A 144179-nucleotide genomic window follows, 5' to 3' on the forward strand; every position below is an offset into this window, starting at 1 on the left:
GACACTTTTTTGCTGATTGGCCGTGTCGGGTGGTGGAGGGTTACGACACATTTATAAATAACGCGATCTAACCCAAAAACCTTTATTATGAATATTATGAAATGGACGTTCTGTTAGCCCAGAATTCACCGTCACGGATGCGTGCATAATGAAATGACAACAAATAAATGTCACGTTATTGCATTGATGTCTGGTTTAATTAGTTCACAAAGCAAATTAAAGGCACATGTCATGCCAACTGGCCAGTCACATAACAAGTCAGAAACACGTGAAATATAATATTATTTTTTATTAAATGACTGGTGCCATACATCAAAGTATTGGAAAGTTAAGCTACAGAGATATGGTAAATAGATAACATGGCTTGACTAAAGAATAGGATGAGCTACTGAACAGTTTAATATGAGTAACCCGAACATCGTCCCCATTCATCCACAGTTGATCCCATTAACATCATCCAACTGTTCATTCTCACGAAACACACTGAACTAAAAACGATCGAACGAATGGCTCTTAAACCGTACGTTCCTACAGCGACAAATGCTATACAGACCAAATTGAAGAAAACAAATATTCTTGTGTACCCTACTATGGCTACAGCCTGGTACAGTCTTGATTGTTCAGCCTATTTATTTCGCTACTTCAACCCTCCTCTCAAGATTTCAACGTCCCGTGTGGCCAACCTAGCTATACTAGTCAACTCCATTGAGTCTATGCCGTACAAGCAGTTTTGCAGCAACGCACTAACATTTACGTTGCAGTTATTTTCTTTCCATCGTCGTTGCACAAAAGTTGCTGCAGTAGAATCGCTCCAATGCAACCCCCCCCTCCCCCCTCTCTTTTGTGTACGGTACCCTATGCCACGTATTTTTAAATCAAGTCCACTATTCACAGCAGGACATGTTTGCTTGCATGTACTCTAACCTGGTTGCAAAAGGTTGCAGGATTAAACTAATGTCACTTTGGCGTGTGTGTCGAGTATGAGAAGGCAAAATCCATGCTACAGTGGCACATGAATCTACCACAGCATGGCTGGCCGGCCAACACTTCTACCAAACTGCTGTCCACAGTACTATGGTTTCATTCCATAAAGTCGCACCATGCATTGTATGCCCTCTGACCAGTTGCATAAAACGCATAAAGTTGTTTTTGCCCTTTAAACTACTATATTGACAAACTGGGAACATTATACTTAAAGATGTCTTATGCAACCAGCCAAAAAGAAAGCATATCAGATATGCTTATATTGCCACGGTGGATTAGAAAATGTGCTCCGAAGTTGGGCGTTGATACATGAACATGAAAAAGTGCCTCATGTTGAAAGTTCGACTGCTGGTGGGGGACATCATCATACCGCAGCTTGCAGAGGGTGCATCAATTGATTTTTGTCGAAGTCTGCACAGAGTCAGCATGTACACGAAAAAGTTGTTGCAATGCCTTTCAAGTTCACTGGTAAAGAGGACGCATCCCAAATGCCAAGATCCGACCGAAGGGTAATTGTTGCTGGACTAGGCTGCTCATAACCAAAATAACAACCAGCTATTTTTTGTTGACACTCACTGTAACACATGCACACGAAAAAAATGAAGCATTGAAAGCCACTCACTTTGGGCATAAAAAAGCAGATTAGCAGAGGCGTGAAAATCTTATTTGTGTTCTAAAATGCACATGAATAGGCCTTCCACGCCATCCAGGAAAGTGGTACATATCACAAAGTTAGCAAAGCCCGGGGGATGGTCACAATCCAACTGTCGGCCGATTTCAATCCTCCTCGGTGTCACCGCTTCCCTCCGAACGTTCCTGGACCAAAGGGGGGGAAAAAAAAACATTTTCAAAGAAACTAATTTGTCGAGCATCGCATTCATCTTCATCAAGCCACATTTGCTGCAAGTGCATATTATTTTCTGGGGATGCAAAGACTAGACAAAGAAGGGCAGTCTAAGCAACGTTTTTTTTATATGACGGCAGAATGACGATAACATTTGTACTTCAAACATACACGCTATGAAGGGCATCACTTTTACCTCTTCAGTGGGCCATCAAAAACATGTATTGCTCCATTGGGTTTTATGGAGAGAAAATGACAAAAAAATGTTGTTAATTTATTATCCTTACAAGGCTATCATTACACTAAATGGAACATACCCCCCCCCCACCCCCAACTGTTAAACATTTTCAAATTAGTTTTTTTTCCCAGTCAGAATCAGAAGTTTATTTCCCGAGCAAAGCCTATTTGAGCTAAGAAGCTCTTTAAGGGTGACTTTGACCGGCAGACCACGGCGACAACAGCTAAAGACCGCTGCGTAAAATTGAACTCCGAGACAAATTTTCAACGGCAACACACATTTGATCGCATTGATAGAGGAGAGAGGGGGGGGGGGGTCTCTAATAAGCAGGGTCTGGGCAGGGGGGGGGGGGACACGAGCTGGCTTTCATTATCAGGCAAACGAGTACCTTTGCTTGAAGTTTAATTTTTCAAATCGTCCATGTCATTGTTACAGGCTGGCGCCGTTAACGGAGTCGACGCTCGCCCAGGTTTCCCGGCGGGCGGCGCGTTGTGCGCGGCCCCCACCTGGTTGTCCTGAGACTCGTTGGACTCCTCGTCGCTGATCACGGGCTTGACCTTGGCGGGGCGGCTCGGCCGCTTGCGCGCTTTGCCCTTGTCGCGCCCGCGATCCCGCCGTCCCAGCCGTATCTTCACCTTCACGCTGTGACCTGGGCGGCGGTGGGCGGAGGTGTCGGATGGGGGCAGGGTAGCGCTGTGCATCACGGTGCACCGATTCACTCGCATTTGTGTACACAGGGACACAACGGAAATATCAAGTTGACAATGAAGGAGTGGGGAACCGTTTTCTTACCGCGAGTCAAATACCACTTTCAAAAAAACCCATTCCGTTGATCAAGATGCTCCTTGCTCTTGCCATCATCTCATCTTTTTTTTTTACGTCTAACACCCGTTTCTATGTTTAACCATTTCCAGTCATTAATGTTTAGGCAACAAGAATCTAAGTGATTTTTAACATGACTACTTTTTCACGAAATGTTTTTGGTATTTCAAGCCAAGTTATCTTCATTATAACTCGGTAATGGTCATGCTTTTACATTCAACGTATGGATTCTGTTTTTGGTAAACTGTGTGCTGTATTTTAAAATTTCCAAAAGTCTCCACGACAGATACAGCACGTGAAAGCCTTCACCTGATATCGGATTGAATAACTGTGCTTAATTTTTTGTACAGCTTTCAAGACCCAGATCTACCTTCAAACAGAGACCTTGAGTCTCGATCGGCCCTCAACCTGGCTGTAACGTTTAACACGACCCCTTCACGTTACTGTAGCCTACACATGCCCCCTTGCACGAAGTGAATCATTACATCTGTATTGTATACACAAGCTCTGTTGCACTAAATATCTTTCTACTGGTAAGTCTTCAGGTGTGCAGTGCTGTGTCAACCTCAATAGGCTCTCCCCTGGTTGTCAATGAACAACAGTAAATACTGATAAACAACATGTTAACTCTTTTGTTCTTTCGGTATAAAAAACTACACAGATTTGTTAAACAATAAAAACAAACTTTAAATGACGCTACGCAGTACAATTGACAGGATGATTTGTTTTGTTCGATTGCTTTCTTTATCGTGAATCAATACTGGGCATTCAGTGGAGACCAAAATGTGATCAATGATACAAGCCTGGTGTTGCTATTTTGTATAGGCTCATTATTTCCTTAAGCAGTAAACATGATACATCGTCGAATTGTAATGGCAAGCTGAAGCTGCCGTAATTGTTAGTGTCTGCTATAATGGTTATAGGCTGGTAAATATTTCTGTGGGAGGCTTACACAGTTACTTCTGAATATGCTGACATTTTCTTTGAGCACTGCTCTTGTGTGTTTAATTTGTTGTCCGTCCCCCGCACCTCCAATTAGCACAGTTGACTACGTACGGTGCGAAAGAAGTTCAACATACATCCATACAATCCCGTTGTATGAATGGGTACGACATCAGCCCTTATTATCAGTATTCACGTCTAGCATGCAGGCCTTCCTTAATTGGGGGGGGCTTCAGCCTTATTTCCTGTGCTGGCCAGTTGGAGTCAACGACGCTGACATGCACACAACTTGACCTCACCACATCCCGTGTACATGTCTACATTTGCGGCGAGCTGTGGCACAGGGATGAGTGGTACGTTCTATGTGACTCCAACCACAGCTAACATCGGTGGCAGGTTGTGCCTAAACCTGTTATAGTGTGCAAACAATACAAACCTCAACAATGGGGGAGCTAATAGCAGCTGGGCATGGTGCTAACTGCTCAACCTCCTTAAGTGCAACGTGAGTCGTAATAATAGGTGCATGCCAACAGCGCTTGCCTTTACGCTCCAAGGTGGAAATAGGGGGCGTTTGTCTTTGTGTTTCACTCGTAAATAACGATGGTTTTCATTCCCCCTCCCCCGAATAACGCGTGAACTGTGTCGCAACTGACTCTCATTGTCGGAGTCACCCTCATCCTCCTCTCCGCTGTCGCTCTCCTCCTCGCTCTCCTCTTCCTTCTCGCGCTCGCTTCGGAACACTCCCTGCAGTACCTTGGAGTCTTCGTAGATCTGGAAGGAACAGGGGGATTGGGGGTCGGAGAAAGAGACGTGACGTCACGTAAGTATGCATGCTGATCTTCTTTTGCGCCGTACGTAAGCCAACCGTGCTAATCGGAGGTGCGGGGGAAGGACAATGAACTAAAAACAACAAACAAAAAAGTATTCTTAGTTCTTTCGGTAAAGTCACGTGACTTTACCGAAATAACTAAGAATATGAATTACTGCAGTCTCGAAAGCTTTAAATCAAAACAAAAAAGTGTTATTCTTTTCCTCTCGGTCATCAAAATGGCACAATCAAAGCATAAAGAGATCATCTTCCAGTTTGCGTTTCATGCCGCTAAGAAAATTGTGCGCGCAAGGTGGACATTTGTTGTTGGGCAGGACTGGGAAAGAATGTGATTGCCGACTCTAGCGGCACACAAATAACACCGCCTACATGAGGCCGGTCTTGCTTTTCACACGCAGCTCAAGTCGATGTGCTGCACGAGTGATTGGAAAACCTGACTCGCGCACGTTGGCAGCGCTGCAGGCGTGACCCGTGACGTCAAGCACCTGCTGTGCACGAGCACACGGCATGTTTTTTTTTTCCCGTAAATAATAAGGAATATTCTTTCACCAATGCCCACTGACCAGCGTGAAGTATGGGGAAATAAGACTTATAACAAATAGCGGGGTGTGGGGTGTCTCTCATTCAACAGTGGATTGACAAGAGCTGTACATGTACAATATCTATCGACCAAAGCCTCATGTAAGTCTCTTTTTCAGGGATGGCTCCCTACGTTGGGATGTTTGGAAAATACCTTTTTAATGTGATGAACATCAAAATAATAACAATAACGTTTTTTTTCTCTCTCAGGAGAGTTGTGCAACACTAAAATGTTTAGCTCATAATCTTTTGAAACGTACAAGGATTATAATACAAAAAATCAACAAGGCCTTTGATGGGATTAAAACATGATTTGGCGATAACTGCGTTGGCAGTGGTGCACATTCGTCAAGACTGCCTTAACAGGAAAGTTAGAAAGTAGGTGACGTTGGGCAATGAACTTCTAACAAGAAGGGCAATGGTCCTTTCTTCATAGCACACAAGAGGCCAGAGAGTGGATACGAGTTGGAGACTGCTCTTTACACCATGGAACATGATTCGACATTTTTAAAAAAGTTTACTTTTGATATTTCCTCAAGAAACATAAAAAAATTAATTTTAATCCGGCCGCATGGTGTATAGTACAGGCTACAATTCTTAGTCACTCTATTTATCCGTCCTCTCTAGGCATGCGCTCTGAAGAAGGTACATTGCTCGAAATGTCAACTATTATATACTTTTCCTTTCAAGGCTCTGATGGAATTGCATTTTGCAAAACAAAAACTATACTTGGAAAAAAATGCCACATCCTCTGCACTATTGCAATACATTTTGAATCTCGTCCGATTATCACGGTTGGCTACATACGGTGCAAAATAATCTTCTTGGTTCTTTCGGTAAAGTCACGTAGAATGGAAATAAAATAATGAAAATAAAACATAATAAAATTCTCACGACGTTTCGGCCACAACACAAGTAGCCTTCGTCAGGTGCAGGAACAGAACTGTCGGGACGACAGCGCTTCCAATGAACACTGCTAAGCTTGGCAGCGTCTTTTAAGCTCGTGAGAATTTTATTTTATTATGTTTTATTTGTATTATTTTACTTCCATTCTACGTGACTTTACCGAAAGAACCAAGAAGATAAATCCCTGCAGTCACGAAAGCTTTAAATCGGTGCGAAAGAAGTTCAACAATGCATACTTTGCTTCAGTTAAGTCCGGTATTAGACAAGTAAAAAACCGTCATTGTGAACCATTATTTGTTCAAATCGTCGCACTCGGCTCCCTCGGGTTCTCACCTATAACTCTTACGGGCAATAAAAGGAGCAAGGCAGATTGATCGTGACTTGTAATTCTCTCTCCACTGTGCCGGAGGATTAATTGGACAAGCATGAATCGGCAGCAACAGCAACATCAGCAGTAGGACTAGCAAGCAGATATGGTGAGCGTGTGTGGTTACGCGAGATCTCCTACCAGGGAACCCTCCAGGTTGAAAGTCTGTGCATTGTGACAAAGCAGCATCACATCTTTCTCCAGGTCGTCCATGCTTCGGTACTTGTGGATTCGGATCCGCTCCTGGAAGATACCGTAGCCGGCCAAGAGTCACAAACAATACCAATAAGGACGTTATTAACCAGGTAAAGTCTTAACTGACTGTGATGTTTCCATCCTATCTGCCTAAGTCAGCTGTTTTTTCCAACTCTCTGTCTCTCTCTCTCTCTCTATGCCTCTCTCTTACATCTCTCATGCTCACAGGCCCTTTGGATTGCACTCTCATGCTCACATGCCCTTTGGATTGCACTCTCATGCTCACATGCCCTTTGGATTGCACTCTCATGCTCACGTGCTCTTTGGATTGCACTCTCATGCTCACGTGCTCTTTGGATTGCACCCGTTGGGTTGCACTCCCTCATCGAGGAGGCCCCTCTCCTCCTTTTCTACAGTTACCTGCTAATTTCTCACATTAACATCACGCTAATCGCTCACATTAACATAATGCTAATTTCTCACATTAACAGCATGCTAATCTCTCACATTAACATAGCCACTTCCATGCCCTCGTTTAGGAGGCCGCTCTCCTCCTATCTTACAGTTACACGCTAATCTCTCACATTAACGTCATGCTAATTTCTCACATTAACATCACTTGCCTCGGCCACTTCTTTATGACCCTTGGGCTACACCCATTTCAAACCTTGTAAAACAGTCTGCCTCAGCAGCAGACCATCGCTTCCCCACCTGATGACGGACGCTTGTGTTGCGCCCTAAACGTCGCGATTTATTTTATACCTACGTGACTTTACCGAAAGAACCAAAGAGTATAATAACAATAAGACAAAGCAAAACATATAATTGTACTTGCCAATTCAATTACGGCAGGTAGTTGTGTGAAACAAACATTAACCCAATGCGACTGGTGGAATATTTCCGATTTTTGGCAAAAATATGCCGATGCCTCCAACGCCAACCAATAATGGGGCAAAAGGGCCAAGGCAACGGTGTTTCAGTTGTTTTGTCGATATGTGAATCTGCCTCCTAGAATCAAAATGCATGGCTTCCTTCGTACATTAAAAGAGTGGAATGTGTCAGATCAGATTGTCAGGTGCCAGCCAGACAAATGTGTTGCTGGTTCATTGAATAAGGTCGCTTTTGAACTGTATAGCCTATCAATACATAGGCTGGTTCATTGAATAAGGTCGTGTTTGAACTGTAGAGCCTATCAATACATTGGAATACATGTATCTGATGGTAGATAGCAGCCGCTGTTAAGTAGTTACAAAATACTATTAAATGCAGCATTTTTCTTCCATATAATCATGGTGCAAAAAAATCACTTAAATTCGAGTATATAAAAGTTCAAGAAAAATGGATGCTGCCCTGTTGTAATGGTTAGCACACACTGGACTTGCAATCCAGTGATCACCAGTTCCATTCAGTCTCATGACAGTGGTAACAATGGGCAAGTGTCTAAACATCCAGCAGTATAAATACGTACACCACAGTCGATCTGTATGTCGTACGTGGTGGGATTAAGTGTGGGTACCCCCACGTCTTCTGAGACGTCTGGCCAGTGCAAGAGTAGGCCAAATTGCAGGGCTATACCTTTTGCGCCTCCGATTAGCACGGTTGGCTTACGTATAGTGCGAAAGAAAGTTCAACATACGTACATACCTATATATATAAATGCAATACTTTGAATGCCGTCCCCACTAATTTTGCCGAGGGTGCGGTTGTTGCGATGTCTCGCCTTGATCTTGTTGAAGTCCACAGGGCGGCGGATGAGTTCATAGTACTCTGGAAGCTCCTTCCGCGACGGCAGCTGGATGAACACGTCGCTCAGCTGTCGGCCACAGCTGCGCACGGGTACACAAGAGAAAATACACGCACGCACATGTGTATGTAGAACTTATTTCGCACAGTACGTTTACCAACCATGCTAATCAGAGGTGCAGGGGGAAGGACAACCAACTAAACACAAGTAAGGTCAGTTTAACACGGAGGCTTTTGCGACCAATATCATCCATAAGAGGTTTTTTGGGTTAGATCGTGTAAATATATGTGTCGTTAAAACCCGCCACCACCCGACACAGCCAACTAGTAAGGGTTGTCACGTAAACAGAACGTGGCCAATTCGTCACTAGTACAGCACACCGGTGTGTCAACCATTTCTGGATATAATGCTCGGACGGGGTCGAAATAGTAAAATAACACACAGCGTTTACCGAAAGAAAACGCATACTGACGCCTATCTGAATCCAGTCACACCATCACCCCGCACAGAAATCTGCTCTTATCAAGATGCTTATTCATCGAGCTAAGAAAGTGTTAGATGGTGACAGTCTGAGAAGTGAAATTAAACATGTTAAAGAAGCGCTGCAAATGAACGGTTACAATGATGCACAAATCAACAGGGTATTGAATGCCAAAACCGAATCAAATAATACGAGCATTGAAACTGCCCAAGTAATGAAAACGATCAAAATAACATCCATTGCGGGAGTAACTTATAAACTAGCCAGATGTTTGGAAAAACAAAACATCCGAGTCAGATTTGCCACGGCACATAAAATACAGAATTTTACATCTGGTACAAAAGATGTATTAAGTTGTTTACAGGATTAACTGCACTTGTGGCGAATGCTATGTTGGGCAAACAGGACGAATGATCAGCATGAGACTAAAAGAACATCAGAGAAACATTAAATACTCCCAAATACAATTGGCAGCAGTAGCAGAACACGTGTGGCAACAAGGACACTCAATTGATTTTGATAATGTTGACGTTCTGTGCAAAACTAGCTACTACTGGCCAAGACTAATTAGAGAATCTATCGAAATTGCAAAAAATAATTTTAACCGTTTGGATAGCTACCGACTTAAGTGTTGCGTGGAAGCGAATCATCAAATAATATATTGTTTAAATGCATGCCGATACAGGGATTACCGTTGCTACGGTTATTTTAATACACACAATGGACAGGAAGGACAAGATCAAAGGGCTCGCATAATGCGCATGCATAATGTACGTTGACTCAAGAGCGCAGACGTGTGGTCACCACATCTACGCCTCTATATAAGGAACGAAACAGGAGGCCTTCTCCACAAATCTGGCTGTCGCCTGATGAAGCTAGTTGTAATTACTGGCGAGACGTCGTACTCAGATTGTAAATATTGTGGCTTGGCTCTCCAACACAGCGGTGTGCTGTACTAGTGACGAATTGGCATGTTCTGTTTACGTGACAACCCTTACTAGTTGGCTGTGTCGGGTGGTGGTGGGTTTAACGACATATATTTACGCGATCTAACCCCAAAAACATCTATTATACAAGAAAGGTTAAACAATCCCGATGACTTTTGATTTAAAGCTTTCGTGACTGCAGTAATTCATATTCTTAGTTCTTTCGGTAAAGTCGCGTTGAAGGGAAACAACAAAATAATAAAATATATATTTTTATTGTTTTATACATTTTATTATTTTGTTTCCCTTCAACGTGCCTTTACCGAAAGAACTAAGAATATAATCCCGATGACATTAAGGCATGGGCAGGCCTTTATCCAGCAGTGGATTCGGGCTTATACATTAATTTTTACTTAATAATCATGATCCATGAGTGTGCATCATATGGTCCATGTGTGTAGTCGAAGCAACAGCATACAACCCAACATTCCCCATGGAATTGGTTTCTTTATCATCCCGATCGTGCCGTTTATTTCTTTGCGACACGTCACGTTTAAGAGCCACGTCAAGAGGTGCACAGAGTATCGCTCTTTTGGCAAAACAAAAAAACAACGTTTCACACTCATTACCTTATATGTGAGAAACTCATTCGTCGATAACACTGCCTTAAAAATTAACAGTGTATAATAATAGGTGACGATTTGGGGCGAAAGCCCTTATTCATAGCACGTTAAATATGAATCGCTATACACACACACACACACGCGGCTAACATCACACTGCGCCAGCAGCCGAAACTCATGAGAGGGGGCATAACCAACCTGTCGCGGTACTTGATGACAGTGTCGATGATACGCTTCATCTTGCGTGTGAGGGCGGGCGGGTTGGGCACGGGCTTCTCCACGGGGGGGCGGCCGCGTTTCTTCTTCGCCTTCTCCTCCGGCTCGGGGGCCGCCCCCACACGCTCGCGGCTCGGCCCCGGCGTGTCAGGATCGCGCTTCCGCTTGCGTGCCTTCTTCATGCGCACTTCCTCCTCCAGCAGGTCCAAGTTGCCCTCCTCGATCGCCTGTGAAGGAGGGGGGTGCCACGCGATGACCGCCAACAATTAGGATCGGAGGGCAGAGGCCGGCCGGCTGGCCGGCCTTCTGCAGGTGATCGTTTGCCCCCGACCGGATGACACGAACGAGGCTCATGGAGGGGGGGCTCTCACATCTGGCACAGTCCGCAGAAATCGGGCTAAATTAATTTTTCCGTCGCGCATTCATTGCCGGCTGCTCATTTGTAATTTAGAAACGGCTAACTTGGGGCAGCGTTGGTCCATGGCTTCGTAGTCATGCGTGCCGAGATGGCAAGAGGCAGGCTGCTTGAGGAGAGCCATATTGCAGCGAGCAGGATTTTTTTTTTATTAAAAAGGCACTGTACACAATTAGTCAAATAGTGCACGGCAATATGCAATGCCGGGCATGCAGTTTAGTGTTATATTTATAGCACACAAAGCTCAGCGATACTCCAATGAGGCAGGATATATATAATAAAAACCACACACACGCAAAAGATATTCCGCAGAATAATTTCTGTGGCATGGTATTTTTTTTTTGGTTACCAGAATGTGCTTTTGTTAAAATTGTATTTAATCCACATTCATTAAATGCTTCTCGAACAAAAGGAACCTGGAGATACCTCGGCGCTGCTGAAAGATTATGGACACACGGCATGGAAACATGAAATATCGCATGCATGCTAATACCTCCTGCGGAGATGGTAAACATGAAAAATTAATCAACATTCAAGTTCTTTGTTCCATAAGCAAATGCACCTCTGGCATGGTAAATTAATGCAAATATACCATTAACACAAGCACTGTACTATGAAAAAAAACGTCAAACCCCTTGTAACTTCCAGATTCCTGCATTAAGCTGCATTATTCAGAATGTTAAATTTCTGTTGGAGGCTTGACAAACGGCGGAGGCTGCAAAATCCACGTGCAGGCGCGTGACATAACTAACGTTGACAGCATGCAAATGGCACACATTCTTTTCCACGATATCCAAAGGAGGAATACGACAATGGGGAACACACACAAACGCGATGGCAAATGGAAAATGCCGTGCTCTCATAAAAATGACACGGTCAAACATCCCAGGCAGGACCATCCTGCAAAGCGGTGTTGAGACTCTGTGAGCTTCACCAGGGTAAATAATTCTAATTAAAACTAGATGGATGCCTGGCCTCAGGATCGGAAAAATATGCAATATGGGACACGTATATGCTAATTTATAAATGTCAATGTGGCGATTAATTAAATAATGTGACACTAAGGTGTGCCAACATTTATTTTTGAAAACGGTTAAATCCATGCGTTTCATACATTTGTATTCTTAGTAGGTCAAAGTCCACTGATCCCCTCACATTGTCATTATCGTCTCTCTTTGGTTCTTTCGGTAAAGTCACGTAGAAAGGAAAAATAATTAAATAACAGCATACGACGTTTCGATTGCAACACAACCAATCATCGTCTCTTGTTAATTCCTCATGTAATGGAGACCACGTTCGTCAACATTCACTCAATTTTGTACGATTAGGAGCTTGCATAAAGACGACCGCACATATATATAAACATTTGTCAACCAATGATTACCCCCCCCCAGGAATGTAACGAAACATCATGAATCAAATAAAAAGATATATATGTCGAATTTGCCGTCTTATTTATAGTGTCTGGCTCATTTGTTACCTCTTACGTTACCCATCTCTTCTGCTCCAATCGGATCTTAACGCGCAAGATTGGTGAAACGAACATTGAGAGCATAGCGAGCAATTTTAGTCAACAAATCGACGAATCTTAACGTGCTCAAATGTAAACTATGACAGGAAGTCTTCGTTGAATGCGGAAGCTGCGTTCCTGAAAATTTCCACGTTCAGCAGAAACAATTTCCCCATAAATAATGTATCGATAAAAGTTTGGCGAGATACCATTCAAGCACACACAGCGAGATGGCGGGACAAATAACTGAGCGTACGCCGCGGCGTTACTGTAACATTCCACGTACTGTATTCTTCCGCCCGGCTCAAGAAAGTAGTTCGTTGTCGACCGCTCAAAAAGACACGTTAGAACGGCGTAACGTTCCGCGTTGTGCGAAAAGTTTCCCCTTATGGGAGAACGCGCCGTGTGTAAACAGCACGCGTTAAGTGAGGACTTGGCGTACATTGAGCTCTCTCCATGTGTTTTTGGATCATACCGCTCATTACAGCGACATCGGAGATCGTGCCGAACAACGCGCGGGTGTCGCACAACGACAAAAACGCATCGGAGAGCCGCAATGTACAACCGCGGGAAAAACCCAACGCGAGCCGATCATACCTTGAGCCACTGCTTCTCGGTGAGCGAGTCGCTATAATCGACCTCCTTGCGCTGCCGGGAGCCACGGCCGAACAGCTTCTCCTCCTCGTCCTCACAGGTCAGCCGCTCCACCTCCGCGTCGTCCTTGATGATCCAGTTGGGCAGCTCGTCCTCCTCCATGAGGCGCGGCCGGCGCCGGGGGTTGCGTGCGTCCTCCCGCCGCCGGTCCAGGTCCATGCGCTGGCGAGCGAGCGAGCGAGCGGGGTCCGCAAAGACGACCATGGCGGTGGAGGCGATGACGATTGTAGAGGGCAAATGGGAGAAACGAAGAGGGTGCAACGTGTTTGTACGGGTGGGACGCAAGTGCCGGTCGCACTCTGGGTCAGCGCATCGTTGGTAACAATTCGTACTTTATCGCCGCTAGTAATCTGGCTTGTTTGTCATCTCGTGTGCTCGCTCACGTTTATTCCATTAACCTAAAGATATAAGATGAGGCTAATGGGAGTCTTGCGTGTTCAAAGCTTGGTTAGGGAGGTCTACTCAGACTATCACTCCTGTAGGGATAATATTAGAGGACCGCTTAGTGGAACGTTCACAGTTGTTGTTCACCGGTTTATACACGAGTTGAGCATAGCTACACATTTGATTGAGTGGATGATTACTTTGGCCATTACATGATGTACATTTCAGAAAAAAATATTACCATAATTAATTGCCATAAAAAAACATGTATTGCTTTTTACCAATACAAACAAATCATCCAATCTCCATGCACTGTGGCATGTATGACCACAATGGCAGTATTGTGTGCGACACATGGTACTCAAGAGGGTTGAACCCCAATGAGTGTTTGAGAACAAAACATCCAAGTACAGCTGTCACACAGTGGAGAGTTAAATGATCTAACGCAAACAGCATTACAGTTCACCAATTTATAATTGCTCTTTTTATATTAGGAGCTGTCAGATGGTTAGCATCTGGTTTTTGTGGGGTCCATGGGATAACACACGTTCAGGCATCGATCCTTATGTTACGAAGCCAATTAGAAATTATTAAATGTAAACAAACATACATTTACCAGGAAAGTGTAAGATTACCCATTGTAAAAACAAGTGGATGCAATGAGACGCAAATGTTAGCTTTGATGAATCTCACCATGAACATCTCGAACTCCTCCTCACTCCGGGCGATCATCTGATTGACCGTCTCATCGTCCGGAACCTCATCCTCCTCCTACATCCGCCATCACATTCAGCACCACCACCACCACCATTATTATTAAAACATCCACTGCCATCCTTACAAAATGCAATAACAGCAGCTTAAAGCAGCAGCAGCTCATTACAGCTTACAGAGAGTGAGAGTAATCACTGGGCTGAAAATCATTTCCCAGATTCTCTTCAAGGTCAATTCAAGGTAAACATTTTTTTATAAAATCTCTCTCTTGACAAGCACATCCTACCCGGGGAGGCCACGGTCGATGCAGTTTTATTTTGGTCCTCCTGGTTCACTAAGCGGTGCGGCCAGAGGGAGACTGCAGCGCCTGTAGTCTTTGTGAAGCGAGACCAGCGCAACAAAAAGCCTCCCCACCGAATTACCACTCCTGCTGTGCCGACTACTGCCTTTCGCTGAGAAAATCCCGGAAATGCGGAGACCTTTAAAATACGATTAATGTTTATTCTCGGTCATATACCGCACTGCACTTAAATTATTTACTCCATTTAAGAATTAAATGCCCTCAATGCAGCACGCCACCAGATTTTAGTTTTATATTCAGTGGGCTGTTCTCCCTGCTTTTTACAGGGGGGATGTTGTTCCTTTGATTAATTGGATTAGCTTTTCAGAGAGACCAGAATGTGTTTTCCGTTCACATCAACAGTTAAAATTATGCAGGGTGTGCCGTTTTATTCCTTGAGCAGGAAAAACAGCACTCTCGTCTAAAAAAAAATGTTACCTTAATGAGATCATTTCTCGACGTATTATTCATCGACAAAATTCTACAAAAATCCTGCTACAAAGGACTAAAATACTTGAACTTGGCTGACACACACCAACACTATTTACATTCCTGATTTCGCCTCGCGGAGTGTATGATCCCCGGAGGCAAGAAAAATAAAATAAAGCTTCCATTGGAGCAGAGAGACCTCACCGACAATATAAATCACTCAAGTGGCACTGTCAACACCACTAACCAAACAGTGGCCAAACATTGAAAATTCCATATGTTATGGGTTTACTCTTCAACACACCAGTGTGCTGAATTAGTATTGGCATGTTTTGTTTACATGACAAACCTTACTAATTGCCTGTGTCGGGTGGTGGCGGGTTTAACGACACATTTGTATTTACGCGATCTAACCCAAAAAAACTTTTAGGGATAACTACACACGATACATTGCTACTGGTAAGAGGGAGGCAGCAAACAGTTGGTGGGCAAAGCACGCAACAAAATACTAGCCAACTCCTAACCAACCAGAAAATGTAACCACAAGCACTCACCCTAATGTGTCCCAATTAGCCAGAGTCATTAGCGCTTCCCCTCCTAACGACAACCAAAACCACAAATTGGCCATCCTGCCAAAAGCACTCTCCGTCTCGACGACCCTAACCCGAAACCTGCTGCTGCTGCTCGAGCTTCATCGCTACGCTTTGGGACTTCATATCTCACTTTTTGCCTGCTTTACGCTTTTGACTATTGCTGTGTATAGTGCCTCACGTTCCTATAAGCCCAATGCCACAAAGCATATCTACATTTGGCGGTAGTAAACCAGCCCAGAAAGCCATTTTAACAACAAAATTACCAATTTAAAAGTTTGCAAAAGAACATGGAGAGATGGACGTTTGGAATTAGATTTAGAGAAATGTAAACCAATGGATTAGAGAACACACGCAGGTTACATACATTAATTAAAAGCGTTAAGAAAGGTGGGTAAGGCCAGGATACATAGAAAGGATTGATGACAGCGTAGCAACTAAGTGATGAAACGTGTCTTCGAGGACATCGATCGAGTTTCGGAGCAAGTGGATCACTGCATTGCAGGGCAGTGAAACATGGCGATGGCGGCTATGGCAAGCCTTCATGTTTTTTGGCCGTGCGGTGGTGGCGCATGCCTGTAATCCAGCACTGTGGAGGCAACGAGGGTTTGGTGGATCACAGCACAAATTTTGTGAAACTCCATTCCTGTAGGGGGCGTTGAGGAGGTGAAAAAAACCCTGGCTCGCGAGAAGGCGGTGACGTAAAATGTGGACTTCACCTGTTCCATCTGTATGGGATGAAAATTTTGCACCTTCCCCCACACATCCCTCATCAATTGGCTGATAACACCTTCATAGAGAGAACTGCATAGCTTGGGAAGATAATTTTAGCACAGGCTCACCACCTGGTCACCCTTTTCGCTTGTCTGTGGCTCCTTGTGCCTTCGAGTGGTTCCTTTTCTGACAGTCAGCGAATATTGTGTACGTTAAAAGTAAAAATTATTATTTATGTAACGTTGGACGGATCCAGGCTGATGCTGCTCATGATGATGATGCACGAAACCATTGGTACTCCAAACTGTGGTCCATCGGCCACTGGTGATTATCAACGCCATGGTAAGTTGTCCTTTGGAACTGTTGCAGTTGGCACAATTTTTTCCCCCCTCAGAAATGTTGTAGCTATGACAACGACATGGCAAATTGTACAAATATATAGATAAATCAATAAAAAGGAAGTTAATGGTTTGCATGGCTTTTCAACTAATATTTTACAGAACTTCTAACGCAGCTTTAATTTTGAAATATATGCTGATGATCTGCGATGATTTTTTTCCGAGCGAATACCAATGTGGTCCAACAAGGGTCCAGAAAGGCTAGGAACCACTGCAATTAAACCAAATAGAAAGTCAACAATTTTACAAACGGATTTGAAAAAAAAAACACACACACACAGGGTTAAAAGACTTAAGAAAAAGTAGGCTCCAGGCACAGTAAGCCCCGGGGGCCACCCCTCGCCCACCCCTCCGCCTCCCCTCGCACCTCATTCTGCTCCTCGTGCTCCAGCACCGCCTGCAAGAACGCCCTCCGCTCGTGGCCGGACGACTTCTGGTCGAACATGCCGGCCTGAATGACCTTCTGGTCCACGTTGAGCTTGTACTTGGCGGCCGCCAGGATCTTCTCCTCCACGCTGTTTACAGTGCAGAGGCGCAGCACGCGCACCTCGTTCTGCTGCCCGATGCGGTGGGCACGGTCCTGCGCTTGCAGATCCTGGAGGAATGTGAGCGGGCATGAAGGTCAGGCGTTGGGAGAGGTTGCGAAGGGAGCGACTCTTGCTTCCGTATTCGGATAATGCTCAATAATCCGTCGGGGGGAGCAAATCGGTGAGTGATGGGGATCGTCATTCGAGCCGACAACTTTACTTTCAATTCTAGCAAATATTTTTTTTGTTAAACTGCATTTGGCAATGGTGCATGAACACAAATAATAAATACACAACACGTGTGCCAACAACACTCCCCGAAAAGGAATAAATATAAAAGTGGGCAATGGCCCTTCTTAACAGCAGATGGTTCTCTCTTACTATAGAGTTCTCTCTGTTCTGGAGAGGAGGCAATTGACCAAAATGTTGCCCATATTTTTTTCCTTCGTGGGCAAAGTGTTCACTGACGTACGTGTTGAGTTTGAAATATATCAGGTGCGAACAGTGAGGCAGGGGCGCTTTTGTGTTCCAACTTTATCCGAATATGTGCTCTGCACAGTCGTATTAATGGGTACGGAAAATAAAACAAAGCTTTTAAGATGCCCCTTCAGCCAGATTAATAATACAGTCATGCGATGACAGCACAGATGACATTGTTGTGCCAAGAAGATTATTTTATTATCGGTTTTACTGTGGCTAAGAATAATATCTGGGTTGCAGATTAACCATGCTCATTCACACCTTTTACACACATACACGCTTGGTTGAATTACTAGCTGCTCCTAACTATTCGCAGATAAGTCCCCCCAATGCCCATGTGACTGCAAGCAATTTGCAAAATAAAGAAATGACATTAGACACCTTTAACGCCCATTCTACGCACATAAAACAGTAAATACAATTTCATAGCATAACTTAAAATGTTTTATATTATCCGTATACATAGATATATTTTTTTATCAGGGTCATCACCCCTCTGGTGAACATCCCAACTAGCTAGCCGGTCCTCTCCTACTCCACGCGACTCGGAAATTCTCCTTCGGCAGACGCTCACCTGATGGGGGTTCCAGTCGGAGTCGAATATGATGACAGTGTCTGCGGCCTGGAGGTTGAGACCCAGCCCTCCGGCACGCGTGCTCAACAGGAAGATGAAGTAGGGAGAGTTGGGCTCGTTGAACGTCTTCAGCAAGTTGCTGCGATCCTCCGACTTGGTGGTGCCTTCACAGGAATGCGTGGACAAGCGGCATCAGCATCAAGCATCCATCCCGTGATCCAATCATCCACTGCTGGATGAAGGGACGCCAAAGTGGCGGAATGTTAACTACCTCGCTTCGTATGCAGGAGGTCGTCGGTTCAATCACGACCCCGATGCATATTTGGAGTTTGCGTGTCTCTCTCTCTCTCTCTCAGTGGTCATGTGGATTTTTCTCAGGGTACTCTCGTTATTCCCTCCACATTTAGGAACAACGAATGTTTAAGACAATTTGGCTGCAATTCCATAAAAGCCACTTCGTTGAGCTATCATGTGTAGCCAGGTCGCTTGTGAAAAAGAGCTATATAGCTCAGTGGGCCTTACCTGGTAAAATAAATGTTTTTAATAGTTCTTGAGTTTCAGAGTCTAAGGCCCTCCCCATCCAAGCCACCACAATCTGTCACGGTGCCATGATGCAATAATCCCTAGCAACTGGACAGGAGCTGATGTATTGCTCCATCTCCATGGTGAACATCCACTTGGATGCATTCCATCCCTTGGCTGCAGGTGCATCATTACTGTTCCCCATCGGTTATCAAATCTTCATGAAGTGTCCTTCCCAGGCACACTTCCTTTTCTCAACAGTTTACAATGTTTTTAACCAGCACACGTTCTGTAATCCGTGTTCCACTCTGTCTCTCAATCTAACTCCAGGCGAGCATCTTTCCACACTTTTTTGGTGCAATTCAAATTATTTTTTCTACATTGCATACTACCTGTCATATCAGGTAGTATGCAATGTAGAGCCGTGCAGAATATTAAATTAATAAAACTGTACCATGCTCATTGTAAATAAGCATCGGTTACAACCAATGCTTTATGAAGTGAACAAATACGTTTTACAGTAACCATACGATGACATCATACAATGATGTATGTCAGTCCGAACGAAAGCTAGATTAGGTTTATAACCAAGGAAGAGCTAACTAGGATAAACAAGCCTCTTTTCCAATTTAGGCATCGCCTATTGTCGCAGACATAAAAGCAAATTATTTTTTCTCCCCTGCCAAATTCAGTAATTGCACTCAGAGGCTGATACAAGTTGAAGTCAAGATCACTAATGAGTTGCCTCTAGGGTGGCTGGCTTCCCGAGCCAATTAAAGCACATTTCTCCAAGGTGTAGATTCTCTGACCAAGGTACATCTACTAAATAGCTTAAAGAGCTCACTTTGCCCACACGGAAACCAGCACTCGTCAAAAACACCTCGATATATGCCAAAATAAAAACTCTCTAGAGCTTACTAGTCTTGTTTAGTTAACTATAAACTAGCTGTTGTTATTTAGCAGTCGCAAAAGCACAAGTCAGCTGCACGCGGTTCATGGTGCAGCACATGGCCCGTCATTTGGACTTTGCATTGGTCAAAGGGTGACAAACGCCCTCTCTCCTCTGATGCACATGTGCCAGCCCCTCCTGCCAAAGCACCCAGCTGAAATGCCTTTCATGATCTGCTGCTAGCTGTGTGTAAAGGCTACTGAACAAAAAAACTCTGGTAAGGTCAAGGATGTTTCTCTCAGTATATACAGTACACTTTTAATATTTTTTTGTTAATTTCCATTGCAGTGCAAATGTAATACTATATAATGACATGACCACAAATCCAAACCAGGTCATACAAAAAGCATAATATAAAAAAGATGTAAATGAGCTACAACCATATGGGAATATAACTCAACAATTAATATAGATTTGATCCGTGATTGAATCAAACTCAAAGTAAATGCACGATAACAAAAAAACTAATTATATTGCTGTACATTTCATGCATGTGGACAATAAAGCTATTAAGCGTGAAGCTTTACATATAATTATAACCCTTATAAAGAGACTGAAAAAAATGCCATAAAAATCTTTGGTTTAACTTTATGATAGTAATAAAATGAGAGAATGTAATGATTTCATCTGTCACAATTCCAGGGTCATCATTTTTTATGGACATTGTATAGATTGTTTTTACTGTACCATCTCATATTTATTTCCTCAGTCATTAATTCAATAAGCCGAATAACATTTAAATATAATTTTTATACATTGACGGTGGTTCTTGAATGCACCATTAGATGCATGGATTATGAGCATTAGACCGTTGATTCGATTATTACATAAAAAAATGTGCTTCTTACAACACAGAAAATCTTCGACAAACAACAACTAGCCGACCTTGGCCCTAGCGATAACCTTCCCTTGGTGGTGACAAGTGAAGCGGTCAAGGATAAGTTTAGTTAAATATTATTGTAGAACCTGCTCTCACACTGCCCTCATTCGGGCTGCTGTCACTTTTCTGAGTGGGTAAATCAAGTCCCCATCTGTTGCATATACGACACAACATGCCCTCGCTGCTCAACGTTGAAACATGCGCTGATGAAGCAACTGTGACTTACAGTTGCTGAATGACCGCTTAGTTTAATTATTTGGCCACGTGGCTTTGGCAGCTGGTCGCTAATTGAGAGCAGTCTGATACGTAAAGCGTTAATATTTCCAAAAGGATGATTATTCTTACATGCAGCATTTTCTTTAGCTCATATTTATGGGTGCACTGCATACCCACTACATATGGATTCAACTGGATAACAATGAGAATTGTGCAACCAGATAAATAATGGTTGAAGTGTTGTGTTCCACGAGTCACAGTAGTCATGTAAGGTAGAGGGGGGGGGCACACGAGGAGATGGTGGGTGGGGGGGGTAGTGGGATGCGACATACACGTGAACCTACCCAACACAGCCCCAACCACAAGCAAGAACGTGGAAAGACGGGGGGACAAGACACAATACTGCTGCACAATGTGTTGAGATGCAGTTGCACTTTGTCGCACTATGGACATTGTCCTGTATTACCACGGTAGCTATTTCAGCCCGTAGTCCTTTACCCTTTCCCGTTCCGATGACGTACATGTACATCAGTTTTTATCCAGATTCCGTTCGTAATGGAACCAAAAGAATAACGAAAATAACTTTATCGGTTCCAAGGTTTCCACAAGGCCATGTGGGAGGGTGTGTGGCACAGATTGGCGCCACTACGATGGCACCTCATCAGTTATAAATTTAAATCACGCGTGTATTCACTCAAAGCAAATCTGTCACGAGGTAGAAGACGGCTCACCATCAAGGCGCAGGTAGCGAAAGCTGCGGAAGGCAAAGTAGTCCTCCATGATGGTCATGAGGGAGGTCATCTGGCAGAAAAGCAGCACTCGGTGGTTGCTGACTCTCAGCTTGGGCAGGATGCGGTCCAGTAGCTCGAACTTCCCAGATGCGCGGAATAGGTCAGCCCTGAAACCAGTTTATAAAGACATTGGTTAGTCGAAGTCAATGTACGTAAGTACGTTGAACTTATTTCGCACCATATGTAGCCAAACCGTGCTTATAGGAGGTGCAATGGAAGGGCAACAAACTAACACACCAACAAAATCAAAGTGTGTACGCCTCTCAAACGGGCACTGTCATAGGCAGTAGTCATCTCTGCCAAGCTTGAGCTCATGGTGGAATTCATATGGTAGGCGCCAGGATCACTGCTGGTCGTTTCCCACAAAGTGATGCTCATTTTGTCAACCTCGGCATTATGATGCGTTGAGTCAACTCCAGACAAGTTTAACTTCCAATGTTTTTCAACAAGAACTTTAAAATGTAGGAACACTGTAAACGTATGTAAGGAATTCAACAAAAATTTTGCTACCTCATCATTTTCAATTGTTTGCAAATGTTTTCAAATAAAATGTAGAGCTACGTCATAAAAACTCTCATTCGATCACCGTTGATTAACAAAACTCCCTCTCGTGAACAGTCAAATCTGACGGCTAGGGTGGAGACGATTACATCAGTTTCCCATCTGCCCTTGTAAGCACAAAAGTAGCATCAACATAGAACAGATGGTCACTTCAAAATGCCCCTTGACCAGGTGCAACCAATTGAAATCTGAGGAAGCCGAACTGCTACGTAACAGTGGTAAGGTACCTTCACACAACTTAAGAATGTGTGTGCTAGAGACAATACATTTATCCACGAGCATTTTGGTTCACTTAAGATGAAGTCCATAATAAAGGTTTTTTGGGTTAGATCCTGTAAATATAAATGCGTCATTAAACCTACCACCACCCAACACAGCAAATTAGTAATGTTTGTGATGTAAACAAAATGTGCCAATGAGTGACTACTTCAGCACCACCGGTATTGTTTGGAGAGTAAACCCACAATATTTACAATTCGAGCACGTTTCGCTGGCGATTGATTACAACCGGTTTCATCAGGCGATGAGCTAGAATTGTGAAGAAGTCCCGTTTCTGTCTTGAATGTAAGTCACCGACAGACATTCAAGAATGCGAAACAGTGAACCGGTGCAGGGTGCTTTTGGGAAGCATCCACAAGCAGGACCACCCAATGTTCCCAAGTTGTACAAGTGGAAAAAACACGCAAAACCGCAGTGCGACTGAATCTAAATGTTTCCACAACAAAAAAGTTCCCATGCTTTGCACCTTTACAATAACCTTAAAATAGGCACATTTAAAATTGCAACTATATTAAGCTCGTAATAATGTTAATATTACTCTCACCCTTGCACGATGCTGTTGGGGAAGCCAAGATGTTCCGCAAACGACTCCTGCAGTCCCACACACCAAAGCACAGTCACTCATTTGCCTCTCAAGACACGAATCAAGACACTTGCTCCTGGAAGAGTTTAAAATCCAATGGTGGCACGTGCTCTCTGAGCACGACTTGCTAGTTACCGCGAACCAGTGGCACATTTTGAATCAATCGCATCAGGGGCGCCACATCAACATCCTGGCTTTCATTAAGCAGCCTGCAAGGCCGTTTAACCATTGAATGGAAAAAGTACAATTACTTTGAATGCCAGTTTAAGCAATGGATTAATTAGGAATGAATTAAATTAAAAGATTGTATGTTGAACTTCTTTTGCACTGTACGTAGCCAACCACGCTAATCGGACGTGCGGGGGAAGGACGACAAACTAAACACGAAAAGCAGTTCTAAAGAAACAAGTTTTCAATCTATATTTAAAAGTGTATAGCTCCAGTGGCTTCCTAATATCGGAAGAGCATTCCAGACTGCCGCAAAAGCGCATCTAAAAAAGCTAACCCGATGGTTAGCCAAAACCCACCGCTGCGAGGGTGACCAGAGTTTTGCGCGACAATTTACACTCTTTGATGAGAGCAGCGAGGTATTGTGGTTCATTTGTGGCAAACACTTTGTGTGCAACGAATGCGGCCTTAAAATGCAATGGTTCAGCAACCGGAAGCCAAACATTGATTTAAGGTCAGGTAAGAAAATAAGACGAATATTCTTTGTTCTTTCGGTAAAGTCACGTAGAAGGGAAACAATAAAATAAGAAAAATATAAAATACAATTCTCACGACGTTTCGACTGCAACACAAGCAATCATCATCAGGTGTGAAAACCACAGCAAGAAAATTTGAAAAAAGGTCAAATTTGAAAAAAGGTCAAATTTTCTTGCTGTGGTTTTCACACCTGATGATGATTGCTTGTGTTGCAGTCGAAACGTCGTGAGAATTATATTGTTTTATATTTTTATTATTTTATTGTTTCCCTTCTACGTGACTTTACCGAAAGAACCAAGAATATGAATCCCTGCAGCCACGAAAGCTTTAAATAAAAAAATAAGACAAGTCTACTTTTACCAAGAAAACACCTTCAAGCAGCAGTTCATGGTTCACCTGGTTCAGGCTGCATACAAGGAGCTTTGATCATTTTCTCCACGCCTCCCAACTCCTTGATAAAACAATGCGTCCCGATTTATTTGATTTTGTTCCATCAGCCTACAATGCCTTCTGGACCAATGTTTTAGTTCACTATTTGCTTAAGAAGGTGACAAACTCTGTACTAAAATGAATACTGAGTATCATCAACACTAGAGCCTGCTGAAAAATATTAATGATTGGAATATTTTTCTCCCTCGCCAAAGTCTGCATGAAGGCCCTTCAGTTGAGGCAACTGCAGAGGTAAATTTCCCAGAATGCGCATGGCAAATTGCGACGAACTATGGCAATAGCAGTGGTAATAACAGCAAATTATAAACAATGTTTTAATTGCGTATTTCATTAAAAGTGACATAAACATCATTAATCAGGCAATTCCAAGGGGGATATATACACAAGCACACGAGTGCCAGTGCAAAACCACAAAGCAAAACTAAACGTAGCAACAACCCCGAGTCTCTTTTGCAGCAGACCCGCTCACCTCGATGTGCTGGAACATGTAAGGATGGTTTGCAATCTTCCTCAGCTGTACGATGGTGTTCATCAGAGTCTTGGCACCACCCTTGCCCTGTAGGTTAGGGGTAACACGTGTTGCTGGTCAAAAACAAACCTCGTTACGCGACTACTGCTATGCTGCACCCTCAACTCTGGGAACTGGCATCATCCTAGCAATATTATAATTTTATTGATAAATTCATTGTTTTCCTAACAGATCTTTTTATATATAATTATTAGTGCTAACATCGGCCCTTGTCGAGACTTAAACAATCACGAGTGGGTGAAAAGAAGATGTCCAAAGGGGTAAGCAATTGCTACAAGTGTGATATCTACAATGCCCTCTATCCAGGAAATCATGAACTGAATCTAAAGGACTCGTTATGGAGATGTTAGATCAAGGACCTTCACGAGTGTTCTTCATGGTGGAGAAAACCAGAGCAACCGAAGAAAACTCATCCATATGTGAACACAATACGGTCACAGTTCAGCAAGTTTGGGAGTTTTACAATTTATAAATGGTCTGCACACCAAGCCTTGTCTCAAAATGGAAAGTGGTATACGAGCGACTGCTTCCAGCCACACAATTCAACGTGCAAATTGGAGAAATATCGATGTATCACTCCCCAAGTCCCCACTTTATCAATATACATTGAGAAGATCGCAAAATATGGTCAAACACCATCATTTACACAACATGTGGGTGGTCTTTATCGGGCAGTGATTTGACAAAAGGTCTGTAAATTATTATCAGACGGTGTGGTGGCACTGTGGTTCTAGTACTGTGCAATGACCTTGCCGACCTGAGTTTGATTCCCTGTCACAGCTGACATCAGGGGTAAGTAAAATTTCAATCTGTCTTGGGGACCTCTACAACAACCCGCAACATGCACACACTCTGCAGCTTACACAAGCGGGGATTTGGTAAACTGTGAGATGAAGGCAAGTTGGTGGGATTTCTGTGCCGTACGCCCATGCAATAATGGTGTGGCACCTTCTTGTCCTTCTCTGAGCCATCGGTGAGCAGCACGCCCTTGGCCTGCATGTGTCGGTACAGCACCTTCTGCAGCGCCGACATGTCGCACTTGATCACGTACTCCACCTGCCGGAACGCAGTTTTAATAAACGAACAACGGAACGGTGCAGGTTTTTTTTACAGTTGCGCTGTATAGCTCCCGATGCATTATTTGTATGTTGAACTTCTTTCGCGCCATTACGCAGCAAACGGTGCTATTCTGAGATGCGAGGGAAGGACAACAAATTAAAACACAACTAGCAGTTCTAAATAAATTCGTTTTCAATCGAATTTAGGTTGTGCTGTGTTGTTCAGCATATCTGATAGTTTTGCTCCACGTTCTGGTAGCTTCCTCAGGAACTACAGTGTTCCTCGGGAACCACAGATACTGAAGAGGCTCCCAGCATGCAAAATGAATCGTCGGACTTCACGCTAAACAGTTCGCAGTTCCTGAAGAAGCTCCCGGCACATGCAGCGAAACTTCCGATGTCATTCAGAAAAATACACGGTACAACCAGAAATCACATCAGTGGTAATACAATTTGTTCTCTTTGAGCCACGTGAGAGAATTTGATTACACTTTGTATCTTGTCACAGGTAAGTGAAATGAACATTACAAGAAATCTGCAACAGGCGAGTCCGCACACTAGCAGATATTCTTTGCGAGTATTTCACCAACATTAACATACCGTGCGCGGGGAAAAAGATATAAACGTTCATCCATATTATAAATGCAAACGACTACAAGCAATTATGAATTTGATTTTAATTCGGCTTCTATTGCATTCATCTGAAAATGATGCACCCCGCATCCTCCTTGTGTGTGCCAGCATGTATATTTCTATAAACAGGGGTGACGGTGTGCTGTGAGATGATGTTGTTGGGCAGCAGAGGGCAAAGCGGCAAAGCCCATCCTTCAAGCCTCCAACTCTAACTCCACCCCCGCTTTAACAAACCCACAAAGGCCAGCGTAAAGCAAGGTCAAATAACCCCCCCCCCCCCCCCAATGCACGTGGTGTGGTGGTGGCCCTCACCCAGTGGTGGACTGACAACTGATCTGTACTCCATGGCATACCCAAAGTACAAGCCCTCCCCACAACATCCCACTGGAGGTACCCTCTCCTCGCTCATCCCGCAGGTCGCTTCTGAAAAAGAGCCATATATAACTCAGTGGGCCTTTCCTGGTAAAAAAAAAGTTTAGTTTAGTACTGCGCGCCCACTCTGGACTCGGCGTCGCCCGCCCCCGTGTGAGCACTACCTTCTCGGGCAGCTGGGACTCGACCTCCTTCTTGAGGCGGCGCAGGAGGAAGGGGCGCAGCACCTTGTGCAGACGGCGGATGATGAGGATTGTCTCCTCCTCGTTGAGGTCCACCTGTTGTGCAGCCAACACGCCACGCGCAAACCATCAAAGGACGACCCGCAGATCAACCCGGCCAACAGGCAGAGCCCAAGAGATGATAGAGATGGGACAGGAAGGCAGGTGTAGCATTTTTCCGCATGGTTCCAAACACTTTTTGGCAGTCCTGCCAGCGGGTAGACTACCAAACCATCATTATACAGTAAAACCTTGGATTGCGAGCATAATTCGTTCCGGAAACGTGCTTGTAATCCAAAGCACTCGTATATCAAAGCACTCGTATATCAGTTGTGATCACGTGACGCTCGGCAGACAAAGCGTCTATACGTACCACTCGTATTTGCAAGACCCTCGCTCGTTTACCAATTTAATATTTATCAAAAATTTTTTGCTCGTCTTGCAAAACACTCGCAGACCAAGTTGCTCGCAATCCAAGGTTTTACTGTATATGCTAGGCTTCCAATGGTTCACTGGGTCACACCATGACTGTCGCCTGATATGCAGGAGGTTGTGGGTTCGTGGATTCCATGCTGACGACCCTGACGCCTGCTGTATATTTGGAGATTGCGTGTTCTCCCCGTGGTCGCGCGGATTCTTCTCCGGGTTCCCTGGTTTTCTCCTCCACATTTAGAATCAACGTGCGTTTAGATTTGGTTGCTATACATTTTCACGTGATAAGCTACTCTGTTGACCTACCATTTGTGACTAGGTTGCTTCTGAAAAAGAGCAATATAGCTCAGTGGGCCTAACCTGGTAAAATATATTTTTTTAGCAGTTTACTCTATTAATCATAGTCTCTCTCGTACATATATTGTTTGATTTTCAGTTTGTTCAATTAGCCTAAAGGTAATACAGTGAAACCTTGGATTGCGAGTAACTTGGTCTGCGAGTGTTTTGCAAGACGAGCAAAAATTATAATTTGATAAACGAGCGATGTCTTGCAATACGACCAGTACGTACAGTACACGCTTTGTCTGCAGAGCGTCACATGATCACAACTGAGCAAATGGTTCTTCTCTCTCTCTCGCTGCGGGATTGTGGGTAATCATCTCCCATGCTCGGTCTCAGTCGGCGTGCCTCACTCGTATAGTCAACATCCGTGCGAACGTATACTGTTTACTATAGTGTTGTGACCACGTGTGTGTGTGTAAAGCATTTTTGTATTGTGTCCAAGTGTAGTGGCTGTTCTTTAGTAACTGTACTGCAAGTGAAAGTCATCCTACACAATAACCCTCCTCCTCTCTCTCGTCTGCCTCACACCAGCCACGATTAAATGTAATTAATAAATTCGATTACTTTATATTAAATTTAAATAATAAAAATATTAAAAGGTATTTTGTATTAATAATTTTTATATGAATACAGTATTTTTGGGTTGTGGAACGAATCATCTGATATACGAGTGCTTTGGATTACGAGCACGTTTCCGGAACGAATTATGCTCGCAATCCAAGGTTTCACTGTATTGTAAAAATAAAAACGGATTCTTACATGTACAATTAAATGCATAATATTTCAACCATAAGAATCGATTTTAATTTACGATTTGTGAAGTACCCTGTGAATACCACACGTATTTAAAGAATGCATTACATGAGTTGTCCAAAATTGCTGACAACAATACAAACATTATTATCAACTAGCCTTTTGCCAGTTCAAGGATGGGTGTATTGCAGTAAATCTGAAACTTGCAAGCGCAAAGCAGAGACGTGATATTCATTGCATCCATTCGTGTGCAATTTGTAAGGGCGCGGTGACACAGACCTATTTCATTTCAAGGTTATAATCCCTCGTTCATCATGACGTCCTTCTTACTTTGATGTCTCAACAGCGTTACGGAGATCGCGTGACACGAGGGTTCTGCCTTTGTAGTGAGGGTTGTAAGTTGGCGCCGAGGAAGGAAGGAGGCGCTTCGGCCCCCCATGTGGTGTGACATCACACCACATGGGGGCGACGTCACGTGTTAATGATTATTAATGAGGGGGGCTGTTCGATGTGGAGTTGCGTTAGCTGCTCATGATTATTAATGAGGGTAGGAGTGTGTTCCATGTGGAGTGACGTCACATGGAGATTTAAAGCTTTCGTGAGCGCAAGGATCCATACTCTTTGGTTTTATTCGGTAAAATCACGTAGGTAAAAAAAAATCGCGTTGTGATTTCATTTTTATTTTTTTACCTACGTGACTTTACCGAATAGAACCAAAGAGTATGACGTCACATGCTCATGATTATTAATGAGGGGGCTGGTCGATGTGGAGTGACGTCACAAGCGTCAAGAACAGACATTCCTGGGTGATTATAGTAGGTATAGTAATGGCAACTGCTTTCCACCACAGCAGTTATGTAACCTTCCTATGACACTTGACCATCGGCCAGAATCACATACTGGCTGAGATATATTTTGTTGACGTTTGACCATCGGTTCTATTTGCTACATTGGCACGTCATGAAAAACATCGGACAAGTGTGACCTTTGCCAACATTTCACTCTAACCATACAGAGACTACGTGTGCCGTGTTCATATCTGGCCCCGAATCCACAAGCACAATCGTTACTCACTCCTTAATAAAGACTTTTTTTGGGGGTTATAATGCATAATTATGTGTTGTTAAATCCGCCACCACCCGACACAGCCAATTAGCATGGTTACGTAAACAAAACGTGTCAATCAATTACTCCTTTAGCACACCGGTGTGTTGGGAGAGTAAACACACATTTACAATCGAGTGTGACGTTTCACTGGCGATTACAACTGGCTTCATAAGGCGATTAGCCAGAATTGTGAAGTCTTCTTCCTGTTTCGGTCTTAAATATAGTAGAGGCGATGTCATCACTGTGAGCCTCAGGTGCAAACACCAGAGGGTGGTTAATGTAGTCATATATATATATTTTGGATATCGGTCGCGAAAGCCTACGTGTTAAACCAAGCTACTCAATCCGCCTACAGAGAGCTGAACAATCGAACCTTTTCTCCCGTCAAGGCAAAGGGGGCGTTGAACCACTGCTCAAAGGTGCTGCAGCTCTTGAAAATGGTGGGCAGCAGGAAGTTGAGCAGGGCCCACAGCTCGGGCAGCTTGTTCTGCAGCGGCGTTCCCGTGAGCAGAAGGCGTCGTGGCGCGATGTAGTGCGTGTTCAGCACCTGCGCGACGTTCGGAGAGTCAGGAACCGGGAGGGGGGGGGGGGATCAAGAGTTAAGAGGAGGCTAAGCCGGGGGGTGGCAAACCTGCAGCTCCAGAGCTGCATACGGCTCTTTAAGGACTGCTTCCTGACGTTATTTATTAAGGACCACAGTCTCGTATTCACCAAGTGCATTTCGGCTCTTGAAGTATTGAGTTTATTTACCGAATTCGAAAAAAATGGGTCTTATTATTTTGGTTTCCGACCCCCTAGGCTAGACGGAAGAAAGACACGCGTAGTGTCAATCAATCAGTAGACACGGCCGAGCAGTAGCACGTTTGCCCACTTGATGGCAGGGGATCACGGTTCGAGCCCAGCCAGCCACCTTGGTCAATCTATCGGGTGCTTTACCTAAAAAAAAATGCACACCGTATGCTTTACACTTTCACTGAGGACACTGAAGATCCAGTGGCGTTATTAAAAAAATGGGTACGCCATGTGTCTGAGCCACGGTCAAAAGCTTGCGTAAATTAATAACAAAATTATCGCAAAGGATAAAATCAAGTATTGCACCCAACTGAGAAACTAATGCAGACTATACCTGTATGTGAAACATCACACCATTACGATAGCCTTGCACGATAAGAATGGGGCAAATACCACACGTACTAATGATTGTATTTGAAGTGTCGTGGAACTTAAAGCTTCTGCACGACTGAACACACGTTATCCCACAAAACACAGTCCATCATTAAAGTAACAAGTGTCCAAAATTCATATACCTGGGTCAGCTTGCAGTGGTGATTCTTCATTCTGTGTCCTTCGTCCACAATCATGTACTTCCAGCGGAGCTGCGTGGGCACACCGGTACAAAGGTGTACATAGCTTGGACACAACGACAGGAGACAAGTTGGTCCTAAGCCTACATTGTGGCACAGTTACGGTTGCAGCCTTGGGGGGGCAGCACGTGTCTCTTGCGTGTAGCCGTGGTACAATCGGAACAAATATTCTTCTAGTGTTCCGGGAAAAGTCCTGGCAAGATATAATTCAAAGTCGCTTTTGCCAGGCACACCGAGGAAGCTTGTGGAGGCCACCCCAACACGCGAATGGAATACGACTGGGAAAAAAGAGCAAAGGTAACAGCAGGCCGTGTCAGCACATTTCCGAGGCGATGGCTACCTTGGCCAGCACGTGCTTGTCCTTGATGATGTACTCGTACGTGGTGAGCAGCACGTTGAACTTTCCGCTGCGAAGCTGTGGCATGAATGCTCGCCGCGCAATAGGAGAACCCTGCAGGAATTCGCAGAGCGCACTTTGTGAGCAAAGCACATTTAAAATTCTGCCTCTTGTTCAGGAACTTGTGAAATATTACACCCCATTGTATGGGCAACACCTCATAGCAAGTCAACAGCGAACTCACTGTTATTTTTCTCTTCTTGCATATTTTTGTTATTAAATATTTTGTGCATTTGCAAGTATAAAAATAAAACATGTCTATGCTGTTCTCCAGATCTCCTTTTAAAATACAAATGCATCTCAATGGGCTCTACAATGACTGGAGAACATCTAAATATTTTTGCCACCGTTATCAAGAACATACGTACACACACTCATTACATGCATGAACGCGCTACAGCTCATTTGTCTGAAATGAAGCAGGCAGTGATATTACTTCTATCTATATTTTGCATCAGCAATAGCCACCTTGTAAGATATCTTCACCACGGATGGGCCCCATTTGTCAAATTCCATCATCCAGTTTGACAAGGTCCTGTTAAAAAAATATAAAGATTGTCAAATATATTAAAAAGGCCACATTAGTGTGATATGCATAATAGATTATCACCTTTGTGCAATTTACAGCCTAGTGAAAAGTTGAAGATATTACATACTACGCATAACTTAGATATAAAAGTGGAGCAAGAAGCAAAGTCATATGCATATACACAAAAGCAAATCTCAATGGACCATCAGTAGCAATGGGCCATTATAATTTTACAGCTTCCCAAAAATGTTATGGGGTTAGAGCGGTAGTGGAGTGGTTAGTGCACTGCAACATGAACCCAGTTTCCCAAATTCAATTTCCCAGCCAAGTGGTAAAATAACTGAAATGGTCCTGCCCCATGCCTCCTTCACCAACCTACACTGACCAGCATGGTGATGTTTTGCCAAACAAACCCTGTGATTGACACAGCATGGAGAGGCCTTCACCCAGCAGTGGATTGACAAATGGCTGTGAATTATTATTATTAATACTATTACCATATACTCCAAATTAAAATATTAATTTTTCCCCTTGTATTTTAATTCAAGAGTCACGAATTAGTTTTTTATCCGGATTATACATTGTCTTCCGGAAAACATCTTTGAATCTTAGTTGCTCCACAGCAATATATGACCACCCAGAGGACAGAAGATACCACGAGCTGTTGAGGATCATTTTCCAAAAGACACCTCACCATCTTCTTGGTTATTATGTTTTATTTTTATTATTTTATTTCCATTCTACGTGACTTTACCGAAAGAACCAAGAAGATGAATTCCTGCAGTCACGAAAGCTTTAAATCGACACCTCACCATATTTTAAAAAAACATTCGTAATCATCTGCTTGCAGACAGCTCTCTGTAGGAGCACATTTTCCCCAAGTAAAAATTAAACTTTATTTAAAAATGACAGCAAAGTCTGAGTTGAGTCTTATTTTCCGGAGCATCTTATAAATCGGGAGAATGCAGTACGACCAAATTATACATCATTGAGTTTTACAATTAAGCCAATGCTGGTTATAATTGATGAATCTCACGAGAGGGGTACGATGATGAGGAAGGGCCCATTGAGTCGCTTGTGCTCCATGAGGTAGGTGATGAGGGCTATGGTCTGGATAGTCTTGCCGAGCCCCATCTCGTCAGCCAGGATGCCGTTGAGGTTGTTGTTGTAGAGCGACACCAGCCACTCGAGGCCTTGCACCTGTAGCCAGGAAGGAGGGGGGGGGGCAGTTTAACACACGGTTGTAGCATAACAGGTCCCTGCAGGGCGGGCTGGTAGACGTTCGCAAATGAGAAATGTGACTTCCAAATGTTGGGTGCAATAAGACATATCAAGTCTCTGCGCTGTCTATTGCTGATTTTACACCCAACAGCACGAGATTTCACTTCGTTAAAGTATTGAAAGGGGACGGACAGATGGACAGACGGACACATTAATCTATTGCAGGCTGGTACACTCAGTTTACAACTTCGTTCCTACCAGTATAAGACAACACCCTATAACCCAATCCACCCAGAATACAACCCCCCAATCTCAACGGATCTCAGAAGCTAAGCAAACTTGAGCCTGCGCAGTTCTGTGGACAGAGCGAACGCCACGCACAGAAGAACGGTATAGGCTGCGGGTCTACGTTGTCGACAGAAGAGGGCAGTGCAGAAAAATCCATTGTTGTACTATACTTCATGCTCATAAATAATAACCTCAAAGACCTCGACAGTAATGAAAAGGCCCTCACCTTGTAGTGGGACTTACAGAGCACTGTGCATTTAACGAAAAGAACACAGTTTTATACGGACAAGGTTCAGAGCATACGAAGGAGCAATAGGTAAGATGCAGACCTGGTACATCTTGAGGGAGCCGTTGACAAGCAGGGACGACTGGCACTCCACCCTCTCGGAGACGGCGTGGGCCATGGTGTAGTAGGACTGCGATCCGCTCACCTCCTGCCTGCGGTACTCATCATCCACATCCTGCCGGGCGTGCCTGTCCAACGACAAAAGACCGTGTGGAATCACTCTTCACCACCAAAGACAAAGATCCCCCATATAGTCTTAACAGAATATTGGGGCAAGTGCTGTTAAGGGAGTAGCACCTATGAATGCACCGTACACAAGGGAGTGGGTGGCCAGCACCATGCCCAGCCACCTTTGTCTCCCAAGTGGAGATGATCGCACACTGCACCATGTACTCATTTGAGGCTGAATCGACCAAGGGGAGGCCCAGGACCGGTTCAGATAATCGTCACTGATGTTAACCGTCAGCAGAATCGAACCTGGGTTATGGGTTTATAGTGCAGCACACTAATCGCGACAATACTGCTCTCCAACACCACCACCGTTTTCATAAAATATGTAAAGTAGATTTTTATTTGTACGTATGTTGAACTTCTATCGCACCGTACATAGGTCAACCGTGCTAATCAGAGGTGCGGGGGGGGGAAGGCCAAAAAACTAAACACAAAAAGCAGTTCTCAAGAAATTAGTTTTAAATTTAGAAAACAAGTGAGCACGGTTGCCAGGGCATGCCTACCTGTGTGAATTTAGTCAGCCGACAAATACCCATGGCATATTATAGACACGTCTTAGTGTGTAGATTTCACCGAGTGAATCTAATGGTCTGGTAGACTAAAAATGTGAAAAATATAATCCCCTATGTGTTATTAAATGTTGGTGATGGGTACACAAAGTTTTCCTCACTCAACATTATCATGCCAGATAATCAGTGAATTCTTGTCAACTTTAAAATAGACAAAGAGCCATTTATAATTCTTGGTCTTCCTCAGTGGCAATGCCAGTCTCAACATTTCAATATTATCTTCGTACGCTTCTTAAGTCAGACCAGTTATGAGTTATCCCAGTAGAGTCTGTCAAACTCTTCAGTGGGTCGTCGTAGTCATCATCACGCTTGATGGCGTTTTGTCCACACAGCTGTCGGTGACCAAAAAACAAACACTTGGCAGACGAATACCTTCGTCACTAATTGCGCGAGCAAAACATAACGCCGGAGCTTACTCGATGATGTTCTTTGCGTCGTCCTCAGAGACGTCCTCGGTGTCGGGGTTTGGCAACCGCTTTCCTTTCTTCGTGGTCTCCTCGCCGGGAGGAGGCGCCTGCTGCTGAGACGAATCTTCATCCTCATCTTCCTTAAAACATAAACACGATAAAACATGCCGTCAAACACAAAAGGCTAAAGAGAAAGAAAGCCGCAAAAAAAACCCCGGTGCAAAAGGGCCCCATAGGCTTATGGGACAAATGCAACTCTAATGAGTTGAAAGATAACATTTCTTTATTATTATATTGCCCATAATTTAAACAGTCAGTGTGTAAACAATTTTGTTACTGAAGAGTGTACAGCATGTGTTTTGTAAAAAAAGGTTCTTATCCAGGTTGTGCTTGCATTTGCCCTTTCAATGTAACTGAAATACAATCAGCCGCGCGAGATTTGGAACTAGGTTTTGGTGGGCTGCGAAAAAAATATTACGCGTCCAAATCACACAACCTTGAGGACTTCTACTGGTTAGCAGTTGGCAGTATAACAAGTAGATGGCCTATCTGTGAGGATATTTATGGAAATTCAGTAAGGCTGTGGTGCATTTGAACCAGGTGATCCAACTTCAAATCAAGTCATATCTCAGATTCAGAATCTTCATTTAGCTTGGAAAAATCCAATGAGTTCCGAATCTCATTTTATATTAGTCCAGCAGGGGCACACCAGAAAGTTACTGGTCCTAAACCGGTCCTGGACCCACCCCCCCCCCCCAACTTCTACAACCTGAATTGTCCAGCATGGTGAAGTATGGTCAAACAGCCCCCATGACAGACATACCATGGGGTAGCTGTCATCCAGCAGTGGATTGAGAAAGCGCTGTAAAATATCAGTATTCCTTTACTCATTAAACCAATCTGAATGTCGGTGCATGAGGCCTCTTTTACCGTGTCATCCTCTTCAGAGCTACTCTCTTCGCTATCCGACCTCGGGGCAACTTCATACCTGCGCACATCAAAATCGAAATGTTAGAAACATTTTTTTACAAACAAGTGATCAATTAACTGGGATGCTACCGAGGTGTAATGGGGAGCACACTGGACATACAATCAGTTCCATCAACTAGCATTGCAGCTGACACAATGGGATATAGTTTCTTAAAGAACCCCCGCCCCCGGTCTAAGCAACAGAATGAGTACACCACAGAGAGCATGACAGATCGTGCCGTGGTGGCGAGATGTTAACTCCCTCGCCTGGTACGCAGGAGGTTGTGGTTTCGATCCCGACCCTGATGCCTGTATATTTGGAGTTTCTATGTTCTCCCTGTGGTCGCATGGTTTTTTTTTATCCAGGCCCTCCGATTGTTTCCCTACACATTTACAATCAACATCCTTCTATAGTATTTGGCTGCCACAAATACTTAATTTCTCATGCTCATTATACTGTTCTTAAATATTTGATTTTCTCATGAAAAATTTATGAAGTTACTAATTAAATATTTAAAGTCGTTACTAAATTGCGGTTGTCCATTTAAATGTTACTTTGTAAAACGCTTTTAGCAGAATAATTTACAGTATGACAATTGTAAGACTTCATTATTTTCATATTTTCACGTTATTTAGTTTTGTGTAGCCGACAGCTCATACATTATTAGGATAGATTATAAATTTGCAAAGATTATACGACTTATGGCAAAGCTTATGTTAAATGAACTGCAACTGAAGAACTTTATCCCTCATTATTCATACTAGAATGACAGTAAAACGCTAAACCAATGCACACAAATTGTGAAACACAATTACCAAGTTAGGGGAAAATAATGTCATTGCCATATAGTGGAATTGTATCGTGAAAAATTACATTGCAGACAGGTGGGTTGGTAGTTTGTGCAATGCATAAAATACCCAGGGTTCATCTCAAGCCAGGTGTCCAGCTGGCTGGCCTTAGGGGCCTCCGGGCCTGTGAGGATGCGGCCCGATTCCGTCTGGATGACCTTGACCGGGAGGTCGCTCATCTGACTGCTCTCATCCAGTGGCTACGTGACAAACAAGACACGGTATCAGAACGAGACAAATATGCTCCACTGCTGGCTGCTCCGGTGAGCCGTACTAACGGACGGCTGAATTAAAGTGCATTGGTAAAAACGCCACACATTGTGTCCGTCCTCGAAATACCAGGATAATTCACGTATTAAGTGCCTTAAAACATATCCTTAGCCCCTTTCGTATGGGCACCATTTATCGCACAAGGCTATTACAAAGGCACCATGTTTCACATAGTCTGCAGTAGTCTTTCAGCAGGGGCGTTGATGACAATGTGTTCGCCAAATGAGGCAATTGGTGGGTAATTATTCAAATTTGGCACATTTGGACCATGATTCCAGTAGATATGGCCTGCTCTTTTCCAAACAAAGCCACGGGATCTTTAACGTCCACTGTGAAGCAGACGGCATGTAATTATGGTAAATGCACCCAGTCGATTGCCTGACGGAGCTGGCTGTAATCACCAGAGAAGCATCGTCCTCAAATTGTAAATGTTGTGGGTTTACTCTCAAACACAGCGGTTTGTTGAAGTAGTAACCAATCGGCACGTACCTCTCCATCCGGACCCATCCCTGAATTAGAATTCTCTCCATTCTCCTCCTGCTTCTGAAATGTCAAAAGAGCTATCAATGCACTGTTTGTAAAAAAAAGCCAACTTATGTGCAGTAGAGAAAGAATGAAGTTTTGCAAGTGTGCACCCAAACTCCTTTATCAAATGTTCAGATTGAGTTTTTTGTTTGTTTTGTCACAATTCATTTCCAACAGTGTAATCATTGCTACTTTCTAGAACAAGGAAATGTAGTCTGAAATCTCACGTAAATCAGTTTTAAGAATCACGCCCATGTTAGGGAACAGCCATTAGAAGACGACATGACAGAACTACTTCTGAAATCCTTTCATATGCCCCCTATCAAAACTCGGTGCGATGCACCTTCTCAGAGCCATTAGAGATTTAATATGCATAAAGAAAATAAAAAAACAAATAGACCATAGTTGAGAACCCGATGTGAACACGGAATGGAACTAAATATTAAAAAATAATTTATTCTCCCGCTGGTAGTCCCTACATGTGCGGCAGTGAGCCCAATCTCCTCCCCATGTATGGACCCATGAGTATCGAGGCCGGGCCTCTGTTCACAGACGTTTTTGTCCCCCCCCCCCACCCTACGCTACCACCCAATTGCTGCGGTCTGTGCCTTACACTGGGCTCTTATTTTGTTGCAAAAAAAAGTTCTTGGTCAATGGTAAAAATGACCCAACAGAAATGTTCGAGTGTGCATGGTGTCTGACCTTCTTCTTCCTTTTCTTCTTTTTCTTCTTTTCACGGGCAGCCTGCTGAATCTTGTGCTCGCGCACCAGGTCCGTGAGATTACCAATGTACTCGTCCGTCTGCATCAGCAGGTACGCCAGACGCTTGTCCTTCTTCTGGTCGATAAGATTCCTGTAACCTTCCTCATCTTCTGCCTGCACGCCCCATCGCCAACGTCAGTCACATTTTCAGTATTTTTTGCTAACAGGTCAGCGATGTAATTGCGGGGAGCGGAGGTGGTGAGGAGGCGAGGGGGTTGAAGAGGATATGCGATGCGACAGTGCTGGATACCTATGTAGCCCCCTGTCAATTGTGTGCACGGACACCTACACGTGGCGATGCAAAATCCAGCGTCCAGCAGTGTATCTGGTCAAGGAGCAAATAGAGGCCCTGTAGGTTGCTGGAATGTATGTATATTGAACTTCTTTCGCACCATATGTAGCCAACCGTGCTAATCAGAGGTGTGGGGAAGGACAACAAACTAAACACGAAAAGTAGATTGAAAGAAATTAGTTCTCCCAAAAAAATGGGTTAACCGATGTGTGGATAAGTCCCTCCAACAATCAACTGCAATTCTAGTACCAAGCAAATTATTAATAGAAGGGATTCATTCATGGCTTTTAACACCTTTGATCTTCTGCAATTGTTGCACTGTGTTTGCTGTACCTACTTTGTACGTGGTTTGGTTTTTGAAAGCCAGGTCCTCCCTTGAAAGAGATTTGTAGTCTCAAAAGGCTTTAATTAGGGAAAAAAAAAGATTATTTTTAAAGCCCCTTCTGGTATTCCCAAATTGGGTACGGCCGTAGAGGTGGAGCAGTTTCGCCCTGGGCCTTGTGTCCGAGATAACCTCAGAAAGGGCCAAAACGGACACGAAAATCGGCATTTTAGCACTCGGCTTTCAAAAACCCACCGGTGGCCCGACAAGGGGGCTTACAAGAGGGCCACCCATGTTATTATGAATACGCGAGGCTCTGCCTGTACGTACACGTCTCTTTAAAACCACACGCTCCTCCCCCCTTGCGGGCAGTTATACAGGGAAGTGTAGGGGTTAGCGCAGCACTGACCATGAGGCGCCGCATGCGCTCCTTCTCGATTCGCTCATTCTCCTTCTTCTGCTCGCGCTCTGTGTTGGCGTGGTACGTGGCCACGGCGCGAGTCACTTTCTGCACCTTGGCCGTCATCGTTCGGTGGAACTCCTTGAAGTCCTTGGCATGCTGCAGGATGCTATTCAGGTACTCCTGCGTGTGGAGAAGGCAAGCAAACGTGTGCGCGAGTTTATTTCGATGCCGAGCATGTTCGCGGACAGCAGAGCACACGGGTGCCCCCATCACTGCCTAGTAGCCACTCTCACTAATATGCACTACTTCCCTCTATGCATTGAGATTATGAGAAACATTCATTGAGATTATTTAGATTATTTAGCTGCTATGTCCACATGATCGGCCACCTTGTTGCGCTATCATTTGTGGCCAGGTCAATTCTGAAAAATAAGTTGATACCCGTGGGCTTTACCTGGTATGATAAAAAAATATTTAGTTGTATTTGTATATTTTAAAGTAATTTCATGTTTTTCTATTGTTTGTTCTTGTAACGTTCTTGAATGCATCTACTGGACATCTGTGAAAAAGAGCTTTCAAGCTCATTGGATTCCTCCAGTATAAATATTACAATTCTATGCCTAAACCTCACCTACCCTATCATGCACAACCTGCCCGATATAACCTACCCCCAATGTTTAACAATTCTACTTACGAAACTAATCTACATTTTTTTACATACCCGAGTTGTCAGATAGTGCTTGGATGACCGTGTATAAAACAAATTATGTCATTGTTAGCAAAGAAAATTTGAGAAAAATCCATTGTAATACTACGCTTCCATTCCCCTACATCTACACTACTCAACTTTACCCAAAATTCACCAAACATTGGTACACACACACGTACACGTGTAAATACTAACTTTGGGCATCATTGTTCTGACCCGCGACAATGCTGCGATACATTCCTCCTGACGAAATTATTTTTTTTGTTCCACCGGTCCTATTTACAACGAAGCTCTTCGGGGGGGAGAGAATCCAACACCGGCCCTTGGGACTTTGGGGGTGGAGGGTGCCGCACCTGGTGCTTCTGCTTGCGCTTGCGCTCCTGCTCGATCTTCTGCTGCTTCTCCAGCTTCTCGGTGATGCGCGCCTCGCGCAGCGTCTGCCGCTTGCTGCGCTTGTACGCCTTGGCGTTGAGCGCCGTCTCGAGCGTCGTGTCGCGCCGCATGCAGGCAACAACCTCCTGCCGTAGCTGCACACCACCCCCCCCCCCCCAGGACATTGTTGGGAATGAAGAAAAAACGTCGTCATCGAACTTCAGTGACGTCACCGCGTTGGCGTTTTATTAAACCGGGGGGTGCGGAACCTTTTTGCGTTTGAACAAGTCCTTGAAATTCCTTTGGTGGGAAACAAATTAAACACACACCACCTTAGTCATTTCTATCACTGAAAGAGGTCCTTGTGGTGACAGAAGCAACCGAGTACAGAAACATTATAGACGATGTTGTTTAAAGATGGTAAATATTCCCCCACCCCACCAGTGCCTGAATCGTTTGGCTAAGATGCTTGCGGTGACAGATAAATATCATTTGTGGGTTTTATTAAAGTGCTATGCCCTCATGTGGCCACGAACCATAGAAAATGGAAGTCGTGAGCCATATCCGGCCTATGGCTCGGAGGTTCTCCACCCCTGTATTAAACCTCATGGAACTGATATGACAGCGTTACCATTAGTGCCACAATCATGTGGTTCAAAATAACTTAGCGTTTTTTTATTATTTTTACCAACTAAACTTCAACTCGGACAGCCTCAGATGCAGAATAATATCAGGTGATGAATTTCTAGATACATTTACTCATCTCTAATGACACTCCTCTTTCTCAGCAGGTGGTTGAATGTCGTGAATTCGACAGCTCTATATATCTTACAGCGGAGTTTTAAAATATGTAAACAAGTGTCTTCAGAATCGCAGGAGACAGGTTGAAATTAAAATGCATTCATTTGTTCAGAAAAATTGAAGAAAGCAGAAAGAGAGGACTTGACAGATAATGGCTTGGTGACATAAAAGAGATTGGTGTCAGAGAGAAGTGCACTACTTTTAGCATAATGGCACTAGACAGAGAAAAGTGGAAACAAATGGCAAAATGTGCAGTGGACACCGACGGGCTATCTGCCCATGGATCATGATGATGAGGATTTATTTATTTCTCCCCATTAGTTTAGTGGATTACTTAAATGGATCACCCAGTGCGCGTCAGGTGGTACCTGACGCTGAAAGTTGAGGAGGCGCAGCGCCTTGATCTCGATGGTGGCCTTGTTGCGCAGGTCGCCCGGCAGTGACCCAGGCAGGTTCTCTAGCTCCTCAATGCGGTGGGCGATGCGAGCCTGTAGCCTGCACGCAAGGTACCCCCACCACAAACTTAATTAACAATGCCTGCATTCAGTGTCAGAATCAAGGACCTTACAACTTGCCGAAGGCTGGTACGGTGAGTATGTAACTGTAAAAGAAACAGTCAGTTAATGTATAAATAAAATACCCAAAACAATAATGTATCAAGTTTAATGTGAGAATATGGCAAAACATTTGAATAGCACGTCCTAGGTTTCACGGATTTTCTTTTGATGGAAGTCATGACAAGTGACAGTAAAGTATTATAGAAAATGATACATATTAAATATGAATAAATTTCCAATAAATATGAAAAAAACATAGCTAATCCATGCAAAAGATTTGAGGTACTGCCGCTCTCATCATCAGTCCGTAAGCTCTACCTGTACTCCCTCTCCTGCAGGATTTCTACAGGGTCGAGGCCCTGTGGCTTGGCGATGGGCGTGATGAGGTTCTGGCGTAACTGGAAAGGCGGCACGCTCGACCCAACATGGCCCGGCGTAGCCATCGGTCCGTGCGGCGTTGGACCGGGCCCTAACGGCTGCGGCGTCATCTGTGGGTGGGGGGCCGACTGCCCCTGTGGGGTACCCGGCACTCCGCCCGGCACAGATGTCGGGGGCACGGAGGGTGGTGGGGCAGGAGAGGGTCGGCCGGCTGTCGGGTGGCGTTGGGGCGTGCTGCTCGACACCACCGAACTCAGCGAGGGACCTTCAACGAAGAATTACACGCAGTGTTTGCGTTATTATCAACTCATGCATTTAAGCGAGCATTAACAAAATTCGTTAGTAGTATAGTTCAAACTCCTCGTGCATAATTGCTGTTTTGAGGTGCACCAACTGTACGTTTTGCATGCAGGTTAGACCAGGACCCAGAGGTATTTTAATGTTCGAATTGAATAAAAAAAGGGAATCCAAATCAGCAATTTACAAATTGAGCTTCGAGCACCACAGAACATAGCAGTCTTGGCCCATGAGGAGGAGTGCAAGAACATGACAGCAGTCACGTGCCGATGGCCTCCACCACCCATACATGGCAAGAGGAAAACGGAGAGGCAGTGAGACCACAATAAAAAGTGGATGCCATGGATCACGAAGGCCTTAGGACAGGAGATAATGGATGTGGGGTATTCCAGAGGTGAAATTTACGTTGTCAAGTAAAATACAGAAACGCTAAGTCTGTACAGACAATGTATCAAAAGTAACATTCTCAAGCATTAACTTGATGCTACAAAGCGATGCAAGTTAAACGAATCACAATACCTTCAGACCACGGTTTGCTACTGCCAGTGGACATAGGCCCTTGTACTGCACCTCCAGGCATTGGGGAAATACCCATTGCTGCAAAATGAAAAAAGAAATAAATTCTGACATCGCCAAACATTAGCAAGGAGAAAATAGTAATGACCTGCATAATAAAGTACAACTTTCTTTCAGCAATGCAGCGAAAACCATACGGAAACATTCAACTAGCATCCACCACTATGATTTACCATCTCCAATTAGCACGTTTGGCTACGTACTGTGCAAAAGTTCAACATACATACAGTAGAACCTCGGAGATCGAACGCACCAGAACTCGACCAAATCGGTGTTCGAACGATATTTCCCAACATTTTTTGCCCCAAAAACCGAACGAAATTCGGAGGTCGAACGGGCAATCGCGACTTGAAAGAACCTGTACACGGCTGAGACGCGTGTGGCCAGCAGCGTGCATGACGCTTGCCCAGAGAAAGGGCACTCCCCTTCCAAACAATAACACCACCACCTCCTCACCACCTTCCACTCAAGCAATCAACTCTCCTTTCTACAGGTAAAGTGACGTTCAATGTTCATTTATTCCAAATATTTATTCATTTATTCCATTTATATATTGTGTCGCTTGTTTTTTTTGTACGATTTTATGCATGTAATTACTGTAAACTTCGTGTAAAAATGCTTTATAATGAGAGATTTATTGTGTCTGGAACCAATTAATGTAATTTACATTCATTCTTATGGGGAAAATTAATTCGGTGTTCGAACAAAATCGGTGTTCGAATGGCCTTCTGGAACAAATAAAGTTCGATCTCCGGGGTACCACTGTACTTGTACCTCTTGTCTCTCAACCGATGTCTATCTATCCTAGATTTCAATACCTGTGCCTCTCACGTTTCCTCTCATATCCTCATCTGTTAAATCTCCCCACAAGTCTCTCATGTCTCTAATCTTGTCTCTTTCTCTCACCTCACGTGAAGGTGCCTTTTCCGATGTCTTTCCTTTTCTATCTCTCCTTACGTTTCCCCAGCACCCCATGTCTTGCCTCATGTATTTCTACACTACTTTTCTCGTGTCTCTCCCTTTGTGTTTCTTTTGTGCCTTGTACGCGTGCATGTAAATTTGTCCGTGCATACAGACGGATGCGAGCGGCTAATGCACGTTTGCTAACACTTCATGGCGCAGCTCTACTGCTCTCTCACCGTGTGGACGGCTGAACTGCGGCGGGAGGTTCTGAGGACCGGGCGGGGGTGCCTGGTGGGACGACTGCGGTCCCGGCGGCGGCCGCTTGCCCTGGACTGCCAGCTGCAGGTTCTCGGGCAAGGGTTGGCCTCGGGCAAGCAGCTTGTAAGCCAGGATCTGAGCACGCAGCTGCTGCAGTTGGAGGGGGCTGAAGGAGGGCGAGGTGCCCTTGCTTGCGACGGCGCCCTGGGTTGGGTCGGGCGTCCCAGATGGACCCGCGGCTGGCGGAGGTGCGATGCCGCCTTGCATGGGGCTGGAGGCATGCTCGGCGCCGCTCATCGGAGATGGGTGTGGCGACGGGTAACCTGCGCCAACCGCCATGGAACGCGAAGAGTTTTTAATGTACTGCCGGTTTTCAGTTGGTCACAATTGGTGGGAGGGCACTGTAGGGAACAGATAATTCCCTGAAAAATATTGCCACTCACACCAATCAGAATTGACTTTGAAAATCAAGTGGCATGAGAATGTGGGTATTGATAAGAGCCATAACCATGTATGAGTAATAAGGGTACATATTACATATAGGGTAAGCCTACTGATTGGTCTAGTAAAAACTCTACATTTAAAATCTCATCTATTCGCACATCAACAATGTGCAAATATTTTCCTTTTTTACAATTGTAGTGGTATGTTTTGGCATATACATATAAAACGGTGATGCATGTGTCTACTTGTAAGTGAACATTATGTTATTACCAATACAAATGACAAAATATCACATTGTTAGTGTTTCCCAGTTAGTCTTGATGTGTCTGTATGCCAGCTATACACAAACTGTCAAACATGTCTTTCTTTCTATTATTTGCAAAGGAACAATTACATCAGCGGTAATTCTGCGTATCCTCAAAACAACGGGCTAATTCAAAGGTGTGATGTGTCCTGGTATATTCTTACCAAAATCCCATTTTTTCCAATAAGACTACATTTATCCCATTTACAGATTGTAAATGGGATAAATGCACAGCTTTATTTTGGCACTGTTTGCACTTGACATTTTCGCGCAGTGTGGCAAGCAGCTAACAAAAAAAGGGATAATTTATTTGCATGACGATACACAAATGAGCTTCGCACGTGCGACATTCCAAAAAAAATGTTCCCTCCCTTTTTTCTCCCCACTCTTTCAAGAACCCCCCAAAAAACTACCCCATTACATGTAGGAGACACCAAAATATACCTGCTCAAGTTATTATGAGGACACTCCGTAGATATGATATGCCTGCAGTAAGTGTTGCGCTAAGTGGCTGCGAGACCAAGTGAGGCTGACCCTGGGAATGCTGATCCATGGGGCTGTGCGGTGGAGGCAGGCTCGACATCGTCGGCCTCATGCCCATCGGGCGCATCGGCCCGTAGCGTGGATCGTCCACCATGCCTTTGTCCTGCATGGATTCCATTGACTGCGTGTCAAACGCAAACAGAAGATAAATACAAACATTTACATACAGAAATGTATAAATATAGCATAACAGGAGTTAAACGTACTCTAAAACACATCATATGAAGTGCATAGGAACAAAACGCTATGATTAAGTACATAAAGGATGGAAGTCCAGATGGTGTAGAAACATTAATATTTAATGTAGGAGTACCAGCATCTTAGGCAGTGACAAGATATTTGAAATGTAATTATTAAATCTCCTGTCTTCCACAGTACAATAAATTTGTTTAAATAATCAATTTTTTTCTCCAGTGTGTTTATCTGGTTTGTAAAGTCTTATTCTAATGTTCTCAAGTGACAATAACCTAAAGATGAATTTTCATATAACAATCCAGCAGCGGAATCAAAGGTGCTGTGCATTAGTAATATACAACCATACACACTTCTCACGTGCACAATTTGATGCATACTTAAAAATCTAAATTAACATATTGTTACATGCCTACAAAACAACCTTCAAGACCCAAAGTGCCTTAACATGAATTATGAAAACAACGAACGTTCAAATTGACCAATATAAGCATCACACCTTGTGCATGGGGTACATGCTTTCCGGTGGGTAGCCCGCAGCGCCTGGCATGCCCATGGGGTGCCCACTGGGTGGTGGTCCGGGGCTTGGGCCCATCATTCCGTGCATGGAGCCGGGCGAGGGCCCAGGTCCTGGGCTGGGCCCCATTATGGGCCCCGGTGAAGGTCCCATCATGGCCCCACCAGGACTGGGCCCCACCATCTGGCCAGGGCTGTGGCCCAGCATGGTGCCAGGGCTGGGACCCATCATGGTGCCGGGGGACGGGCCGGGCCCTGGAGAGAGGCCTGGGTGGGGGGTCCCACCCATGGCCTGATCTCCAGGTGCCGACATTGCGTCTGGCTACAGACAAAAAGACACACAAACAAAATGATTATTAGATATATAAGAGTTTGTTTCACCACCGACAACAAAAAAAAACAATAAGATATGTATGGGTGGGGGCACGAATGCACAGTGGTTAGTGGAGGGGGGGGGGCGCTTTGAACCTCGCGATCCGAGTTCGATTCCAAGTCACGCGAACATCAACAGAAAGTGATATCATGAACCGGTTCTTAAATTTCCACGCGTTTACCAACCCACACGGACTGGCGTGAACGAAGGATAAATAAACCGTCAGGGCAACGGGTGGCTCTCATCCAATCGTTAATTGAGAATGGCTGTAATTTAGTTCTATATAAACATCATGTGCATCTTAATAAGTGGCTTTCCGACGATAGTTTTCAAGGATTCGCTTAATCGTCAAAACAATGGATCAGTTTGTCACATCCACACCGAGCAGAATACGGTAAATGTCTGCAGTCAACATTCGCCACGCGCGTGAAAGACAATCAATGCCAATTGCCTAACATAATGTGTCCGCATATCGGTCCACGGTTAAGATTACCATCGCCACTTACCAGATTATCAGTCCATAAAGGACTACACATTGTTAAACGTTCAATTTGCCTTCGTTAATTTCGGCCCAGTTAAAAAGTTAAACTTTATTTCATTCAATCGACTTATAAGGGGGCCTTCGCGTCACCTTTACGGCATGTATATACACATACAGCATTTGTAAATAGAAAGTGGTGCTGTATTGTTTAACAATCGGGCCTATCACATGCATAACATACGCGTCTAGTTTTTCTTTAAAACGTACGTAAACGTGGTGGGAAAGCAAAAGGAATTAAAAGTTTGTTTCGTACGCAGATGCATTTCACCGTCTTTGTAAGGGTACTGTACAACGATTAACGCTTGGCTTGTTTACATAACAGGGGTGACACGAAAACACCCTTGATTGTATTTACTTCGCTCGTTCACGCAACTTCGCACGTTCATGACAACAAGTTACTTAATGTTCCGGGGTACATTTTGCATAGCTTAAGCCGGCACCGTTTAAAAAAAAACTAAATGTAACCTTTAAACGAAAACAAAAGCGCACGGGGCCTAAGCAAGGCCTTCAACCTGACCACACATTTTCTCAAACGCCGGCCATACAAAAAAAATCACAAAAACGCTAAATAAAACCTTACCTTAACGCGCGTAATTCCCTCAAAAGCAAAAACCTCCCTATGCCCCCCTCCGCGTAAACCTCCGACGATCACAACAACAACAACAAGAGGAGGAAATCCAACATTTAAACAACAGAAAAGGCTCCGCGCCTCACGAGCGCCCACTGTAACATGGCGCCGGTCAGCCCGCGCTGCGTCTCCATTTCCCTGAGCCCAGAGAAAGGAAGGGGGTGGGTGGGTGGCGTGAGGGGAAGGGAGAGTTTTTTTTATTATTATTTTAAAAAATAATAATTAAATGAACGATGCGAAGGGTACCTTCTTTTTCAACCCTACCGGTGCGAAGGAGACGTCCCGACGTTCGCGTCTACCCCTGAAACGGGTGGTGGCGGTGGAGGCGGGCAACCACCCCCCCCTTCCCCTCTCACCCCCCTTCCCCTCTCACCTGTTGGTCGCAGGGGCCGCAGCGCGTGCCGTGCCCTCGCTCAGGCCGCGCCCATCGCCTGCGCCGGCGGCCGCTGTTGCCTGGCATTGGGCGGGGGGGGGAGGTTGGGCGAGCGCATGGAGAGGAAAGGGCGGCGGTGAAGCCGTCACGCCGAAATCCACGGTGGGTTTTTTTTTCTTTGCCAGAATTTTCCGAAATGTGTCGGTTTTTTGTGGAATTTTTCGTCGGATTCCCATCCAGTTTTTGACGACGCAAGTTTTGCACCGTGACGTTTTTTTTTTCGTTTTGGCGATGTTTGTTACGGTGTTTGCAAATAAACTAAAACTCTTGTCCGCGGAAAATGTGAGGGTGGGAAAGGGGCACCACTATTGCAGGGAGCGTGGGAAGGAGCAGGCATCAGTCCCAGGGCAGAATAAATGTATGCGTAACAGGAATCACTTCAAATCAAGTTCAAATAAAGTTTTAACAGGAATCAGTTCTGCAATTAACTTTGGGGGGAAAAAATATTATCGTGGATAATATAATAGCACTGACATTTTTTTCATAGTTTAACACGTAGGCTTTCGCGACCAATATCTTATCCATAAACGTATTTTTGGGTTAGATCGCGTAAATATGAATGTCGTTAACCCGCCACCGACGCAGCCAATTAGTAAGGTTTGTCATGGAAACAAAACGTGCCAATTAGTTACTACTTCAGCACAGTTGTGTTGGAGAGTAAACCCACATTTATAATGTGCGTTTCGCTGGTGATGCAGCTGGTTGTAATCACCAGTGAAACGTTGTACTCAAATTATACATGTTGATAATCACAAAAATAGTTGGGGTATTGAGTCAGTTACATCGTGTTGAGGTCAAGAAAATGGACACCAGTATTTTGTGGGAAGTTAGCAATGGTTCTTCTCCTGTGTAGAATGGCTCCAACCAGATAAAAGTCTAACGTCCATAACGCCTCCTGCAAAGGGCAGTAGTTTTACAAAACGGTTGGGGAATTAAAATCACTGGGTTTAGTGCTGTGGAATCAAACGTTTTTGGATGAATAAAGAAAAAATATACCTTTGTAACAAATACACTCACTCAATAAAATTACATTGTATATATATCTTTGTTTCCAAATTTCGTTCGGATGCTCATTCAAGTAGAGTAATATCATCTACTTAAAATAGGAAACTCGATAAAAAATACAAAGAGCCATGAATGATAATACTGTAATAACGATACTTTGTAACTAAGACAACTGAAAAGAGTTGTTTTGCACAATACAGGACACCGGCACGGGTAAAAGAGTTTGGCATTGAGTAGATTAATCTTGCACTTTTATTCAAGAGCATATCTTCTGAACCTATTTTGCATCGCATCACGTTCATGACCAAAGGGCATATTCTGCACCCTGCAAGACATAGCACCACATGACTTTACCATGGCACTCAAGTCGAGCTATAACCATTTCACCCTTACACCACAAACACCATTGATGGCTGATATTTTACAATACAGAACAGCATAGGCAATTCATTTTTAAAGTTGTGTACACATACGTTTTAAAAAGCGAAAAAACTTGCAACATGTGAAATTCCAAGCAATGCATATGCTTAAGTAATGCATTAAAATAATAGCTCATGCAATTACCCGAAGACACTGTATAGTATTGTATTTCCTGTCGGAGGTGTTAGCGTAAAAAAAATGCCAACTTTCAAGTAATGTTTTCCCCTCCACGGTCTACTGCATTAGGGTTTCCACGATACAGCAACACAATATTACATAACACGGTCTACGCTAATTGTACGTTTTTACTAAATACTGCTAGTTTCTCATGTTATTTTCTTCACATCTTACTTCCTGAAGAAACAGTAAAATACACACCATTAGTTATTGATGAATCGCTGTTATCCATTACACTGCTGGGTTTCTGCATCACAACATAGTAGCCGAGACCATTGCGGTAATTTACAATTTTTGCTGTACTGTGTAACCGACTCAAGTATGAGGGCCTCCCCACGCATTGTGGGTCGCGGGAGTTTATTTGACCACACTTCACTCACGTTGGTCATTGCGGTTGATGCAGGCAGAGAGAAGTGACATGCAAGCACAATGGATTTTTCTGCACTGCCCTCTGCTGACCACTTGCGTAGCACAACCCCGCAGGTGGTAATTATACAACCTCGAAAGTACATGCACCGTTCTTTAATTACCAGGCAATTCCAGAGCAAAGAAATCGGCATTGTATCTCGTTTATTAACATCGCAGTACATGCAAAAGGCTTCTCGAACAACAGGTATTTAGGCCACAGCAGGTTCAGCTTTTCAAATCTACAGATCTTAACTTGTTTGACAATACGATGACGAGATTCATAAGTTAGAGAACCCAGACTGGACCACAATAAATGTGACAATGGTAAAATATCTATATAATTTCAAGTGTTTTGTAATATTCCATAGCATTAGAACATTGGATGATATAATAAGGTGTTTACATTTTCAAAGCTATATCGTGCAGTGAAAGCTGATTTAATTATACAACCCTGTATGCCAGTCAAATTTGAACCCAGATTCCAATCATATGAATATTAAATTATAAAGGGTGTACCCTAACTACACCCGATGAGGCAGCATAGCTTCAGGTTCGGTACACAAGCTCAAAAACTATACGAGGTAAAATAATAAGCTAAATCGATGTTAAGTACACAATAAATTTAACATCCACAAGATGTCCCTGTTACATTTTCTCAGCTTTTTCTTTAAAGAAGACAATTTTTACGCAAGACACCACAACTTAACCCCTAATGAAAGAATAATTTACATTCTGGCTTTAATAGTTACTTTGGCAGATTCATAATTATTTTAACTTCAGAATCTGTTGCATCCATGTCACACATGCAAAACCATTTACTACCATAGAAACAGGATGCATTCGAGATGCCCATATAGTTTTAAAGACAAGTACACTGAAAACATTTCATTTATTCAATGAACTTGTGTACCCCACACTGAAACAGGGTCAGCCAACTGAATGCGGATGTTGACCATGCAGAATTTGTTTCATTGATCAAAAATATTTTGAAACAACTTATACTTCATATATAGCATATGAGTAACATTGAAACAGAGGAAACTTTTTTTATATATATAAAAAGAGCCCAATGTAAAGTTTCCGTGTTCCCCCTCCCCCCCCCCAATGCCAGAGTAGTCCTCATATTCGCCGCCTGTGTCTTAACGATTCACATGTTTGCGTGCTCGTGCTGTAGCCTCGTGCCGTATGCCCGGGACACCGTGTTCCACGCGTCCATGTAGCGATCCATGCACATCGCTACGCACTTCTGCAATGACAGCAGCAGTCGCACACAGTCGGTCACTCCGATCGAAATTTCCAAATGCAGTTTCAATACGTGTAATGTTAACATGCAACTCCGTTGTGGGTAGTTGAGGGCAATGTAGCAAAATCTTTTGTTGTACTGTTCAATGCACCCACTTCTATGCTTCCTGTTTTCACCAACCTGCACCGACCAATGTAACCTGTGGTTAAATAACTCCTATGGCCTGCATGGCGTAGCGAGGTCCTCATGCAGCGGTCCATAAAAAATAGGGCCGTACATGTTAATGTGCACATGCAACCCTAATTCAAAACCGTTGTACAAGACAACCAGGGGAAAAAAGAGATGGACCTAGGAGAGCCCGTAGCATTGAGAAATACAGACAAAAGCTGGGGAATATTGATGAGTCTAAGGTGACAGATGACCTTTGCCAGCGTGATTTGGTTTTGTGGACGTGCAACGCTCCAGCTGTAGTCCTTATTGAAAAAAGGGATTGTTTGTCGATGAGAAGGATTTCAGTGTTAAGTTTGTAATATATGAGAAAGGTTGAACTAATTTAAAGTTGAGACTGCATCAAGGCAGGAGGTGGGAATCAAAGCACCATGGTTTGATTTAGTGTGCTCCTCCGTCTCTCTCTGTGTCCCCTGGTGTGTCTGTGTTAATTCCCTCTACTTAGGGTCTGTATATATATCTGCGGTTATGTGTTTCCTCTCTCTCTTAAATTTAGCTCTTCTGTACCTGATGATGATTGCTTGTGTTGCAATCGAAACGTCGTATGCTATTATATAATTTTATTATTTCTACGTGACTTTACCGAAAAAACCAAAGAGTAATTCCTGCAGTCACGAAAGCACCTAATCAAGTTCGAACCACCTCTACGGGGAGGTATGAAGTCTGTGTCTTTGTGTTGTCTCCGCTGGTGTATCTGCCTTTGTGCCTTGACTTGGGTTTGTATCGCTGTGTTGTCTCTGCCTGTGTGTGCCTTGGTGTCTCCGAGTGTGCGCTGCGACTTCCTCCGCAGCCCCCTGTGTGACAACTCGTGCCCTCTACCCGCACCGTCCTTTGATATGTGCTCTCTTCATGCTAATTTGTGTCCCATTGTCTCTGAGTCCCAGCCCCGTCGTCTGTCTATTTAAGGCTTCGGCACAGAGATGCTGCTTCACTTCTTCACTGTGTGCGTGTCTCTCCCCACATGTCTCTTTGCGGTCTGTGTTCTATCACTCTTAAATTTCACACTTAACTTACAATTGAGCAATCTTTGAAATAGCGTAATCAACCAGACCATGCGTTAATTGTGTTTTAACCGACCGTCTGTGTTGCTTTATATAGTTTCCAAATTTTGCTAAACCCTGTTTGATTTAGTGTGCTCCTCTGTCTCTCTCTGTGTCCCCTGGTGTGTCTGTGTTAATTCCCTCTACTTAGGGTCTGTATATATATCTGCGGTCATGTGTTTCCTCTATCTCTTAAATTTAGCCCTTCTGTACCTGATGATGATTGCTTGTGTTGCAATTGAAACGTCGTATGCTATTATATAATTTTATTTTTTATTATTTCTACGTGACTTTACCGAAAAAACCAAAGAGTAGAGGGTTCAAACCTGTTCGGAATTGTCGAGGGACGTCCCGGGTTTGCTGATGCACTTCTTAAAGCATTTGTCTGTCATCCTCTGTAAATAGATACGAGATGAGTAATTAAAAAAAACAATTACATGCGAGTTGTCTTTTCATTGGTCTCAAAGCACCTGACGTCAGTTACATAATAACACTTCTTACTTCCGAGACGTACACCCTGTAGTTGATCATTTGGGTGAACAGAAAAGCCATTTTAATTGTTTCCTAACACCCATTGAGGTTTGAGCAAGACCTGTTCCAACTGGTGCCGAGTTCCAGTGTTTTTCCTTTCACTCAGAAGGTAGGAGAGTCCCAAGACATTTAGGGCATTAGAAATTATGAATTAGATTATACAAGTTTGGTAAGCCACCAGCAGCCAATGTAGTTCACGAAAAACTGATGCAACTCGTTCTCGGCAATAAATACCCCCATAGCAGTGAGGTACTGCATTCTGAACCAGCTGAAGTGTATAAATAAGAGATAAAGGCAATCCTAGGTAGGAGTGAGCTTTAAGAGTCTACTTTGGATGAAACAAGTGTACGAATGACTATGTCAAGGTCTTCTGAGAAAAATTTGTACTTTGTGGATTAGCGCTGAAGTTAAAAACGACGGCTCCAGACAACCGCATCTCTCCGATTAACACTTTGAAGGCAGCTCTCTAGGAATAAACCCTCATCCGCCACATCCCAACTCCTTGCAATACTCTTGCAGTACTACATCAACGGCCAATAACCCTCTACTTTGTCCGTGTTGAATCTCAGCCAGGCTCTTCACGAGCAAGAAGAGACACAGTTATTTTTCCACTGCCCTTGTAATAATGCCCCTGTGATGCCTGAAAAGACCATCTTGAGCTGTGTTGTCATTTGTACGTTGTTGAAAATGTTGCCCATGCTTCCTTATTACCTCCCCAGTGGCTTCATGTATTTACATTAAACAAGAGTGGTACATACTGTTTGGTTCTTTCGGTAAAGTCACGTAGGTAGAAAAAATGATCGATCACGACAGTTTCGATCGCAACACAAGCAACCGTCATCAGGTGTGAAACCCACGTGACTTTACCGAAAGAACCAAAGAGTATGGATTCCTGCAGTCAAATCAAGAGTGGTACAGTAATACCCCGGTTTAAGACGGGGATGCGTTCCTGAAAAGTGCGACAATGAATATCGAAACGACGTGAATCAAAGTGATTGAGGAGGTGAACGCTGAGAGGCGACGGATACGTGAAAAGGATGATGCAGTCAGCGACGTGAGTGTGGGGTTGAGGCGAAGCAAATCGAATAGCGGAATTAATAAAGTGACGACGTATTTGCGGAACGACGTAAAAGGGGGAGACGTAAATCTGGGTATGACCGTACTACAACAGAGCTCTGCAGAACACTTCAATATTTAGGGAAAACTGAACTTGGTTCTGCTGAATATGGCAACGACGACTACTGATTTCTCACCAAATGGTGCAACTTACAGTCGGACTCACCGAAGAGACAACAGTAATATTATAATGACGATGATGATGCTGATGGAACAAGTGGACCCTGACCAGTATTTAACCTTACAATCTCACGAGCAGGAGAACCCCCCCAAATCCGTGGCCATCACAATGGACTGCAGTGGCACAAGATGACATCTAGTGATGGGAGGAAGCACTTAGGCAAAAGCAACTCCCAACTGCACGTCCAGCCATTGCGTCTGATTTACAGCACACTCCGGTGAGCGATGTAATGACTAACAGATCGATTACGTTCACCGAAATCAGAGATTACCCATGATTGTGAGAATCGATTAGTTCAAACGACAGCACTGTACAGTAAAATTACACACAATCTGTATAAAAGACAGATTGTGCAGACAATGGAGAGACGTGAACAGCACAGACACGTTTGCAGAAAGTGCACAACATGACAAAGGAGACAGTATGCTGTAGGCAAAACGAGGCAGTACGAATGGAATAAAGACGACCCAGCCAGTACAATCGACAGACAGCACGTATAAACAGTACAAACGAGACCGGCCAGCCAGCTACTTACGAACGTGACGGGTTGAACAGAATTGGCAGTACAAACGAAACCAAAAATAATAATCGACTCGAATTGTTACCCTGAATGGTGTCATTTAATCGTATCGTATCGCGAGATGGGCCGTGAAGAGTGAATAATTACTAGACATCTGTGAAAAAGAGCTTTGTAGCTCATCGGATTTCTCCAGCATAAAGATTCTGATACTTCTCGCCGACAATATAACATCCGCTTTGGACAGTAAAATAGATAACGTGCAACAATACCGTTCACGCGGTACAGATGCGGCAATACGGACAGTGCAAACGATGGGCATGGTAGCCACGAATATGAACGTTGCAGGCAAATATTCTGTCACTCATTTGCATGGTGACATTCGTAGGCAATGCGGCAGTCATCGTGGCAGATTACCGCACGCACAGAATCAGAAACTTCTTGAGATCGACGCGACAACGTCCGTCGTGATCGCGCGATTCCATTTAAATCACCAAACGTCTCCATCCGCATCTACTTTTTTGGGGTTAGGAACCACGTGGTAGTAGCAGCTTTATGCCAAAATGCATGTCATCGAACCCTCCACCACCCGACGAAATTGTGTTTACGTAGATTTGTTTTTGAAAATAACACAAGTATTGATCACATCCTGACCAACAAAACACCCATCGCTTACCGCTGGCTTTAGACGTTTCACTTGAATTTAGGTCTACAATAGTTTAATAGATAACCTTACATAACGTGGTGGTCTTTAAACGGACCCCTCAGTCTGCGCTCACTCAACGGAGGAATGGTAAAACAACACTCCCCGGCCGTCGCTAGCAAGACCCTTAACGTTTGGTATTCAGCTCCTGCTGTCAACGCAAGACTGGAACGTGCCGCGTACTGTCACGCGGCACCTCCGATTAGCACGGTTAGCTACGTACGGCGCGAAAGAAGTTCAAACATACGTGCAAAACACACATGCTCTGTACGCCATGCAGAAACATGGTGTGGGACAATCAGTTTCAAAGACAAGGTATATTACGATCAGAAGCGCGTGTGTTTGCATGTTCACCACAAAGTGCTGTGTGTGGTGAATGCAGACTTGACTGCATGCGAAAGGTTTCTATTTGGTGTTTGAACATCGTGCCACCTGTTTTATTGCCAGAGGTCCCATGATATTACTGTACTTCACACGATCGAGGCTTAACAGGCCTTCACCTGCAAGAGTTCCTGAGCGTTCGCCAGAGCGATCTGAACTTTCACTTGCTCCATGAGCATGCCGGTGTCCACCTTGCCGCCTGCAGCACCGGCGACGTCGCCGAAATCGCCAGTGAAGTCCATGGCCGGGCGAGGAGGCCTCGTGTTGGAGTCCGCGTCGCTGGGCCGGGCTGTTTGAGCCGGGAACCAAGGGCACAGATCCACGTGCGTCCGGGGGTCCTCGCGGGGCGGGGTGGCTACGGGCCTGGTGCCTGCAGAAAGCGTGCGGCAAGGAGCCCCGCAAAAACGTTGTTTCTTCAGTTTTTAAATAGTTCAATGTCATGGCGACGTTGTGTGATAATAATTACTGGTCGCTGTTAAAGCATCGGGCCGTGGCAGCGTTGCCGATGTTATTATTCAAATGTTGAGCGGGCTACTACAAGGCGGACATCTTGGTAAGGGGCGCGTTTGAGAGGGGTGCGAAGGGGGTCCTGCCTCACGCGATGACGTCACGCCGAGTCGGGTTAATGTGGGGACGTCACGACTCGCTCGACCCCTACACTGTACAGGATGGTCCAGACGTCTTGTGACCCCCCCCCCCATTCAACTCTCTAAAACTTAATATATTTTCTAAAGGGTTATTTAAAACAAAAATTAATAAAGGAACAAAAAATGTGAGGGGGTCGATTAATTGGGGGTCACGATACATCTGGACCACCCAGTACTGTACAGTATTAATGATCCTCTTATCGACAACAACAAAAAACCAACTCAAAACCCATTCGTCAATAATACTGCGGCTTTAAACGGCGACGTTTCGTGCCATAGCCCTTCTCGATCGCACATAAATCAACATGAAAAAAAGTCCGGTTGGGGGGGAGGGGGTGGGGGACATTGAATCGAAACGTCGCTAATTTTTACACAGTGTTAGGACCGCACACAGCGGCATTGACGAACGGCGTTGGCTTTTGTCTCGGCCTCATTGCCCCTTTGTTGCGTGTGGGCTCGTCTCCTGTCGAGACCACGAAGGTGGTGGCACGCCACTTCGCCCGCTGCAAAGGGCCGTGCCACGTGACCACGACGCCACCGCTCCCCCACAACACAAAAAGACATTTCACGCACAGATGCGTTAAGAGCCTTTGACCGCCCCTCCAAAAATTTTAACGATTTTAACCCCAAGGGGCCTTCCATAAATGACGTCATGCGATTTTGGACGATTTTTGACCCCCCCCCACCACCTCGTCACACGGCGTTACAAAAGGTCAGACCCCCAACCTCAAATATGACGTCACAAAGCTCTGCCCCCCCCCCAAAAAAAAATCATTTGCATTTAAAAAATAAAATATGCTTAAAATCGCTTTAATCTATTGTCATTGTAGTGTGTATTTAATGTGGCGTTGCACTCTGATGTAGGAGAAAACATTAAAAAGTCTATTTAATTAAGTAGAACGTGTTGTCTATATTTATTTAAAGTTGCGCATTTTGATGTGACGTCACATTTCTCAACCCCCTCCCCCTCCCCTCGTCGCACATCGTCACAAATGTCTGACCCCCCCCCTAGGTGCGTGACGTCATTTATGGACGGCCCCCAACCCCATCGTATGCACTCACCCGGCGTCCCGTTTTTTTGTTGTAAATCTGGAGTGCTCTTGCCAAGCAGCACGGTAATTCGTAATTTTTTTTTTAACAAGCCTGACTGCTGACGAGATACACAAGTTTGGTAACCGGGTTGCTCCTGTGGTACCGCCGCGGCGGAGCAACTCCGTCGGGGGCCGTAACCACCGTCGTGACACCGCCACCGGGGAGTGACGGCGCCGACGCGGCGCGCCCCACCCCCACATGTATACACACACCCCACGTAGGGCCAGGAGGGAAGGTCACCTGGCCCACGGGTTTTTATCCAGAAGCCCCTAATGGGATCAAGCTTCGTGGTTCCCCGCGGCCGGGAAATTGGGCGATCTACCCCAGAGGCCGACACGCACCGCGGCGCCGTGACCTGACGTTAAAGTTACGTGGTCACGGCGGAGGCCGTTGAGCCACCGCGAGTGAAACCGCACACACACGAGCACGAGTCAGGAGGCCAAGGGGAGTACGGATCGGAATGCCTTTGTTAGGATTAGGGGTCGAGATAACAAAGGAACACGAAAGTAACTCAGCCTCTGAATGGACAGGGCGGCACAGAGGGTGGGAACGGCGGTACGCCTTTGTCATAAGTAATATTACAGATCGTAATGTGAAAGAGACGAAGGTAACTCAGCCTCTGAATGAACAGGACGGGCACGGGTGCGGAAGCATCTGAATGCCTTTTGTTCTAGGTAAGGTCACGGATCCGAATGTGAAAGAGACGGGAATAATTCGGCCTCCGATTGCGAAAAAGGGGCACGGGTAGACAAACGAAAAGACCACGAACAGCCTTTGCGATCGGGTGTATAAAATACGGGGGCTTAGCGTAGCAAGAGATAGTCCTTCTTCAAAATCATCGCGGTCCACGGAGCATTGGGGCCGGCCGTTCGTATCGTCCGCGTGACGAATTTCAGCGCAGTCAGGCACGATCTTCTGCGGAGACGACTCGCAGCATCGCCTTCCCACCACTTCCAGCGCAGCAGAGTGAACGTAAGCGTAAGTGAAGGAGAGGTGAGTTGAAGCTATTTAATCGAGGGTAGAGAGCGGAGCGGTAGGCAGGGTAAATTGAGCCTAGGATCCCCGTAGGATAGGCTAAGAGGGCCGGCTGACTCGCACAGACGCACGTAGTCAGCGGGTTACTCTCGGTAAATAAAATCACTAGTAGGAGGATAATCGGTGTCGTGTGGTCTCTGGGAGTGTGGCGTCGGGTGATCGCGTGCGCGCAGAGTTGTCTACATCGAGGCGGAGTGCTTAGCGTGCGCGTGCCTACGCGGCTGTCTGCGGAGTGCTGCTTTGTGTTCGCGTACCCATACGATCGTTTACAGCAGTGCTTAGCGCTCGCGCGCCTGTGTGATTGTGTTGCGGTCGCGCGCCTGCGCGCTTGTCTAATAGCGAGGTAGCGAGCTAAGCGCCTGGCGCGCGCGTATTCGCGCGGTTGTCTAAAGCCATTGCCAGAGCGTGTGGAGCGTGTGAGTGAGGGAATCACGCGTAGGCGCGCCGCACCTGTTTGTTTACGGGCGAGACGGGGTTTTACTTTGCGAGCGCGCTCATCGCGGTTCGCCACCCCTGAACGGCAAAGCGCGCCGCAAGCGTAAAAGCAGACCACTGCACCAATTGAAACATGCCGACGCGGGCAGCCGCAAAGTCGGGAGCGCAAGGGGGCGAAGAATTGGGGGTCGGTAGCCCGGACAACACAGAGCAGCTGGGGGGTAGTGGGACGAGTGTTACGGGGGAGTCGGAGAGTAATGACCCCGACAATTCGGTGATGGCGGGGGATGGTAGCCCCCACATTGCTCCTGTGGTGCCGCAGCAGCGAAGCCGCTCCGTCGGAGTCGTGGCCGCAACGCCGCCACCTACGAGCGACGGGGCCAACGCTGCTCTTCACTCACCACCCCCCACATGAACACACACACCCCCACATAATGCCCCCACATGAACACACACACACACCCCCACATAGAGCCCCCACATGACAATAACAACAACCGCCATTCGCCACTAAGTGGTGGTGACGTCACCACGACGCTTGTGCCAGGCCATGTGCACCTTGAGGCCACGTGAAGTGTCGAAGGCCCGCTGGCAGGAGGTCACGGGGCAGACCCAGGTGCCACGGGTCGACTGACTGAGATGACTGAGATGACTGGCTGATGTACCACCTGTGCCCCCTACTGTGCCAACCTGCTGTGCTTTAGCCACCCGGCGCTCCGCTCGTTGTTGTGTGCTCCTCCGCCCTCCGTTGTTGTTGGAGGGCGACTACCTCCAACTGCCCAGTAGCGTCCTTCACGAGCCTCCTCCACAGAGGCCGATCTTGACACCGCTGGTACCAGTAATCGGCAAGTCCACTCAGCTCCACGTCCTCCTGTACCACATCACTCCATCTCTTTTCTAGCCTGTGCTGCGCCCGTTTAGCCCCCTCGATCCGGCCGAACAAAAGCTGTTTCGGCATGCAGTGGCTGGGCATGCGGGCTACATGACCCAGCCATCGCAGCCTTGCCCGCCGGAGGAGCTCACCGATGGGACCTTTCCCAGATATTTCAAGGATTTGTGAGCTCCTCAAACAATCCAGTCTGGTTGAACACAGGATGGATCGTAGGCAGGCCAGCCTAAATGTTTCTAACCGGCGAAGATGTTCCATTAGGGGGGTCCACGTTTCGCAAGCGTAGAGAAGGGAGGGAATGACTGTGGCCGAGAAGACCTGAAGCTTAGTGCGGAGCGACAGACCAGGTAGCTTCCACACAGCGTTACACAACCGATGAAAAGATATTGCCACTCGACTGATTCGGAGTGAGACCCCTGCTGTTAAACTGGAGCCTGTCATAATCACACTGCCCAGGTATGGGAAACTTTCCACTCTCTCCACAACTACCCCATCACCGATTTGGAGTTGTGGGGGTGGAGTGTCCGATGGTACAAAATACCCAGGCAGGTGCTTAGTTTTGGTGGGGCTGATGGTAAGGCCCCATCTCTTAGTGGCACGCTCCAGTCTCAGCAGCAGCGTCTCCAACTCCTCCTCTGAATGAGCAGCTATTACCAAATCATCGGCATACATAACGTGGTTGAGCAATAGGGAGCCATCCCTTGACCGCACCCACATGAACACACACACAGAGCCCCCACATGAACACACACACACACCCACATAGAGCCCCCACATGAACACACCCCCCCCCCCACATAGAGCCCCCACATGAACACACACACACCCCCACATAGAGCCCCCACATGAACACACACACACACACATAGAGCCCCCACATGAACACACACACACCCCACACAGAGCCCCCACATGAACACCCCCCCCCACATAGAGCCCCCACATGAACACACACACACACATAGAGCCCCCACATGAACACTCACACACACCCCCACACAGAGCCCCCACATGAACACACACCCACATAGAGCCCCCACATGAACACACACACACACACCCCACACAGAGCCTCCACATGAACACACACACACCACCAAATAGAGCCCCTACATGAACACACACACACACCCACATAGAGCCCCCACATGAACATACACCCCCCCACATAGAGCCCCCACATGAACACACACACACACACACATAGAGCCCCCACATGAACACACCCCCACATAGAGCCCCCACATGAACATACACACCCCCACATAGAGCCCCCACATGAACACACACACACCTCCACATAGAGCCCCCACATGAACACACACACCTCCCACACAGAGCCCCGAGGGGAGGTCACCTGGCCGACAGGTTTTCACCCAGAAGCCCTCTCATGGGACCAATCTTCACGGTTTCCTGCGACCAGGGAATTTGGCGACCTCCCCCGAGGCTAACTCGCACCGCGGCGCCGTGACTTGGGTTGTAATCACGTGGTCACGACGGGGCTGCTGAGCCACCGTGGGTAGAAAACACCCACGACACACACGGGTCAGCAGGCAGGTAGGGGGGGCGGAGTCACGAACGGCGGGAAAACAGGGCCGGTCCTCTGATTGGTAGGACAGATGCGCTTGTGTAGAGGGTAAAATGCGGACGTCTGAGAGAGCACCGGCCTGAGGGAGAGTGGCGGGAAATCCGAGCCACCTGATTGGCCGGGAAGGCCAGCGGATCAGCGCCGAATTATCTTTGATGTGGGGAACAATAAAGAAGCGAGAGAAGGTAGGGATAGGGGAGTCACGTGTTCTTCTCGAGTCAGGGATCGGGGTAGTCATCTTGCCGGCCACTGGATCGTCCGTGAGACGAGTCTCAGCGGAGCCAGGCCCCGCTCTCAGCGAGAACTTCGAGCAGCCTCGCCTCTCCACGGCTTCCCGCACATCCAAGGCAAAACACGGGTCACGAAAGAGGGAGTTGGGTTTTAGGATAAGATCCTAGGGAGTTCAATTCTAAGGGGACGAGGTAGATCGGGTTAGACCATCAGGAGATAGGTTAGACCTGTCCTGCTGACTCAGACTGATTTGGGTGATAGGAGCTCGCAGACACGTCGGAAATAAATCGTCAGTGATCGATAAACCTTGTCGCGTGGTTTCTGCGAGTGTGGAACGGGCGCATGGTGGCGAGAGTCCGCTCGTCGTGATACGGGGGGGTTTGCGCGCGGGTAGCTCTGTTGAGGCGGCCATTGTGTGCGCGCCTGACCAGGGTTCCTGCGTCGTTGTACCCTGTTTGCGCGCGAGTGTGTAGTCACCCACGTGTTTGCGCTCGCCCATACGTGTAACTCGTGGTTAGCGTGTGCGTGTGGCGAGCGACGGTGGACTCGCCCGGGTACACGCGTGATTATTCATACAGCCCTTTAAATAATCTCCGAGACACCCCCTCCAAGCGGCAACGCGTGTGCGAAGGACGTCTTTGCCCTCTGACCCCTGACCCCCGTTCAGCGCGTGTGAGTGGTGCGCGGGGTTGTGTGAGCGGAGACGTAGCGTTTGAGTGGCTGAGATTCAAGGCGGTCGTGCACCAGCCCCGAGCTATGCGCCCCCAAGCAGGACCCGCGGACCCGAGGGGCTGCACCGCGAGGAGACGGAGGGCGGGAGCCCTCCCACCACGGGCGAGGAGTCGAATAACGGCGGCTCTCACACGAGCGAGGCGTCCGGAGCCCGCAGCCCTACCGAGATCAGCCTTCCCCCGGAGGTGGGAGCCGGGGGCCCGCGTCCCCAACACTCCCTTAAAACAAATGCTGCCGGATTATATTGGTCTGGAAAGCAAAGTGGCCACAGTTGCACACTGGAGGAGAGTTTTCCATGTGTGCATCGTAATCATCATCAAGCATCCGCATCCGCCACGGTTTGCGTGCGGATGCGGCTTCGGGTTGTGTCCCCGTGAGCTTTGTGTAACGTCAAAGCCAGGAGATCTTCTGCTTAGTCGGGTTTTGCACGACGTGTTTCTTTGCGGCTTCTTGTATGTCGTCGTCGTCATCATCATCATCATCACGATGCGTTGGGCATATCGCCCGTAGTAGGTGGTCCACAGCACATTTCATAATTTGCACTTTCCTCTGTCTTGTGCCAATGTGCTCAAGTTAGGGGCCGTCCATAAATGACGTCACGCACCTGGGGGGGGGGTCAGACATTTGTAACGATATGTGACGAGGAGGGGGGGGGTTTAAAGCGATTTGAAGCATGTTTTATATATTTTTTTTTGGGGGGGGGGGCAGAGCTTTGTGACGTCATATTTGAGAGGGGGGAGGGCCTGACTTTTTGTGACGCCGTGTGACGAGGGGGGGTTCAAAAATCGTCCAACATCGCGTGACGTCATTTATGGACGGCCCCTTAGTGGCACATCTTTCTGGCGCCAATCTATTATGTCGTCGTAAAGTAATTTTTCCGAACACACTTAATTTTCCTGTTGTGCATCCTACATGTGTCCAAATAGTGCCAGTTTTCTTCACCTGTATGAACGTATGTTTAACTTTTTTCGCACCGTACGTAGCCAACCATGCTCATCGGAGATGCGTGGGACGGACAACACTTGCTTTCCAATCATCCATCTGTTCTTGTGAACTCCCATTCGGCTTTCCAATCATCTACCTTACTCGTGATCAGTTACAACACACGACTCGGCTTAAGCCTTCCCAATACATTTATTGTTAATTTCACATCAACGATAAGCGTGTTCCGCACCACGTACGGACATTCCCCCTTGCCGATGAACCAGCGTGCAAGGGTGATTTTGAAGTTACGGTTTGGAAACATCAAGAACGATCGACAGCGGACTTTGTCAAAATGTGCGCTGGTGCCAGCGTGCGAGACGAATATCCTGGCAAGGTCTGACGTGCCCCGTCAATATGAAATGTCACCATGAACTTGCAAGTAAACTACGTATTGTTTAGCCTAAATCAACTTACAGTCCATTGGTAGAAATGATGGAAGACACATCCAAATTACATACAACGCCCATCTATAACAACACTTTCACTTATGCACCCGACTCAAAAGGATATTTACGGGTTTGCTTTTGAGTGTATGCAGACTGCAGTGAAATGGTGGGTAGCTTTGAGTTTACAGTATTTCAGTCATTCCACATTCTGCATCTCGAACCATTATTATTTTGACTTTCACTCTTTGAGAGTTGCCCCAGTAAAAGCCATTTTGCACTCTGCACGCTGCATGCCTCAAGCGGAGATTAAAACGACTTAATTCCGTGCAAGTCAGCTCGCTTCGCTCGTTTCCACTTGCCTCTTTGCAGCAATGTCACCTTCTACAGCAGTATGTATGTATGCTGAACTTATTTCGCACCGCATGTAGCCAACCATGATAATAGGAGGTGCAGGAGAAAGACAACTAAACACAAAAAGCAGTTTTAAAGGCAGTACTTTTCAATCTAGATTTAAAAGTGCATAGCTCCAGAGGCTTCACAATATCGGAAGAGCGTTCCAGGCGACCACAGAAGCGCATCCCAAATCGCGCGATGCGGTGACCTACTCTGTTCAATGGCTAGCCAAAAGCCGCTGTGAGGACGAACGAAGTTCGTACGACGGTTTGTTCCCTTGACGAGATCAGCAAGGTATCATGGTTCATTTGTGGAAAGCACTTTGTGTAATGAGTGCAGTAGTAAATCGTCAGTGACAACAAAAGATCCTGCCCCCCCTTAATTGTAATTTGTTTGTGACAGGGCATCTGGTTTGCACAATGTCCCCAGCAAGATTGACACCGCACATACATCCCTGCGTACCTCGTATTTACTGCCCTTGCTCTTATACTCCGACACATCCACAACCGTTACGGACCTGATTTATATTCTTTAAAAACATACATTAATTTTTCCAAACAAGTAAACTATCATTTTGATTTAAAGCTTTCGTGACTGCAGGGATTCATATTCTTGGTTCTTTCGGTAAAGTCACCACGTAGAAGGGAAACAATACAATTTTCTTGCTGTGGTTTTCACACCTGATGATGATTGCTTGTGTTGCAGTCAAAACGTCGTGAGAATCGTATTGTTTGATATTTCTATTATTTTATTGTTTCCCTTCTACGTGACTTTACCGAAAGAACCAAGTATAAGTAAACCATTATCAGTGTGTGTGTGAACTGAAGGACAAGTCAGGCCAGATTGAAAAACGGTTTCGAGTTCAGTACCCGCGAACCTGAGTCTAACGATGTAGGCGACCTATGACATCTCACAAAGATAATTCATCATCAGGTCCACAGCGATTCACGTGACTTATTATCTTGCAGTCCTGTGAACAGGAGATGGCCTAAGCAAAACATCTATTGGAGTATATTCTTGGTTCTTTCGGTAAAGTCACGTAGAAGGGAAACAATAAAATAAGAAAAATATAAAACAATAAAATTCTCACGACGTTTCGACTGCAACACAAGCAATCATCATCAGGTGTGAAAACCACAGCAAGAAAAATGAGAATTTATTGTTTTATATTTTTATTATTTTATTGTTTCCCTTCTACGTGGCTTTACCGAAAGAACCAAGAATATGAATCTCTGCAGTCACGAAAGCTTTAAATCAAAATCTATTGGAGTGCATTGCCGCAGGCCATCAGCACTGTTCACTTTGGCTGCCATACAATAGGGATGTATCTATTTAGGGCTTTGCATCATGCCAACACCTGCAAGGATTAAACGAACATTCATCTTATTTGCGCAGCATTTCAAGGGAACTAAGCAAAATACTATTTGTGAGAGTTAAATGTTAACGTTATAACGTTATAACAGTGTACCTCCTCATATTGAATACATCCATGTTTGCTGGTGAGCTCAATACACCATACATACACACTACGAATCTGCAGCTCCAGGTTTGATGGAATACAGCGCTGGGAATTGAAACGCTAATATGTGAAGAAAAGTAGCTACAAAGAAATCACATTTTAAATATAATTGACAATCTTGATTTGAAGCTTTCGTGACTGCAGGAATCCATACTCTCCGGTTCTTTCGGCCGTCTTCAGGTGAGAAAAATTAAAGCCACAACAGAAGATAATTTTTCTCACCTGAAGACGGTCGCTTGTGTTGCGACCGAAACGTCGTGTTTTCTTTTATTATTATTATTTTTTCTATCTACGTGACTTTACCGAAAAAAAACCCAGAGAGTATTATTGACAACGTTAAAATAACCCTCTTTTGAAACCACCACCTGTGAACTTTTAACTCCTCAAACTTGGTGCTTAGGGCCACAAGTGAATGTCTTTTTTGTTATCGTTTTCATTCTCAACTGAGTTAACGACAATGTTGGCTTCAGTGCGTGATATTTGCAACATAAACGAGTGCACGATACAGTTTCGCTACAATGTCGTGCAATCAAGCTTTACAGGAGCACAAATGTGCTGCTACAGATTGCCACTGTGGCTTGATCGTCCTGTGGATATATCTTATGGAAATGCCCAGTCACAGATTACCCGAATAATTTTGATAGAATCAAGCATGTTATTAAGGGAGAATGACGGCATTTTTCGTGGAATTTTAGCACAAGACAATGCAACCTTAAGAATAACAAAACCTCAATAAATAATCAACAACACTGCCCTGAAAGAAGAAACAATATCACGGGCGATATTTATGGAAATGGCCCAACTTCTGCGATGGAAAAAAAAGGCTATTGCCTAAAACTTCACCAATGCTGTCTCTTTTCTTCCACCGCGATGAATGGCCACGGCCAGAAGAAACGTTATCTATTATATATATTCGTACCTTTTAGGGAAGACGTGTTATTGACGAATGTGTTGACTTTTTGTTATTTGTGCTTGTCGACCACTGCCAATGCAGTACCGCGCCAAAATTTGTTTAACCTCTGATAACAGTCCTGTTTTACACCAATTCAAAATACGTAGTCCGCACAGCTACCAACAGAAGATTGAATTTGAGAAACAAAAAAATTCCCACAACTGCCCAACACAATGAAGGCAACGGCAACAAGATCCATGGGTTTGCGAATGTTGGTTTCTTACACTGGACAAAGGTTAGCGACGGACAACACCAAAAGGCATTTTTACCCTGGGTCGGGGGTCAAAGCTATCGGCGAACGAGACGTAAGCTAAGGGGAGGGGCGGGGAGGGGCGGGGTGGCTGGAGGAGTACACCGCGTGCGGAGTCGTGTTCTCGTGTCTGTCGCCGTGGCGCGTGCCGACTAAGTGATGACGGTCGGGCCGGTGCGTCCCGTGCGCCCGTGGATATCGGAGAGCTTCTGGGAGATGGCCACCAGAGGAGCCAGCATCACCTGCAAAAAAGGAAAAGGGGGCGCGCGATTCGTTGCGATTGTTCTCATGCGTTTGATTCCAATGCCACCGCCACCCACGCTCGTCGTCGAAGGTGCCCGGTGGACAAAATAAGAAGACCACGATCTGACTGGCTGTCAAACGTTAAACATTCCATGCGATGGAAGCCATCGCACTTGAAAGACGCGCCGACGGACAGAGAAGTTGAAGGGACCACTGCAAGGAGGTATCGGTGAATGAAACAATCATGCCCAAAGGGACTAGAGAATGGCCATCAGAGCCATCGTTGCCTGTGATCAAATGACGAAGCTGTAGCATGGCTAGGCGCAAACTCGCACGCTAAGTAAATAAATGATTCCACTGCAGGGTGAAGACCTCCCCAAGCGGTACTAATCCACCTATCACCTACTCCTGAACGGCTTTGATCGCTCCATCTCCACGGTGGACGTTCTTTCAGACGTGTTTCCTCCTTTGGCTGCCACTCCATGGTTAGTCTCGACCGCTGGGGCCATCAACACAGCCCGCAATGTGTCCTGCCCAAGCCCACTTTATTTTTCTGTTACCACTGTCACCCAAACAAAGGAATAAATAAGAAAATAATAAAAATATAAAACAATAAAATTCTCATTTTTCTTGCTGTGGTTTTCACACCTGATGATGATTGCTTGTGTTGCAGTCAAAACGACGTGAGAATTTTGTTGTTTAATATTTTTTTATTATTTTATTGTTTCCCTTCTTACGTGACTTTACCGAAAGAACCAAGAATATGAATCCCTGCAGTCACGAAAGCTTTAAATCAAAACAGAGAGCGAGTTAAATAAAAGCGTGTAAAAACACTTCCTCGCTTGTGCGCACCTGAGGGTCTTGGTAGATCTTGGCAGGGTCCTTCTCATAGCTGTCGATGTAGAGTCTGATAGTTGCCCCGGCACTGCCCGTTCCGCTCAACCGGAAAATGATGCGCGAGCCATCGGTGAAGATGAGGCGTAGACCCTGGGGAAAAGACAAGAGATGGAGCGTACATTCTGTACTCCTTACAAACGCACATCGATCCACTGCGGGATGAAAGCCAGGCACATGCCGTGCGCATTGTTGGGGGTTCACTGTCCATATTTCACCACGCTGGTCTGCGCCGGTCAATGAAGATGGAGAGCGTGGTACTTGGAAGCAGAGAAGTAAAAAAGAAAAAAACAGTCTAGCAATGGATTTAGCTGCATTGCCCTCTGCTACCCACCGCAGCAGCCTATCGCAAGCAGCTGAGCAAGGCGGTCGTCCATCCAAGCACTAGCCAGGCACGACGCTGCTTAGCTTCCGAGATCGGGCACATTCCGGGTGACGTTCAAAAGAGGCTTTCCTTACAAATCTCGAGAAGTGAATAGCAAATATCTTTTGACGTAAAACAAGGGCGCAAAACCGCTCATGAGCCAAGCTCGTACAGTAAAGCCATTCACGGATCATTTCTAACTGGGGGGGCGCTTGCTTTGGGTTTAATTGAGATGAATGACGTTGCGGTATTTGCCATATCGATTGCTGTCAAAATAGCTTCATAAATACAACGATGCGACATGGTAAGAGTCATTACGACTCAGATGTGTGTAAAAATACTTGGCCTCGCGAAAGGCCAGCCTGCTAATTTTACCCAAGCGGAGTGAGGAAACACTGCTCCAAGGGTGTGTGGCCCACCCACTGCATGAATGACCCTCCTGCCAAATTGTCCGCTTGAAAAAATAAAATCCCGTTTAACTTTGCAAAAGTCTTTGCTCCGAGTGACACGACGAGCCAAGAAGCAGGTTTCATTAATGCATTGTGCAAAATCGTAACGGAGGATCGTCACAAGGGCCCCGTGCGTCCCGGTATGCTGCGCACATACATTTGGGAACCTTGCAAAAAACCATAAGCGCAATGTAGACCCCCCCCCCCATCACTTCGGCTACCATTTAACCCTTGCGCCATATAAGGGGCCTGCAAGCTCCCACCGTCGCCAATCTGTATGCGTCGGCGCAAGATGACACCCGGAATATTCGCAACGAAATCCGATCGGACCCACGACTGTCCCCGCCAATGCGGCCGCGTCGGTGACTGCAACCGCCGCCCGTAGACAAAGATCCCCCTGCATCGCCTGTAACAGGCTGTCGGGGCAAGTGCTGCAAGCAAGTAGAACCTATGAACGCTGGCAAGCGCGCATGAGGGGGTGGGTGGCCAGCACCACGCCCAGCCTCCTTTGTTTACCCAGTGCTGATGTTTACACACAGCACCGGGTGCTCAGTTGAGGCCGAGTCGGCCTAGGGGAGGCCCAGGACCGGTTCAGATAACCGTCACTGGTGTTGGCCGTGAGCGGGAATTGAACTCGGGTGGTCAGGTTCGTTGCGTAGCGAGCTAACCGCTACATCATGGCTCCCCACCTGCACTGCTGCCTGCACACACAAGATCGATTTAAACTAAACTATTTTAATTTTAGCAGGTAGGGCCCACTGAGCCATATAGCTCTTTCTCAGAAGCGACCTGGCCACAAATGATAGCTCAACGAAGTGGCTTGTCGCGTGGAAATTTACAGCAGCCAAATACTTTAAACGTTTGATTTTGATTATAAATGTGGAGGGAAAAACCGGAGGAACTGGAGAAAAATCCACGCGACCACGTGGGCAAGTGCTGAAAGCAAGTAGAACCTATGAAGGCTGGCAAGCGCACATGACGGGGTGGGTGGCCAGCACCATTGTATATTTGCAAACTCCAAATATACAATAGGTGTCAGGGTCGGAATTGAACCCACGACCTCCTGCATACCAGGCGAGGGAGTTAACATCTCGCCACGGTGGCGCCCGAAGTCGACTCCGGCGCTCGCAATGCGTGCGGTCGAATCGCGCCATCATCGAGAATTCAGGAAACGCTGGGCCTGTAACCGAGTCGCACGCGTTCTCGTGCTGCCACCGCGCCCCGCATCTCACGCAAGTGCCAAACGGCAGCGCGGCACAAACCTGGTTCTTGGAGACGCTGCCGTCCACGGGGTCGGTGTAGGAGAAGTTGTCCGACTTGGCGACCGTGAAGGTCTTGTCCCCCTCGGTGAAGGCCTTGCCCACGAAGGCCGGGTCGAACAGCTTCTTCTCCAGGTCGGACATCATCGTGTTGGCCGCGCCCGAGTCCACCTCTTCGTAGTCGTAGCTGACGGAGGAGGACATGTCCGCTTTTAGATTTCGTCGTTTTTAAAAAAAAAAAAAAACGTTCTTAGAATTGACGACGAATAAATGGTTGATGCCGTCATGTAACGGTTTGCAAACCTCACTTGCAAACCATAGGCCCATAGGCAAGCCATAGGTCGGTCACGTGTGGTGGGGTAAAGTGTGGGTACTCCCACCTAATTCCCAGATGCCTGGCTAGCGTAGTGGCATCGGCCAAAAACTTTCTAAACGGGGTGCTCTTGAGCTACAATGTAGAGGAGGTCCCTTCTGTCAGCAGTGGAATGAGCAAGTAATTGCAGGGCTGCACCGTTTCCTTTCCTCCATAACAAATGGAAGGTTTGTATCTGTGCCTATGCGTGTATGCGTGTGGGGAGCAGTAGTGTAGGAGTAAGCGCGCTCCACCATGAACCCAGCGACCCAAGTTCAATTCCCGCTCACGGCCACCAACACCAGTGATGATAACCTGAACCGGTCCTGGGCCTCCCTTTGGTCGACTCGGTCTCAAATGAGTAGCTGGTGCGGTGTGTAAACATCGCCACTGGGGGAGACAAAAGGCGGCCGGGCGTGCCGCTGGTTACCCACTCCCTCGTGTGCCGTGCCAGCCCTTCATAGGTGCTCGCTCACAGCACCTGCCCCGAAAAGTCTGTTACAGGCTCGACGGGCGACCTTCTGCCTTCGCCTTGTGCGTGCGTGTCCATTTACCGGGTGAAGAAGTTGCGTCCGTATTTGGCCCAGTGTGCCTTCATGATCTGTTCGATGCTCTCCTTGCGGAAGGCGAGGATGGACAGCCACGCCAGCAGGGCCCACATCCCGTCTTTCTCTCGGATGTGGTCGGAGCCTTGGGTTCATTGTGAAACAAGGACACAAGCGACGTGGGGGGGGGGGGGGGGGGTTTCTGAACCTGGCATTGCTTTTGAAATCGGCAAACGTCAGGAGGCGCTATCCTCTTCGTCTAATGAATGGAGGAGTATCGAGTGGTGTTTAATGTGCGAATGGGAGGAGAAGAGAGGAAGCAAGAGGATCTGCGATTCGGGTGGAGAGTTTTAAGGAGGCATCGTTTTTGCCGGACAGGTGTGGATCGCGCTGACGTCCTGAAACGCGCCGAGCGTCTCTCGATTCCGTGGTCTGCGCAAGACGCATCTAATTCGGTCTCGCCTTATTATTGGTTTAATTTAACTTACTACTCAGCTTTCTTAGTCGTAACTTTCTGGCACTCTACCGCCCCTCCTCGACGTGTTTTCTGGCTTGGTTGGGAAGTTGTGGTCTGGGATGTGTAGTAGTAGTAGTAGTAGACCTCATGGACTCATTGCTCTGTTGCGATGACGTTTGTTGTTGTTTGTGCTTTCTGTTTTGGCGCCAATTCATAATTTGTTTGTTCATTAATTTAGTTTGCTTGGCACTTTAGTCGGGTCTTAATTTGCTTGGTAGTTGCGGTGTATGTGATGCGGTCCTTAAATATGCAGTTAATGTACCGTGTTATGGGATGCTGTTAGCATGAATGACGCTATATAAAAGAAAATATTATTATGCTTCTCGTTGCGAATGGTCGCACTTTATATTGAGCACGGTTGCCATTTCCTCTGCTCAAGGATGCGATTTGCTCTGCTCAAGTCAGCGTTAGCCACTGAGGTCGTGATGGGTTTCTTTCTTCATTCTTGTTCCTCCGTGCCCCCTGTAACCATTCCCGTTCCGCCGTAGCGTGCACCGATGCCCACTTTATTGAGGGCGACATCGGCACGTAAAATAAACATTCATTGATTGATGCGAGTTTCAAGATACAGTGGCGGTGGGGGGGTCTTGTTTGTGATGTCTCACCAGTTCCTTCATGAGTACTTAGCATGTGATTCAAAGAGATAACTTAACAATATTGGGTCAGCAACCAACGTACGTATAAAAAGCGTTGCCTGATACACAAACCCTGCCTATAGAGTGCTGGACTGCAGGCCTACGCCACCAGTCTGCTGGGTTATTATTGCGAACACAACGTGTACGCTCCCTCGCGCGTTTGCGTTGCTCGTTTAGGACACGTACCCGTGCCGAAGCTCTCCTCTCCGCACAGCGACAGCTTCCCCGCGTCCATCAGGTTCCCGAAGAACTTCCATCCCGTGGGCACCTCGAACAAGGCCACCTTCTCCACTTCCGCCACCCTGCAGACGGATCCCACAATCATCCCTGTCGCACGTCCACCGGGACCCAGGGCCCGCAACTGTGGAGGCCCCAGGGCCCACAACTGTGGAGGACCTAGGGCCCACAACTGTGGAGGACCCAGGGCCCACAAATGTGGAGGGCCCAGAGCCCACAACTGTGGAGGACCTAGGGCCCACAACTGTGGAGGCCCCAGGGCCCGCAACTGTGGAGGACCCAGGGCCCACAACTGTGGAGGACCCAGGGCCCACAACTATGGAGGACCCAGGGCCCACAACTGTGGAGGACCCAGAGCCCGCAACTGTGGAGGACCCAGGGCCCGCAACTGTGGAGGGCCCAGGGCCCACAACTGTGGAGGGCCCAGGGCCCACAACTGTGGAGGACCCAGAACCCACAACTCTGGAGGACCCAGGGCCCACAACTGTGGAGGACCCAGGGCCCACAACTGTGGAGGCCCTAGGGCCCACAACTGTGGAGAACCCAGGGCCCACAACTGTGGAGGACCCAGGGCCCACAACTGTGGAGGCCCCAGGGCCCACAACTGTGGAGGCCCTAGGGCCCACAACTGTGGAGGACCCAGGGCCCACAAATGTGGAGGACCCAGGGCCCGCAACTGTGGAGGCCCTAGGGCCCACAACTGTGGAGAACCCAGGGCCCACAACTGTCGTTACGCGACATGAAAGTATTTGTTTCAGTTTTGTCATTTTGCCAATCTCATCCCGGATGTGCCAGAAGTATCCGTTAGGATTGCTCACTCTTCGTGTTCGAGAACGGTCCGCGGAGGTGGATACCACAGAGTTACCTCCAAGAACCCGTCACGTGACCCCTGTTTGACACGGGCAGCACTCTCGTGTCCATGATGCGAGACAGAGCAGGATGGCCGGGAAGGTGGGGCGGTTTGCGTCTGGGTTAAGAGCCAGCGGTGATTAAACCAACCTATCAAGCACTTCGAGTTGAACTTTAATGCTCAACTGTGTTACTGAACTAAAGGTTAAACAAATTCGAAAATAATCCGTTCGAGGTTTATGGGACACAGAATTTTTATTTACGTTCTATTGGCCAAAATATATATATTTTTTTGAGTGGGTCGTAAAAGTGCAGCCTAAATGGAAATGTCACATTTTAAATGGCGCTGTAGGGCTTATCCTGCGCACCCTCTGCGTCGTTTATCACGCGATCTCCACTCGGCGGCGTGCATTACATTTTAATTCGGTGTTCCTAAAAAGTGCTCTAAAGGTACCACATTCGAATCAAAACTTAGCTGCCTGGAGTTTTAACCGAATCTGCATTGGCTCCCTGTAAAGTACAGAATCGATTTTTTTTATTATTTTTCTTATCATGTTTAAGGCCTCGAATGAGTTGGCTCCTAAATGTCGCACCACCTATCTGGTTCAGTTTTATATTCCACAGTGAAAATTTAGATCCGCTCATTCTGGTCCACTGCTCATTATGATTCCAAAGACCAGACTTTGTTCTATGGGAGACAGAGGCTTTTTGCAGCCAAGCTCCGCCACTGTGTAATTCCCTTCCTCCTCGTTCCATGATGGAGTCTGAGTCCATTACACTTTTTTAAATTGCGTCTTAAAACTCGCCTGTTTTTAAAACGGCCTCTTCTCCGTAACTTAAACCGCTTTATATAAAGCACTTTGAGGCCTTGTGCGAATTGCGCTATTATAGAAAACCGAGCTTATTATTTTTTATTGTTGTTGCCGTTATTATCTGCGAGACGGGGCGCGTGAAACGCACAGATAGCGTAACGTTGCCAAGCGCTTGGCTCCAGTAACCCCACGGCTGGCCATTGCGTAAACACAAAACACCACTAACACGGAGCGCGGCGCGTTTCACATTCGCCAATTAACTCTCCCGATGGGCAACGCGTAGGGGGCCAATGAATAAATTGTTGGTTGGTTGGTTGGTTGAATGAGCGCTCTGTTCACACGCCACGAACGTATCGGTCGTCTGCCACCGCGGCACTGACAGCACTTGTTGTCTCAACACAGCCGCCCCCATTGTGCTCCTAACGCAGACCACATGGTACCCGGCGTAGATTTCATAGAGAAGCCGGCCTGTGTTTGCGCTCAGAGGCACGTTGCGTTACACAGACACTGACATTAGCTCTTCGATTAATATCATTATTTAATATGACTGTTGCTTTAAATAGGCCTGCTGAAAGGAAGATGTAACCCAAAAACACAAGTGGCTTGGATATCTTAGATACATAATCACCAACACATGTCCATACGTCCACCTCATCTTTCGAATAATCTGTGTTTTTCTCGACTGGCATCGGCTCTCAGTCAGATATTTCTGGGTGGAATAAAGTGCTATGCCGTGGGAAATGTTGATGAACGATGCCGACACCCAAAGGATTCCCTGGGACTCGTTTGTCGCTGCCCCTGGCTGCCCCTGGCTGCCCCTGGCTGCTCCTGGCTGCTCCTGGAGCTCTCCTTTCCTTTTGCTGCTGTCGCTGTTGCTGCTGTTGGTGACGTTGGTGACGTTGGTGTAGTGGCGCAGCGGGTAGCGTGTCGCGCTGCGCTACGAACCCAGTGTCCCGAGTTCGATTCCCGCTCACGGCCAACACCAGTGACAATTATCTGAAACGGTCTTGGGCATCCCCTAGGTCGACTCAGCCTCAAATGAGTACCTGGTGCGGTGTGTAGTAAACATCGCCACTGGGGAGACAAAGGCGCTCGGGCGTGGTCCTGGCCACCCACCTCCTTCGTGTGCTGTGCCGGCCTTCATAGGTGCTCGCTAACAGCACTTGTCCCAACATTACGTTAAGGCTACACGCGGGATCTACAGTGAGGGAAAAAAGTATTTGATCCCCTGCTGATTTTGTACGTTTGCCCACTGACAAATAAATGATCAGTCTATAATTTTAATGGTAGGTTTATTTGAACAGTGAGAGACACAATAACAAAAAAATCCAGAAAAACGCATGTCAAAAATGTTATAAATTAATTTGCATTTTGATGAGGGAAATAAGTATTTGATCCCTCTGCAAAACATGACTTAGTACTTGGTGGCAAAACCCTTGTTGGCAATCACAGAGGTCAGACGTTTCTTGTAGTTGGCCACCAGGTTTGCACACATCTCAGGAGGGATTTTGTCCCACTCCTCTTTGCAGATCTTCTCCAAGTCATTAAGGTTTCGAGGCTGACGTTTGGCAAATCGAACCTTCAGCTCCCTCCACAGATTTTCTATGGGATTAAGTTCTGGAGACTGGCTAGGCCACTCCAGGACCTTAATGTGCTTCTTCTTGAGCCACTCCTTTGTTGCCTTGGCCGTGTGTTTTGGGCCATTGTCATGCTGGAATACCCATCCACGACTCATTTTCAATGCCCTGGCTGAGGGAAGGAGGTTCTCACCCAAGATTTAACGGTACATGGCCCCGTCCATCGTCCCTTTGATGCGGTCAAGTTGTCCTGTCCCCTTAGCAGAAAAACACCCCCAAAGCATAATGTTTCCACCTCCATGTTTGACGGTGGGGATGGTGTTCTTGGGGTCATATGCAGCATTCCTCCTCCTCCAAACACGGCGAGTTGAGTTGATTCCAAAGAGCTCCATTTTGGTCTCATCTGACCACAACACTTTCACCCAGTTGTCCTCTGAATCATTCAGATGTTCATTGGCAAACTTCAGACAGACATGTATATGTGCTTTCTTGAGCAGGGGGACCTTGCGGGCGCTGCAGGATTTCAGTCCTTCACGGCGTAGTGTTACCAATTGTTTTCCTGGTGACTATGGTCCCAGCTCCCTTGAGATCATTGTCAAGATCCTTCCGTGTAGTTCTGGGCTGATTCCTCACCATTCTCATGATCATTGCAACTCCACGAGTTGAGATCTTGCATGGGTTCCCAGGCCGAGGGATATTGACAGTTCTTTTGTGTTTCTTCCATTTGCGAATAATCGCACCAACTGTTGTCACCTTCTCACCAAGCTGCTTGGCAATGGTCTTGTAGGCCATTCAGCCTTGTGTAGGTCTACAATCTTGTCCCTGACCTCCTTGGAGAGCTCTTTGGTCTTGGCCAGACATGGGCAAAGTACGGCCCCTGGGCCGTATACGGCCCGTTGGGCTTTTTAATCCGGCCCGCCGAACTTGTCCAAATATTATTATTATTAAATTAAATTTTACCTTTCTCCTGTAATGCCCCCATTTCCCCATTAGATGGCGTACTTGCCCACCCCTGGTCTTGGCCATGGTGGAGAGTTTGGAATCTGATTGATTGCTTCTGTGGACAGGTGTCTTTTATATAGGTAACAATCTGAGATTAGGAGCACTCCCTTTAAGAGTGTGCTCCTAATCTCAGCTCGTTACCTGTATTAAAGATACCTGGGAGCCAGAAATCTTTCTGATTGATAGGGGGTCAAATACTTATTTCCCTCATTAAAATGCAAATCAATTTATAACATTTTTGACATGCGTTTTTCTGGATTTTATTGTTGTTATTCCGTCTCTCACTGCTCAAATAAACCTACCATTAAAATTATAGGCTGATCATTTCTTTGTCAGTGGGCAAAGGTACAAAATCAGCAGGGGATCAAATACTTTTTTCCCTCACTGTACGTCTTTGCTGTTGGTGCTGGGCCACAGTTGCTCTGCCCCTGGTTGTGCCGCGGTGTTCCGTTGGCTCTCTTGCCTCTCTCTCCCACGACTCCCTGAACCTCCTGAACTTCGAGCCAAATAGTTTTTGTTCAATTTACAAAAAATAGCTCCTTCAAGTGTGATTGCAATTAGACGCGCCATAAATTATAATCGTTGTTGTCGTCAGTTTAACACGTAGGCTTTCGCGACCAATATCATCCATAATGTTTTTTGGGTTAGATCGCGTAAATATAAACGTGTCGTGAAACCCGCCACCACTCGACACGAAACAGGAGGAGGGTTTCTCCACAAATCTGGCTGTCGCCCGATGAAGCTAGTTGTAATTACTGGCGAAACGTCGTACTCAGATTGTAAATGTTGTGGATTTGCTCTATAACACACAACCGGTGTGCTGTGCGAGTAACGAATTGGCCACGTTCTGTTTACGTGACAAACCTTACTAATCGGCTGTGTCGGGTGGTGGCGGGTTTAACGACAGATTTATATTTACGCGATCTAACCCAATAAACTGATATTGTGGATATTGTTGTTGTCGCTCTGCTCTGAACAGATGAGCGGGCGAGTTAATTGAGCAGCGCCGGAACAGTAACACTACAATTTACGTCTCCCCATTTCACGTCGTTTCGCAACATACGTCGCCACTTTATTATTAACACCGCTACCCGATTTGCGTCGCCTCGGCCTACGCACTTCACGTCGCCGACAGCATCATCGTCCGTCCTTCCTCGCTATCTGTCGACTCTCAGCCATCGCCTCCACCACCAACTACCGTGTAAATCGCTTCTACGGTTCACGTCGTTTCGATATTCGTTGTCCCACCTTTCAGGAACGCATCCCCCCCCCCCCGTCCAACGTAACCGGGCTACCGCAGTACCAGCGAAGAAAGCCGGGCGGTGCGCTGCGAACCGTCTCACGGCGGCGAGCGCGTTACAGTCGCAAAACGGAGTTCGTTGTCGTCGCTGTGGGGGACTGCGCGACGGCCTTGTTTGTAACCGGCTTTGCTTGGCGTGCGCACGTCAGCGCAGTCTGTTCTCCTACAGCGCGTGTTGTTTTCACGACGCGAATTGGATATAACGCGATTAATGTTTGAGGGAACGCATTTTTTTATCACATGGATGCGAATTGGGATGCAATGCGACTGAACTACGTCGCGCGAGCGGGAACAAGCGGTTGAACGGCTGCCTCGGTGTAGCATCGCGCAAATGGCGGGATGCTGCTGGATGCTTCTAGATGCTACCCAAGCACCTCAGTCTTTTTTCGGCCTCTGTACGCATCTCACGTGCTATCGTGGACTGCTATTACCCCTGAATTGTATTTAATTAATTACAATGCGCTTTGTCCGTTACGCGGCGATCTTCAGGAACGCAACTACGACCGCGTTATGGGCGGACAGACTGTCCGTCTGTCCGTCCGTCCGTCCGTCCGTAGGTACGTACCGGTCGATGGCGCCGCTGGTGGGCATGCTACGCGCGAAGCCCTTGACGCCCGTGCGCTGGAAGAACGGGATGCACGAGATGTTGGCGGCGATGACGGCCACCGAGTCGGAGGGGTTCACGAAGAAGCCCTTGTGTCCCAGGATCATGTTGCGATCCTGCACAGGGGCCAAGGCGCGGCACGATCGCCCGACTGTTATCGATTTACCCGTTAATGTAAGTTGTTACCAATGTACCCATGGTTGTCGACTGTTATACATTTCGCTATTTTCATTGACTATTATCGATTTGGTACTCTTTGGTCCCTTCGGTAAAGTCACGTAGGTATAAAATAAATTGAATCACGACGTTTTGATCGCAACACAAGCGACCGTCATCAGGTGGGACGGATACAGCAGGAGAACTGCTGACATAGGAGAAAGAGCTGCTGCAACAGGAGTTCATATCGGATTTTTGGTGGGCTCAACCCAAGGGTAAGTGGGCGGAGCTAGAGAAGGAATTTGTACGTAAATGTAAATGCGAGAGATTAGCGTGCCAATGTGGGAAGGTCCCCAGCCACCGGAGGTGGTGGGAATCCCGTTCTTATCGACTGTTATCAATTTACATATTGAGGGTTCCGCGATGGAGAGATGTTAACTACCTCGCTTGGTAGGCAGGAGGTTGTGGGTTCGATCCTGACTCTTGATGCCTGCTCTATGTTTAGATTTTGAATGTTCTCCCTGTCCCTCCCCCTGTGGTCACGTGGATTTTTCTCCGGGTCCTCCGGTTTTTCTCTCCACATTTTGGAAGATGTGTTTTAGAGTATTCGGCTGCGATAAATTTCCGCGTGACAAGCCACTTCGTTGAGCTACCGTTTGTGATAGCCAGGTTGCTTCTGAAAAAGAGCAATATAGCTCAGTGTGCCTTACCTGGTAAAATAAAAAAAATAGTTCAGTTTTAGTTCATTGTTATCAATGGTTATCAATCTACCCATAGTTATCGACGGATACCAATCTACGCGTCGCTGTCGGCCACTTGCGAATTGCATGCGTCGCCCCGCCCTGGAGCCAGCGGCGGGCGGTCTCGCTCACCCCATCGCCGTCGAAGGCAGCGCCGACCCCGAACTCGCCGGACTTCATCGCCGTCACGAGCTCGGCCGCGTACGTGAGGTTGGGGTCCGGGTGGTGACCCCCGAAGTCCTCGAGGGGCTCACAGCTGACCGCCGAATCGGCGGGCGCGCCCAGCTCCTGCACCAGCACACGGCGCACGTACGGCCCCATCACTGCGGAGGGGACGCACGCACGCGGGACAAAGACAAAGATCCCCAATGTAGCCTTTAAGCAGACTTGCGGGGCGAGCGCCGTTAGCGAGCAGCAGCACCTATGACGGCCTGGCACGGCGCTCGAGGGGGTGGTGAGGCCATCACCACAGCCCAGCCGCCTTTGTCTCCCGAGTGGCGACGTTTACACACCGCACCAGGTACTCATTTGAGGCTGAGTCGACCTAGGAGAGGCCCTGGACCGATTCAGATAATTGACAATGGTGTTGGCCGTGAGCGGCAATCGAACTCGGGAGGCTGGGTTCATAGCGCAGTGCGTTAACCGCTACACACACGTCCGAACACAAACACGCGTAGCAACAACGGTCATCATTGGCCACCCAGGGACGGTGATGTCAGTGCCATGTTGTTCACAAGTTGTCCACGTCTCCACCCATCCAATTTGGCCATCTACGACTCAAGTCAGAATATACGTTCCCCGGCCGCGGCTTTAGTCAAGTCTTCATCGTTTTAGAGTATTTGGCTGCTAAAAATTTCCACGTGATGATAAGCTACTTCGTCGAGCCATTATCTGTGCAGCCAGGTTCCTTCCGATGAAAAAAAACAACAACTGTAGAGCTCAGTGGGCCTTACCTGGTAAAATTAAAAAAAATAGTTTTCGTTTAAACAGTTTCGCTTGTCTTAGCCATGTTTCTGTCCACCCTCGAGCCCTTCCATCCAACGTCTATTTCCCCCCACGTGTCCGTCCAACTGTCCCCAGAGCGTGCACCCGTCCATCCGCAAGTAATTCCATCGAGAGAGAGTGTGTCCGACCTGCCAGGCCCCAGGCCCTCACCTCCGTGCATGGCGTCCACGCGGAGCTTCAGCGCTTTGGGGCCGGTGAGGAGCGACTTGATAGCGGGCAGGTCGAAGATGTCCTTGAGCATGACGAGGTAGTCCTCCACCGAGTCGATGATCTCCACTGCGGGCGCAAAAAAAAAATAACACGCACACAGCCACCGCTCCGGCATCGCCACGGCACATTGATCTCCTCCCTGACGATGCCCTGGCTGACCCCCGTCTGACCCCCCTCCCCGTGTCTCCCCTCCAGTGGTGGACACGTGGATTTTTGTCTGGGCCCTCCGTTTTTTTTTCCCCTCCACATTTAAAATCTACGTGCGCTTTGTGATACGGGTAGTGATAGGGTTAGAGATGGGGGTAGTAACAGAGATAGTGATAGGAGTTGGGGTAGTGATAGGGGTGGTAATCGGGTTAGTGATAGGGGTAGTTAGGGGTAGAGGTAGGGGTAGTGATAGGGGTAGTGATAGTTGGGGTTGGCCATAGCCTGGGTGGTGGGGGCAGGGAGTAGCAGTAGCAGCAGGGTGGGCTAAGGGATGGGGATTGTTTTAAGGGAGGAATGGAAGCTGCGGGTTGTTATAGTGAACATAAATGTTTCATGTGCTGCAGGGGGATTTGGTTCCAGCCACGAAGGGGAGCGAGAAGGGAACAGGAATGAGACAGTGAGACTGGGCACGGGGCGAGGGAGGCACAGGGAGGCATGGCAGAAACTGCGAGCATAGACGATGGGATGGGTTAAAGAATAAGATATTATATTCTTCGAGTCTTTCGGTAAAGCCACGTAGATAGAATTACAAAAAATATCACGACGTTTCGATCGCAACGCAAGCAATCGTCATCAGGTGAAAAAAATAGCGAGAGAGCTGCTGAGGCAGGATGTTATAAAGGCTTGAGATGGGTGTAGCCCAAGGGTCATAAGCGAAGTGGGTGGGGCTGGTGAAGCCCAAACCATTCAGGGCTACGTCGACCTGGGCAATGATATCATCAACTGGGATGTGTTTAGGGGTGACTGCGAAATTCAATCCTTTAGCTGGAACCGATTTTAGGCTGTGGGAAATTGGGCTGTTACTCTGATTGATAACAATCTTATCACCATATTCTTAGCTCTTTCGGCAAAGTCACGTTGAAGGGAAACAATAAAATAATAAAATATATATAAAACAATAAAAATTCTCACGACGTTTCGACCATAACGCAAACGGTCATCATCAAGTGTGAAAAACCAACGGCAAGAAACATTTGAAAGAAGTGTCGGTTCGCATTTAGTTATTTATTTTAAAACGGTTTATTTATTTATTTATAAAAACGTTAGCGCCACGCGCAGCGATTTGGCAGTTTATTTAGAAAAAGAGGGATGACATTGTAGTCCTCGCAGCTGACAAGGGCAATGCTACTGTCATCATGGATAAAATAGAATATAACAACAAAATTAAAGAATTACTCGACGATGGTAGCTACACAAAAATAAAAAGAGATCCCACCAACAGCCTCGTCACACAAACCAATAAAATAATTTCTGATTCAACTGCATTAATTGATCAATCTAAACAGTTTTCGTTGAAACCTTCTGCTGCCAGGCCACCAAGATTATACGGCTTACCAAAAATACATAAAGTAGATACACCCCTTCGTCCCATCGTCTCTACTATCAACTCCCCCACCTACAAACTGGCTCGTTTTTTGTCTAAAATCCTGCGTCCTTTCACTGGAAAAACCACCTCTGCGGTACAAAATTCTACTCACCTGGTATCGACAATCAAGGGTATTTCCCTGTCCCCAGACGACCTGCTTGTCAGTTTTGATGTAGTTTCCTTATTCACCAAAGTTCCTGTATCTGACACCATCGCAATCATTGAAGACTTGGTTCATCAAGGACTAAACCCTGAGGTACCCCCCCTGGTGAGACACTGTTTAACCAATACATACTTCACTTGGAATGGAACTTTCTACAAACAAACTGAGGGCACCCCAATGGGCTCCCCCCTATCTCCGGTTATAGCTAACATTTTCATGGAGAAATTTGAGACTGACACCATCCAGACTGCCACTCTGCGCCCAACCTTATGGAAGAGGTACGTGGATGACACTTTTGTCATCTGGCCACATGGCCGGCCTGCTCTAGACCAATTCTTCGACCACATCAATTCCATACACCCAGCCATCAGATTTACCATGGAAGTCGAAAAAGATGGCAAGCTACCTTTTTTGGATGTCCTAATAAAAAAGAGACCTGATGGTTCAATGAGCCACTCTGTCTACAGGAAAGCTACCCATACGGATGCTTATCTGAAACCGGATTCCCACCACCATCCATCACAGAAGAATTATCTCATCAAGACTCTGTACCATAGAGCCCAATGCATATCCGACCAGGAACACATAGGCAGTGAACTCAAGCACGTACACCAAGCTCTTAAGGCTAATGGTTACTCCGACTATACAATCCGCAAAGCTATCACTCAAACCATGAAGAAGGACCCTCTTGAGGAGCCTTTCAAAACCATCACTTTACCCTACATTGCGGGGATCACAAAAAAGATCTCCAAAATCTTGAATAAACACAAGATCCAGGTCCGTTTCAACACATTACATAAAATCCGTAATCTGGTTCCGTCTGTAAAAGATGTGATTCCGGACATACAGTACCCTGGTGTCTACAAGCTAAGTTGCCTCTGTGGTAGTAGTTACATTGGAGAAACCAAACGCCATGTCTCGGACCGCATTCGTGAACACAAAGCAGACCTTAAACACGGTAGGACCAACACCTCGGCCGTGGCAGATCATTGTTATAATTCTGTAGGCTCACATGACATTGACTTCTCCAAGACAGAGGTTCTTTGTAAGCCATCTGGCTACCATGAGAGATTCGTTCATGAGGCTATCCACATATACAAGCACAGAGACAATTTCAACCGAGAAGATGGATTCTGGCTTAGCAATCATTGGAAGGATTTGAAAAACCATTTCAGGTCTTAATTGATTGTTCACGCTTACAGTGGCTTTCAGACAGCATACATACATTTTTCATCTCCCCCCTCCTCTTTTCAGAACATAGATGGACTCGTCCTTCTAAATAAACTGCCAAATCGCTGCGCGTGGCGCTAACGTATTTATAAATAAATACACCGCTTTCAAACAAGCAAATAAATAAATAAATAAAAAATTCGATCCAACACTTCTTTCAAATGTTTCTTGTCGTTGGTTTTTCACACCTGATGATGACCGTTTGCGTTATGGTCGAAACGTCGTGAGAATTTTTGTTGTTTTATATATATTTTATTATTGTATTGTTTCCCTTCAACGTGACTTTACCGAAAGAGCTAAGAATATGAATTACTGCAGTCACGAAAGCTTTAAATCAAAATTTAATCTTATCACCGTTTAACTTTTTAACGTGTGGATCTGGCTTCTTCTTGGACAGGAAGGTTGAACTTCAACTAGACACTTTAGACAAGACTCTCTTGCAATCACACTTAACGTTGACAGAAAAAAATGTCTACATCTGATTGGGAACATGCAGATAACATGACTACCTCGACAGCCGCCTCAATGTCAGCTAAATGCAAAGATAACCTGATTGCCAAGTTCAACCTCCTGATGACGATTGCTTGTGTTGCGATCGAAACGTCGTGATTTTTAAAAATGATTTTCTCTATCTACGTGGCTTTACCGAAAGACCCAAAGAATATGAATTCCTGCAGTCACAAAAGCTTTAAGTCAAGATTTTAATCAAGATATGAGTGAAGCTAGATAGGGCGGGGCAAGACCATGGATCAGATCAAATCAAATGACTGCTCTTGCTGTCGTCGTCGTCATCGTTGTTTTTGTCAGAGGCAGTGGTGACTAGTAAATAGCCGGAGTGAGCGAGCGATGGGAGCGTGACGGTTACCGGTGAAGGGCTGGGCGGCGCCCTCGACGTTGAAGGTCTGCGTGCCGACCTTCGTCAGGTCCACGTTGACGTCCGGGCAGGTGAGGAACTCCTTCAGCGTTTTGCTCAACTCGAAGATCTTGGCCGTCACTCCCTCGGGCGCCGGCCCTGCCACGCAAGCGCGCGGTTCAGTCCAACGGCGGCGAAAGATAAAAGTAAATGAAGTGTTCGACGTGGACGAGCGCCATCACCGCATGACGTTGGAACAAAACAGTCGCTACGACCTTAACAAGCTATTTGAAATTTTACCAGGTAAGGCCCATTGAGCTATATAGCTATTTTTCAGAAGCGACCTGGTCTCAAATGATAGCCCAATGAAGTGGCTTATCACGTGGAAATTTATAAATATGGAGGGGAAAAAGCGTAGAAGCCGGAGAAAAATCCACATGACCACTGGGAGAGAGACATGAAAACTCCAAATATACAATAGGTGTCAGGGTCGGGATTGAACCCACGACCTCCTGCATACCAGGCGAGGTAGTTAACATCTCGCCACCGTGACTTTGACTGGGAGCCACCGTACAAGAAACGGCAGCGCGGTCAAGTCAAGTCAATTTGTAATTCTGTTTAAACACGTGGGCGCACTATCCGGCGCAAACCCGCCACCCGGACAGCACGGGGAAGGTAGCGACCTCCATTGGCCGTGTTGAACTTAATGCCAAAGTCTCCGTTGGGGCCGCCGGGGTTGTGGCTCGCCGTCAGGATGATCCCTCCGACCGCCTTGCGCTTGCGGATGAGGTTGGACACGGCCGGGGTGGAGAAGATGCCTTTCTGTCCGATCACCAGCCGCCCAATCTGCAGTAAATCACCATCGCCATAATCATCATCATAATCACCACCACCATCGCCATCATCAAGAGATCGCGTTTACTGAGATGAAGAGGTCATCGCGGCCGATTCCGATGGCGTTAACAACGCCAAGCTCCATGGGAACGGATGACAGCACAGCACGAGACACACGGTACAAATGAGACAATACAAATCTAAATAAATTCTAGAATCGAATCGTTAGCCCGAGGCATGGGGGGGTGTGGGTGGGGTGTGAATCGTGTGACGGGTGGCGGAGGAGCCACCAGCACCACGGTTGAGAACCGCTCCCGCGCGACGCATTCTATAAGCGGCGCGGTAAATCAGGGAGCAGTGCGGAACCCCCTTTTTGCAGAGCATCCGCGCGTTAATTTTAGCCACGTCACCGCCTCGGAAAGGTCAGTGCTATACACGTTCGCCGCTAGTGCACGCCGTGCCAAGACCCCCGCACGGATCTGGGAGAAATACACTTTGGGAGATACCATTTCATTGACAAGAGATTTTTTTTGCCGGAGGGCACATTCTGTAAGCATTAGCAGCACCAACCTTTTTTCATTTTTTTTATTTCAGCAGGTAAGGCCCACTGAGCTACGTAACTCTTTTTCAGAAGCCGTCTGGCCACAAATGATAGCCCAACGGAAGTGGCTTATCACGTAGAAGTTTATAGCAGCCAAATACTCAAAACGTACGTTGATTCTAAATGTGGAGGTAAAAACCGGAGGGCCGGGAGAAAAATCCACGCGACCAACAGGGGGAAAACACAGCGAACATGCAAACTCTAAATATACAGCAGGCGTCAGTCACGATTGAAACCACGACCTCCTGCACACTAGGCGAGGTAGTTAACATCTCCCCACTGGGGTGGACGCTGGCCTCGACCGCGAACATCTGCCACACCAAAGCGGCTGAACGCGCTCCGGCCCAGCCAGCCGGTCGGGCCGTAGCGCGTCCGTCTCTGTCCTGCGAGGAGCAGACGGTGGGCGGCGAGCACCGGACACACGCTTGCGCTGTTGTTCCGGAGACCGCGAGATCAATGATCGACGTTCGGTCGCCGCGCTGTCGGCATTCGTCGCGATTTCTCACTTAACGGAGTGGGCCGCGTGAAGGCTGCTGCCACCTTCCACCTCCACGCCATAAAACGACGCAATGCCCGATCCGCAAATACGACGGCGACATCACACCGATGGCACTCTCGCTGCTCCTGACGCGGTTATCTGGCTCGACCACCTCAATGTGAAATTATAATTTGCCGCTCTGCATCTGCATCAGCCGTACAAAAGAAGAAGAAGAAGAAGACCGGACACGCACGGCACGCGCACACGCACGGCACGTACTCCGTTGGCCGCCGAGATGCGCGCGATGAGGGCAATGGCGTGGTGCATGTAGAAGCGGCCGTCCCCGCCGCATAGCAGGGTGGCCCCGGTTCTCTCGCCGGGCTCCAGGGAGCCCAGCACGGCCTGCACGAAGTTCTCCGCGTAGTGCTCCTTGCTCTGGAAGACGGAGACGCGCTTGCGCAGGCCGCTGGTGCCGGGCTTCTGGTCATCGTACGGCTTGGTCGGTACCCGCACCACCTTGTGAGCTGCCATGGTTGACCGGCGACCTGCGAAGAGCGCGTAAAGACGTTGACCGGTCGATTCCGCGCGTGTCCGTGTGTGTGTGTGTGTACGTCAAACCCGGCGACATGAGTTTGATTCCCGCTCACGGCTACCAACACCAGTGACGATGATCTGAACCAGTCGTAGGCATTCCCCTAGGCTGACTCAGCCTCAAATGAGCACCTGGTGCGGTGTGTAAACATCACTACTGGGGAGACAAAGGCGGTCGGGAATGGTGCTGTCCACCCACCCCCTCGTGTACCGTTCCGGCCTTCATAGGTACTCGCTAACAGCACTTGCCCCAACAATCTATTGAAGCTATATGGGGAATCTTTGTCTTTATATGTCCAAGCGGTAACACAGCGGTTAGCACACTGCGCTCCAAACCCGCTGACACAAATTCGATTCCCGCCCACGGCTACCAACACCAGTGACGATGATCCAAACGGGTTCTGGGCATTCCCCTAGGTTGAACATATTTCAGCCATACATAAGCGTAGAGTGTTCTTCCCATTATCACCAATGTATGTATGTTGAATTTATTTAGCACCGTACGTAGCCAACCGTGCTCATCGACTCCTGTGCCTGTATATAATGTGGGTATCAGTCTTACACATGTAGTATATCAATTATGCAAGTACAGTAAAACCTTGGATTGCGAGCATAAATCGTTCCGGAAAAAACGTGCTTGTAATCCAAAGCACTCGTATATCAAAGCACTCGTATATCAGTTGTGATCACGTGACGCTCGGCAGACAAAGCGTATACACGTACTACTACTCGTATTGCAAGACCCTAGCTCGTTTATCAAATTATTGTTTATTTAAATGTTTTGCTCGTCTTGCAAAACACTCGCAGACCAAGTTACTCGCGATCCAAGGTTTTACTGTAACGACACAATTTCTGACTGCACTATGCAGTATGCCTATTAGTCCAGTCATGAAATGCACATTCTAAATCAGGCTTTTGTTTACTGTAACGTTTGCATGACTCTTTAACGTGTATTTAGGATATTGTAGAAATGTACATCTACCCTATATGTGTATATGTCCGTGCGGATATCAAGACGCAGACGTTTTAAAAAAAATGTATTTTTGATGATAAGTCCCGTGCATTAGGATCATCAGCTGTTTTACGACCAGATTTACCGCAATACGTGAGCTGCATTAAATGTACTGTACATACTCAATGTGGCATCACACTTAAAACTCGCACGCAAAGTCCCTTATTGCCTGTCCACAGTCCTAAAGCCAGAGATGGCAACTCCACGTTCATATGGCAAGGATGAGTCGCCCCAGAGGAAAACCACTGCTGTCGATTTCTCATAAAGTGGTACTCGAATCATGCACCCCAGTGTGATGAAGGGCTGACATGACCCCAATTTACTGACAACACATTGATATATTGAGTACATTGCCACAGAATGTGCAGTGGTATGCATTATGCAGGATATCCATTTGTAGATACCCCACTAAAATGCAGTAGAGAGTAAGTGGGAGGTTACTGCATTGGAAGTGACGGTTTAATGTCAAAGCCTCTCACCAATCCCAATCGAAATAGTTTAACTATCCTCGTCCAAGATGCAGAGCCATCACGTTCACAATACTCAACCATGTACGGAAAGGAAGGTTAAAAAGGTCACGAGCTATCGGTAGGATATCTATACACGGATCACGCTTCGTGTACATAACTACCCTTGTTACTAGCATTCTGCGCACGTTGCGTTCCTGACATGCATTTTGCACACCGCAGTGACAACCCCGAAGAACATGCAACACGCGAACACGCAACGAACATATGGCTGTGATGCGAATCGTGGCTCTCAAACAATACTTGCCAGTAACCAACCTCTCAGTGTAAAACACGAAGTCCTGAATTACAGTCCCAATTGGCTGACGCTAAACCACCTCTGGATCACAATTGCCCGGAATCGGAATATTTTTTCTCCTGGAGGAATCCGATGAGCTGTAATGCTTTTTTTTCTCTTTCACAGATGTCCAGTGAAATGTACATCCGAAATCGTGAAATACAGGTACAACAACGGATCTTGATGACGACGATGACGATAACAACAACGATAATGACATTGCTTGCCTGAGTTCAATGAGTCTTGTCTTGCAAACTCCTGCACCCACAGTGGCAACTGAGGACTGTGCACCGACTTTCTGTGCATATATAGCGTACACACATACAGCACTGGCTTCTAAATATAAAGTCAGCCTGCGTCTGCAACGATGACATTTGACTCGACGAATGTATCCCTGGACGCACACCCTCGCCCAACCCCCTACTACCAACCACTGTCACCACCAGCCTCGGCCGTGGCCAATCCACTGCTGGATGAAGATACCGCCCTCCCCAACCTGGTGATCACAGCTGAGATGCCAATAATTATTACTGTCCGTACAGCATCGCGATGCGTGCACGCAAGAACTCTCCGCAATCGCTTCCATCTCCCTTCGCGGACGAGCTCCGTGCTCCATTCCTTTGGCGGCAACTCCAGAGCTACTCTCGACCATCGGACGTCTTCCTGCCTAGCAGGCGTGCCCTTTGCAATGAGCCCACTTTTCTGAAAGGCTTCAATGACGGTCACTCAAATCTCTGCGCTGTGTCGTCAACACTCCACCGTGTTCCTCTTTCCGATTTCACCAAGCACACACAGACTCTGAAATGTTTCACCAATTCAATGTGGACTGTTCTATATTTTGATTTAAAGCTTTCGTGACTGCAGGGGATTCATATTTTTGGTTCTTTCGGTAAAGTCACGTAGAAGGGAAACGATAAAAAATAAAAATATTAAAAAAGCAATACAATTCTCACGACGTTTCGACTGCAACACAAGCAATCATCATCAGGTGTGAAAACTACAACAAGAAAATTTGAAAAAAGTGGCTTTCAGACCGCATCCATTATTTTTCGTCTCCCCCCTCCTCTTTTCCGAACATAGATGGACTCATATTCTTAGTTTTTTCGGTAAAGTCACGTTGAAGAGAAACAACAAAATAACAAAATATATATAAAACAATAAAAATTCTCACGACGTTTCGACCATAACTCAAACGGTCGTGAGAATTTTTATTGTTTTATATATATTTTGTTATTTTGTTGTTTCTCTTCAACGTGACTTTACCGAAAAAACTAAGAATATGAATTACTGCAGTCACGAAAGCTTTAAATCAAAATAGATGGACTCGTCCATCTGAATAACTGTCAAATCGCTCTCCGTGGTGCTAACGTTAAAAATAACCGCCACTTTGTTCAAATTTTCTTGCTGTGGTTTTCACACCTGATGATGGTCGCTTGTGTTGCGGTCCAAACGTCGTGAGAATTTTATTGTTTTTCATATTTTTATTATTTTATTGTTTCCCTTCTACGTGACTTTACCGAAAGAACCAAGAATATCTTCTATATTATTGGAAGATATATACTGTAGGAATATATATTCCAGCTCAATTGCCCCTCAAATTATGTAAACTAACCTCGCCAGGTACGCTGGAGGTCGTGGGTTCGATCCTGACCCCTGACGCTGTTTATTCCTGGATTTTCCTGTTGCGCGTAGTCGCTTTAAGACGTTTCTTTGTTCGTGTTTTTGTTTGTTGCGGTTGCACCCGAGTCAAGAGCCACATGGCTCACAGGGTTATACCTAATACATGAAACTGAAAACTGACGCCTGCTGTATATTTGTGGTTTGCGTGTCTCTCTCTCTCGCTCTCTCTCTCCCCGTGGTCGCGTGGATTTTTCTCCGGGTCCTCCGGTTTTTCCCTCCACGTTTAGAATCAACATCGCCACGCGTTTCGAATATTATTTGGCCGCTGTACATGTCCACACGACAGGCCACTTTGTTGAGCTACCATTTGTGGCCAGGTCGCTTCTGAAAAATAAGTTAATAGAGCTCAGTAGGCTTGACATAGTAGTGAATTTCTTACCCATCCCATACTTTGCAGTGCTATCGTGTTTTTTTTTATTGTTTGTTCTAACGTTCTGATCCCGTGCCCCTACTGGACATATGTGAAAAAAAGATCTTTATAGCTCGTCGGATTTCTCCAGTACAAATGCATACAGTATTCTGATTCCGAAAACAATTGTGTCACATATTCTTAGGTTTTTCAGTAAAGTCACGTAGATAGGTTCAAATATTTTTTTTCTTTGAAACCTATCTACGTGACTTGACCGAAATTTTCTTTGAACCTATGGGGCCGTCCATAAATGACGTCACGATATTTTAGATGTTTTTGACCCCCCCCCTCAAATGACGTCACAAAGCTCTGCTCCCGACCCAAAAAAATCACGCTTCAAATCGCTTTAAACTATTGTCATTGTAGTGCGTATTTCATGTGACGCTGCAACCTGATGTTGTAGGAGAAAACATTTATTAAAAAGTCTATTTAATTAAGTAGAACGTGTTGCCTATATTTATTTAAAGTTGCGCATTTTGATGTGACGTCACACTTCTCACCCCCCCACCCCCTTCGTCACACACCGTCACAAATGTCTGACCCCCCCCCCCCCCAGGTGCGTGACGTCATTTATGAACGGCCCCGATCTACGTGTTTTACCGAAAGACCCAAGAATATGAATTCCTGCAGTCACGAAAGCTTTAAGTCAAGACGTTATTGTGTCACACTGAGCTACGCGTATAGCACTTGACCACATCGATGCAATTGAAACGCACCGCGTGATCGGGGAGGTGAAAATGCCCTTCAAAAGACTATCCACTGCTAGTCTGTTTCACACGTGTGCTAGGTGTACCGTACACACACACACGAGACACGCACACAGACGACAGAGAGACAGAGGCACTCACCGCTGTGACACCACCACACTACACACACACCACACTCACACACCACGCACTCACCACACACACACCACACACTACACACTCACCACACCGCACTCGCACACCACACACTCACCACACACTCACCACCACACACACATTACTCACACCACACACACACACCACACACACACCACACACCCACACCCACACACCACGCACACCACACACACACGCCACACACACACACCACACACACACACCACACACACATTACTCACACCACACACACACACCACACACTCCACACACACCACACCACACACCCACCCACACACCACGCACACCACACACACGCCACACACACACACCACACCACACACACACACCACACACACACCACACACAGACACCACACACACACCACACACACCACACGCACACACCACACACACACCACGCACACACCACACACACACCACACACACACCACACACACCACAAACACACACCACACACACACTCACCACACACACACACCACACACCCCACACACACAACACACACACTCACACACACCACACACACACCACACACACACTCACCACACACACCACACAGACCACACACACACCACACACACACCACACCACACACACACCACACACTCACCACACACTCACCACCACACACACATTACTCACACCACACACACACCACACACTCCACACACACCACACACACACCACACCACACACCCACTCACACACCACGCACACCACACACACGCCACACACACACACCACACCACACACACACACCACACACACACCACACACAGACACCACACACACACCACACACACCACACGCACACACCACACACACACCACGCACACACCACACACACACCACACACACACCACACACACCACAAACACACACCACACACACACTCACCACACACACACACCACACACCCCACACACACAACACACACACTCACACACACCACACACACACCACACACACACTCACCACACACACCACACAGACCACACACACACCACACACACACCACACCACACACACACCACACACTCACCACACACTCACCACCACACACACATTACTCACACCACACACACACACCACACACTCCACACACACCACACACACACCACACCACACACCCACCCACACACCACGCACACCACACACACGCCACACACACACACCACACCACACACACACACCACACACACACCACACACAGACACCACACACACACCACACACACCACACGCACACACCACACACACACCACGCACACACCACACACACACCACACACACACCACACACACCACAAACACACACCACACACACACACACACCACACACCCCACACACACAACACACACACTCACACACACCACACACACACCACACACACACTCACCACACACACCACACAGACCACACACACACCACACACACACCACACCACACACACACCACACACTCACCACACACACCACACACACACCACACACACACCACACACACACACTCACCACATACACACCACACACACCACACACTCACCACACACACACCACACACACTACACACACAGACACCACACACACACCACACACACACACAACACACCACACACACACCACCACACACACCACACCACACACACACACCACACACACACACCACACACACCACACTCACACACACCACACACACCACACACTCACCACACACACACCACACACACTACACACACAGACACCACACACACACCACACACACACACCACACACACACACCACACACCACCACACACACCACACCACACACACCACACCACACACACCACACACCACACACACACCCCACACACTCACCACACACACACCACATACACACACCACATACAACACACACTCACACACACCACACCACACACCACACACACACCACACACACCACACACACACACACCACACACACCACACACACACACCACACACACACACACCACACACACACTACACACCACACACACCACACACACACACCACACACACACCACACTCACCTTGGCAATGTCGGCAGCGTCGCACTGCAAGCACGGATCGCAGGCCGCGGTGCGGCTGGAGGAGTGACGTCACGGCTGGAGGAGTGACGTCATGGGCGGACTGTTCCTTCTCGCCTTGTGGCGGGCAGGGGGAGGAGAGGCTTTTGACGTTGATGTTGATTTTGTTTAAATAGGATGTTTGGGTGTGTGTGGATGTGTGTGTGTGGGTGTGTGTGTGTGGGTGTGTGTGTGGATGTGTGTGTGTGTGGATGTGTGTGTGTGGGTGTGTGTGTGGGTGTGTGTGTGGATGTGTGTGTGTGTGGGTGTGTGTGTGTGGATGTGTGTGTGGATGTGTGTGTGGGTGTGTGTGTGGTGTGTGTGGATGTGTGTGGATGGATGTGTGGGTGTGGATGGATGTGTGGGTGTGTGTGGATGTGTGTGTGTGTGGATGTGTGTGTGTGGATGTGTGTGTGTGGATGTGTGTGTGTGGATGTGTGTGTGGATGTGTGTGTGTGGATGGATGTGTGTGCGTGTGGATGGATGTGTGGGTGTGTGTGTGTGTGGATGTGTGTGTGGGTGTGTGTGTGGATGTGTAAGTGTGTGTGTGGATGTGTGGGTGTGTGTGTGGATGTGTGGGTGTGTGTGTGTGTGGATGTGTGTGTGGGTGTGTGTGTGGATGTGTGAGTGTGTGTGTGGATGTGTGGGTGTGTGTGTGGATGTGTGGGTGTGTGTGTGTGTATGTGAGGGTATTTTGTACCATCGGACACTCCACCCCCACATCTCCCAATCGGTGATGGGGCAGTTGTGGAGAGAGTGGAGAGTTTCCCATACCTGGGCAGTGTGCTTATGACCGGCTCCAGTTTAACAGCAGAGGTCTCACTCCGAATCAGTCGAGCGGCAATATCTTTTCATCGATTGCGTAACGCTGTGTGGAAGCTACCTGGTCTGTCGCTCCGCACTAAGCTTCAGGTCTTCTCGGCCACGGTCATTCCCTCCCTTTTCTACGCTTGCGAAACGTGGACCCCCCTAATGGAACATCTTGGCCGGTTAGAAACATTTAGGCTGGCCTGCCTACGATCCATCCTGGGTTTAACCAGACTGGATTGTGTGAGGAGCTCACAAATCCTCGAAAGATCTGGGCAAGGTCCCATCGGTGAGCTCCTCCGGCAGGCAAGGCTGCGTTGGCTAGGTCATGTAGCCCGCATGCCCAGTCACCGCATGCGGAAACAGCTTTTGTTCGGCCGGATCGAGGGGGCTAAACGGGCGCGGCACGGGCTAGAGAAGAGATGGAGTGATGTGGTACAGGAGGACGTGGAGCTGAGTGGACTTGCCGATGAGCGATACCAGCGGTGTCAAGGTCGGCCTCTGTGGAGGAGGCTCGTGAAGGACGCTACTGGGCAGTTGGAGGCAGTCGCCCTCCAACAACAACGGAGGGTGGAGGAGCGACGCTCACAACAACGAGCGGAGCGCCGGGTGGCTAAAGCACAGCAGGTTGGCACAGTAGGGGGCACAGGTGGTGCATCAGCCAGTCGTCTCAGTCAGTCGACCCGTTGCACCTGGGTCTGCCCCGTGACCTCCTGCCAGCGGGCGTTCGACACTTCACGTGGCCTCAAGGTGCACATGGCCTGGCACAAGCGTCGTGGTGACGTCACCGCCACTTAGTGGCGAATGGCGGTTGTTGTTGTTGTGTGTGTGTGGATGTGTGTGTGTGTGTGCAAAACAACCCCCTACCTCCTCGCGGTGCCGGACGGGCAACTCTGTCGTGGACAGTGCTGTTGGGAGAGGGCCAATTCCGATTGGCTCCTCCCCTCATGGCGTCTGTGACCACCACAGTGGCAAAACGGGGGCTCTGGACGGGTGCAAGGGGCTGGTAACCCCTCCACCTTCAAAAATGTACCACTAAACCACGTATAAAATATCTAACTAATAAGCTTGTGCCGTAGGCCCCGGGGGACAGGTATCTATGACGTCTCCTGGCCAAACCCCAATTGGCGGAGCCAGGAGATTGAATCTCTACCCTCAGGGCTCCTCCAGAAACAACGAAAAGCCACTACGTGTGGCCACGTGGAATGTTCGAACGCTCACTGTGGAGGAGAGGCTGCCACTCCTCTGTCAGGAGCTGGATCGGTACCGCCTGGATCTATGTGGCATTCAGGAGGTCCGGTGGACCGGTTCTGGCTCCTGCCATCATGAGGGGTGGACAGCCCTCTACTCGGGGCAGCAGATTGTCAAACAACAGGGTGTGGCTCTTCTTATGAATAAAAGAATGAAGGGGGCGTGGGAGTGTGGCGGTGAGGTGTGGGAAGCTGTAAGCCCCAGGCTACTTTGGGCTCGCCTTCCCATCAATCGGAGGCGAGGAGTGATGGTCGTGGTTACTTATGCCCCCACCGAAGACGAACATCCGTGGAGTGATGCCGGCCAAGCCGATGAGTCAGATGCCTTCTATGACCTCCTGTCACAGGTGCTGGCTAAAGTGGCCCCTCGGGATAGAGTCATCTTGTTGGGTGACTTCAATGCCCGAGTGGGTCATGATGCTGGCACCTGGTCTGGAGTGATTGGAGGGCATGGGCCAGATCAGCTCAATAACAACGGTAGGAGGCTGCTAGATTTTTGTGCAGCCCATGGGCTTGTAATTACCAACACGCTGTTCCGGCATCGGCGCATCCACACAACATCATGGATGCATGCCGGGTCCAAGCAAGAACATCTGCTGGACTACATAGTGACGGAACAGCAGATGCGAGCCCATGTCCTTGACACCAGGACCTACCGTGGAGCTGATCTGCCCTCTGACCATCGACTTGTCATCTGTAAGATGCGCCTGCCATTCTTCCGCTCCGGTGGTGGGTGTACACCCAGGACCCCATTCCAACCTACAGTGGCCTGGTCTCAGTTATCTGATGAAAGTTGCAAGTGAGAATTCCATCATTGCCTGCGGCTGGGGTTGGCATCGTCCCCCACTCCTCCGGATGTCGAGGGTAAATGGGCGAGGTTTAGGACTGTCACTCATGCAGCTGCATTGGCTGCTTTGGGTACGCGGTCCAGACCTCCCCAGAGACCCTGGCTGACAGAGGAGGTGTTCAGGATAGTTGAGAAAAAGCGACAGGCCCACTGTCATCAGCTACAGAATCCCACGTCAGAGAATGAGGAGGCTTACCGCAGCCTTTGCTCGGAGGTTCGGAGAGCCGTGAGGCGCTGCAAGGATGGGTGGTGGTCGCGGGTTGCTGAGGAGATGGAGTCTGTCTCAGTGGCCCGCGATCACAAATCTCTATTTAACTCCATCAAAAAAGTAACCTGCAGCACCACACCTATTACCATCATTAGGGAAAAAAACGGTGATCCAATCTCCGACCCCCAGGAACAGGTTTGCAGATTTGCTGAGCATTTATGTGAGGTCCTGGGGGAGGGAAAATCCTTCAGCCAAAAAAACATCGTGGCACAAAGTGAGGATGACCCTGCTGAGGCTGCGGTGCCTCAAATATTGGAAGAAGTCACCCCCTGTGAGTGGCTGGCTGAGGTGCCATCTGCTGAGGAAGTATTGAAGGCGATCCGGAGTCTGAGACCAGGAAAGGCAGCGGGCAGAGATGATCTCCCAAGCGAAATGCTGAGGGAGGGTGGCGTTTGTGCACAGACTGCCCTATATGACATCATAACAACAGTCTGGACCAATGGACGGGTTCCGCAGGATTGGAAGGATGCTCTGGTGGTCCCCCCTCTTTAAGAAGGGGGACCACACAGACTGTAACAACTACAGGGGCATCTCACTCCTCAGTGTGCCGGGAAAGGTCCTGGCAAGGATTATTCAACATCGCCTTGCCAGGCACGCTGAGGAGAGGCTTGCGGAGCCCCAATGTGGTTTCAGAAAAGGGCGGTCCTGCACAGATCCATATTTTCTGTCCGTCTGCTACAGCAGAGGTGTAGGGAATTCCAGCAAGACCTACATCTCTGCTTTATTGACCTGGTCAAGGCCTATGATACCATCAGTAGGCCTGGGCTCTGGGTTGTTCTTCATGCTTTTGGAGTACCTGACCCTCTGCTCACGATCATTAAGGACCTTCATGATGGTGAGCGGGCCCGGGTAAAACTACGTGGCCGGGAGTCAGAGCCATTCCCTGTACACCTTGGGGTGCGACAGGGATGTCCTCTGGCTCCCACATTATTTAACATCTATTTTGACCGCGTAGTTCGTGAAGCCTTCAATAGCTGTACCGGGGGACTCTCCATATGGTACAGATATAATGGGAGGCTGATCGATGCCCGGGTGCGGTCAAGGGATGGCTCCCTATTGCTCAACCACGTTATGTATGCTGATGATTTGGTAATAGCTGCTCATTCAGAGGAGGAGTTGGAGACGCTGCTGCTGAGACTGGAGCGTGCCACTATGAGATGGGGCCTTACCATCAGCCCCACCAAAACTAAGCACCTGCCTGGGTATTTTGTACCATCGGACACTCCACCCCCACAACTCCCAATCGGTGATGGGGCAGTTGTGGAGAGAGTGGAGAGTTTCCCATACTTGGGAAGTGTGCTTATGACCGGCTCCAGTTTAACAGCAGAGGTCTCACTCCGAATCAGTCGAGCGGCAATATCTTTTCATCGGTTGCACAACGCTGTGTGGAAGCTACCTGGTCTGTCGCTCCGTACTAAGATGCGCTTCTGGGTTTAAATGGGGATGTACCATTAGCATCGATGGGGGGTGGTGGTGGGGATGGGGGGTGGGGATCGGGGGTTGGGTGGGGGAGATAGGGGGTGGGGTAGGGGGTTAGGTGGGTGTGTGTGGGTGTTAGCGTGAGTGGGGGGGGGGTTAGCGTGAGTGGTGGGGGGGGATAGGGGGGTGATGGGGGGTGGGGGTCATAGGAGGTGGGTGTGTGGGGGGTATGGGGGGGCGAGGTGTGAGAGTTTTTCAATGATCTTGCATCGCTGCAGTGATGACCGCGTGCGAGTTTTGTATGTCACGTCCGCCTGCGTCGTGCAGGGCTTTGTGCACTTGGGGGGCCGTCCATAAATGACGTCACACACCTAGGGGGGGGGGGGTCAGACATTTGTGACGATGTGTGACGCGGGGGGGGGGGGGTTAGAAATGTGACGTCACATCAAAATGCGCAACTTTAAATAAACACGTTCTACTTAATTAAATATACTTTTTAATAAATGTTTTCTCCTACAACATCAGAGTGCAGCGCCACATTAAATACGCACTACAATGACAATAGTTTAAAGCTATTTGAAGCATGTTTTATTTTGTGTGGGGGGGGGCAGAGCTTTGTGACGTCATATTTGAGGGGGGGGGTCTGACTTTTTGTGACGCCGTGTGACTAGGGGAAGGGGGTCAAAAATGGTCCAGAAATCGCGTGACGTCATTTATGGACGGCCCCTTTGCTGCTACAGTCTGTTCGAGGCTGCACGGGGGATCTTTGTCTTTGTTAGTGTCTGGGGGGGGGGCGTGTGGGGAACCGGCAGTGGAGTTGAGCCGCGCTACGAACCGAGCCACCCGAGTTCGAATCCCGCTCCTGAACCCCTAGATCGACTCAGCCTCAAACGGGTACCCGGTGCGGTGTGTATCAAACATCGCCGGCTGGGGAGACAAAGGCGGCCGGGCGTGTTGCTGGCCACCCCCACCACCCGTTTGGTGTACCGCCAACAGCACTTTCCCCGCCAGTCTGTTGAAGGTCACACACGGGGGGTGGTGGAGGTGGCATCTTTAGTGCGTGGTGTCGCGTAGCTGCACTCACTCGAGTGGCCAGCCACGACCCTCCCCCATACTCAAGGGGGGTTGGTGGGGCACGTTCGGGAATATGTCAAGAAGTGACCTTGGCAAGCCCCTTGCTCGGCTATTCCATGCACCAGTGTGACATTCTCCGTATTATTGTTATTTTCTGTTTTAATTAACCCGGTTTTCAATATTGGCGAAGGAGCAATGCTGGCTTAGCTGTGAACGGCCAATCGTATAAACACCTTAAAGTCTAGACTTGACTGCAGGAATTCAAATTCTTGGGTATTTCGGTAAAGTCACGTAGATAGGTTCAAAGAAAATAACAAAATATAACAATATTTTGTTATAATAACAAAATATAACAATATTTTTTGTTATTTTCTTTGAACCTATCTACGTAACTTTGCCGAAAGACCAAAGAATACACCTTAAAGTCTTAAAGGGTACACTTACTGCACACCTATCAACCCCTTATCAGTGCCCTACCTTATTACAGACCAATTCGGACCTTATTTGGTCACCCCGTGACCCTTTTAAATCTCAACGTTCGTCCTACAAAGTCCCATCACAAGGAAGAAACACAAACAAATACAGTAAAACCTTGGATTGCGAGTAACTTAGTCTGCGAGTGTTTTGCAAGATGAGCAATTTTTTTAAATAAATATTAATTATAAACGAGTGAAGGTCTTGCAATACGAGTAGCACGTATATACGCTTTGTCTGCCTAGCGTCACGTGATCACAACTGATATACGAGTGCTTTGGATTACAAGCACGTTTCCGGAACGAATTATGCTTGCAATCCAAGGTTTTACTGTAGACAAAAAAAATGCGTTGCTCGTATTGAAACGGCTGTACGCCGTATGGACCTGAAAACTCAATTTCCTTGCACAAGAATACGGGGTAAACCGTATGGGATGACACGGTATGACTTCCTGTACTGTGTGTAATGGTTTGAGTACAACATTTTGCTGCTTCCCAAACGTGGGAATTCAACATACGGTGACACGTGAGCGTTGGTGAACACCGGTGACCAGCGTGGTGAAGTATGGTCAAACGACCTCTGAGCAGTGGACTGACAAGATGTATGTTGAACTTCTTTCGCACCGTACCTAGCCAACCGTGATCATTGGAGGTGCAGTGGACAACAAACTACAACATACAAAAGCAGTTCTAAAGCGATGAATTGAAGCAATTGGCGGGACCCCGGGGTTCCCGTCACTGCCCGAGGTGGTAAAAACCGCGTAGCGACACGAGCCTTGCTGCCTTACCGACAACACAACTAGCGGTCAATCGATTGGCCTCGTCGAGAGCTACTCGGGGACACTAAGTTTCGCAAAAAGTTGACAAATTACACAAACACGTTAAATTCACTGCCTGGGGGGCAGGCGGGGCTCGCCTTGGCAAAGAATCTGAGAATCGACGGCTGACCGGAGGGTGGCGGACGCCCCCCGGGGCTCGCGTTTGCCCGGTGGGGTGGTGCCCATCGTGTTGATCGCCGCCTGCTGGCGCTTGTTGTTGGTGCGAGTCTGGGCGGGCGGCGCGTTGCTGTCGGGATCACGAATGGGGCGGACTGAAGAAAAATAATTATTATTATTGACCTGATTTTTGCGGGACCCCGGGCTCCCGCCAAATGATTCAATTGTCAATTTAGTGTCGTGTATAGTAGTGTATAGCCTAGTGTGGTGTATCGTATTGTATAGTGTAGTGTGCATTGTAGTGTTTATTGTTGTGTATGTATGTTGAACTTCTTTTGCACCATACGTAGTCTTCACTCCAACGCTGTCCTCTGGACAGTCCGGTCCCTTCACCTGATGAAGGCCGTTTGTGTTGTGGCCGAAACGTCGTGATTTTTGTTATTTTATTTTTACCTACGTGACTTTACCGAATAGACGGCGTTCTTCTTACACGTCACTTGACAGGGCCTATCTCCCGCTCCACTCAGGGAGCTAAAACTAAACTCAACTTTTTAGTGTTGGTTCTTTCGGTAAAGTCACGTACAAGGGAAATAATAAAATAATACAAATAAAACAATAAGATTTATTTCCCTTCTACGTGGTGACTTTACCGAAAGAACCAAGAATATGAATCCCTGCAGTCACGAAAGCTTTGAATCGAAATTTAAACTAAACTATATGACTACTAGCCTATAGCCCGTCCAAGGACGAGTGTATTGCAGTTAAGGGGCCGTCCATAAATAACGTCTCGCGATTTTGACCCCCCCCCCTGGTCACACGGCGTCACAAAAAGTCAGACCCCCCCTCAAATATGACGTCACAAAGCTCTGTCCCCCCCCCCCCAAAATAAAACATGCTTCAAATCGCTTTAAACTATTGTCATTGTAGTGCGTGTTTAATGTGCCGCTGCACTCTGGTGTTGTAGGAGAAAACATTTATTAAAAAGTCTATTTACATCATTAGACCTCCTTTGCCAGTACCAAAATATAATAATAGGGGTTTTCCCCCTTTTTTCTGGCAAACAAAACTGAAACCTTGTTACAAGGATTCATGTCTGCATTAACCACAACACCTGCAGTCAAAATGCAAAAGAAAGCCGTCCCTTGGTGTGGACCAATCAGTTTAAAGGACAATGCATATATTATCATAATGTTTTTTTTGCATTTTGACTGCAGGTATTGTGGTTAATGCAGTAACATGAATCCTTGTAAGAAGGTTTCAGTTTTGTTGCCAGAAAAAAGGGGAAAACCCCTGTTATTAAGTCTATTTACGTCATTTATGGACGGCCCCTAATCTGAAATATTCAATCGAAAATAATGACCGCTCATGATTATATTTTCACTTCAAACTTTCGTGGCTGCAGGAATTCATAGTCTTTGGTTCTTTCGGTAAAGTCACGTAGATAGAAGAAAAATAATAATAAACAGTTAATAAAAAATAAAAATTATAAAACCGCTAATGTAGACTAGAGCCTGGTTCTTAATCTGAGTGAGTGTACTGGCAGTCTGTAATGTAGACTGTAGCCTGGTTATTAAGCTGTGTGAGTGTACTGGCAGTCTATAATGTAGACTGTAGCCTGGTTACTAAGCTGAGTGAGTGTACTGACAGTCTATAATGCAGACTGTAGCCTGGTTATTAAGCTGTGTGAGTGTACTGGCAGTCTATAATGTAGACTGTAGCCTGGTTCTTAATTTTAGTGAGTGTACTGGCAGTCTATAATGTAGACTGTAGCCTGGTTATTCAACTGAGTGAGTGTACTGGCAGTCTATAATGTAGACTGTAGCCTGGTTATTAAGCTAGGTGAGTGTACTGGCAGTCTATAATGTAGACTGTAGCCTGGTTATTAAACTGGGTGAGTGTACTGGCAGTCTATAATGTAGACTGTAGCCTGGTTATTAAACTGAGTGAGTGTACTGACAGTCTATAATGTAGACTGTAGCTTGGTTATTAAACTGGGTGAGTGTACTGGCAGTCTATAATGTAGACTGTAGCCTGGTTATTAAACTGGGTGAGTGTACTGGCAGTCTATAATGTAGACTGTAGCCTGGTTATTAAACTGAGTGAGTGTACTGACAGTCTATAATGTAGACTGTAGCCTGGTTATTAAGTTTGGTAAGTGTACTGGCAGTCTATAATGTAGACTGTAGCCTGGTTATTAAGTTTGGTGAGTGTACTGACAGTCTATAATGTAGACTGTAGCCTGGTTATTAAACTGGGTGAGTGTACTGGCAGTCTATAATGTAGACTGTAGCCTAGTTATTAAGCTGAGTGAGTGTACTGACAGTCTATAATGTAGACTGTAGCCTGGTTATTAAGTTTGGTGAGTGTACTGACAGTCTATAATGTAGACTGTAGCCTGGTTATTAAACTGTGTGAGTGTACTGACAGTCTATAATGTAGATTGTAGCCTGGTTGTTAAACTGTGTGAGTGTACTGGCAGTCTATAATGTAGACTGTAGCTTGGTTATTAACCTGAGTGAGTGTACTGGCAGTCTATAATGTAGACTGTAGCCTGGTTATTAAGCTGAGTGAATGTACTGGCAGTCTATAATGTAGACTGTAGCCTGGTTATTAACCTGAGTGAGTGTACTGGCAGTCTATAATGTAGACTGTAGCCTGGTTATTAAGCTGAGTGAGTGTACTGGCAGTCTATAATGTAGACTGTAGCCTGGTTATTAATCTGAGTGAGTGTACTGACAGTCTGTAATGTAGACTGTAGCCTGGTTATTAAGCTGAGTGAGTGTACTGACAGTCTATAATGTAGACTGAAGCCTGGTTATTAAACTGTGTGAGTGTACTGGCAGTCTATAATGTAGACTGTAGCTTGGTTATTAACCTGAGTGAGTGTACTGGCAGTCTATAATGTAGACTGTAGCCTGGTTATTAAGCTGAGTGAATGTACTGGCAGTCTATAATGTAGACTGTAGCCTGGTTATTAACCTGAGTGAGTGTACTGGCAGTCTATAATGTAGACTGTAGCCTGGTTATTAAGCTGAGTGAGTGTACTGGCAGTCTATAATGTAGACTGTAGCCTGGTTATTAATCTGAGTGAGTGTACTGACAGTCTGTAATGTAGACTGTAGCCTGGTTATTAAGCTGAGTGAGTGTACTGACAGTCTATAATGTAGACTGAAGCCTGGTTATTAAGCTGAGTGAGTGTACTGGCAGTCTATAATGTAGACTGTAGCCTGGTTCTTTCGGTAAAGTCACGTTGAAGGGAAACAATAAAAATATATAAAAAATAAAAATTCTCACGACGTTTCGACCATAACACAAACGGTCGTCATGTGTTATGGTCGAAACGTCGTGAGAATTTTTATTGTTTTATATATTTTATCATTTTATTGTTTCCCTTCAACGTGACTTTACCGAAAGAACTAAGAATATGAATTACTGCAGTCACGAAAGCTTTAAATCAAAAATGTAGCCTGGTTATTAAGCTGAGTGTACTGACAGTCTATAATGTAGACTGAAACCTGGTTATTAAGCTTAGTGAGTGTACTGGCAGTCTATAATGTAGACTGTAGCTTGGTTATTAACCTGAGTGAGTGTACTGGCAGTCTATAATGTAGACTGTAGCCTGGTTATTAAGCTGAGTGAATGTACTGGCAGTCTATAATGTAGACTGTAGCCTGGTTATTAACCTGAGTGAGTGTACTGGCAGTCTATAATGTAGACTGTAGCCTGGTTATTAAGCTGAGTGAGTGTACTGGCAGTCTATAATGTAGACTGTAGCCTGGTTATTAATCTGAGTGAGTGTACTGACAGTCTGTAATGTAGACTGTAGCCTGGTTATTAAGCTGAGTGAGTGTACTGACAGTCTATAATGTAGACTGAAGCCTGGTTATTAAACTGTGTGAGTGTACTGGCAGTCTATAATGTAGACTGTAGCTTGGTTATTAACCTGAGTGAGTGTACTGGCAGTCTATAATGTAGACTGTAGCCTGGTTATTAAGCTGAGTGAATGTACTGGCAGTCTATAATGTAGACTGTAGCCTGGTTATTAACCTGAGTGAGTGTACTGGCAGTCTATAATGTAGACTGTAGCCTGGTTATTAAGCTGAGTGAGTGTACTGGCAGTCTATAATGTAGACTGTAGCCTGGTTATTAATCTGAGTGAGTGTACTGACAGTCTGTAATGTAGACTGTAGCCTGGTTATTAAGCTGAGTGAGTGTACTGACAGTCTATAATGTAGACTGAAGCCTGGTTATTAAGCTGAGTGAGTGTACTGGCAGTCTATAATGTAGACTGTAGCCTGGTTCTTTCGGTAAAGTCACGTTGAAGGGAAACAATAAAAATATATAAAAAATAAAAATTCTCACGACGTTTCGACCATAACACAAACGGTCGTCATGTGTTATGGTCGAAACGTCGTGAGAATTTTTATTGTTTTATATATTTTATCATTTTATTGTTTCCCTTCAACGTGACTTTACCGAAAGAACTAAGAATATGAATTACTGCAGTCACGAAAGCTTTAAATCAAAAATGTAGCCTGGTTATTAAGCTGAGTGTACTGACAGTCTATAATGTAGACTGAAACCTGGTTATTAAGCTTAGTGAGTGTACTGGCAGTCTATAATGTAGACTGTAGGCTGGTTATTAAACTGAGTGAGTGTACTGACAGTCTATAATGTAGACTGTAGCCTGGTTATCAACCTCGGTGAGCGTACTGGCAGTTTAGTTAATTTTAATTATTTATATTGTTTACTAACTTCATTTGTATTACTGCTCATGATTATGAATGAGGGGGTGGGGTCCACGTGAGTGACGTCTTTAGCTCATTATTTTTGATGGGGTGGAGCTCCATGTGGAGTGACGTCATCCGCTCATGATTATTAATGAGGGGGGTGCCCCATGTGGAGTGATGTCACCAGCTAATGATTATTAATGAGGGGGTAGGGGGGCGGCCTAACGTCATACACATTTGCAATTTCCCCACCACAGACCGGCCCACCGAACCTCAGAATAGTCCGGCCCAGCGGGCATTTGCCCTATGTGGACTCTGCTGCCCTCTGGCCAGTCCATGACCTGACCAGGGCTACTCGAGTGTAGGGTTCACGGGATCACGTTAAGACCAGAATCAGGATATGTATTTATACTGGAGGAATCCGATGAGCTGTAAAGCTCTTTTCAGGGCTCGTCGACGCTGAGCAAACACCTCGATGTTCATGTCTCAGTGGGCTTTTGCCTGGTAAGGATGGGGATGGATTAATTTTATTTGTGTGTTTGGGTGGTTTGTTTACCCTTCGTGTACTCTGCACTACTGTCATGTGTTGGTATTGTTCGTTGTTATTGTAGCGTTCTTACCCGACCCGACTGGACATCTGTGAAAAATAAATGTGTAGAGTAGTATGGAGACGTGACGTCATACGCGCTGTGCGGTGCGATGACGTCATGTCAACTCGGGGGTACTTAAGGGGGTTTGGGCCCCCGTGACGAAAGCGGGGTCGTTGTGGGAGCCCGTGATGGAGAGCGGTTTGAAGAGACAGCAGAGGGGTAGAGCCCTGGGAGTCTGGAGGTGCTGCTCTCCCCGGTCGGTCGGTGTTGGCTGAACCCCCGATCCGACTCGAGAGAGAGAGCGAGCCCAAGAGATAGCCGAGGCTAGGGACAGACAGAGCCGAGGGTCCACGTGAAGGACCGAGTGTAGGGCACCTACCTCTGGTGGAAGTTGCCACGAACCCTTGTTAATAATCCGACGCAAGGCCTTACTTGAAGACCTGCCTCAGCGTCGTCATTTAGCACACAACAATTGTGTAGCTCACAGCATTCCTCCAATAGAAATATTCCATGTATAATGCTCCATAACAGGGCCCCCGTAGTTGATGTCGGAGTGCTCTTGCCAATACCATCTGGGTAAAAGCTATGCATTAAAGGCTGCAACGGGGGATCTTTTATCCCGCGCCTCCGATTAGCACGGTTGGGCTAGGTACGGTGCGATAGAAGTTCAACACACATTTGGTTTCAAGAGCTTGGCTCCTGCTCAATCCCACGGTATCCATCCCAGATTGCGGAATGCGCATCATTGGGACCACGGGAAAGATAATTTCAGCGCCGTACTGTACAAAAATGTTAACACTTCTGAGAAATGTGCAACAACACCACAAGAAATGTGCCTACAGGGCTCTGGAAGCCACCTGGAGCAGATTCCAGGAGTGTGTTTAGAATGATGACGAACAAGTGGAGACTCTTTGACTTTTTGAAGCTATTAACATGCATTTGTTTTCATGTTACAGTGTATTGTGCTTTTCTGTTCCATTAAAAACGGGCATCCTATATCAAGGCCGTCAGCCATGGAGTCAACATTGGTGGGGACCAAATCTTCCAGGGGGTGTGGAGGTTCCCCCCCAGAAAAAAATCTAAATTTGAAAACGAATTTCCTGCCATTTCCTGCCTAAAATATTTAAAAAAAATCACTAACACAGAGGATCGACTTTTTTTTACTATGTCTAATAGTGTATTGTATTACATTGCTCTGTTTTTTTTTGACCTTTTCTTGTTTCATTGTATGTAATGGCAGAGATTAGGGATTAATAAAGTACAACCATAACCACAATCATATAAACATACATCTATTTTATAGCAATATATTGGGGGGGGGGGACATTTTGAGCATATTTGAATATTGGGGGGGGATGTGTTCCCCCCCAATATATATTATAATTACGGCCTTATCCTATATATAAGGGTTAACATTTTTTTTAAGCACCCTGTAAATACCGTCCGGTCCTGTGCTTGCAATATAATTAGTTTTATACACTCCCATAGAAACTGCCCCAGGCATAAATAGGCTGTTATTTTATCACAGGATGTAAAAATGATTATTCACATGGCCTCCGAATTGTCATTTTAGCTTAACCCTATCCCCCTGTAAAGCTGGTTGCATGCAGCAAGTACAAATTCCTTGAACGTTGTTTACTAAAACACGTGTCGCCTTTCTGGCACAACATCTCTTTAGAAATGCTTTTGTGTGTTGTCGTTTTTGCCCTTCCCCGCACCTCCAATGATAGCCAATGTTTTCATGGAGAAATTTGAATCAGACGCCATCCAGACTTCCACCCTCAGACCTTCCCTGTGGAAGAGATATGTGGATGATACTTTCGTCATTTGGCCACATGGCCTCCCAGCTTTGAACCTTTTCCTACACCACATCAATTCTAGACATCCCGCCATCAAATTCACCATGGAAGTGGAGAAAGATGGCAAGCTCCCATTCTTGGATGTTCTGTTTGAGAGGAGACCTGATGGCTCACTGGGGCATTCTGTCTACAGGAAACCCACCCACACAGATTCCTACTTGAAACCTGATTCCCACCACCACCCAGCTCAAAAGAATTCTCTCATCAAAACGTTATACCACAGGGCACATTGCATTTCGGACCAACACCACCTGACCAGTGAATTAAAACATGTACACCTGGCCCTCAAGAGAAACCGATACTCTGACCGTACCATCCGCCAAGCTGTTTCTCCCTCCATACCATAACAACCACTTGATACTCCGGTCAAAACCATCACACTACCATATATAGCAGGCGTTACTAAAAAGATCTCCAAAATTCTAAACAAACACAAGATCCTGGTCCGGTTCAATACAGTACACAAAATCCGTGACCTGATCCCATCCGTGAAGGATGTCGTTCCTGACTTACAGTACCCCGGGGTTTACAAATTTGAGCTGCACCTGTGGTGACTGCTATATCGGGAGACGAAACGACATGTCTCTGACCGAATTCGCGAGCACAAATCAGATTTGAAACACGGCAGAACGAATTCTTCTGCCGTAGCTGATCACTGTTACAACGCTGTGGGTGATCACGATATAGTTTTCTCTGATACCAAGGTTCTCTGCAAACCCACGGGTTTTTATCAGAGATTTGTCCACGAGGCAATTCAGATTTACAAACACAGACAAGTTCAACCGGGAGGATGGTTTCAAATTAAGCAATCATTGGAAAGATGTTCTAAATCAAACCAAACATTAAACTAATTTTCAATGGTACAGTATTTTTTTTCAAGTAGTGGTACCCCAAACTTTCACAGCAGCTTATTTCCTTTCACACCAACATTATGTAAACTCCCCCCCCCTCCACCGTGCCGGTCCAGTACATCATTTTACGCTAATTCCTTTGTCAAGGCGTTTTTTGTTTCCTCCCACACAGCTTAAAGGACACGACCTGGGCTTGGCTGTCTTCACTCCAACGCTGTCCTCTGGACAGTCCGGTCCCTTCATCTGATGAAGGCCACTTGTGTTGTGGCCGAAACGTCGTGATTTTTGTTATTTTATTTTTACCTACGTGACTTTACCGAATAGAACCAAAGAGTATGGATCCTTGCAGTCACGAAAGCTTCAAATCTAGAAATGAACGCCGTCCTGTCTCCACGTGTGAATACAATGCTTGTTTAGTCCATCAGCCTCTTGGCGTTCCAGATCAATATTATCCAGCGAGCAAACTCTGGTTTCCAACGTATGGCTCTCATCAGCAGTGGCGGGCTTTTTAAACAGCATTATAACATTCAGCAGCAGCGTTTGTTTGAGTGAGCAAACTCTGGACTGATTTCAAACTTTTGTGAATTCTGTTCGTTCAGTCCACCAGCCTGTTGGCTTTCCAGACCAAGTGACATTCAGCGGCGCATCGTTGTGCTTAGTTTGTTTGTTTTGTGTTAAGCTTGTTGTCCTTCTCCGCACCTCCGATGAGCACGGTTGGCTACGTACGGTGCGAAAGAAGTTCAACGTGCATGCTAATAGGACGAGCCAACTCCGACTCGGCGTGAGCGCCGCTCTTCCAACTTTGCCCACAAGGCGGCGGACATACCACGCGTCACCAGCCCCCCAAACAACCCCCCCAGCAAGATTCACCTTGGAGGACAATTCCAGCCTTCATCCACTGCTGGATGAAGGCCTCCTTCCTCCAACACCGTGTCGGGGTCGGTCATGTTCGGGGTCGTTTGACCGCTGGTCAGTGCGGGTTGGTGAAATGCGGCAGTCGTGTGGCGGAGTCAGTCATCACTGTGAGATATACAAACGCATCTTCAGGGTGATTGTGTTGGCCTCGTCGGGGGGGGGGGGGGGGGGGTAAGTTATTGAAGGCGGGCCGGGATCAGAAGTGTGGCAATGAGAAATAAAGAGGTTGACGAGAGTGGCTGTAAGTGAACCATTTGTGGGAAAACTGAATTTGATCGAGAATCGCAACACACGCAGTAGGGGCCTGATGGTGCCGATGCGCGTTTCCAGGCCATCCGCTCGGGAATTCCTAGCGCACCGTTCGCTGGACATCATCACAGGAACACGTGGGTTGCCGCGATATCACGCTCTCACGATACGATATAAAACGTCACGATATAACGATTATCGCGATATCACACCGTTCGCTGGACATCATCACAGGATCACGTGGGTTGCCGCGATATCACGCTCTCACGATGCGATATAAAACGTCACAACATAACGATTATCGCGATATCACACCGTTCGCTGGACATCACAGGATCACGTGGGTTTGCCGCGATATCACGCTCTCACGATACGATATAAAACGTCACGATATAACGATTATCGCGATATCACACCGTTCTCTGGACATCATCACAGGAACACGTGGGTTGCCGCGATATCACGCTCTCACGATACGATATAAAACGTCACGATATAACGATTATCGCGATATCACACCGTTCGTTGGACATCATCACAGGAACACGTGGATTGCCGCGATATCAAGCTGTCACGATACGATATTAAACGTCACGATATAACGATTATCGCGATATCACTTTCCCATCGCTTTGGCATCTATTTTAAAACGTTATTGTATCGTGTGTTGTGTGTGCGTTGCTGTGGGCAGCGGTAGTGTAGCGGTTAGCGCTACGCTGCGCTACGAACCCAGCGACCCGGGTTCGATTCGCGCTCACGGCCAACACCACCAGTGACGATTACTTGAACCGGTCCTGGGTCTCCCCTAGGTCGACTCAGCCTCAAATGAGTATCCGGTGCGGTGTGTAAACATCGCCACTGGGGAGACAAAGGCGGTCGGGCGTGGTGCTGGCCATCCACCCCCTCGTGTACCGTTCCGGCCTTCATCCTTCATAGGTGCTCGCTAACAGCACTTGCCCCAAAAGTACGTTAAGACTACACGGGGGGTATTTGTCTTTGTGCTTTGGCTGTCTTTACTTCAATGCTAATAGAGATGTCTTTAAAAGTCCTTCAACTGCAGGTCATTGAAGGTGAGACAGATGTATTGTAATAACCACTGCGACCTACAGATCACAGTTTGCTCGCATTTAACCAATGCTGCTGATACACATCTATGGGATCTTTTTTTGCCAGTATCAAAATGATGAACAAAAAAAACGAGAATGGGCTTCACCCTTTATGACAATAAAATAGGTGTTAAGATATTCTTGGTTCTTTCGGTAAAGTTATTTCCCTTCTACGTGACTTTACCGAAAGAACCAAGAATATGAATCCCTGCAGTCATGAAAGCTTTAAATCGAAAGGTGTTAAGATGTTCAAACAACTAATTAGATATAACTGCTATTAATACTTTTGTTATGACAGTCGAGTCAACCTGCGGTGTGAGTGGACTAGTTGCCACGGGAGGTAATGACAGGGGAGTCAGCTGAAAGTGCGTATGGACTAGAAGCCAGGGGAAGTAATGACAGGGGAGTCAGTTGTGAGTGGGAAGGGACTGGTGGTCACAGGAGGTAATGTCAGGGGAGTCAGCTGTGAGTATGAAGGGACTGGTGGCTACGGGAGGTAATGACAGGGGAGTCAGTTGTGAGTGTGAAGGGACGGGTGGCCACGGGAGGTAATGACAGGGGAGTCAGTTGTGAACGCGAAGGGACTGGTGGCCACGGGAGGTAATGACAGGGGAGTCAGCTGTGAGTGCGAAGGGACTGGTGGCTACAGGAGGTAATGACAGGGGAGTCAGTTGTGAGTGCGAAGGGACTGGTGGCTACGGGAGGTAATGACAGGGGAGTCAGTTGTGAGTGCGAAGGGACTGGTGGCTACGGGAGGTAATGACAGGGGAGTCAGTTGTGAGTGCGAAGGGACTGGTGGCTACGGGAATGTTCGAGAAGGGGGCGTGGTCAGGTGACGGAAGAGGACCGTGGAGTCTGCCGGTGGAGCGAGCGTCCAGAGTCGGCGAGAAGGTTCGGGAAGGGGGGCGTGGCCTCGTGTCGGTATATAAAAGGGAGACGCACAGGGGACTCGGGGCTGTCGCGGTGGGGGTCTCCGCCTGATGTCAAGTGAATGCGTCTTCAATAAAGTGCCATCTCAAGAGAAGTGTGTCAAGTCGTCATTACACTTTGACGCTCGCATTGCCTTTGTACTGTTCACCTTTTGGCGTTCTCTGGTGGGGAGACAAGGCCATAGAGAAGGTTGTCTCTGGTGTAGGCCAATCAGTCTCAAAGACAATGCATATATAATTATCAGAGCATGTGTGTTTGCACGTTTTTCCAAGTGTGTGCGGTTAATGCAGACTTGATGCCTTGCGGTAGGTATCTATTTGGTGTGTGGACGTCTTAACACCTGTTTTTATTACCAGAATGGGCAAAACCTGTTCTTATATATATTTTTTTCCACTGCTGACACGCGTTTATTTTTGTTAATGTGGAGGGACAGATCTATGAAGGAGGAGTTCATCATTGTACACCTCGCTAAGCCGCCCCCATCTTTAACGATCCTGCGCTGTTACCATTAACCCGGTACCTTCCACACGAACTTCGTTCCATTCCTTGGCTGCCATTCCGTTATTATTCTCGACCATCACCCATTGTCTCCTTCCAGCAGACAACGTTCTGCCCAACCCACCTACTTTTAAATGCTGTAAGTTTGAACGATGTCATTAACAATGCTGGCAAAAATCGCCTGATGACGCTGCTTGTAGTTACCAGCGAAACGTCGTACACGAATTGCAAATGATGTGGGTTTACTCTCCAACACACCAGTGTGCTAAAGGAGTGACTAATTAGCACGTTCAGTTTACGTGATAAACTTTACTAATTGGCTGTGTCAGGTGGTGGTGGGTTCACGGCACATTTTTACGCGATCTCACAGAAAAAAAACCCTTTATTTTGATCCTGTGTATATTTTCGAATTCACGCGTTCCTCTTTCTGTCCCTTAATGTACAGTATACACAAGCGTGCGTTTCTCCATCATTACTTGCTCGAGTTTGTTCCATGTGTTCCGTTAGGGACCCGAACCTTGCGTCTTAGAACACATGAGGACAATGTCTCATTCTTATATCCGTCTCATTCCACGTATAATTAGTTTTCTTCTAACACAACCCATTGGTCCCACGGCCTTCTGCGATTGCATATTGCAGCAGCATTGATTCAGCACATGCAAACACCCTGGACCGGTTTACACACGCAGTGTCATCAGGCGAGTGTTTGAATCGACGCTGTTGAATTGCCAGACGTTGAGAGTATAGACAAGGACGTGTCCGAGTTAGACGCAAAATTATACAAAACACGTTACACAAACTGATCATTTGGTGTCGTTGTGCTGTGTGTAACGTGCATGTGTTGTTGTATTGTTGTTGTTATTGCTTTTCCGGTCTGCACTATCATTCTGTAATGATGGCTTTCCCCCGTTATTTACAGACGTGATTGTTGTTGGCATTGTCAGAATTAAAATCTGAATATTTAGTTATACTGGAGGAGTCCGATGAGCTACAGAACACATTTTTTTGTTACAGATGTCCAAGCTAACGGGGCCCAATTGTATAGACGCATAGCTGGTTCCCACAGGAGTGAACATTTGTGACCACTGTTACTGATGAGTCCTAATAAGAGCCGGTTTTACAGTTGTCTATCCGTCTGTATCACCACTGCCGACGATTGCTCAGTCGGTCACAATTTCCATCATCTATTTGACGGTGACCTCAGACGAGAGGACCGCAGTGCAGTTCTTCGGGAACTGCTGATAGTTGTTGTTGTTGCTGCAGCCATGATGCGCAAAGGCTGAGAACACGTTTCTTGCACGAGCGCTGCATGACCAATGGAAGGGGATGCGTGGCGTCGTCTGGGGGGATGGAGGAAGAGGAGGAGGAGGGAGGAGGATAAATGCGCCGTCCGTACTTTGGCTGAGTGCTTAGCCCAGCAGGAAATCTCTTATGAGCAATGATAACAACACTGCAGTGAGCAGATGAGCGAATGATGGGAGGAGAGATGCAGGTGGGGGGTAGAGGGGGATAATGCGAAGTACACACATCATGGGACCTCCCTTGCACAGCATCAAAATATAAGAATATGTTTTACCCTTTCTGGCAATGAAACAGTTTGTGTGAAGATGTTAAAACACCAAACTGAAACCTTTTGCAAGGAATCGTGTCTGCATGAACCACACGTACTTGTGGTGAACATGCAAACATGTTTGAGACTAGGCTCTAAAGAAAGCTGTCTCTGGTGTGGACCAATCAGCTTCAAAGACACCACAAGTACATGTGGTTCACGCAGACACGATTCCTTGCAATAGCTTTCAGTTTGGTGTTTTAACATCTTAACACAAACTGTTTCATTTGCCAGAAAGGGGGTGATTTGGGGGTGATTGGGCGGCCTTCTGGCGGCGCTTCGCCGCCACTTGCGAGCTCGCGGGGTGGTCCGATGCGGGGGCGCTACGCGTTCTTCCCACCGCGCTGGACGACGCAGCCTTGGTGGCGTTTTTTCCCATCCCCGAGGCGGACAGAACGACGCTGCGTCAGGCGTACGGCCAGTTGGCGGAAATTCTTGACCCACCGTCCAACGTGCGGTGGAAATTCGCGATGCGGAGTCGGGGGGAGACCGAGACGCCCCTCGCCTTCCACAGCGCACTACTGTCACTGGCCCAGGATGCGTACCCAGGACGGAGCAGGCAGGACTGGATTCTCTGGTGCTAGAGAAACTGTTGACGCTGGCTCAGGAAATGAACGTTTTTTTTTTGCCGGCCACAGTCGAGGATGACCTGTACTCGATTCAGGTAGCCCGATGCATCCAGGTCCACTGTAACCTGCGACGACGTGCCAGGGTGGTGGCGAGAACTGCCCATGTGCGATTGATGTACCTAGGGGTGCAGAAAACGTTGGCTACGTTGAAGCGGAATTTATTTTGGCCCGGGATGGCAGAGGACGTTCACACGTGCTCAAGAGTTGTGTAGAAGCCCCCGCCGAGACTGACCCGACCACCGCTGCAGTCCATTGGGGTGTCCCGTGTAAATGAGCTAGTTGCCCTCGACATCATCGGGCCATTTCCTACCACTCTGAGGGGAAATAAATTATTGCTGGTAGGGGTGGAGTACCTGTCACAGTGGCCGGTGGTACGGTCCCTACCGGATCAGTCGGCGGCGTCCATTACAGACACATTCCTACATGTTTATGTATTAGATAAGGGGGCCACGGAACGTCTCCTTACGGACCAGGGACGACATTTTTCTTCAGAGGCACGTGATTTGTTGGGTATGAAGAAAATTCGAACCTCGCCCTACCATCCCCAGACTGACGGGATGGTAGAGCGTTTACATAGGACACTGACGTCCATTTTGTGCCAACGAGGCACAGTCCGATTGGGACCTACACATTCCGGGAGTTCTTGCGGCCTATAGGATGGCCCCTCATGCCTCTACCGGATTCTCCCAGTTTTTGTTGATATATGGGAGAGAATGCGACCCCCCACCCCCCCCATGTAAGCCCAGTTAAATATTGAGCCAAGCAAATAGAGAGTCTCTGTGCCGGGACTGATGAGCCTCACCCTTAAGTGGTTGACGGAAGTACGGGAGGCATCCCGGGGAAATTCGGCCAAACGACAAATTGGCTGGGCTTAAGGAATCAGGGAAATCGTGGAAACCTGGGGAGAGGGCATGGCTGCATTGCTCCCAGGTGCCCGGGGGTACATCTCCTAAATTACATAGGACATGGCAGGGCCCGGTTGAGGTAATTGAGGTTATGAGGCCGTAGTGTGTACGGATGCAGGTTGGTCGCAGGCATTGGCATGTGCACTCGTCACGACTGAAACCATATTTTCCACCTCATGAGGGAAATTCATCTCCACCATCTGATGGCCGGGTGTGCTATGTGTCTGACGGGGACGGACGCACCTTTACGGAGATTGCACCTCTGCGAGACTCTGTTCCTCCATCCGCAGGATCCCAGGGCGTGATGCACTTGGAACCGCCGGCGGTGCCACCCACAGGCGGACCCGGGTGGACGGTACGACCGCCACCCGCTTCTTCCTCTCCTCCATCTTCATCCCGGGAGGGACCACGCCCATTGGGCCAGCTGCGAGTCACCCCCGGGCTCCCTGGGGGACCCGTGCCGGGCCCATGCGAGGGACCGGCGACAAGGACCCATTCCAGGACGGTTCGGTTCAGATGACCGCCCCTACTCGTCGTTGGCTTGCTGTTATTTTGGGGGCTGGCTTGTTGCCATGCATTGCGAAGTATTGCATGGATATTGCGGTGTTCGTCCTCCCGCTGCACGACGTATGGAGGTCAGCCGGGACGGCTGTTTTTTTTCACGGGGGGGGGGGGGGGGGGTGTAGTGACGTGGAATGAGTCACAGAGCACGTGCTGCTGGGAGATTGGTAGACAATAGAATTAGGGGTAGCAGCCCGTTCTACCAGTTGCACGTGTGGGAAAGGCACGGAGCCATCTGGAGGATCCAGAGAATTGCGGGGCTGAAGGCGAAGGCTGGCCACGCTGGGCAGGATATAAGGCGAGCTCCGACTCGCAGTCGGCCGCTGCGATCTGGAATGGAACTCGTTGTGCCGTCGCCGTCGTCGTGATCCTCGCACTCTTCATGCTGTGGGTCTGGCAGCATGTTGGCTGTCCCGACCCGGTGGGTGGTTATCCCCTAAGGCTGTGACGGCCGGAATAAATGAGAGAGAGAGAGCGAGTAGCTCCTACTAGTGTCTGTGAATTAGCACACTACACATACATACACACGCAGATAAAGGTAAAGATCTCCCGATAGAGGCTTCAACAGACTGTTGGGGCAAGTTGCTGCCAGTACGCACCTATGAAGGCCGGCACGGCACACGAGGGGATGGTGTGGCCAGAACCATGCCCGGCCGCCTTTGTTTCCACATTGGTGATTTTTTTTTATTTTTTTACACACCGCAGCAGGTACTCGAGGATGAAGGGAGACCTCGGACCGTTAAATTCATCGTCACTGGTGAGCGGGAATCGAACTCGGATGGCTAGGTTCGTAGCGCAGTGCGTCAACCACTGCGTCCATGCTCCCCATATAGAGGCAGAGATCCCCCGTATAGCCTTTTCACAGACTATAGTGGCAAGTGCTGTTAATGAGCGCCTATTAAGGCCGCAACGTCAGACCGACGGAGTGGGTGGCCAGCACCACGCCCGGGCGTCTTGTTTGTTCTCGCCAGTGGTGATGTTTACACACCCTTCACCAAGGTACTCATTTTAAGGCTGAGTCGACCTAAGGGAAGCCCGGGACCTGGAACAGATATATATATACACATGCATGCAAACAAAGACAGATTCCCCAAGGTAAACAACAGTAAGGTCTCGTTTAACGCAGTGGATGCGTTCCTGAAAGTGCCGCGTGAAGCGAAAAACGCGTGAAGCGAGGACTTACTGTGTTTCTGATGCTTGCATTTTTTCGATATACGGCGAACCTATGAGTTATGTGGCTAAAAAACACGCCCGACCGCCTTTGTATCCCCAATACTTATACACACCGCAGCTGAAACTCACTCGCTTACGGCTGAGTCGACCTAGGGGAGGCTCACATACCTACAACCTCCTGCATGCAAACATGTGCACACACACACACACACACTCTAGCTACAGGCAAGTCCGCAGCAGCGTGAAACAGTCTAGCAGTGGAGAATAACCCACAGAGGCATTCCAGTCTTTGTTCCGTCAAGTGAGGTCAGTGCCTCTAACTTTGTTGTGACCCTTGGGTTGTAGAGGTCATGGTGTGTGTGCGGTGACGTGTGTAAGTGTGTGTGTGTGGGGAGCGGTGACGCAGCGGTTAGCGCGTTGCGCTACGAACCCGGCGACCTGGGTTCTATTTACGCTCACGGCCAACACCAGTGACGATTATTCTAACCGGTCCTGGGCCTCCCCTGGGTCGACTCGGCCTCAAGTGAGTACCTGGTGCGGTGTGTAAACATCGCCACTAGGGAGACAAAGGCGGCCGGGCGTGGTGTTGGCCACCCACCCCCTCGTGTGCCGTGCCGGCCTTCATAGGCACTGACCGATAACAGCACTTGCCCCAACAGTCTGTTAAGGCTACACGGGGGATCTTTGTCTTGTGCGAGCGTGAGTCCAGTCGCTGGACCCATCTCGCATTATCGCAGTCCGATTCACGAGAAACAAAAACCGAGACCCTTTACCCCCAAAGCGAGTGAAGAATGCGACCAATCTGCGACCTCCTATCAATTGACCTGGACGCTTTTACAAAGACAAAGATCCCCCGCATAGTCAGCACAGTCCGTGGGGGCAAGTGCTGGATGGCTAGCACCAGGTGTTCGCTAACAGCACTTTCCCTGAAAGTGTGTTTAAAGGCTACACGGGGGATCTTTGTCTTGTCTTGCACGTGAGTGGAGAGCGGTGGTGCAGTAGTTAGCGCGCTGTGCTACGAACCTGGCGACTGGAGTTCGATTCGTGCTCACACAGAGTCAACATCGGTGACGAATATCTCAACCGGTCCTGGGCCTCCCATAGATTGACTCAGCCTAAAAAAACGTAGCTAGTGCATTGAGTGAGTGAATTAGTTCGTGAGTGAATGAGTGAATAACCAAGAAACGGAGCCACTGATTGATGTAGTGAGAGAGAGTGGCTGAGTGCAAAATCAAAGCGTGTGAATAATGAATTAATGAATGAAAGCACAAATAAGTCACTGAATGGGTTGAGAGACTGAGTGATTAAGTGAGTGGGAAATTGATCGAATGAGTGGATGAGTGAACCCTGGGATCAAAAACTAAAAAGTTAAAAATAATGTTGTTCACCTAATATTTCGAGGAGAGAGCGGGGGTTGGGAATTCATAGTTGTTAAGCAAAGAACCGGTCGTTACTTGCGCAAAATTTAAGCTCTCTGGCCATTATAGAACATCATTAACTTCATTAAAATGTACATCAGTCACTCAGTAATTCTAGAACATAATTGCAAGTTGCATCAGACTCTGGCTGTATTATTGCAGCTGGAGAGGCCCCGTTGAGCTCAGCAGCTCCGTTACGATGACGATCACAGCCGAAGAGCGTCGGCAGTGGTGGCAGTTACAGAATTACAGGCAGCTCTCATTCACTCGCTCATTCAGTCATTCACTCATTCACTCGAATGCTCATGGAGTGACTCATTCTATTACGGCGTCTGTCACCCACTCAGTTAGTCATAAGGTCATTCATAAACACAATTTCTTTAGTCACTCACCCCGATCCTTTTGCGCAGCCACTCAGCCACTCACTCATTCACTCAAATACTCATTCAGCCACTCACTCACTGAGTCACCCACTCGTTTAGTCATTCACTCAATCACTCAGGCGCTTAATCACTCACCCACTCAGTCAGTCACTCAATCACTCAGCCACTCACTGAGTCACCCACTCGTTTAGTCATTCACTCAATCACTCAGGCGCTTAATCACTCACCCACTCAGTCAGTCAGTCACTCACTCACTCAATCACTCACTCACTCAGTCACCCACTCGTTTAGTCATTCACTCAATCACTCAGGCGCTTAATCACTCACCCACTCAGTCAATCAGTCACTCACTCACTCAATCACTCACTCACTCAGTCACCAACTCGTTTAGTCATTTACTCAATCACTCAGGCGCTTAATCACTCACCCACTTAGTCAGTCAGTCACTCACTCAATCACTCAGCCACTCACTCAGTCACCCACTCGTTTAGTCATTTACTCAATCACTCAGGCGCTTAATCACTCACCCACTCAGTCAGTCAGTCACTCACTCAATCACTCAGCCACTCACTCAGTCACCCACTCGTTTAGTCATTCACTCAATCACTCAGGCGCTTAATCACTCACCCACTCAGTCAGTCACTCACTCACTCACTCAGCCACTCACTCAGTCACCCACTCGTTTAGTCGTTCACTCAATCACTCAGGCGCTTAATCACTCACCCACTCAGTCAGTCACTCAATCACCCAGCCACTCACTCAGTCACCCATTCACGGCTATAGACATCCGATGTGTGTGTGAGTGGGTGCGTCGCCCTGTATTAACGTCGGGAGTGGTGGCATAGCGGTTAGCGCGTTATTCTTTGAATCCGGCAACGCGAGTACGATTCCCGCTCACGGCCACCGACACCAGTGAGGGATTATCCGCACCACTCCTGGACCTCCACTAGATCGTCTCAGCCTCAAAATTAATACCACGCAAGCCCCCCCCGCCCCCTCCTGCCTGCTCGTGCCGGCCTTCAGCAGACGATGACTCGCAAACTACACCACTCGCCCCAACAGTCTGTTAAGCCTGTATGGGGGGAAGGGGAGAGGGAGATCTTTCTCTTTGTGGGTGGATGGGTGAGTAACAGGGGGGGTGGGTGGGGGGTGGGTGGGTGGTTGGAGGAGGGGGGCGGGGAGGTGGAGGTTGGGGGGGTGCGCCTGGACGGGGTCGCGCCCCAAATTACACAGCCCGGCGAGCGACAATAGGGCAGCATGCCCCCCAGTAGCACGTGTTTGGACACCAGCAATTAAGTGACATTATTGTTGTGCAGCTCGGGTTAAAACCTCAACCGTGAATGGGGGGTGGGGGGCGGGGGGGGATGATGGGGGGGTGGTGGAGTGTTGTAGTTCGACGCATGTGTTCGTGTGATATTCACGGAGAGAGGTGGCGCGCTGGTTAGCTGCGACTGACCGAATGAGCGAGTGAGCCAGTGAGTGAGTGATCGATATGAGTGGTTGAGTCAGTGAGTCAGTGAGTGAGTGATTGAATGCCTGTATATAGAGTTGTTTTTTTATACATTTTATTGTACGGTACGCATGTGTTTATGTTGCTTTGATGAGAGCGGTGGCGCAGTGGTTAGCGCACTGAGCTGCGAAACCGCCGACCCCCGAGGTCGATTCGCACCCGGAGCCAACACGAGTGACGAGGATTATCAAAGGCCTCCCGAAGGTCGACTCAGCCTTGAACGAGTGACCTGGTGCGGTGTGTGAAACATCAGCATTGGGGAAAACAAATGGCGGTGGTCGTGCGTGGTGCTGGCCACCCACTGGCTTCGTGTAGCCTTGCCACGGGCCTTGACATATTCACCATCGACAGCGGGGGAATCTTTTCCTCGCAGTCTTCAGACCCACGACACGAAAGGAAATTTTCATTCGTGGAATTGGCCAACTATCCCAATGCAGGTCCCCGCTGATAACGAGTCTGGAGACTCCTTGATGCTTTCTTGGACGAATAAATGACGTTTTTATTATTATTAGTACTGTGTTGGATTATAGTTAAGATATACAAAAATAACAAAATGGAGAAATATTTCCCATATTGCTTTTTTTAGATCATCCCGCACCGCATCGGCCCGCTTCATCTCGAGCCCGTGTCTCAAGTCTCTCGTTCTCCAGCTCCTTCTGCCTACTACTCCACTCAGCTCCAGGTCCTCCTGTCTCAACTCCAGGTCCTCCAGCACCGGCATCGGCCCACGATTACTTTCACCAATTTATCAACTCATCCAGCCCCGACAACGAGCACACAAAATTGCACGCACGCACGCACGCACCCACACACACACACATCTGAACATAATTTTCGGGGGGCAAGTGCTGTGAGCGAGCACCTATGAAGGCCGACACGGTACACGTCGGGAGGGAGGAGGGGGCTGGGTGGCTGACCAGTGGCGATGTCAATACCGTAGAACGCACCAGCTGTTTATTTGAGGCTGAGTCGACCAGGCGGAGGCCCAGGACCGATTCGAGATAATCGCCGCCGCTGGCGCCAGTCGTGATCGGGACTCGAACGCGGGTCGCAGGCTTCGCAGTGCAGCGCGCTAACCGCTGCCCCCCCATCACCCCACACCCCACACACGCATTGATAACACACACACACGCGCACACTCACGTCACCGGGGGTCTATAGAAGCTGGCGTCTGTGATCACCACTCCCCGTTCAATGGACAGGACCACCCACCCATCTGCCCGCTCTGTCAGGCTATGCCTTTGACAACAGAACACAGAGCTGTCTTTCACTTGCTACGGGAACCGGGCAGCTTCACGAGAATACACACACACAGACAGACAAAAATCCCTCCCCACGCCCGCCCGTATAGCCTCGAACAGACTTTCGGGGAAAGTGCTGTGAGCGAGTAGCGGCACCTATGAAGGCCGGCACGGCGCACGAGGGGTTGGGTGGGCCAGCACCACGCCCGGCCGCCTTTGTCTCCCCAGTGGCGATGTTTACACACCGCACCAGGTACTCATTTGAGGCTACAGCACACACACACACACTCCTATGAAGATATCTCCGTATGTGCGCACGCCGCTTCGTTGTCTCTCATTGATCGGCTCAGTTGTTCAATAAAATAAACAAATCGTTTGGTGGCAGCGAGGCCACAAGCACACGCAAGAGACACAACAACCCATCGCACGCGTCAACAACAACAACAGCAGCAGCAGCAACAACACTATGGAATAAGCAACGTTTTGAGCAATGGATGGCCCTGTGTCTGCCTCAATGGGGCAAGAGACTTGTACCTTCGGCGGTGTTGAGACACAGCTGCAGAGCTGCGGATTTGAGGGAGCTTCCATCATTATTTGGGCGGTCGTGGTGGCTAGGAGATGTTAACTCCCTCACCAGGTATACAGGACGTCGTGGGTGTGGTCCCGACCTTGACGCCTGCTGCTGTATATTTGGAGTTTAGCGGTGTGTCTCTCTCTCTCTGCGTGGTCGTGTCGATTTTAACCTCCACGTTTAGAAACGCGCGTTATTCGAGTATTTGGTCGCAACTATTAATTGTCCACATGACAGGCCACTTTGTTGCGCTGTCACTTGCGGCCAGGTTGCTACTTAAAAAAAGGAAAGAGCTATAGAGCTCAGTGGGCCTTACCTGGTAAGAAAAGAAAAGGTTTAATAAAAATAATAGAATCGGGTTTTTAGCACCGTTTATTTTTTAATTTATTTATTTTGCTCGCAGTTACCCTAATCTCTCTCCAACTCGCAACCCAGCGATCATCCCCACCGCGCGTGTCCATCCCCAGCACCAGGATCACAGTAATGATTTGCGCTGGATCAATCCCGATGAGCTACAAAGCTCTTTTTCGACCACCACCCGCAGACCCACGGCCAACGTCGGCCACCACTGCCGACAGAGCCGATCCCTCGACAACGACCCTTGACCCTCCGCCAAACCCCCCCCACCCCCTCCTTCCATCCCCCGCGGCGTTAAAGTGCTGCACCGATGCCCCCACTGGATCGCGACGCGTCTGGAGCGTTCCGTGTCTTCCATCTCCAGAGGACTGTAGCAAAGGCACCACCAACAACAACAGTCACCACCACCAACAATCACCACCAGCAGGTTGAGAGAGTGGCCTACGTGCGGGTTGGTTTGGGGAGCGGTGGGTGTAGGTAGTGGTTAGCGCGCTCTGCTGCGAATTCGAGCTCAATCCAGCTCACGGCCAACAACACCACCAGTGACGATTTTCTGAACCGGTCATGGGCCTCCCCATAGGTAGACTCAGCCTCAAATGAGTACCTGGTGCGGTGTGTAAACATCGCCACTCGGGAGACAAAGGCGGTCGGGCGTGGTGCTGACCGCCTACCCCCTCGTGTGCCGTTCCGGCCGTCATAGGTGCTCGCTAAAAGCACTTGCCCCAATAGTCTGTTGAGGCTACACGGGGGATCTTTGCATTTGTAGGTTGGGCAGTGCCTTCACTTTGAACTCTTCGGTTCAGACAATGGAATGGGGGGAGGGGGGGGGGTGAGACGGCAAAAGTTTGCGGTTCAAACCGCAGGCCGCCCTCGTTAATACTGGAGGTGCGATGATGATAACGATGAGTTTAACACGTAAGAGTTTTTTTTGGGTGACATCGCGTAAGTATATAAATGTATTGTACTCAGTTTGTAAATGTTGTGGCTTGGCTATCCAAACACACCGGTGTAGTGCTGTACTAGTGACGAATTGACAACCCTTACTAGTTGACTGTCGGGTGGTGGCGGGTTTTAACGACACATCTTTATATTTACGCGATCTAACCCAAAATACCTCTATTACGGATGATAACGATGATGGCCTATGAAGAGCAACTTTGTCTGAGACTTGGTGGATTGTAGAAACACTCACCCACTCCCTCCCTCACTCAAGTCACCCACTCGTTCACTCAGTCACCCACTCACTTACTCACTCAACCACTCACGAGCGCTCACCCGCTCACTCACCCGCTCACTCACCCGCTCACTCACCCGCTCACTCACCCGCTCACTCACCCGCTCACTCACCCGCTCACTCACCCGCTCACTCACCCGCTCACTCACCCGCTCACTCACCCGCTCACTCACCCGCTCACTCACCCGCTCACTCACCCGCTCACTCACCCGCTCACTCACCCGCTCACTCACCCGCTCACTCACCCGCTCACTCACCCGCTCACTCACCCGCTCACTCACCCGCTCACTCACCCGCTCACTCACCCGCTCACTCACCCGCTCACTCACCCGCTCACTCACCCGCTCACTCACCCGCTCACTCACCCGCTCACTCACCCGCTCACTCACCCGCTCACTCACCCGCTCACTCACCCGCTCACTCACCCGCTCACTCACCCGCTCACTCACCCGCTCACTCACCCGCTCACTCACCCGCTCACTCACCCGCTCACTCACCCGCTCACTCACCCGCTCACTCACCCGCTCACTCACCCGCTCACTCACCCGCTCACTCACCCGCTCACTCACCCGCTCACTCACCCGCTCACTCACCCGCTCACTCACCCGCTCACTCACCCGCTCACTCACCCGCTCACTCACCCGCTCACTCACCCGCTCACTCACCCGCTCACTCACCCGCTCACTCACCCGCTCACTCACCCGCTCACTCACCCGCTCACTCACCCGCTCACTCACCCGCTCACTCACCCGCTCACTCACCCGCTCACTCACCCGCTCACTCACCCGCTCACTCACCCGCTCACTCACCCGCTCACTCACCCGCTCACTCACCCGCTCACTCACCCGCTCACTCACCCGCTCACTCACCCGCTCACTCACCCGCTCACTCACCCGCTCACTCACCCGCTCACTCACCCGCTCACTCACCCGCTCACTCACCCGCTCACTCACCCGCTCACTCACCCGCTCACTCACCCGCTCACTCACCCGCTCACTCACCCGCTCACTCACCCGCTCACTCACCCGCTCACTCACCCGCTCACTCACCCGCTCACTCACCCGCTCACTCACCCGCTCACTCACCCGCTCACTCACCCGCTCACTCACCCGCTCACTCACCCGCTCACTCACCCGCTCACTCACCCGCTCACTCACCCGCTCACTCACCCGCTCACTCACCCGCTCACTCACCCGCTCACTCACCCGCTCACTCACCCGCTCACTCACCCGCTCACTCACCCGCTCACTCACCCGCTCACTCACCCGCTCACTCACCCGCTCACTCACCCGCTCACTCACCCGCTCACTCACCCGCTCACTCACCCGCTCACTCACCCGCTCACTCACCCGCTCACTCACCCGCTCACTCACCCGCTCACTCACCCGCTCACTCACCCGCTCACTCACCCGCTCACTCACCCGCTCACTCACCCGCTCACTCACCCGCTCACTCACCCGCTCACTCACCCGCTCACTCACCCGCTCACTCACCCGCTCACTCACCCGCTCACTCACCCGCTCACTCACCCGCTCACTCACCCGCTCACTCACCCGCTCACTCACCCGCTCACTCACCCGCTCACTCACCCGCTCACTCACCCGCTCACTCACCCGCTCACTCACCCGCTCACTCACCCGCTCACTCACCCGCTCACTCACCCGCTCACTCACCCGCTCACTCACCCGCTCACTCACCCGCTCACTCACCCGCTCACTCACCCGCTCACTCACCCGCTCACTCACCCGCTCACTCACCCGCTCACTCACCCGCTCACTCACCCGCTCACTCACCCGCTCACTCACCCGCTCACTCACCCGCTCACTCACCCGCTCACTCACCCGCTCACTCACCCGCTCACTCACCCGCTCACTCACCCGCTCACTCACCCGCTCACTCACCCGCTCACTCACCCGCTCACTCACCCGCTCACTCACCCGCTCACTCACCCGCTCACTCACCCGCTCACTCACCCGCTCACTCACCCGCTCACTCACCCGCTCACTCACCCGCTCACTCACCCGCTCACTCACCCGCTCACTCACCCGCTCACTCACCCGCTCACTCACCCGCTCACTCACCCGCTCACTCACCCGCTCACTCACCCGCTCACTCACCCGCTCACTCACCCGCTCACTCACCCGCTCACTCACCCGCTCACTCACCCGCTCACTCACCCGCTCACTCACCCGCTCACTCACCCGCTCACTCACCCGCTCACTCACCCGCTCACTCACCCGCTCACTCACCCGCTCACTCACCCGCTCACTCACCCGCTCACTCACCCGCTCACTCACCCGCTCACTCACCCGCTCACTCACCCGCTCACTCACCCGCTCACTCACCCGCTCACTCACCCGCTCACTCACCCGCTCACTCACCCGCTCACTCACCCGCTCACTCACCCGCTCACTCACCCGCTCACTCACCCGCTCACTCACCCGCTCACTCACCCGCTCACTCACCCGCTCACTCACCCGCTCACTCACCCGCTCACTCACCCGCTCACTCACCCGCTCACTCACCCGCTCACTCACCCGCTCACTCACCCGCTCACTCACCCGCTCACTCACCCGCTCACTCACCCGCTCACTCACCCGCTCACTCACCCGCTCACTCACCCGCTCACTCACCCGCTCACTCACCCGCTCACTCACCCGCTCACTCACCCGCTCACTCACCCGCTCACTCACCCGCTCACTCACCCGCTCACTCACCCGCTCACTCACCCGCTCACTCACCCGCTCACTCACCCGCTCACTCACCCGCTCACTCACCCGCTCACTCACCCGCTCACTCACCCGCTCACTCACCCGCTCACTCACCCGCTCACTCACCCGCTCACTCACCCGCTCACTCACCCGCTCACTCACCCGCTCACTCACCCGCTCACTCACCCGCTCACTCACCCGCTCACTCACCCGCTCACTCACCCGCTCACTCACCCGCTCACTCACCCGCTCACTCACCCACTCTTTCACTCACTCATCCACCCTGTCACCCACAGACACACCCTTATACAAAGACAAAGATCCCCCATATAGCCTTAACAGACTGTAGGGGCAAGTGCTGTTAGCGAGCACCTATGAAGGCCGGAACGGTACACGAGGGGGTTGGGTGGCCAGCACCACGCCCGACCGCCTTTGTCTCCCTAGTGGCAATGTTTACACACCGCACCAGGTACTCATTTGAGGCTGAGTCGACCTAGGGGAGGCCCGGGACCGGTTCAGATAATCGTCACCGGTGTTGGCCGTGAGCGGGAATCGAACCCGGTTCGCCGGGTTCATAGCGCAAAGCGCTAACCGCTACACTACCGCTCCCCACAACCCTTATACACACCCTTACACAGACGTACACTCAGACGCACGGCGACACGATGAAACGGCGCTGGCCGCTCACAGTTCTCGCTGTTTCGTGTCAGACCTCGCGTGGCGCCGAAGTGGAGGTGGGAGCCGCGGCAAGAGGGGGGGGGGGGGGGGGTGGAGGAGAGGGGGTGAGACGGGGGGGTGAGAGGGGTGAGACGGGGGGGGGTACTCTGAGAGTAAAGCTGAATCCAACAGTCGCTCTCTAACTTTCAACACAAACTGTCATTTGTCAAACTTTAATATTTTTCACCCTCTTTGTGTAGCATTCCCTTAATCTCGGGGGGAGGGGGGGGAGTTGGTTAGGCGGGGGGGTGGGGGGTCGAGTAGGGTAAGTATTATTAATTTTATTTATTATTATTTGAGCTCAAAGGATCAGTCATTTGAGATCCACACTGTTCACTTTGTAAGTGAGAAGTTACGAAAGGGTGATAGGCGCAGCCCTGCAACTGCGCGCTCCTGACACTGGCATGCGGATGGCAACGTTAGCTGGAAGCCTCTGTGAAGTCCCACAACTCCTCGTAAATTCGGGTGCTGTGCGCTTTGATTTTGGCTGCTGAGAGTTGAGTGTGCAGCTGAGTATTTGTACTTTTGGAGATAAAGGCGGCCCGGGTGTGGTTCAAGCCGAACCACCGCAGTGTTGTGTGTGTGTGTTTGTGTGTGTTTGTGTGTGTGTGTGTTTGTGTGTGTTTGTGTGTGTTTGTGTGTGTTTGTGTGTGTGTTTGTGTGTGCTTGTGTGTGTGCTTGTGTGTGTGTTTGTGTGTGTTGTGTGTGTGTGTTTGTGTGTGTGTGTTTGTGTGTGTTTGTGTGTGTGTTTGTGTGTGTGTGTGTTTGTGTGTGTGTGTTTGTGTGTGTTTGTGTTTGTGTGTGTGTTTGTGTGTACTTGTGTTTGTTTGTGTGTGTGTGTGTTTGTGTGTGTTTGTGTGTGTGTTTGTGTGTGTTTGTGTGTGTTTGTGTGTGTTTGTGTGTGTGTGTGCTTGTGTGTGTGTGTTTGTGTGTGTTTGTGTGTGTGTGTTTGTGTGTGCTTGTGTGTGTGTTTGTGTGTGTTTGTGCGTGTGTGTGTTTGTGTGTGTGTTTGTGTGTGTGTTTGTGTGTTTGTGTGTGTGTGTTTGTGTGTGTTTGTGTGTGTGTGTTTGTGTGTGTGTGTGTTTGTGTGTGTCTGTGTGTGTGTGTGTTTGTGTGTTTGTGTGTGTTTGTGTGTGTCTGTGTTTGCGCCGGGTTCATAGTGTGCTACGAACCCGGCGAGCCGAGTTCGATTCCCGCTCACGGCCAACACCAGTGGACGATTATCTGAACCGGTCCTGGGCCTCCCCTAGGTCGACTCAGCTTCAAATGAGTACCTGGTGCGGCGTGTAAACATCGCCACTGGGGAGACAAAGACGGCCGGGCGTGGTGCTGGCCACCCACCCCCTCGTGTACCGTGCCGGCCTTCATAGCTGCTCGCTAACAGCACTTGCCCCTACAGTCTGTTGAGGCTACACGGGGGATCTTTGTCTTTGTCGTGCCGCCCCTTTAATAGGTGCTCGCTAACACAGCCTGCTGTCCCAATAGTTGCGTAACAAACGTAGTCTCGATGCACACACATTAAGACCAACCAAGTGACATTCAACAGCGACTTCCCCTAGGTCGACTCAGCCCTAAATAAATACCCCCCCCCTCCCTCCCCGCCGCCACCACTAGAATTGAGAGGCGGTGATGCGTGCGTGAAGTACCCCCCCTCCTCCTCCTCCCTTTCCCTCCCGCATCATGTTCTCGCGTGCCAACCTTCAGAGGCGCTCGTTGACACGCTATCCTCTGCAGAGCTCGCAAGCTCAGGGGACCAGGTTGGACTCTCCCGCAAACTGGGGGCTGGGGTCTGTGCTGTTCATGTTAGACAGGGAGAGAGGGGGGGGAGCACCGGGCGAGAGAGTGTGGGAGAGAACGAGATAGAGAGAGAGAGAGAGTGGTGGAGAGAGAGGGAGGGAGAGTGGGCTAAACTTTTGACTTTTTAAACAACTTTTATTGCCGCCAGCGGCAACAGCACTGGAGGCGATTCCGATATGAAACACACAAAGTCACCAGCAACACAAATGAAACAATCGCTATAAATCCACGCGCTGTGGCGCTAAATGCGGTGCTTAACGCGAAAGACAAGTCACGTGGTGGTGGTGGTTGTCATCGCGCACGCCACATTGACGAGCGAGCGCTTCAGAAGGTGAACATGAGGGGTTCCGTCCACGCTGGTACAGAGAGGGGCTTGCCCGGCCCCCCAGCGTTCGAAGAAGACGCGCTGCACATCACCGACACGTGTGTGTGGTACGTGGCGTGCTCCAGCCGGAGCCGCGCCTTGAGGAGGCCCCTGAACACTGGGAGCAGCACAGAGCAGCCGTCAGTGTCACCTTGCAGCGTCTTTTGTCTCGTTCTGTACACCGCCGTCTTCGCCTGAGCACAGGCGAAGTTGGCGAGGTCATGGCGCTTGTTAGCCAGGTAAGGCACCACCTCCCCATATACGAAGCTGCTGTTGTAAAAGGGCACCCCCAGTTTCCTGAAGATGTCCCCCAAAAGGCGGAACATTGGTTTGAGCCGCTGGCAGCGTAAGTACTGGTGGGGCAGATCCTCCCTGGCGCCGCAGGAAATGCACCAAGTCTGTTACCCCCGGCGAGAGCTAGAAAGAGTGTGGTGGAGAGAGCGAGAGAGAGAGAGTGGTGGGAGAGAGCGAGAGAGTGGGAGAGTTTGCCGAGCGTGGAGAGTTAAACACATGGGCGAGAGCGTCTCGACTCTCACCTCCCCGTCTCTCGGCTTGCGTCTAACCGCAAGTCGTTTCCCTCTTTGTCTTCTGCATAAGTGTCTTTGTCTGTGTGTTGTGTCCCTCCTGTCTGATCGCACCTCCGATTAGCACGGTTGGCTCCGCACGGTGCGAAAGAAGTTCAACATACATACGACACAATGCACCCCGATGCGTTCTGCGTGTCTGTCCGCGGTTAAGCTCGTCCTGGTTAGTGTCTATCAATACCGATTGTGTCCGTCCGTAGCCTTGTCGACAAAATGTGCGGGCGCGTTCTCTACAACCTCGCCGTCGATCTCAGTTGCACGAGTGCTGGTGGTCTCTTTCATGTCTATCTGTAGGGATCAGTTGAACTTGTCGGTCTGCCTCCAATCAACTGCCTCGCCCATCTCGTCCGCAACTCACTTGAATCTCCATCTCCCTCGACTCTTCCCCGACTCGACCGCCAATCATCGCTTTGTATTCCCCAATCGACACCGCCGTCTGCTCAGGCTGGACGAGGGTGACGCACTGCTCACGCTCCTGCCCCAGAGCAACACGGTGCCTGGGTTCGATTCCAGACTCGGGCGCTTTTTTGCTGAGTTTGAATGTCCTCCTCCCGTTGCTGGAGTGAGTGTGTGTGTGTATGTGTAGGTGCTCGCTAACGGCACTTGCCCCAAAAGCCTGTTAATGCTATATGGGGGATCTTTGTCTTTGCAGCGGTGGTGTAGCGGTTCGGGCACTGCGCAAAGAAACCCGGCGGCCCGAGTTCGATTCCTGCTCACGGCCACCAACACCGCTGACGATTACCTGAACTGGTCCTGGGCCTCCCCTAGGTCGACTCAGCCTCAAATGAGTACCTGGTGCGGTGTGTAAACATCGCCACCGGGGAGACAAAGGCGGCCGGGCGTGGTGTTGTCCACCCGCCCCTTCGTGTGCCGTGCCGGCGTTCATAGGTGCTCGCTAACTGCACTTGCCCCTACAGTCTGTTAGGGCTATATGGGGGATCTTTGTATCTTTGTGTGCACGTGTGTGTGTGCACGTGTGTGTGTGTACACGTGTGTGTACGTGTGTGTGTACGTGTGTGTGTACACGTGTGTGTACGTGTGTGTACACGTGTGTGTGTGTACACGTGTGTGTGTGTACACGTGTGTGTACGTGTGTGTGTACACGTGTGTGTACACGTGTGTGTGTGTGTGTACACGTGTGTTACGTGTGTGTGTTCGTTTCCTTCTGGAACCACACACGTTGGGGGCAGAGTTGAGATTGCATGCAAATCTTTAGCAGATGTGAAAGGGTGAGAGAGGAGAGATGGTGGGAGTGTGAGAGCGAGGGGGAGGGAGTGAGGGAGAGGGGGGAGAGTGAGGGAGCGTGAGGTGGGGAGTGTGAGAGAGGGGGGGGGGGGGAGTGAGAGGGAGGGAGAGGGGGGAAAGTGAGGAGGTGATGGGGAGAGTGAGAGTGTTGAGAGAGAGAGAGATGGTGGTGGGAGTGTGAGAGGCAGAGTGAGTGAGAGAGGGGGAGAGTAAGAGAAAGGGGAGGGGGGGAGAACAGAGCGTGTTGAGAGCGAGAGTGGTTGAGAGCGAGAGAGAGCAAACACAGAGCGATCGACTCGCAATGAAATCCATGACACGCCCGGATTAGTTGGATAAACTTTGTGGTACCGTAGAGAAGTTGGCTTCAGGACAACTTCTCTACGGTGCTCTCCGTTTGACGAACGACTTCACATTTTTATTTTTGGACGTCCAGGTATCGGTGACGTCACAATACTGGAGGAATCCGACGAGCTATGAAGCTCTTTCCACCCTCACACCAGGGTGGCAGCTTCGTTCTTCGCGGGCGGGCGATGACATTTTGGTAAAGAAACGAAGGGTAAAGGCGCAGCCCTGCAATAGCTGCTAGCGAAAGGTGTGTGTGTGTGTGGGAGGGGAGGGGCTCCTCCCTGCACAGTAACATCTGGGGGGGGGGGGGGGGGGGGTGTAGTCGGTGGAGGTTGTGGGGGAGGAAGCAAGACCGTGGCTTAGATGTCCCTCGCTACTGATGCGGCCCCGAGGCCACTCCCATTGTTTCGTTGCCCTACGGCGGTGTTTCTGGAACTTATTCGAGCCCGCGATTCATAAACATCTCAGCGGACCCACCCCAGCCCCACGCAAGTGACAAAACTCATTCGTTTCTCCCTCTAAATGTAACTCGTATTTAATCATTCATATTGCCGGAATGTACATTTTTTTTGTTGTTGAACGCAGCTAAGTATTTTTTTTTTAGTGGGGGAATTTAGATCTTAGTGTTAGGGTAGTTTAGCTAACTTCATAAAACAAAAAAAATCACGAGTTAAGTATTACTTAACGTCCGAAACAAGAGGGGGAAATGAACGTCGTCATTTCCGGATCAACCCGCATCACAGCCACCGAGGACCACCTGGACTCTGGAGGACCATTGCGGGCCACCTGGTAGGTTCCGGGGCTCACACTGAGAACCACTGGACTAGAGAACCATTGGACTATAGAACCACTGGACTAGAGAATCACTGAGTTAGAGAACCACTGGACTAGAGAACCACTGGACTAGAGAACCACTGGACTAGAGAACCACAGGACTAGAGATCTGGTGGACTAGAGAACCACTGGACTAGAGAATCACTGGACTAGAGAACCACTGTACTAGAGAATCACTGGACTAGAGATCTGGTGGACTAGAGAACCACTGGACTAGAGAACCACTGGACTAGAGAACCACTGGACTAGAGAATCACTGGACTAGAGAACCACTAGACTAGAGAACCACAGGACTAGAGAACCACTGGACTAGAGAACCACTGGACTAGAGAACCACTGGACTAGAGAACCACTGGACTAGAGAATCACTGGACTAGAGATCTGGTGGACTAGAGAATCACTGGACTAGAGAATCACTGGACAAGAGATCTGGTGGACTAGAGAACCACTGGACTAGAGATCTGGTGGACTAGAGAACCACTGGACTAGAGAACCACTGGACTAGAGAACCACTGGACTAGAGATCTGGTGGACTAGAGAATCAATGGACTAGAGAATCACTGGACTAGAGATCTGGTGGACTAGAGAACCACTGGACTAGAGATCTGGTGGACTAGAGAACCACTGGACTAGAGAACCACTGGACTAGAGAACCACTGGACTAGAGAACCACTGGACTAGAGAACCACTGGACTAGAGAATCACTGGACTAGAGATCTGGTGGACTAGAGAATCACTGGACTAGAGAATCACTGGACAAGAGATCTGGTGGACTAGAGAACCACTGGACTAGAGATCTGGTGGACTAGAGAACCACTGGACTAGAGAACCACTGGACTAGAGAACCACTGGACTAGAGATCTGGTGGACTAGAGAATCAATGGACTAGAGAATCACTGGACTAGAGATCTGGTGGACTAGAGAACCACTGGACTAGAGATCTGGTGGACTAGAGAACCACTGGACTAGAGAACCACTGGACTAGAGAACCACTGGACTAGAGATCTGGTGGACTAGAGAATCACTGGACTAGAGAACCACTGGACTAGAGAATCACTGGACTAGAGAACCACTGGACTAGAGATTTGGTGGACTAGAGAATCACTGGACTAGAGAATCACTGGACTAGAGAACCACAGGACTAGAGAACCACTGGACTAGAGAATCACTGAACTAGAGAACCACTGGACTAGAGAACCACTGGACTAGAGAACCACTGGACTAGAGAACCACTGGACTAGAGCATCACTGGACTAGAGAACCACTGGACTAGAGAATCACTGGACTAGAGAATCACTGGACTAGAGAACCACTGGACTAGAGAACCACTGGACTAGAGAACCACTGGACTAGAGAACCACTGGACTAGAGAATCACTGAGTTAGAGAATCACTGGACTAGAGAACCACTGGACTAGAGAATCACTGGACTAGAGAATCACTGGACTAGAGAACCACTGGACTAGAGAACCACTGGACTAGAGAACCACTGGACTAGAGAACCACTGGACTAGAGAACCATTGTCCAACAGCAGTGTTCTTTTTAATAATATTATTCATAATATAGATGTTTGGATTAGATCGCCTAAATTTAAAAGTATCGTGAAACCCGCCACAATCCGACAGTCAATCAGTAAGCAAACAAAACAAATCGTATGAATTGGCTGTGTCGGGTGGTGGCGGGTTTAACAACACATTTACATTCACGCGAGTGTCCTTCATTGCAAGGCCCACGGACTACTGGCAGCGCCTCGTGGCCTGTGGTGCTGCCCCTGACGTGCACGCCCCCCCCCGCCCCCCCGCCCCGCCCCCGACAAAACACAAGGTGTGAAAACACCCCCAATCATCATCATCATCGTCGTCCTCGTCGTGCCGCTGTCAAACCCCCACTGGTTTCAATGCGTGGTGGCTCTCACGCACTGATGATGTCTCATCTGAAAATTAGTGAAGAGCTCTGCTCTGTTGCAATCACAGCCTTTGCTCGACATTCGCTCATTCCCCATGGAAGCCTAAGCTCGACCCGACAATAAGATACATGAAAACACAAACACGCGCCTCATCCTTTTCCTAAACTAGAGTTGGTGGCAAGGGCTGTTAGCCAGCAGAGCACCTCTGAAGTCCGAGTCACCCTTGGGGAAAGCCATTGCCCGGTTCAGACATTCGTCACCGATGTTGGCTATGCAGTGGGAATCGAACTCGGGTGGCCCGGGTTCGTAGCTCAGCGCGCTAACCGCTACACCACCGCTCCTCTAACACGAGGATACACACAGTGTATACATGACCATCTGTAAAACCAGGAGTGGCCAACTTGTAACAGACCAAGAGTTCTGCAAAGTGCCAAGTGTACGTGTATATATATAAAAAAAAATCTAACAGTGTATATATAAAATCTAACAGTGCAAATATATTCATAATAAAGGTTTTTGGGTTAGATCGCGTTATTTATAAATGTGTCGTAACCCTCCACCACCCGACACGGCCAATCAGCAAAAATGTGTCACGTTGACAAAAGACAAAATAGTTCACTACTTTAGCCCCGCACCGGTGTGTTGTTGAAGAGTGAATCCACAACATTTACAGTTTGAGTACTGTGACGTTTCGCTGGTAATTACATCCAGCATCATCGGGCAATTCGCCAGAATGGTAAAGCCCTCGCTTGCTCCCGGTCTTAAATAGAGCAGCAGGGTGACGTCGTCATTTAACTCAATCAGGTGCAGTGATTTGAGGTGGGTTATTGTAATTATATAATCGATTGGTAATCAGTCAACAGTTATGATTAGTAATGAGTTGTAGATTAGTAATTAGTTGGAATGTGTGTTATTGTGATTATATGCTACGTTAGTAATCCGTTAATTAGTATGTGTTTCTCCTATAAGGAATTGTAATATGTATTATTTAATAATACACTTCCAAGCCGCACTAAGCCTGTAGCTGTCAGAGCGATTAAAGTTATTTCTATTTCTCTCAATTTCAATGGATTCTCTAATTAGTCTTGGCCAGTAATAATTAGTTTTACACAACACTTCAACGTTATCAAAATCAATTGAGTGTCCTTGTTGACAAGCATGTTCTGCCACTGCCGACAGTTGTTTGAGAAAATTTAATATTTCTTTGGTGTGCTTTAAGTCTTTTGCTGATGTTACGTCCCGTCTGTCCAATATAGCATCTGCCACATAAACAATTAATCCGATATACACCTGTTGATAATTTAGATAATTCGTCTTCAGTGCAAGATACTAGTTTTCGAATTTTGTGTACTGTACCAAATCTTACTGTAATGTTTTGCTTTTGCAAAACACGGGCTAATTTGTCAGTTACTCCTGAGATATATGGAATTTTAATTGTTTTAACAATCTGATCGCTTTCAGCAGTGTTGCTTTGCGATCGTGATTTGGCATTCAGTGCTCTGTTCGTTTTGAGTATTATTGTAGCCATTCTGTCATAATGCTTCTTTAACGTGTTTGATCTCTCTCACTAGACTTTCACCATCTGACACTGGTGAAAGTCTAGTGACTTGCTGTTCTCTTCTAAAGACGGCTGCTCTCTCTCCAGAGGAGTGGGTACGGGGTGCTTATGGCAGTGTGGCACCGGGGCGATGGATGAAGGAAGATCCGTATACGTGACAGCAGGTGCGTTCTTGCCAATCGGACGTTTGGAAGGGTCCACCATGCAGAAGTAGCAGTTGCTTGAGTGGTCAGTGGGTTCCCGCCAAATTCTCGGGATAGCGAACGTCATGGCTCTCTTTTCCCCTCTGTACCATCCTACAAAAATACATTTATTTCACCCATGACTAATGTGTAAGAGATTCTCGCAACATTGTTCATGTATGATATCTTTTTTCAATAACATTGAAAATTGTAAAACATTTTAAAATAAAAAAAACTTTTACAATTTAAAAAATTGTAACAAATTTTATAACATAAAATGTTATAACAAAATTTAGAGCAACAATTGTCCATCTTACCTTCCAGAGTGTTTTTGCATTGCTCGCAGGTGAAATGAGGTGCCCAGGGGTTGTCTTGATCCCCGACAGGCATGTCGAAATTTACCTTGTAGGCCTCACACATCTCAGCAGATGCTTCCACAAAGTACTGTTTCGCTATTGTCTTGATAAATTGGCCGCAGACATAGTAAAATGCGTCTGCCGGATGCGTGCAGCCTCTTGATGCCATCTCAGGAAAATGCAGATATGTATCCACTGAGGCAGCTGGAACTAAACTGAACTGGTGAGCTTCAGGCCCCTGTATTTATAGTACTATTTATATTACTGGAAAGTTCAAAAATGTTCTAGAAGTAACTCCAAGTTTACTCAGCACTGAATCTATCTGTAAAATAGGTAAATAAAAAAATATCAGTGTCCTGGTCACAAAAGCAAAGTTTGTGGGGAATAATAGCCATTCTCTGTTCTTTTTGAGGCATAAGCAATTAGGAAATAACACTTACTACCCGGGAACAAATTTTTTTACACAGTGTAATCTAACAGTGTGTATATATATATAAAATCTAGCTGTGTATATATAAAATCAAACTGTGTATATATAATATCTAAGTGTGTATATATTATAACAGTATATTATAACAGTGTATACATAATATATTATAACAGTGTATATATTATAACAGTGTATATATTTTGATTTAAAGCTTTCGTGACTGCAGTAATTCATATTCTTAGCTCTTTCGGTAAAGTCACGTTGAAGGGAAACAATAAAATAATAAAATATAAAACAATAAAAATTCTCACGACGTTTCGACCATAACACAAACGGTCGTCATCAGGTGTGTCGGTTTGCATTACTTTATTTATTTATTTTAAAACGGTGTATTTATTCATTTAAAAAAACGTCAGTGCCACGCGCAGCGATTTGGCAGTTTATTTAGAAGGACGAGTCCATCTATGTTCTGAAAAGAGGAGGGGGGAGACGAAAAATTAATGTATGCTGTCTGAAAGCCACTGTAAGCGTGAACAATCAATTAATACCTGAAATGGTTAATCAAATCTTTCCAATGATTGTTAAGCCAGAATCCATCTTCTCGGTTGAAATTGTCTCTGTGCTTGTATATGTGGATAGCCTCATGAACGAATCTCTCATGGTAGCCAGATGGCTTACAAAGAACCTCTGTCTTGGAAAAGTCAATGTCATGTGAGCCTACTGAATTATAACAATGATCTGCCACGGCCGAGGTGTTGGTCCTACCGTGTTTAAGGTCTGCTTTGTGTTCACGAATGCAGTCCGAGAAATGGCGTTTGGTTTTTTATAAATAAGTAAACCGTTCAAAAATAAATAAATAAATAGATTGATGCTAACCGACACACCTGATGACGACCGTTTGTGTTATGGTCGAAACGTCGTGAGAATTAGTATTGTTTTATATATTTTATTATTTTATTGTTTCCCTTCAACGTGACTTTACCGAAAGAGCTAAGAATAGGAAATAGTGTATATATTATAACAGTGTATATATAATATAACAGTGTATATATTATAACTGTATACATTATAACAGTGTATATATGTTATAACAGTGTATATATTATAGTGTATATATAATAAAACAGTGTCTATATTATAACAGTGTATATATTATAACAGTGTATATATTATAACAGTGTATATATTATAACAGTGTATATATTATAACAGTGTGTATATTATAACAGTGTATATATTATAACAATGTATATATTATGACAGTGTATATATATTATAACAGTGTATATATTATAACAGTGTATATATTATAACAGTGTATATATTATAACAGTGTATATATTATAACAGTGTATATATTATAACGGTGTATATATTATAACAGTGTATATATTATAACGGTGTATATATTATAACAGTGTATATATTATAACAGTGTATATATTATAACAGTATATATTATAACAGTATATATTATAACAGTGTATATATTGTAACAGTGTATATATAATAACAGTGTATATATTATAACAGTGTATATATTATAACAGTGTATATATTATAACAGTGTATATATAATAACAGTGTATATATGATAACAGTGTATATAATATAAGTGTATATATTATAACAGTGTATATATTATAACATTGTATATATTATAACAGTGTATAAATTATAACAGTGTGTATATATGATAACAGTGTATATATTATGACAGTGTATATATTATAACAGTGTATATATTATAACAGTGTATATATTATAACAGTGTATATATGATAACAGTGTATATAATATAAGTGTATATATTATAACAGTGTATATATTATAACAGTGTATGTATTATAACAGTGTGTATATTATAAGTGTATATATTATAACAGTGTGTATATTATAACAGTGTATATATTATAACAGTGTTTTTTATGATAACAGTGTATATAATATAAGTGTATATATTATAACAGTGTATATATTATAACAGTGTATATATTATAACAGTGTGTATATTATAACAGTGTATATATTATAACAGTATTTATTATAACAGTGTATATAGTATAACAGTGTATATATTATAACAGTATATATATTATAAGTGTATATAATATAAGTGCATATATTATAACAGTTTATATATTATAACAGTGTATATATTATAACAGTGTATATATTATAACAGTGTATATATGATAACAGTGTATATATTATAACAGTATATTTTATAACAGTGTATATTATAACAGTGTATATAATATAAGTGTATATATTATAACAGTGTATATATTATAACAGTGTATATATTATAACAGTATATATTATAACAGTGTATATATTATAACAGTGTGTATATTATAACAGTGTATATATTATAAGAGTGTATATATTATAACAGTGTATATATTGTAAGAGTGTAAATATGATAACAGTGTGTATATTATAACAGTGTGTATATTATAACAGTGTATATATTATAACAGTGTATATATTATAACAGTGTAAATATGATAACAGTGTATATATTATAACAGTGTAAATATGATAACAGTGTATATATTATAACAGTGTAAATATGATAACAGTGTATATATTATAACAGTGTAAATATGATAACAGTGTATATATTATAACAGTGTATATATTATAATAGTGTATATATTATAACAGTGTATATATTATAACAGTGTAAATATGATAACAGTGTATATAATATAACAGTGTATATATTATAACAGTGTAAATATGATAACAGTGTATATATTATAACAGTCTATATATTATAACAGTGTAAATATGATAACAGTGTATATTTTATAACAGTCTATATATGATAACAGTGTATATATTATAACAGTGTATATATTATAACAGTGTATATATTATAACAGTGTATATATATTGGCGAAAGTAGATGCAGAGCGATGACTACAAAGTCACATTCAGTTGGTCAAGCCAGACTCCCGCTCACGGCCAACACCGGTGACGATTACCTGGACCGGTGCTGGGCCTCCGCTAGGTCGGCTCAGCCTCAATACGAGTACCTAGTGCGGTGTGTCAACATCGTTACTGGGGAGACAAAGGCGGCCGGGCGTGGTCCTGGGCTACCCCCGATCCCGTCGTGTGCCGTTCCGACCTTCGAAGAGTTCTCGCTAACAGCACTTGCGCCAAGTCTACGTTGTGTATATCTCTCTCTGTATCTGTGTTTCGTCTCTCTCTCGAATTTAGTTCTACCTGATGACGGTTGCTTGTGTTGCAATCGAAACGTCGTGTACTCTATTACTTAATTTATTTTCTTTCTACGTGACTTTACCGAAAGAACCAAACCGTATACAGGCGATCTTTGTCTTCGTGTATGTCTATGTGTAAGTATGTCTTGTGTTTTTGTCGTCTGCACTTGCCCCAACAGTCTGTTACAGGCGAAACTTTGTGAGGAGCGGTGGTGTAGCGGTTAGCGCGCTGCACTATGAACCCGGCAACCCGGGTTCGATTACCGCTCACGGCCAACACCAGTGACGATTATCTGAAACCATCATGGGCATCCCCTAGGTCAACTCAGCCTCAAATTAGTTCCTGGTTCGATGTGTAAACATCGCTCCTAGGGAGACAAAGGCGGCCGGGCGTGATGCTGGCCACCGACCCCTCGTGTACCGTTCCGGCCTTCATAGGTGCTCGCTAACATCACTTGCCCCAACAGTCTGTTAAGGTAATAGAGGATCTTGGTATTTGTGTCTGTCTGTCTGTGTGTCGGTGTGTGTGTGTGCACTTAGCCACCCACCCCATCGTGTGCCGTTCCGTCCATTATAAGTGCTCGCTAACAGCACTTGCCCCAACAGTCTGTGCAGGCTATACGGGGGATCTTTGTCTTTGTTGTTGTCGTTGAAGCACACAGTGACAGTCAGTGTGTGACGTCCCCCCACCCCCCACCACCCGTTGTCTAAGGCCGCTTTGAGAAGCCCCTTCTAATTGGCCTCATTTTGTCCCTGGGAGGTTCGCGAATGTGGCGCTAAATCAAGGAGCGCGACTGTTTGTTGGCGTGAGCGGCGATTACTTAATTAAGGGGCGGTCATGAAAGCGGAGGATTGGAGCGGTGGCGCAGGGGTTAGCGCAACTCCACTCCGACCGAAACCTGGTCGAACCCCCCGCAGTTCAAGTCCCAGCCGCGTAGCTTCGGCCGCCTGGAGCGGGAGGAGATCAGGCTGGGGTGTGCCCCGGCCCTGAGACTCACCCAGGTCCACTCGGCCACAAATGAGTGCCTGGCCCGGTGCGTAAATGCCAGCACGTGGGAGTCGACGGGGCGGTCCTGCCGTGGTGCTGGCCACACAACCCCTTTGATGTGCCGTTTAAGCCCTTTTAATAAGTAAGTTCTTTGCCCTAACACTGCATGGAGGCTACACGGGGGATCTTTGTCTTCGTGTGAGCGCGCGTGTGTGTCCGTGTGTATGTGTGCCTTTGTGTGTGCGTCGGTGGCTCAGCGCTCTGCGCTCTGAAACCTCGCGAGCTGAGTTCGATTCCCGGTCACGGCTTACACCGGTGACGATTATCTTGAACCGGTCCTGGGCCTCCGCTCGGTTGACTCGGCTTCAAATGAGTCGTGGCGAGTGTAAACTATGAAGCTATTTTATTTTCTATTTGAGCGGCCAAGGACCACTGGGCTATACGGCTCTTTTTCAGAAGCCACCTGGCCACGAATGATAGCTCAACGAAGCGGCTTATCACGTGGAAATGTATAGCAGCCAAATGCTCTGAACGCGTGACGTTGATTCTCAATGTGGAGGGAAAAAGTGGAAGACCCGGAGAAAAAATCCACGCGACCACGGGCAGAGAGACACGCAAACTACAAATATACAGCAGCAGGCGTCAGGGTCGGCATCGAACCCACGACCTCCTGTAGACCAGGTGAGGTAGTTAACATCTCCTAGCCACCGTGATGATGAGAGAGAGACACGCAAACTCCAAATATACAGCAGCAGCAGGCGTCAGGGTCGGGATGGAACCCACGACCTCCTGTATACCAGGTGAGGTAGTTAACATCTAGCCACCGTGATGATGATGAGAGAGAGAGACACGCAAACTACAAATATACAGCAGCAGGCGTCAGGGTCGGCATTGAACCCACGACCTCCTGTAGACCAGGTGAGGTAGTTAACATCTCCTAGCCACCGTGATGATGATGAGAGAGAGACACGCAAACTACAAATATACAGCAGGCGTCAGGGTCGGCATTGAACCCACGACCTCCTGTATACCAGGTGAGGTAGTTTACATCTCCTAGCCACCGTGATGATGATGAGAGAGAGACACGCAAACTCCAAATATACAGCAGCAGGCGTCGGAGTTGGGATCGAACCCACGACCTCCTGTAGACCAGGTGAGGTAGTTAACATCTCCTAGCCACCGTGATGATGATGATGATGAGAGAGAGACGCGCAAACTCCAAATATACAGCAGCAGGCGTCGGAGTTAGGATCGAACCCACGACCTCTTGTAGACCCAGCGAGGTAGTTAACATCTCGCCATCCTGCCTCCACACGATGGTAATATTTGTCCCATACCAACGTGGTGAAGCATGGTCAAACGAACCCCGCTACGGACAACAACATACATATTCCTTAAAATATTCCAGACGTCAACCCCCCCCCCCCTCCACAATCCACTGCTGGATGAATGCCTTTCCACGTCGCGTCGATAATTCGGCTTGTCTTTAACCATACTTCACCACGCTGGTGAGTGGCGGCTGGTGAAGTGGCGGTGGGGCTGGGGGAGGATGGCGGAGTATAGAGAGACAGAAAGAGACAGAGAGAGAGAGATGTGGAGAGAAAGGAGAGAGTGGAGAGAGAGAGAGAAAGGAGTTAGTAAGAGGGTCCTCAGTGAAAGACTGTGCGCTCTCAATGAGCTCATAAAAGCCAAACGACAACAATGGACAGCGAGGGCCCACGCCTTCATAGAGCCGCCTTTAATTGACCTGTATCTCGTTTCTTTTGAACCTAATGCTTGCGAGCGTGCGTGTGTGAATATGCTGTTGCTGTTTGTGCGCGCGGAACATGTGTTGGGTTGGCTGAGTGAAGTCGTCCACTCGCTCCACCAGAACGCAACGCGGTTGTATTGGGGGTAGCTGAGTGTAGTCGTCCAACTCGCTCCACCAGAACGCAACGCGGTTGTATTGGGGGTAGCTGAGTGAAGTCGTCCACTCGTTCCACCAGAACGCAACGCGGTTGTGTTGGGGGTAGCTGAGTGAAGTCGTCCAACTCGCTCCACCAGAACGCAACGCGGTTGTGTTGGGGGTAGCTGAGTGAAGTCGTCCAACTCGCTCCACCAGAACGCAACGCGGTTGTATTGGGGGTAGCTGAGTGAAGTCGTCCACTCGTTCCACCAGAACGCAACGCGTTTGTATTGGGGGTAGCTG

General features: G+C 47.5%; 3 protein-coding genes across 8 annotated transcripts; all 3 read right to left on the minus strand.

Moving 5' to 3' along the window:
- Positions 1–274: 274 nt before the first annotated feature.
- Positions 275–48363, minus strand: LOC116951859 (SWI/SNF-related matrix-associated actin-dependent regulator of chromatin subfamily A member 2-like). 5 transcript variants are annotated; one of them, XM_032970661.2, is made up of 35 exons: positions 48258–48363; positions 46326–46664; positions 45626–45755; positions 44322–44666; positions 43126–43203; positions 42250–42574; positions 41743–41869; positions 40555–40728; positions 39499–39672; positions 38416–38589; positions 37678–37731; positions 36988–37118; positions 36031–36088; positions 35110–35240; positions 33937–34081; positions 33135–33298; positions 32038–32104; positions 31513–31623; positions 31116–31184; positions 30182–30355; positions 27118–27231; positions 25839–25946; positions 24831–24917; positions 23168–23214; positions 21724–21890; positions 18426–18589; positions 17212–17439; positions 14353–14430; positions 13219–13437; positions 10679–10923; positions 8427–8532; positions 6653–6754; positions 4484–4601; positions 2573–2715; positions 275–1800 (listed from the first exon to the last, which is right to left on the minus strand). In XM_032970661.2, the coding sequence occupies exons 1-35, from the start codon at positions 48342–48344 to the stop codon at positions 1762–1764; spliced, it is 5022 nt and encodes a 1673-aa protein (XP_032826552.1). In that variant the 5' UTR covers positions 48345–48363; the 3' UTR covers positions 275–1761. The 5 variants fall into 5 exon arrangements, with proteins under 5 accessions (XP_032826552.1, XP_032826551.1, XP_032826554.1 ...); XM_032970660.2 differs by having other exon boundaries at positions 2455–2715; XM_032970663.2 differs by lacking the exon at positions 48258–48363 and adding an exon at positions 48131–48228 and having other exon boundaries at positions 2455–2715.
- A 2109-nt stretch (positions 48364–50472) lies between these two features.
- On the minus strand, positions 50473–56840 carry TIMM13 (translocase of inner mitochondrial membrane 13). Its single transcript, XM_032970665.2, has 3 exons — positions 56387–56840; positions 53165–53233; positions 50473–51573 (listed from the first exon to the last, which is right to left on the minus strand). Exons 1-3 carry the CDS (start codon positions 56507–56509, stop codon positions 51475–51477), a joined length of 291 nt encoding a protein of 96 aa, XP_032826556.1. The 5' UTR covers positions 56510–56840; the 3' UTR covers positions 50473–51474.
- Positions 56841–64031: 7191 nt separating this feature from the next.
- Positions 64032–94459, minus strand: PGM1 (phosphoglucomutase 1). 2 transcript variants are annotated; one of them, XM_076073984.1, is made up of 12 exons: positions 94317–94459; positions 87162–87427; positions 85653–85815; positions 84982–85128; positions 81091–81216; positions 80068–80258; positions 79001–79155; positions 72845–72960; positions 71516–71651; positions 70613–70796; positions 68496–68630; positions 64032–67642 (listed from the first exon to the last, which is right to left on the minus strand). In XM_076073984.1, exons 2-12 carry the CDS (start codon positions 87411–87413, stop codon positions 67553–67555), a joined length of 1695 nt encoding a protein of 564 aa, XP_075930099.1. In that variant the 5' UTR covers positions 87414–87427; positions 94317–94459; the 3' UTR covers positions 64032–67552. The 2 variants fall into 2 exon arrangements, with proteins under 2 accessions (XP_075930099.1, XP_032826557.2); XM_032970666.2 differs by lacking the exon at positions 94317–94459 and adding an exon at positions 89517–89662.
- Between the last annotated feature and the right edge of the window lie 49720 nt (positions 94460–144179).

This window comes from Petromyzon marinus, chromosome 44, assembly GCF_048934315.1.
Source record: "Petromyzon marinus isolate PM22_M1 ecotype Great Lakes invasive population chromosome 44, UKy_Petmar_22M1.pri1.0, whole genome shotgun sequence".
NCBI classification, from domain to species: domain Eukaryota; kingdom Metazoa; phylum Chordata; class Hyperoartia; order Petromyzontiformes; family Petromyzontidae; genus Petromyzon; species Petromyzon marinus.

Coding starts and splice junctions, on each gene's coding strand:
- TIMM13 (XM_032970665.2), bottom strand. CDS start 56,509: ATGGACTTCACTGGCGATTTCGGCGACGTCGCCGGTGCTGCAGGCGGC. Junction 53,234..56,386: donor ACGCTCAGGAACTCTTGCAG/GTGAAGGCCTGT, acceptor ATCTATTTACAG/AGGATGACAGACAAATGCTT. Junction 51,574..53,164: donor CCCTCGACAATTCCGAACAG/GTTTGAACCCTC, acceptor CTGTCATTGCAG/AAGTGCGTAGCGATGTGCAT.
- PGM1 (XM_032970666.2), bottom strand. CDS start 89,595: ATGCACAGAAAGTCGGTGCACAGTCCTCAGTTGCCACTGTGGGTGCAG. Junction 87,428..89,516: donor ACAAGACTCATTGAACTCAG/GCAAGCAATGTC, acceptor CGCTCTTCGCAG/GTCGCCGGTCAACCATGGCA. Junction 68,631..70,612: donor GCAGCGTCTCCAAGAACCAG/GTTTGTGCCGCG, acceptor TCTTTTCCCCAG/GGTCTACGCCTCATCTTCAC.
- LOC116951859 (XM_032970660.2), bottom strand. CDS start 48,344: ATGCCAGGCAACAGCGGCCGCCGGCGCAGGCGATGGGCGCGGCCTGAG. Junction 39,673..40,554: donor AGCGCAAGCAGAAGCACCAG/GTGCGGCACCCT, acceptor CTCCACACGCAG/GAGTACCTGAATAGCATCCT. Junction 8,533..10,678: donor GTCATCAAGTACCGCGACAG/GTTGGTTATGCC, acceptor ACCCGTGCGCAG/CTGTGGCCGACAGCTGAGCG.